At 43.1% G+C, this 120,079-nt stretch overlaps 1 protein-coding gene across 3 annotated transcripts; it reads left to right on the top strand.

Moving 5' to 3' along the window:
• Window positions 1-27,078: 27,078 nt before the first annotated feature.
• TRAPPC8 (trafficking protein particle complex 8) lies at window positions 27,079-95,484 on the top strand. Of its 3 annotated transcripts, none has more exons than XM_038766492.1 (30): window positions 27,079-27,241; window positions 34,790-34,984; window positions 41,055-41,138; window positions 45,978-46,067; window positions 46,596-46,770; window positions 50,760-50,913; window positions 52,904-52,997; window positions 54,468-54,727; window positions 56,963-57,078; window positions 57,827-57,977; window positions 62,527-62,627; window positions 64,309-64,414; window positions 66,204-66,335; window positions 67,445-67,669; window positions 69,236-69,344; window positions 73,022-73,216; window positions 73,605-73,735; window positions 75,127-75,201; window positions 75,824-75,950; window positions 78,939-79,096; window positions 79,537-79,979; window positions 81,334-81,481; window positions 83,679-83,775; window positions 86,448-86,516; window positions 86,601-86,653; window positions 89,361-89,546; window positions 91,202-91,303; window positions 92,203-92,348; window positions 93,297-93,386; window positions 94,354-95,484. In XM_038766492.1, the coding sequence occupies exons 1-30, from the start codon at window positions 27,085-27,087 to the stop codon at window positions 94,586-94,588; spliced, it is 4,404 nt and encodes a 1,467-aa protein (XP_038622420.1). In that variant the 5' UTR covers window positions 27,079-27,084; the 3' UTR covers window positions 94,589-95,484. The 3 variants fall into 3 exon arrangements, with proteins under 3 accessions (XP_038622420.1, XP_038622419.1, XP_038622421.1); XM_038766491.1 differs by having other exon boundaries at window positions 86,598-86,653; XM_038766493.1 differs by lacking the exon at window positions 41,055-41,138 and having other exon boundaries at window positions 86,598-86,653.
• Window positions 95,485-120,079: the final 24,595 nt, after the last annotated feature.

Below are 120,079 nucleotides of genomic sequence, written 5' to 3'. Positions count from 1 at the left end.
GTGACTTTGGACAAGTCACTTAACTTCTCTGGGCCTCAGTTACCTCATCTGTGAAATGGGGATGAAGACTGTGAGCCCCCCGTGGGACAACCTGATCACCTTGTAACCTCCCCAGCGCTTAGAACAGTGCTTTGCACATAGTAAGCGCTTAATAAATGCCATTATTATTATTCACATGCACAGGACATTGGCGTAATGTATCCTTCCCAGCCACTGAGTTGAACCATTCTGAACTTTGTGTGTTTTTGTTGTTTTTTTTTGCCACTTAGCAGTAAGTGTGAAGCATTCTACTGGGGTTGGGGGTAATGCTATTTATAGGCATTTGTATTGAAAAATATCAGTAATGGTTCTATCTTCAAGCCCTCTATCTCATGACCCATTAATTCCTTTTGACTCAGTGTTTACTATAATGTGATTTTCCCATAACGCAAGGTTTTTCAGGAACACGCATTATAGATGTACCCCCTGGATAAGAAAAAGCTGGAAAGTCACCAGACAAAGATCTTTCCTGGTAAGAGTGGACTTTGTTTGGAGACTACCTATCCTCGACTTAAACGTGAGAAGCAATGTGGCCTAATGTGAAGATCATGGACCTCGGAGTGAGGGGACCTGGGTTCTAATTCTGCTTACATTTGACTGCTGGGTGACCTTAGGGAAGTCACCCAACTTTTCTGTGCCTCAGTGTTTTCATCTGTAAAATGGGAATCAAATACCCACTCTCCCTTTCCCTCAGACTGTGAGCCCCGTGAGGGATGGGAACTATTTTTGACTTCACTACCTTGCATCTACTCTAGCGTGTAGCATAGTGCCTGGCACATAGTAAACACTTAAATACCATGAGTATTATGCAAACGTTAGTATCTTGGTATAATCTTTGGGTTGGGGTTTCCCTCATGCCTCTTTCATAGGAAAGAAATCCATTGTCTTCTCTTATTTTCCACTTGTCCTAGGAGGATGTTCCCTGATCAGAGTAGGGAAGAACAGATCAAAATCAAGGCACGTTCTAGGATGCCCAGAAGAAAAAGAATCAATAAGAGCAAAGACATTGGTGGGCTGGATCCCCCAAAGAGGAAGTTGGTTGATTTAGTAAGATTTTTAGACTGTGAGCCCACTGTTGGGTAGGGACTGTCTCTATATGTTGCCAATTTGTACTTCCCAAGCGCTTAGTACAGTGCTCTGCACATAGTAAGTGCTCAATAAATATGATTGATTGATTGATTGATTGATCAAAGATGTAGTCGCAGCAGATTAGTCATTCTTAGCCATCTTTTAAAACCTTCCCAGATTCCACCCTGCTTTCGGCTGCATTTATTTTAAAATCCTTCACTTCCAGACCGGAGTTTTCCTCAATCTGCAGCCGGAAGCTCCCACCATACGCACACAGCCCTGAACTGGGACTGGTAGGAAAACTCTTACCTGAGAGCTGGCCTCTATAATAATTATAATAATTGTGGTATTTGTTAAGTGTCTGCTATGTGCCACTGGGGTAGATACACGATAATTGGGTCCCCCATGACGCTCACAATCTAAGTAGGAGGGAGAACAGCTACTGAATCCCCATTTTGCAGATGAGGCACCTGAGATACGGAGAAGTTAAGTGACTTGCCCGAGGTCACACAGCAAGCATTTGGCAGAGCCGGGATTAGAATGCAGGTCATCATCATCATCATCATCAATCGTATTTATTGAGCGCTTACTATGTGCAGAGCACTGTACTAAGCGCTTGGGAAGTACAAATTGGCAACATATAGAGACAGTCCCTACCCAACAGTGGGCTCACAGTCTAAAAGGGGGAGACAGAGAACAAAACCAAACATACTAACAAAATAAAATGAATAGAATAGATATGTACAAATAAAATAAATAAATAAATAAATAGAGAAAAAAAAGGTATGTACAAACATATATACATATATACAGGTGCTGTGGGGATCGTCTGGTCAATAAATCAATCAATCAATCGTATTTATTGAGCGCTTACTGTGTGCAGAGCACTGTGCTAAGCGCTTGGGAAGTACAAGTTGGCAACATGTAGGAACAGTCCCTACCCAACAGTGGGCTCACAGTCTACAAGGGGGAAGACAGAGAACAAAACCAAACTTACTAACAAAATAAAATGAATAGAATGGATATGTACAAGTAAAATAGAGTAATAAATACGTACAAACATATATACATATATACAGCTGTCCCTATGCAGCAGACAAATGGCAGCAAACCCTCTGACTCCCAGGCCCGTGCCCTAACCCCATGCAGCAGACAAATGACAGCAAACCTTCTGACTCCTAGGCCCGTGCCTTGTCAATCAAATAATCAATCAATCAATCGTATTTATTGAGCGCTTACTGTGTGCAGAGCACTGTGCTAAGCGCATGGGAATTACAAGTTGGCAACATGTAGAGACAGTCCCTCCCCAACAGTGGGCTCACAGTCTACAAGGGGGAAGACAGAGAACAAAACCAAACATACTAACAAAATAAAATAAATAGAATAGATATATGCTAGTAAAATAAATAAATAAATAAATAGAGTAATAAATATGTACAAACATATATACATATATACAGCTGTCCCTATGCAGCAGACAAATGGCAGCAAACCTTCTGACTCCCTGGCCCGTGCCCTAACGCCATGCAGCAGACAAATGGCAGGAAACCTTCTGACTCCCAGGCCCGTGACTTGTCAATCAATCAATCAATCAATCATATTTATTGAGCGCTTACTGTGTGCAGAACACTGTGCTAAGCGCTTGGGAAGTACAAGTTGGCAACATATAGAGACAGTCCCTACCCAACAGTGGGCTCACAGTCTAAAAGGGGGAGACAGGGAACAAAACCAAACATACTAACAAAATAAAATAAATGTAATAGATACGTACAAGTAAAATAAATAAATAGAGTAATAAATATGTACAAACATATATACATATATACAGCTGTCCCTATGCAGCAAACAAATGGCAGCAAACCTTGTGACTCCCAGGCCCGTGCCCTAACCCTATGCAGCAGACAAATGGCAGCAAACCTTCTGACTCCCAGGCCTGTGAGCAGTCAATCAATCAATCAATCTTATTTATTGAGCGCTTACTGTGTGCAGAGCACTGTGCTAAGCGCTTGGGAAGTACAAGTTGGCAACATATAGAGACAGTCCCTACCCAACAGTGGGCTCACAGTCTGAAAGGAGGAGACAGAGAACAAAACCAAACATACTAACAAAATAAAATAAATAGAATAGATATGTACAAGTAAAATAAATAAATAAACAAATAGAGTAATAAATATGTACAAACATATATACATATATACAGCTGTCCCTATGCAGCAGAAAAATGGCAGCAAACCTTCTGACTCCCAGGCCCATGCCCTAACCCCATGCAGCGGACAAATGGCAGCAAACCTTCTGACTCCCAGGCCCATGCCCTATCAATCAATCAATCAATCACATTTATTGAGCTCTTACTGTGTGCAGATCACTGTACTAAGCGCTTGGGAAGTACAAGATGGCAACATATAGAGACAGTCCCTACTCAACAGTGGGCTCACAGTCTAAAAGGGGGAGACAGGGAACAAAACCAAACATACTAACAAAATAAAATAAATAGAATGGATATGTACAATTAAAATAAATATACAAATAGAGTAAGAAATATGTATAAACATATATACATGTATAGAGCTGTCCCTATGCAGCAGACAAATGGCAGCAAACCTTGTGACTCCCAGGCCCGTGCCCTAACCCCATGCAGCAGACAAATGGCAGCAAACCTTGTGACTCCCAGGCCCGTGCCCTGTCAATCAATCAATCAATCAATCGTATTTATTGAGCGCTTACTGTGTGCAGAGCACTGTACTAAGCGCTTGGGAAGTACAAGTTGGCAACATATAGAGACAGTCCCTACCCAACAGTGGGCTCACAGTCTAAAAGGGGGAGACAGAGAACAAAACCAAACATACTAACAAAATAAAATAAATAGAATAGATATGTACAAGTAAAATGAATAAATAGAGTAATAAATATGTACAAACATATATATATATATATATATATATATACAGCTGTCCCTATGCAGCAGACAAATGGAAGCAAACCTTGTGACTTCCAGGCCTGTGCCCTATCCCCATGCAGCAGACAAATGGCAGCAAACCTTCTGACTCCCAGGCCCGTGCCCTGTCAATCAATCAATCAATCAATCAATCGCATTTATTGAGCGCTTACTGAGTGCAGAGCACTGTACTAGGCGCTTGGGAAGTACAAGTTGGCAACATATAGAGACAGTCCCTACCCAAGAATGGGCTCACAGTCTAAAAGGGGGAGACAGAGAAAAAAACCAAACATACTAACAAAATAAAATAAATAGAATAGATATGTACAAGTAAAATAAATAAATAAATACAGTAATGAATATGTACAAACATATATACATATATACAGCTGTCCCTATGCAGCAGACAAATGGCAGCAAACCTTCTGACTCCTAGGGCCATGCCCTGTCAATCAATCAATCAATCGTATTTATTGAATGCTTACTGTGTGCAGAGCACTGTGCTAAGCGCTTGGGAAGTACAAGTTGGCAACATATAGAGACAGTCCCTATCCAACAGTGGGCTCACAGTCTAAAAGGGGGAGACAGAGAACAAAACCAAACATACTAACAAAAGAAAATAAATAGAATAGATATGTACAAGTAAAATAAATAAATAAATAAATACAGTAATAAATATGTACAAACATATGTACATATATACAGCAGTCCCTATGCAGCAGACAAACGGCAGCAAACCTTGTGACTCCCAGGCCCGTGCCCTGTCAATCAATCAATCAATCAATCAATCGTATTTATTGAGTGCTTACTGTGTGCAGAGCACTGTACTAAGCGCTTGGGAAGTACAAGTTGGCAACATATAGAGACAGTCCCTACCCAACAGTGGGCTCACAGTCTAAAAGGGGGAAGTCAGAGAACAAAACCAAACATACTAACAAAATAAAATAAATAGAATAGATATGTACAAGTAAAATAAATAAATAAATAACAGAGTAATAAATATGTACAAACATATATACATATATACAGCTGTCCCTATGCAGCAGACAAATGGCAGCAAACCTTGTGACTCCCTGGCCCGTGCCCTAACCCCATGCAGCAGACAAGTGGCAGTAAAACTTGTGACTCCCAGGCCCGTGCCCTGTCAATCAATCAATCAATCAATCAATCGTATTTATTGAGCGCTTACTGTGTAAAGAGCACTATGCTAAGCACTTGGGAAGTACAAGTTGGCAACATATAGAGACAGTCCCTACGCAACAGTGGGCTCACAGTCTAAAAGGGGGAGACAGAGAACAAAACCGAACATACTAACAAAAAAAAATGAATAGAATGGATATGTACAATCAAAATAAATAAATAAATAAATAGAGTGATAAATATTTATAAACATATATACACATATACAGCTGTCTCTATGCAGCAGACAAATGGCAGCAAACCTTGTGAATCCCAGGCCCGTGCCCTAACCCCATGTAGCAGACAAAGGGCAGCAAGCCTTCTGACTCCCAGGCCCGTGCCCTGTCATTCAATCAATCAATCAATTGTATTTACAGAGCGCTTACTGTGTGCAGAGCACTGTACTAAGCGCTTGGGAAGTACAAGTTGGCAACAAATAGAGACAGTCCCTACCCAACAGTGGGCTCACAGTCTAAAAGGGGGAGACAGAGAACAAAATCAAACATACTAACCAAATAAAATGAATAGAATGGTATGTACAAGTAAAATAAATAGAGTAATAAATATGAACAAACAAATATACATATATACAGCTGTCCCTATGCAGCAGACAAATGGCAGCAAACCCTGTGACTCCCAGGCCTGTGCCCTAACCCTATGCAGCAGACAAATGGCAGCAAACCTTCTGACTCCCAGGCCCGTGCCCTAAACCCATGCAGCAGACAAAGGGCAGCAAACCTTCTGACTCCCAGACCCGTGCCCTGTCAATCAATCAATCAATCAATTGTATTTATGGAGCACTTACTGTGTGCACAGCACTGTGCTAAGCGCTTGGGAAGTACAAGTTGGCAACATATAGAGACAGTCCCTACCCAACAGTGGGCTCACAGTCTAAAAGGGGGAGACAGAGAACAAAACCAAACATACTAACAAAATAAAATAAATAGAATAGATACGTACAAGTAAAATAAATAAATAGAGTAATATATATGTACAAACATATATACGTATATACAGCTGTCCCTATGCAGCAGACAAATGGCAGCAAACCTTGTGACTGCCAGGCCCGTGCCCTAACCCCATGCAGCAGACAAATGGCGGCAAATCTTCTGACTCCCAGGCCCGTTCCCTGGCAATCAATCAATCAATCAATCAATCAATCGTATTTATTGAGCGCTTACTGTGTGCAGGGAACTGTGCTATGAGCTTGGGAAGTACAAGTTGGCAACATATAGAGACAATCCCTACCCAAGAGTGGGCTCACAGTCTAAAAGGGGGAGACAGGGAACAAAACCAAACATACTAACAAAATAAAATAAATAGAATGGATATGTACAAGTAAAATAAATAAATAGAGTAATAAATATGTACAAACATATATACATATATACAGCTGTCCTTATGCAGCAGACAAATGGCAGCAAACCCTGTGATTCCCAGGCCCGTGCCCTAACCCTATGCAGCAGACAAACGACAGCAAGTCTTGTGACTCCCAGGCCCGTGCCCTGTCAATCAATCAATCAATCAATCGTATTTATTGAGCGCTTACTGGGTGCAGAGCTCTCTGCTAAGCACTTGGGAAGTACAAGCTGGCAACATATGGAGACAGTCCCTACCCAACAGTGGGCTCACAGTCTAAAAGGGGGAGACAGAGAACAAAACCAAACATACTAACAAAATAAAATAGAATAGATATGTATAAGTAAAATAAATGAATAAATAAGTACAGTAAAAAATATGTACAAACATATATACATATATACATATATACAGCTGTCCCTATGCAGCAGACAAATGGCAGCAAACCTGGTGACTCCCAGGCCCGTGCCCTAACCCCATGCAGCAGACAAATGGCAGCAAACCTTCAGACTCCCAGGCCCGAGCCCTGTCAATCAATCAATCAATCAATCGTATTTATTGAGCGCTTACTGTGTGCAGAGCACTGTGCTAAGCGTTTGGGAAGTACAAGTTGGCAACATATAGAGACAGTCCCTACCCAACAGTGGGCTCACAGTCTAAAAGGGGGAGACAGATAACAAAACCAAACATACTAACAAAATAAAATGAATAGGATGGATATGTACAAGTAAAATAAAAAAATAAATACAATAATAAATATGTACAAACATATATACAGCTGTCCCTATGCAGCAGACAAATGGCAGCAAACGTGACTCCCAGGACCGTGTCCTAACCCCATGCAGCAGACAATCGGCAGCAAACCTTGTGACTCACAGGCCTGTGTCCTATCACTCAATCAATCAATCATATTTATTGAGCGCTTATTGTGTGCAGAGCACTCTGCTAAGCACTTGGGAAGTACAAGTTGGCAACATATAGAGACAGTCCCTACCCAACAGTGGGTTCACAGTCTAAAAGGGGGAGACAGGGAACAAAACCAAACATACTAACAAAATAAAATAAATAGAATAGATATGTACAAGTAAAATAAATAAATAAATAGAGTAATAAATATGTACAAACATATATACATATATACAGCTGTTCCTATGCAGCAGACAAATGTCAACAAACCTTGTGACTCCCAGGCCTGTGCCCTAACCCTATGCAGCAGACAAATGGCAGCAAACCTTCCGACTCCCAGGCCCGTGCCCTGTCAATCAATCAATCAATCAATCGTATTTATTGAGCACTTACTGTGTGCAGAGCACTGTGCTAAGCGCTTGGGAAGTACAAGTTGGCAACATAAAGAGACAGTCCCTACCCAACAGTGGGCTCACAGTCTAAAACGGGGAGACAGGGAACAAAACCAAACATACTAACAAAATAAAATAAATAGAATAGATATGTACAAGTAAAATAAATAAACAGAGTAATAAATATGTACAAACATATATACATATATACAGCTGTCCCTATGCAGCAGACAAATGGCAGCAAACCTTCTGACTCCCAGGCCCGTGCCCTGTCAATCAATCAATCAATCAATCGTATTTATTGAGCGCTTACTGTGTGCACAGCAGTATGCTAAGCACTTGGGAAGTACAAGTTGGCAACATATAGAGAGAGTCCCTACCCAACAGTGGGCTCACAGTCTAAAAGGGGGAGACAGAGAACAAAACCAAACATACTAACAAAATAAAACAGATAGAATGGATATGTACAAGTAAAATAAATAAACAAACAAATAGAGTAATAAATATGTCCAAACATATATACATATATACATATATACAGCTGTCCCTATGCAGCAGACAAATGGCAGCAAGCCTTCTGACTCCTAGGCCCGTGCCCTACGCAGCAGACAAATGGCAGCAAACCTTGTGACTCCCAGGCCCGTGCCCTGTCAACCAATCAATCAATCAATCGTATTTATTGAGCGCTTACTGTGTGCAGAGCACTATGCTAAGCACTTGGGAAGTACAAGTTAGCAACATATAGAGAGAGTCCCTACCCAACAGTGGGCTCACAGTCTGAAAGGGGGAGACAGAGAACAAAACCAAACATACTAACAAAATAAAATGAATAGAATGGATATGTACAAGTAAAATAAATAAATACATAAATAGAGTACTAAATATATACTAACATATATACATATATACAGCTGTCCCTATGCAGCAGACAAATGGCAGCAAACCTTGTGACTCCCAGGCCCGTGCCCTGTCCCCATGCAGCAGACAAATGGCAGCAAACCTTCTGGCTCCCAGGCCCGTGCCCTAACCTCATGTAGCAGACAAAGGGCAGCAAGCCTTCTGACTCCCAGGCCCGTGCCCTGTCATTCAATCAATCAATCAATTGTATTTATAGAGCGCTTACTGTGTGCAGAGCACTGTACTAAGCGCTTGGGAAGTACAAGTTGGAAACAAATACAGACAGTCCCTACCCAACAGTGGGATCACAGTCTTAAAGGGGGAGACAGAGAACAAAATCAAACATACTAACAGAATAAAATAAATAGAATGGTATGTACAAGTAAAATAAATAAATAGAGTAATAAATTTCTACAAACATATATACATATATACAGCTGTCCCTATGCAGCAGACAAATGGCAGCAAACCCTGTGACTCCCAGGCCTGTGCCCTAACCCTATGCAGCAGACAAATGGCAGCAAACCTTCTAACTCCCAGGCCTGTGCCCTAACCCCATGCAGCAGACAAAGAGCAGACAACCTTGTGACTCCCAGGCCCGTGCCCTGTCAATCAATCAATCAATCAATCGTATTTATGGAGCGCTTACTGTGTGCACAGCACTGTGTTAAGCGCTTGGGAAGTACAAGTTGGCAACATATAGAGACAGTACCTACCCAACAGTGGGCTCACAGTCTAAAAGGGGGAGACAGAGAACAAAACCAAACATACTAACAAAATAAAATAAATAGAATGGATATGTACAAGTAAAATAAATAAACAAACAAATAGAGTAATAAATATGTATAAACATATATACATATATACAGCTGTCCCTATGCAGCAGACAAATGGCAGCAAACCTTGTGACTCCCTGGCCCGTGCCCTAACCCCATGCAGCAGACAAATGGCAACAAACCTTGTGACTCCCAGGCCTGTGCCCTGTCAATCAATCAAACAATCGTATTTATTGAGCGCTTACTGCGTGCAGAGCACTGTACTAAGGGCTTGGGAAGTACAAGTTGGCAACATATAGAGACAGTCCCTACCCAAAAGTGGGCTCACAGTCTAAAAGGGGAGACAGAGAAGAAAACCAAACATACTAACAAAATAAAATAAATAGAATAGATACGTACAAGTAAAGTGAATAGAGTAATAAATATGTACAAACATATATACATATATACAGCTGTCCCTATGCAGCAGACAAATGGCAGCAAACCTTGTGACTCCCAGGCCCGTGCCCTATCCCCATGCAGCAGACAAATGGCAGCAAACCTTCTGACTCCCAGGCCCGTGCCCTGTCAATCAATCAATCAATCAATTGTATTTATTGAGCGCTTACTGTGTGCAGAGCAGTGTACTAAGCGCTTGGGAAGTCCAAGTTGGCAACATATAGAGACAGTCCCTACCCAACAGTGGGCTCACAGTCTAAAAGGGGGAGACAGAGAACAAAACCAAACATACTAACAAAATAAAATAAATAGAATGGATATGTACAAGTAAAATAAATAAATACATAGAGTAATAAATATGTACAAACATATATACATATATACAGCTGTCCCTATGCAGCAGACAAATGGCAGCAAACCTTGTGACTCCCAGGCCCGTGCCCTATCCCCATGCAGCAGACAAATGGCAGCAAACCTTCTGACTCCCAGGCCCGTGCCCTGTCAATCAATCAATCAATCAATCGTATTTATTGAGCGCTTACTGTGTGCAGAGCAGTGTACTAAGCGCTTGGGAAGTCCAAGTTGGCAACATATAGAGACAGTCCCTACCCAACAGTGGGCTCACAGTCTAAAAGGGGGAGACAGAGAACAAAACCAAACATACTAACAAAATAAAATAAATAGAATGGATATGTACAAGTAAAATAAATAAATACATAGAGTAATAAATATGTACAAACATATATACATATATACAGCTGTCCCTATGCAGCAGACAAATGGCAGCAAACCTTCTGACTCCCAGGCCCGTGCCCTGTCCCCAGGCAGCAGACAAATGGCAGCAAGCCTTGAGACTCCCAGGCCCGTGCCCTGTCAATCAATCAATCAATCAATCAATCGTATTTATTGAGAGCTTTCTGTGTGCAGAGCACTGTGCTAAGCGCTTGGGAAGTACACGTTGGCAACATAGAGAGACAGTCCCTACCCAACAGTGGGCTCACAGTCTAAAAGGGGGAGACAGAGAACAAAACCAAACATACTAACAAAATAAAATAAATATTTTATACATTTATATATATAAATATATATTATATATAATATAAAAATAAAATAGGTCACAGATCCACACAAATATGTGCGTAAATGCTGGTGGGGCTGAGGGTTGGGTGAATACCAAATTTGAGAGCATATTCTAACAAGACGACAGGCCTGTTTTTTGCACAATGCCAGAGTTTAATAGATGTATCGTTAAATAAGGACCTTTTCTCTCCACTGTGAATAATTTAATCACTCTAATCCTCACTCACCACATCATTTCTTATGTTGGATTATATGTCTTATCGTCCTCCAGTTAGTTTCACTTTCTTACTTGTTTGTCCCTTGATCTGTTCCATGCTTCTGTGCTTCTTATCCCCTTTGGGTGCTTCCCCTCATTTTCCATCCTTTTCTCCTCACCACCACCCCCTCCGCCACACGATGTTTTTAATTTTTTGTGTGGTGTTTTTTTAAGCACGTACTCTGTGTCAGGCACCGTTCTAAGCACTGGGGTAGATACACGTTAATCAGATGGGACACAGTCCCTGCCCCACGATAGGGCTCACAGTCAAGTAGGAGGGAAAACAGGTATTGAATCTCCATTTTACTGTCGAGGAAACTAAGCACTTAGTGCCAGTGCTTAGAACAGTGCTTGGCACATAGGAAGCTCTTAACAAATACCGTTGTTATTAAGGCACAGAGATCATCATCATCATCAATCGTATTTATTGAGCGCTTACTATGTGCAGAGCACTGTACTAAGCGCTTGGGAAGTACAAATTGGCAACATATAGAGACAGTCCCTACCCAACAGTGGGCTCACAGTCTAAAAGGGGGAGACAGAGAACAAAACCAAACACACTAACAAAATAAAATAAATAGGATAGATATGTACAAATAAAATAAATAAATAAAGAAATAGAGTAATAAATATGTACAAACATATATACATCTATACAGGTGCTGTGGGGAAGGGAAGGAGGTAAGATGGGGGGATGGAGAGGGGGATGAGGGGGAGAGGAAGGAAGGGGCTCAGTCTGGGAAGATGTTAAATGGCTTGCCCAAGGTCACTAATCAGGCAAGTGGCAGAGTCTGGATTAGAACCCAGGTCCTCTGGCCCCTATTTCCTTGTTGTTGTAATGCTCTTTCTCTCCCCCCTGCATTCATTTCCTCTTCTGCTTCACAGCCCCTATCTCCTTCCTGTCCTGCTCTGCTTCTGCTTGTGTCCCTTCCCTCAGCCCTCTTGGCCTCTCTTCTTGTCCTGTTCCTTATCTCTTTTTCAGATGCCCTACTTTCTGCCATTCTCTTTCCACCCCCCCCCCAAAACCCATTCCCACTATGTCCTTCTAACATTCCTTCCTCCCCTCGCCCCTCCTTCTCCACTTTATTCTCCTCACGCAGGTCCGAGCGAGAGAGTCAGTGACACAGAGAGGGACAGAGAGATTTGTTTTTGGGCCATGCTTCATGCACTTAGAACAAACTTTAAACCCTAGCTGGGATCAGTGCCCAGACAATCATAAGCTGAGCACAACAAACCAAAAGAAAACAAAAGAGAAAGACAATTTGGGGACCCGAGGGAGGGAAATGGAAGGAAGATAGTCATAAGTGAATTTTCCTGTGTGTGTGTTTGTGTGTGTGCTTGTGGTTTACTTTATAAAAAATGTTGTTAGCTACCGCTGTGAGGTTCAGGAGACCTTCATCCAAGTTTGGGGATTGAGTTTGAAAAGAAGGATTTAATTTGCCCTGGCTTCTAATGGCCTTATACAATTCATTCTAAAAAAGATCTTACAAAGTATTTATTTGCCCTCTCAGGTGGCGGAACTGCTTACTCAGTCCTGAAAATCCAAAACTGAGTTATTATTAATAATAATAATAATAATAATAATGATGATGATGGTATTTGTTAAATGCTTACTATGTGCCAAGCACTGTTCTGAGCACTGGGGTAGATATGAGGTATCCAGTTTGCCCCACGTGGGGCTCACAGTCTTAATCCCCATTTTACAGGTGAGGTAACTGAGGCCCAGAGAAGTTAAGTGACTTGCCCAAAGTCACACAGCTGACAAGTGACAGAGCCGGGATTAGAACCCACGACCTCTGACTCTCAAGCCCGTGCTCTTTCCACTAAGCCACACTGAAAGAGGCCTTGTAAAGGTATACAGAATATGTCCCTGAAGCTTCTTAAGGTAAAATGATTTGCACATGGATTGTCATTCATTCAGTTGTATTTATTGAGCCCTTACTGTGCACAGAGCACTGTACTAAGCATTTGGGAGAGTATGATATAACAATAAACAGGCCCATTCCCTGCCCATAATGAGATTGTCAATGATATACTTTGGAGGAAAGCTACCAGGGGAGTGCGGAGGGGGAGATGACATGTTGGACTTGATCATTTTGGATTTTGTCATTTGGGAATGCAGATGTTTTCCATTCTCATTCTTTCAATCGTATTTACTGAGCGCTTACTGTGTGCAGAGCACTGTACTAAGTGCTTGGAAAGTACAGTTCAGCAGCAAATAGAGACAATCCCTACCCAACAATGGGCTCACAGTCTGTAAGCTCCTTGTGGGCATATGATATGTCTGCTATTTCTGTCGTATTATTCAAGAGCCTAGTACAGTGCTCTGCACATAGGAAGCATTCAGTAAATACCATTTTTTTATCGATTGATGCCCTGTCCAGTGAGTCTAAGATATTATGCTTTTTTATTCCCATGGGTTGACTGTGTTCCCAGTCCAACTTATTGGCACGTTTTGAGTCGGTGTAGTGTGGACGTGATTCTGGTGGAATTCTTCCTGAATTAAACAGTGCTGTGTACTACATCAGCAGTGATAATGCTGCTCTCCACAGAATTTAAATCCCTTGCACAATTCCCCAATTGGCATCTCCACCCACCTTCATCCGGGGCTTATTATCCCGTAACCCATCAGCCACCTCAGCAATCAATCAATAAATCACTCATGTGCATATCTGTTTATTAGTTATTCATTTATTGAAAGGCTTTTGTCTATGCATCTCTTAGATCATTCTCTTTTACCTATTAAATGCCTTTGAATTTTTTCTAACATTCTTTTTTATGGTATTTGTTAAGTGCTTATTATGTGCCAGGCACTACTGAGCACTGGGGTAGGTACAAGCAAATCAAGTGGGACATAGTCCTTGTCTCATATGGGGCTCACAGTCTTAATCCCCATTTTACAGATGAGGTAACAGGCTCAGAGAAGTTAAATGACCTGCCCAAGGTCACAGAGCAGACAAGTGGCAGAGCTGGAATTAGAACCCAGGTCCTTCTGACTCTCGGGCCCATGCTCTATCCACTAGGCCATGATGCTTTACACGAAAACAACATTTTTAGTATGCCTTGAAGAACACTTTCATTTATCCAAAAACATTTCACATTATTTATCCGACATGATCTTTACAACATCCCTATGAAAGAGGGAAAGGTGACATTATTAATTCCATTTTACAGACAAATAGACTGGGGCACAGTGAGGTCACACAGCAGTTCAGTGGGAAAACTGGGATTAAAACCAGGTCCTCTGATTTCCAGATCCATGTGCATTCCGTTAGACCACACTCCCTCTTCAAATTTGCTAAATTCTATCTTGAAGACTGTCTACACCACCAATTACCTGGAGGGTTTCATAACTGTCTGAAAGAGGGTCAGTGTCGATCCAATACGGAGAATTCACCTCAAAAAAGCTCACTTCTTTCTCAATAGCAGGTTTTGGGTTTCTTCAGGCATTTGGATGAGCATCAGAGTGCTCTGTTTCACTCAGTCCTGTCAACAAATGTAATCAATTTGCTAGAACATTCCGTTTCCCGAAGAACAAAATCCAAACTATAATTCGCAACCAAGCAAACTGTTAATCTCGGACGTTATGAATGCAAGCCCAGTGTATATCCAAGGTCCTTGGCCCTACCTTGTATCTTTCCACCCACTGAAGGATTTGCTAATCCATTGGCATTGATTCACGCCAAGGCCATCGGAGCACTGGGGTGATTCGAGTGCTTTTCAGAGGTACTGAAAACCTACTGAGGGCAGAATACTGTATTCAGCAGCTAATGAGCTGAGCAAATTGTACTAGACATTTGGAAAAATAAAGACAAAATTATGTGGGGATGGGTGCATGAATTTTGCAAACAACATGTGAGTGTTGATCCCTTTGTCTGGGTCTTCATGGCGCACAGGAAAATGTAGATTGTAAATTCCTCATTCATTCAATCATATTTATTGAGCGCTTACTGTGTGCAGACCAATTGTTGAGAGCAAAAATCTGTTAAAGCAATGCGTTTTTGAGCCCCATGTATTTGTAAAGAATCCAGATGATTTCTGGGTAATGCTGCTTAGTTCTGATATCCTTTATTTTAAACAGGGATATTGACATAGAGTGAATTTCAGTGTGCATTTTAAATAGACTTTATAGTATAAATAGTTCCAAACATCCAAGTATGTTAAAACATGCCCTGTTCTCCATTCATGCACCGGTCCCCGTCCCACCACATAACTTCGTCTCATCAGATTGTAAATTCCTTGAGGGCAGGAATTGTGTCTACTTACGGCATATCCAACAATGCACAGACAAAGAGATAAAAAAAAATCCTCATAGTTTTTGGCAGAATGTGGAAAGGGTGGAGATAATTGAACATCCAAAGCTAGATCAAGTTGAAGATTTTTTTTTAAGGCTATAGCGGTGTCCAGCTCTATACAAGCTTCCCCAAAAAATTCATAATGATGGTGGGTGGTTATGTGTGAAAGTGCCAGAAGCAGTGAGGCTCAGAAAAAGAGCACTGCCTGGGAGTCAATCAATCAATCAATCAATCAATCAATCGTATTTATTGAGCGCTTATTGTGTGCAGAGCACTGTACTAAGCACTTGGGAAGTAAAAGTTGGCAACATATAGGGACAGTCCCTACCCAACAGTGGGCTCACAGTCTAAAAAGGACCTGGGTTCCCAACCCATTTCTGCCGCTGGCTTGCTGTTTGACCTTGAACACCTGACATCTCTGTGCCTCACTTTCCTCAACCGCAAAATTCATTCATTTATTCATTCACTCGTATTTATTGAGCAAAGCACTGTGCTAAGCACTTGGGAGAGTTCTGTATAACAACAGACACATTCCACAGTGAGCTCACAGTCTAGAGGGGGAGACAGACATTAATGTAAATAAATAAATAGATAAATTGCAGGTATATACAGATATATATATATATATATATATATATATAATGATGATGGCATTTATTAAGCGCTTACTATGTGCAAAGCACCGCTCTGCTGTGGGGATGGGAGGGAGGATGAATGAAGGAGCAAGTAAGTGCTTGCTTAGTGAAGCGGTGTGGCTCAATGGAAAGAGCACGGGCTTTGGAGTCGGAGGTCATGGGTTCAAATCCCGGCTCTGCCACTTGTCTGCTGTGTGACCTTGGGCAAGTCGCTTAACTTCTCTGTGCCTCAGTTCCCTCATCTGTAAAGTGAGGATTAACACGGTGAGCCCCACGTGGGACAACTTTGTATCTACCCCAGTGCCTAGAAGAGTGCTTGGCACATAGTAAGTGCTTAACAAATACCATCATTACAGAGAAGCAGCGTGGTTCAGTGGAAAGAGCCCGGGCTTTGGAGTCAGAGGTCATGGGTTCGAATCCCGGCTCTGCCACATGTCTGCTGTGTGACCTTGGGCAAGTCACTTAACTTCTCGGAGCCTCAGTTACCTCATCTGTAAAATGGCGATGAAGGCTGTGAGCCCCGTACTTCCCAAGTGCTTAGTACAGTGCTCTGCACACAGTAAGCGCTCAATAAATACGATTGATTGATTGATTGATTGACAACCTGATCACCTTGTATATCCCCCAGTGCTTAGAACAGTGCTTTGCACATAGTAAGTGCTTAACAAATGCTATTATTATTACTATTATTAAGTAAGAGTGGCGCAGAGGGAGCGGGAGAAGAGGGGAGGAGGGCTTAGTCAGGGAAGGCTTCTTGGAGGAGATGTGCCTTCAATAAGGTTTTGAAGTGGGGGAGAGCAATTATCTGTCTGATATGAGGACTGGAGAGTCTGTACCTGTTCTCCCTCCTATTTAGACTGAGTCCCGGATGGGTTAAGGATTGTGTCTGACCCTATTAACGTGTATCTATCTTCATGCTTAGAACAATGTTTGATGCATAGTAACCACTTAAAAAATACCATAAATATTACAATTATTAAATTAAATTATTAAATCGGGGAATGTGTCCAATTCCCACCTATATACACTTTTCCAGGGCTTAGTACAGTGCTCGACACAGAGAAAGCGCTTAATAAATACTATTACCAACTACTGTCAATTAATCAACCAATGGTATTTATTGAGCATTTACTTTGTGCACTGTTCTAAGTGCTTGGGAGAGTACAATACAACAGAATTAGCAGACTCGTTCCCTGCGTATATTGAGCTTACAGTCTAGAGGGGGAGGCAAACATTAATATGAATAAGTAATTTATAATAAATAATTTATTGTTTCATTTATGGAGCCATTCGGGAAAGAAGCTGGACAAAGCTCTCAAGGGGATGACTTTCTAGATGCTGCCTTTTGTCTTTTTGGAGACCAGAGCATGTTTTAACATACTTAAAGTTTGGAATGATTTATATTTAAATCATTATAGAACGATATAATATATATTTATATTTAAAATGCCCACTGAAATTCAAGCAGCTTACGTCAACATCCCTGTTTAAAATAAAGGATATCACTGTTGGGTAGGGACTGTCTCTATATGTTGCCAACTTGTACTTCCCAAGCGCTCTGCACACAGTAAGCGCTCAATAAATACGATTGATTGATTGATTGATTGATTGATTACCCAGAAATCCTCTGGGTTCTTTACAAATACATGGGGTTCAAAAACGCATTGCTTCAACGGTGACTATTTGCGTAACATTTGAAATCCAAAACTATTATGCTTCTATCTTTTAAAAGTGAATAGGGAAAATAACAGGAGGGCTTTTGTTTGTGACATTAATTTAGAGGAAGATTTATGTGGAGTTTGAAAAATTTCATTGAGAATATTATAGGGCTTGAGAACCTCCAGGCTAATTATAGGAATTTCACTAAAAAAATTAATTTAATTGACTATGACTCATCCAGAGAGTGATAGGGGAATCAGACTCCATCTGTTCAAAGTAGGTATTTAATTTTTCTAACAGACTAGAAAGACATTACTAAGTAATAAAAAATAATCAAGAGTATATGTCAACATGGGTTTAAACATTTTGGAAGGGTGAGGCTAACCTTAAAAGAGATTTAAGGAGCAGAAAAGAGTTAAATTTAAGAACGCTTTCAAATTTTTCCCCCCAAATTATTATAAGATTTTTTTTCCCCAGTTTTCTAAACAGTGAAGATCCATGTATGCATAGGCATTAATACAGATTTGTTTGTATCCTTAAAGCCAATAGCACCATCTACTGTGGAAATGCAAGGGATATTCAAAAACGGTAGACAATGAAAATGAAAGGGATACAATATAAACTAAGAAATGACCCCGTTAGCAGCTTCATCTTTCAACATAAAGCAGACGAGTGTCCCGTTTTATGCCATCGAATTGTGTCCAACTCATAGCGACACCATAGACATATCTCTCCCAGAACGGCCCACCTCCATCTGCAATCGTTCAGGTAGTGTGTCCATAGAGTTTGTTAAGTGCTTACTATGTGCGAAACACTGTTCTAAGCGCTGGGGGGGATACAAGGTGATCAGGTCATCAATCAATCGATCAATCATATTTATTGAGCGCTTACTGTGTGCAGAGCACTATACTAAGCGCTTGGGAAGTTCAAGTTGGCAACATATAGAGACAGTCCCTACCCAACAGTGGGCTCAGAGTCTAAAAGGAGGGGACAGAGAACAAAACCAAACATACTAACAAAATAAAAGAAATAGAATAGAATAGATATGTACAAATACTAACAAAATAAAATAAATAGAATAGATATGTACAAATAGAATAGATATGTACAAAACAAAACAGTTCTTTCAGTACTCAGCGTAGAAACTCAGTGGCCAGACCTTCCTTACCTTCCATTAAAACTGTGCTGACTACCTATGGAGCCGTGGAAGACATTGGGTATCATAAATGTAATTCTAAGGCGATCAGTGCCTGGATCCAAAGTTTCAGTCTGCCTCTTCTAGGAATGAGGTTTCTAACTGAATTCTACTGTAAGTGTGGTTCCTCCATGAAGGCACATCTCTTCCAAGAGGCCTTCCCTGACTAAGCCCTCCTTCCCTTTAATCCCCTTTAAGCCCCTCTGCATCTTCCTGACTTGCTCCTTTTATTCATCCCCCCCCCACCTCCCAGCCCCACAGCACTTTTGTTCATATCTTTAATTAATTTATTTCTATTAATGTCTGTCTCCCCCTCTAGATTGTAAGCTAACTGTGGGCAGGGATGTGTTTGATTGTTACTATAGTGTATTCTCCCAAGTGCTTAGTGCCGTGCTTTGCACACGGTAAACACTCAATAAATATGATTGAATAAATGCCGTAAAATCTGTAATTCTGCTAATTTCTCGAGGGCAGAGATTCAGTCTACCTGCTCTATTATAGTGTACTCTCTACAATAGTAAGACCTTAGTGCCGTGCTCTGCATACAGTAAGTGCTCAATAAATACCACTGATTGATTGTTTCGCTGATAGGGAATAGTACCACCAAAAAAAGCAAGAATGAGAGTCAAAGGGAGATTTGGGATGCAGAAGCATGATGGAATCAGGGGGTTCGGGATGCAGAACTCCCTCATCTGTAAAATGGGGATGAAGACTGTGAGCCCCACGTGGGACAACCTGATCACCTTCATTCATTCAGTTGCATTTATTGAGCGCCTACTGTGTGCAGAGCACTGTAATAATAATAATGATGATGATGGCATTTATTAAGCATTTACTATGTGCAAAGCACTGTTCTGAGCGGTGGGGTAGAGACAAGGTAATCAAGTTGCCCCACGTGGGGCTCACAGACTTAATCCGCATTTTCCAGATGAGGCCACTGAGGCCCAGAGAAGTTAAGTGACTTGCCCAAAGTCACACAGCTGACAAGTGGCAGAGCTGGGATTTGAACCCATGACCTCTGACTCCAAAGCCCGAGCCACGCTGCCCGTGGTACAACCTGATCACCTTGTAACCTCCCCAGCGCTTAGAACAGTGCTCTGTACATAGTAAGCGCTTCTTCTAGACTGTGAGCCCACTGAGGTGGCCAGAGTTGAAGTCCAGAGTCTCCTTGTTTTGGAGCAGTTTCTTCAATATGTGACCAAAGAGCAAGACACCATCTAGGAAAGCCGGGAACTGCTCCTCATTCCTTAAGACCTCCTTGAATTCGAGGATCCCCGAGAAATAGGTGACTCCGGCTTCCAGGGCATTGAGGTACCTGGGAAGAGAGCGGGCAGAGGCTGAGCAGGACGGCCCATCCCGGGTCAGGGTTCAGGGACCACCCGGCCTCCCTGGGCCCGAGGAAAGGTCCGGGTCACCCCCAGCCACTCGGGTCGGAGGAGGCCGGGCCAGTTGCCGGCTTTGGGGAGAGGAGGGATTCATCTGGTTGGACAAGGAAGGCCGGTCTGCTCAGCCACGGCAAAAAAGAACCGGACTCTGAGAAGACCCCAAAGTCCCAGAAATAGTCATAGTCGTGCTGGTAGTACGAAGCAGCATGGTGTAGCGGCTAGAGCATGGGCCTAGGAGTCAGAAGGTCATGAGTTCTAATCCTGCCTCCGCCACTTGTCTGCTGTGTCACCTTGGGCAAGCCACTTCTGTTCCCCCCCCGCCTTACCTCCTTGCCCTCTCCACAGCACCTGTATATATGTATACATGTTTGTACATATGTATCACTCTATTTTACTTGTACATATTTATTCTATTTATTTTATTTGATTTACATGTTTTGTTTTGTTGTCTGTCTCCCCCTTCTAGACTGTGAGCCCACTGTTGGGTAGGGACCGTCTGTATATGTTGCCAACTTGTACTTCCCAAGCGCTTAGTACAGTGCTCTGCACACAGTAAGCGCTCAATAAATACGATTGAATGAATGAATATGTATCACTCTATTTTCCTTGTACATATTTATTCTATTTATTTTATTTGATTTACATGTTTTGTTTTGTTGTCTGTCTCCCCCTTCTAGACTGTGAGCCTGCTGTTGGGTAGGGACTATATGTTGCAAACTTGTACTTCCCAAGCACTTAGTACAGTGCTCTGCACACAGTAAGCGCTCAATAAATACGATTGAATGAATGAATGAATATGTATCACTCTATTTTCCTTGTACATATTTATTCTATTTATTTTATTTGATTTACATGTTTTGTTTTGTTGTCTGTCTCCCCCTTCTAGACTGTGAGCCCGCTGTTGGGTAGGGACTGTCTCTATATGTTGCAAACTTGTACTTCCCAAGCGCTTAGTACAGTGCTCTGCACACAGTAAGCGCTCAATAAATACGATTGAATGAATGAATGTTGGGTAGGGACCGTCTCTATAATGTTGCCAACTTGTACTTCCCAAGCGCTTAGTACAGTGCTCTGCACCCAGGAAGCGCTCAATAAATACGATTGAAAGAATGAATGAACACATGTTATTATTATTATTATTATTATCCGAGGAAACCCAAGTCACCCCAGGCCCCACTGGCCGCAGCAAAGACAGCTGAGGGGTGGACGCGCGCATGCGCGCCACAGCTCTCCCTTCCCACCCACGTGACCGGCCCCTTCCCGGTCGCTTGTGCGGAGTAATGACAGCTGAGGAGCGGGCGTGCGCATGCGCGCCTCCACTCTCCCTCCCCACACACGTGACCGGCCCCTTCCCGGTCGCTTGTGCGGAGTAATGACAGCTGAGGAGCGGGCGTGCGCATGCGCGCCTCCGCTCGCCCTCCCCACCCACGTGACCGACACCTCTGGTCGCTTGTGCGGAGTAATGACAGCTGAGGAGCGGACGTGCGCATGCGCGCCTCAGCGCTCCCTCCCCACCCACGTGACCGGCCCCCCCGGTCGCTTGTGCGGAGTAATGACAGCTTAGGAGCGGACGTGCGCATGCGCGCCTCAGCGCTCCCTCCCCACCCACGTGACCGGCCCCCCTGATCGCTTGTGCGGAGTAATGACAGCTGAGGAGCGGGCGCGCGCACCTCAGTTGCTCCCCCCCACGTGACCAGTCTCCTCGGAACGTCCGTGCGGAGTAATGACGGCTGAGGAGCGGGCGCGCGCCTCAGGTCCCCCACCCACCCACGTGACCAGTCTCCCCGGGCCGTCCTGGAGGAGTCATTCATTCACTCGTATTTTTTAATGGCATAAGCACTGTTTATTCATTCATTCAATCGTATTTATTGAGCGCTTACTGTAATAATAATAATAGGCATTTGTTAAGCGCTTACTATGTGCAAAGCACTGTTCTAAGCGCTGGGGAGGATACAGGGTGATCAGGTTGTCCCACGTGGGGCTCACAGTCTTAATCCCCATTTTACAGATGAGGTAACTGAGGCCCAGAGAAGTGAAGTGACTTCCCTTCCCTTCCCTTCCCTTCCTCCCTTCAAGGCCCTGCTGAGAGCTCACCTCCTCCAGGAGGCCTTCCCAGACTGAGCCCCTTCCTTCCTCTCCCCCACGTCCCCCTCTCCATCCCCCCATCTTACCTCCTTCCCTTCCCCACAGCACCTGTATATATGGATATATGTTTGTACATATTTATTACCCTATTTATTTATTTTACTTGTACATATCTATTCTATTTATTTTATTTTGTTAGTATGTTTGGTTTTGTTCTCTGTCTCCCCCTTTTAGACTGTGAGCCCACTGTTGGGTAAGGACTGCCTCTATATGTTGCCAATTTGTACTTCCCAAGCGCTTAGTACAGTGCTCTGCACATAGCGCTCAATAAATATGATTGATGATGATGATGATGATGATGAAGTCATCCAAGATCACACAGCAGACATGTGGCAGAGCTGGGATTTGAACCCATGACCTCTGACTCCAAAGCCCGGGCTCTTTCCACCGAGCCACGCTGCTTCTCTATGCAGACTGTGAGCCCGCTGTTGGGTAGGGACTGTCTCTCTATGTTGCCAACTTGTACTTCCCAAGCGCTTTGTACAGTGCTCCGCACACAGTAAGCGCTCAATAAATACGATTGAGTGAATGAATGAATGAATGTGAGCATTCCCCCCTCCCAACCGTCGGTGGGGAGTAATGACAGCTGAGGAGCGGGCCTCAGATGCCCCCCTCTCTCCCCACCACGTGACCAGTAATGACGGCTGAGGAGTAGGGACTGTCTTAGATGTTGCCAAGTTGGACTTCCCAAGCGCTTGGTCCAGTGCTCTGCACACTGTAAGCGCTCAATAAATGCGATTGAATGAATGACGACCCCTGACCTCTGACCCTTCAAAGCCCTACTGAGAGCTCACCTCCAGGAGGCCTTCCCAGACTGAGCCCCATCCTTCCTCTCCCCCTCCTCTCCATCCCCCCAGCCTTACCTCCTTCACCTCCCCACAGCACCTGTATATATATCAATCAATCAATCAATCAATCGTATTTATTGAGCGCTTACTATGTGCAGAGCACTGTACTAAGCGCTTGGGAAGTACAAATTGGCATCACATAGAGACAGTCCCTACCCGATAGTTGGCTCACAGTCTAAAAGGGGGAGACAGAGAACAGAACCAAACATACCAACAAAATAAAATAAGTAGGATAGAAATGTACAAGTAAAATAAACAAATAAATAAATAAACAGAGTAATAAATATGTACAACCATATATACATATATACAGGTGCTGTGGGGAGGGGAAGGCGGTAAGGCGGGGGGATGGAGAGGGGGACGAGGGGGAGAGGAAAGAAGGGGCTCAGTCTGGGAAGGCCTCCTGGAGGAGGTGAGCTCTCAGCAGGGCCTTGAAGGGAGGAAGAGAGCTAGCTTGGCGGATGGGCAGAGGGAGGGCATTCCAGGCCCGGGGGATGACGTGGGCCGGGGGTCGATGGCGGGACAGGCGAGAGCGAGGTACAGTGAGGAGATTAGTGGTGGAGGAGCGGAGGGTGCGGGCTGGGCAGTAGAAGGAGAGAAGGGAGGTGAGGTAGGAGGGGGCGAGGTGATGGAGAGCCTTGAAGCCCAGGGTGAGGAGTTTCTGCCATATGTATATATATATATGTTTGTACTTATTACTCTATTTTACTTGCACATATTGTATTTATTTTATTTTGTTTTTGTTAATATGTTTTGTTTTGTTGTCTGTCTCCCCCTTCTAGACTGTGAGCCCGCTGTTGGGTAGGGACTGTCTCTAGATGTTGCCAACTTGTACTTCCCAAGCGCTTAGTACAGTGCTCTGCACACAGTAAGCGCTCAATAAATACGATTGAATGAATGAATGAATGAGGAGCGGGCGCGCGCCTCAGATTTCCTTCCCCACCCACGTGACCAGTCTCCCCCGACCCGTCCGTGCGGAGTAAGAGAAGCAGCGTGGTTCAGTGGAAAGAGCCCGGGCTTTGGAGTCAGAGGTTATGGGTTCAAATCCCGGCTCCGCCAACTGTCAGCTGGGTGACTTTGGGCAAGTCACTTTACTACTCTGTGCCTCAGTTGCCTCATCTGTAAAATGGGGATTAAGACTGTGAGCCCCCCCAAAGGACAACCTGATCACCTTGTAACCTCTCCAGTGCTAAGAGCAGTGCTTTGCACATAGTAAGCGCTTAATAAATACCATTATTATCTTTTAGACTGTGAGCCCACTGTTGGGTAGGGACTGTATATGTCTCTATATAGGAGGCCTTCCCAGACTGAGCCCCTTCCTTCCTCTCCCCCTCGTCCCCCTCTCCATCCCCCCCATCTTACCTCCTTCCCTTCCCCACAGCACCTGTATATATGGATATATGTTTGTACATATTTATTACTCTATTTATTTATTTTACTTGTACATATCTATTCTATTTATTTTATTTTGTCAGTATGTTTGGTTTTGTTGTCCGTCTCCCCCTTTTAGACTGTGAGCCCACTGTTGGGTAGGCACTGTCTCTATGACTGTCTCTATGCTCTAGAGAAGGAGCGTCGCTCAGTGGAAAGAGCCCGGGCTTTGGAGTCAGAGGTCATGAGTTCAAATCCCGACTCCACTAACTGTCAGCTGGGTGACTTTGGGCAAGTCACTTAACTTCTCTGGGCCTCAGTTCCCTCATCTGTAAAATGGGGATTAAGACTGTGAGCCCCTTGTGGGGCAACCTGATCACCTTGTAACCTCCCTAGCGCTTAGAACAGTGCTTTGCACATAGTAAGCGCTTAATAAATGCCATCATCATCATCATCATCATGTGTTGCCAACTTGTACTTCCCAAGCGCTTAGTACAGCGCTCTGCACACAGTAAGCGCTCAATAAATACGATTGATTGATTGATGTTGCCAACTTGTACTTCCCAAGCGCTTAGTACAGTGCTCTGCATACAGCAAGCGCTTAATAAATATGATTGATTGATTGATGTTGCCAACTTGTACTTCCCAAGCGCTTAGTACAGTGCTCTGCACACAGTAAGCGCTCAATAAATATGATTGATGATTGATTGATGTTGCCAACTTGTACTTCCCAAGCGCTTAGTACAGTGCTCTGCACACAGTAAGCGCTTAATAAATACGATTGATTGATTGATGTTGCCAACTTGTACTTCCCAAGCGCTTAGTACAGTGCTCTGCACACAGTAAGCGCTCAATAAATACGATTGATGATTGATGTTGCCAACTTGTACTTCCCAAGCGCTCGGTCCAGTGCTCTGCACACAGCAAGCGCTCAATAAATACGATCGATTGATTGATGTTGCCAACTTGTACTTCCCAAGCGCTCGGCCCAGTGCTCTGCACACAGCAAGCGCTCAATAAATACGATTGATTGATTGATGTTGCCAACTTGTACTTCCCAAGCGCTCGGTCCAGTGCTCTGCACACAGCAAGCGCTCAATAAATACGATCGATTGATTGATGTTGCCAACTTGTACTTCCCAAGCGCTCGGCCCAGTGCTCTGCACACAGCAAGCGCTCAATAAAGACGATTGATTGATAGAGAAGCAGCGTGGCTCCGTGGAAAGGACACAGGCGTTGGAGCCAGAGGTCATGGGTTCAAATCCCGGCTCCGCCACTTGTCAGCTGTGTGGCTTTGGGCAAGTCACTTCACTTCTCTGGGCCTCCGTTACCTCATCTGGAAAATGGGGATTAAGACTGAGAGCCCCATGTGGGACAACCTGATCACCTTGTATCCCCCCAGCAGTTAGAACAGTGCTTTGCACATAGTAAGTGCTTAATAAATGCCATTATTATTATATTATTAATGACGGCCTCCAGGAGGCCTTCCCAGACTGAGCCCCTTCCTTCCTCTCCCCCTCGTCCTCCTCTCCATCCCCCCCTCTTACCTCCTTCCCTACAGCACCTGTCTATATGGATATATGTTTGTACATATTTATTACTCTACTTATTTATTTATTTTACTTGTACCTATCTATTCTATTTATTTTATTTTGTTAGTATGTTTGGTTCTGTTCTCTGTCTCCCCCTTTTAGACTGTGAGCCCCCTGTTGGGTAGGGACCGTCTCTATATGTTGCCAGCTTGGACTTCCCAAGCGCTTAGCACAGTGCTGTGCACACAGTAGGCGCTCAATAAATACGATTGATAATGATGACGAATGACGGCTGAGGGGCGGGCGCGCGCCTCAGATTCCCCCCACCACCACCACGTGACCCGTCCGGGCGGAGTCATGGCGGCTGAGGGGCGGGCGCGCGCCCGCCTCAGATTCCCCCCCGCCCACGTGACCAGTCTCCCCTCACCGCTCCCCCACCCACGTGATCGGTCCCCCTCAAGCGGCGTAATGACAGCCGAACGGCGGGCGGGCGCGCGCCGCTCCCCCCCCCTCCCCACGTGACGGCCCCGCGACCCGGTCACGTGAGGGGCGCGCGCGGGGGCTGCCGGGACGGGGAGCCGGCGGGGCCGGGTCGGGCCCCAACATGGCGGGTCGGGGCGGGCCGTGAGGAGATCGCTGAGGGGGACGCCGAGGAGGACGGTGAGGAGGACGGTCGGTCAGTCGGTCGGTCCCGATGGCCCAGTGCGTGCAGTCGGTGCAGGAGCTGATCCCGGACTCGTTCGTGCCGTGCGTGGCCGCGCTGTGCAGCGCCGAGGCGGAGCGGGTCACCCGACGGAATCACCTCAGCTTCGCCGAGCTGCTGAGGCCCTTCTCGCGCCTCACGTCCGAAGGTACGGGCCGCACCCGCCGCGACGACGACTACTACTACTACTACTACTACTAATAATGAGGATGATGATGGTATTCATTAAGCGCTTACTATGTGCAAAGCACCGTGCTGAGCGCTGGGGACGTTACAAGCTGACCAGGTTGTCCTGTATATGTGTTTGTAATAATAATAATAATAATAATAATGGCATTCATTAAGCGCTTACTATGTGCGAAGCACCGTGCTAAGCGCTGGGGACGTTACAAGCTGATCAGGTTGTCCTGTATTTATGTTTGTGATAATAATAATAATAATAATGGCATTCATTAAGCGCTTACTACGTGCAAAGCACCGTACTAAGCGCTGGGGACGTTACAGGCTGATCAGGTTGTCCTGTATATGTGTTTGTAATAATAATAATAATAATGATGGTATTCATTAAGCGCTTACTACGTGCAAAGCACCGTACTAAGCGCTGGGGACGTTACAAGCTGATCAGGTTGTCCTGTATATGTGTTTGTAATAATAATAATAATAATAGAATTTATTAAGCATTTACTACGTGCAAAGCACCGTACTAGGCACTGGGGACATTAACAAGCTGATTAGGTTGTCCTGTAGTTATGTCCGTACGTATTACTCTATTTCACCATACTAAGCGCTGGGGACGTTACAAGGTGATCAGGTTGTCCTGTATATATGTTTGTAATAATAATAATAAATGGCATTTATTAAGCGCTTACTATGTGCAAAGCACCGTGCTAAGCGCTGGGGACGTTACAAGGTGATCAGGTTGTCCTGTATATAATAATGATAATAATAATAATTGGCATTTGCTAAGTGCTTACTATGTGCAAAGCACTGTTCTAAGCGCTGGGAAGGATACAGGGTAATCATCATCAATTGTATTTATTGAGCGCTTACTGTGTGCAGAGCACTGTACTAAGCGCTTAATCAGGTTGTCCCACGTGGGGCTCACAGTCTTAATCCCCATTTTACAGATGAGGTAACTGAGGCCCAGTGAAGTGACTTGCCCAAGATCACACAGCAGATATGTGGCAGAGTCAGGATTCGAACCCATGATATGTTTGTAATAATAATAATGATGATGATGGCATTTATTAAGTGCTTACTATGTGCAAAGCACCGTGCTAAGCGCTGGGGACGTTACAAGGTGATCAGGTTGTCCTGTATATATGTTTGTACGTATTACTCTATTTCACCGTACTAAGCGCTGGGGACGTTACAAGGTGATCAGGTTGTCCTGTATATATGTTTGTAATAATAATAATGGCATTTATTAAGCACTTACTATGTGCAAAGCACTGTTCTAAGCGCTGGGGAGGTTACAAGGTGATCAGGTTGTCCCACGGGAGGCTCACAGTCTTCATCTCCATTGTACAGATGAGGTCACTGAGGCCCAGAGAAGTGCAGTGACTTGCCCAAAGTCACACAGCTGACAATTGGCAGAGCCGGGATTTGAACCGATGACCTCTGACTCCAAATCCTGTGCTCCTTCCACTGAGCCACACTGCTTTGGGCAAGTCACTTCACTTCTCTGGGCCTCTGTTCCTTCATCTGGAAAATGAGGATGAAGACTGGGAGCCCCACGTGGGACAACCTGATCACCTTGTATCCCCCCCCAGCGCTTAGAACAGTGCTTTGCACATAGTGAGCGCCTAACAAATGCTATTATTATTATTAACTCATTCATTCAATCGTATTTGAGAAGCAGCGGGGCTCAGTGGAAAGAGCCCGGGCTTGGCAGTCAGAGGTCGTGGGTTCAAATGCCGGCTCCACCGCTTGTCAGCTGTGTGACTTTGGGCAAGTTGCTTCACTTCTCTGGGCCTCCCTTACCTCATCTGGAAAATGGGGATTAAGACTGTGAGCCCCACGTGGGACAACCTGATCTCCTTGTATCCTCCCCGGTGCTTAGAACAGTGCTTAAGCACATAATAAGTGCTTAACAAATACCAAAATTATTATTATTTATTGAGCGCTTACTATGTGCAGAGCACTGGACTAAGCACTTGGGAAGTGCAAATTGGCAACAGAGACAGTCCCTACCCAACAGTGTGTTCACAGTCTAGAAGGGGGAGCTTATTTTCTTCTCTTCTCTTCTCTGACCCTCACTTTCCTCACCTGGAATAACAATAATAATAATGATGATGATGATGGCGTTTAAGAGCCTAGTGCGTTCCGAGCACTGTTCTAAGCGCTTGATGATGATATTCTGTTAAGCACTTACTCTGTGCCAAGCACTGTACGAAGCCCTGGGGGAGATATAAGGTCATCAGGTTGACCCACGTGGGGCTCACAGGCTTCATCCCTGTTTGACCGACGAGGTCACTGAGGCACAGAGAATAATAATAATAATAATAGTAATAATAATAATAATGGTGTTAAGCTCTTACGACGTGCCAAGCACTGTTCCAAGTGCTGCGGTAGATACAGGGTCATCAGCTTGTCCCACGTGGGGCCCCCAGGCTTCGTCCCCATTTTACAGATGAGGTAACTGAGGCACAGAGAAGTTAAGTGACTTGCTCAGAGTCTCACAGCTGACAAGTGGCAGAGGCGGGATTAGAACCCGCAACTTCTGACTCCCAAGCCCGGCTCTTTCCACTAAGCCACGCTGCAAAGTGGCCTGCCCGAGGTCCCACAACAGACAAGTGGCGGAGGCGGAATTAGAACCCATGTCCTCGGACCCCTGGGCCCAGGCTCTTTCTGCTAAGGCATGCTGCTTCTCAATAATAATAACAGCGATGGTATTTGTTAAGCACTTACTACGTGCCAGACACGGTACCAAGAGTTGGGGTAGACACGAGTGAATCGAATCACAGTCCCCGTCCCGCATAGGGCTTAAGGTCTTCATCCCCGTCTTACAGACGAGGCCCAGAGAAGTGAAGTGGCTTGCCCAAGGCCACACAGCAGATGAGTGGCGGAGTCAGGATTAGAACTCATGACCTTCCTACTCATTCAGTCATATTTATTGAGCGCTTACTGTGTGCAGAGCACCGTACTAAGTGCTTGGAAAGTGCAGTATAGCAATAAAGAGAGAGTCCCAGCCCACAACGGGTTTACAGGCCCGAGCTCTATCCACCTGTAAAATAGGGATGAAGAGGGTGAAACCCCAGTTGGTGCATGGGACTGTGTCCGACTGGATTCATTTATATCTGCCTCAGCGCTTAGTACAGTGCCCGACCATTAAATACCATTAAAACAAATTTACAATCGGTCTGCAGGGGCGGGCATTCTCAGCTTTTGTGGTTTGAAGGTCGCCCTGCTGATAAGTGGCCCAGCGTTGATCATCCCTTTGGGTCCATTTCCGGAGTCAGAGCCTCATGAAAAGGGGGAAGGTCTGCAGGTGTACACAAACTCCTATATAACACTGTCCAAAAGCCTTACAGATAAGGTGTTGCACAACAGGTGTATAGATACAGTTGCTCCCACCCACCTGGAAGGTAACAGGAAGACACTTGTCTAGGTAATGCAGGTGGAGGCTGTTAATAATAACAACAATAATAATAATTGTGGTATTTAAATAATTCATATATGCCAGGCACTAAGCTCTCGGGGAGATAGAAGGTAATTGAATTGGACACTGTCCCTGTCTCACAGTCTTAATCCCCATTTTCCAGATGAGGTGTTTCAGTCACAGAGAAGTAAAGTGACTTGCCCAAGGTCACACAGCAGGCATTTGGCGGAGCCGGGATTAGAACCAGGTCCTTCTGACTCTAGGGCCTGTTCCCTTTCCACTAAGCCACGCTGCTTCTCTGCTTCTAGTTAGTGGCCCTAACTCGCCATTCTCACTAGTGTTTGGATTTCGGGAAAGAAATATTGGAAAATGTCAACTCGGAGCCCAGTTTAAGGGACCGAGAGACCCCAGATCAGTTTTGCAAGTGGAGTCAGTATAACCGGGGCTATGCAATAAAACAGAAAAGTAACATCCTGTTGTGCATCAGTTTTTGCAAGTTTGATGAGGAGCTTATACTTCCTCTTTTTTGCTAGCCGGCCATGGTCGCAGATAATTTTTGCCCTTGACTTGTTGCTCTTTGGCCATCCAACAGTATGATTAAAGAGAGATCTTGCCCTGTATATCCCTAGTAGCCCACAGCTTCCTGACCCCTTGAGAATAATACCCAACACTTCAGATGTGTGGATTTTCCCTTTTTGAGGAGCGTTGTCTCTCCAATACATGAAGTTCCCCGTGTCTGGGTTTCTTTATGAAAACAGTCATCGTTTGGACTCACTATTTCTGTGTTTCTGAAATTTCAGTGTCTCAGCAGTGTTTGGTAAAGCTTTGAGCCGTATTTTTTGTTGTACTGTATTTTGTTGTGTTTTCTGCATCTTATGCCTTTCCTGGTTTTTGCAAGAAAGTGTAAAAAACTTCCCTCTTCCCCACTCATGCTGAGTGTTGTACTCAATCGTGGTTTACCATGTGGGTGAGGGCCCAGTTGGGCCTGCCGCCGTTGAGTACTGGGTTCTGCCCCCACTTTCCCTACAACCTGCCTCACAATGAGGGCTTCTACTAGGTAAGGGAGAGATTGGATGGATTAGGTCACCGCTGGATCTTGATGGGCAAAATGAACAAGTGAAATCAAATTAGTAGTATTTACTGAGAAGCAGCATGGCTTAGTGGAAAGAGCATGGGCCCAGGGGTCAGAGGACCTGGTTTCTAATCCCACCTCTGCCCCTTGCCTGCAGTGTGACCTCGGGTAAGTCACTTCACTTCTCTGTTCCTCAGTTTCCTTTGTGAAATAGGGAGTCAGTACTTGGATTGTGAGCCGCATATGGGACAAGGACTTTTGCCAACCTGATTAAATTGTATTGACCTCAGCGCCTAGAACAGTGCTTAACACATAGTAAGGGTTTAACAACTACCATTTAAAAAAAAAAGTCTGTGAGCAGAGGACTGGGCTGAGAGGTTGGGAGAGTACAGTAGAGTTCCCTGACCAAGACGCAAGGTGACAGGAAGGGTGGCCACAAAATTTCAGAAAGGAGAAAAAAGAGAATGGAAAGTTGGCTGTGTGGATGAGCAAGGGCTTAAACAGTGGAGTAAGTAAATTAATATGTTTACCGAAATGCTACCAGTAGTCATGAACATATAGGAGCGGGACTGGCACAGAAATGGTGAGGTAGTGTTATTCATTCTTTCAGTTGTATTTATTGAGAGCTTACTGTGTGCAGAGCCCTGTACTAAGCGCTTGGAAAGTACAGTTCGGCAACAGATAGAGACAATCCCTGCCAAACAACAGGCCCACAATCTAGAAGGGGGAAACAGATAACAAAACAAGTAGGGAACAAAACAAGTGGACAGGCAGGTGTTAGCCCTAACAAGTGTTAGGCTTCTCGAAGGCACATTCATGGATGCAGTTTCATCACTGGCAACATCCTCTTTGAACCAAAGGACAATGCTTTGTGGATGCTCAAGCCAAAGGGGCAGGGGTGGGGATGACCTTTATTGACTTTTTTGGGACTCTGATAAATTCATTGTTTTTTGTGGCAATTTGCAAGCATTTGTCCAAAAAAAAATCCAGCCCCTTTTGCTAATCTAACCAAGGAGTAAAATAAATCTGTTCACTCCGTGATTAGGAAGAGCTTAGGTCTTTTTATTTTATCCATTTGTACAGTTCAGAGAGCCAAAGGAAAAGACATCTTCAGGACTTCAGGGGTTGTGCAAGAAGAGCTGTTAACTAATGTACAGAAGAGTATCATTTTTATGCTACTTTTCGCTAACCAAAAGATTGATATAGAAAAAAATGAACCTTTAATGTTATATCATTCTAAAAAATGAAATTTTGATCATTTTCTTTTTTTACAGAGTAAACAAATGCAAGCTAGATACTGGAGTCTTGATATTAGTTTGGGAATTTATTTTTCATTTGGCCTCTTGATATTTTAGTTACCCTTTTGTGAGGTGGCATGTTGGTGTTCATGATTTGTGGATTTTGTTGGCTAGAGAAATGATAATAGCCAGGTTTCAGAGAATCAGGGGGCGGAATTTATTGAATACTCACAGTACTTCAAAGGCTGGTACCCAGCAGTCGAGGGAGTACAATAGAGGCACAGTCCCTGTCCTCAAAGAACTTATAATCTTACAGGGGAAGATTGACATGAAATCATTCCCAGATAGGAGAAAAAAAGAATGGAAGGACTGACAGGTGAATAAATGAATGCTTAAATAGAGTACGCAAATCGACATGTACAAAAGTGCTTGAAAGGGCTGGGAGTACCCAAGAGCTGCGCTGGTGGTTGGGAAGATACGTCCTGTCAAGAAATTTAATGGGCCGAAGCCTCCTAGGTGATGAGGGCTTTGGAAATGGGGCAGAACAGTGGCCTGGTGAATTTGGAAGGGGAGGGAGTTTTAAGGTAGTGAGGAAGGGTTAGAGGCCAGAAATATGAGAGTCAATGACAGGGAGAAGGTTTCCTTGGAGGGATTGTAGGTAGAGCATCAGTGGGAGTGAGACCAGAGTGTAGCTTTCACCTTCATTTGAAAAACAAGCTGGACAGAAAAAAAACTATCGGTGGCATTACCACACTGTTGATTATATACATTTAAACTCTATATTCTGAGCTCAGCTCCTTGTCGCCAATTCGAAATATACTTTGTAACAGCTTTGTCAGCCCAATTTTTAAATTATTGTTATTAAGTGCCGTCGAGTCGTTTCCGATTCATAGCAGCTCCACGGATATACTATCTCCAGAATATCCTGTCCTCTGCTATAATCCGCAACCTTTCTAACGGTTCTTCTGTTATCATTATGGTCTCTATCCATCTAGCTGCTGGTCTGCCTCTTCCTTGTTTTCCCTGGACTTTTCCTAGCAGAGAATTCTTCTCCAGAGAATTAGTCCTCCCGATCATGTGACTAAAATATGCTAATCTAAATCGAGTTATTTGTCCTTCCAAAGACGACTTTAGCATAATTTGCTCTAAAATTCATTTGTTGGTTTTTTGGGCAGTCCATGGCATTTACTAAAGCCTCTTCCAACAACACATTTCAAAAGAATGTACAGAGTACATTCATTTTGGCAATATTGGCAAGTACAGAGAAGCAGCGTGGCCCAGTGGAAAGAGCTCGGGCTTTGGAGTCAGAGGTCATTTCGCGGCTCCGCCAATTGTCAGCTGTGTGACTTTGGGCAAGGCACTTGACTTCTCTGTGCCTCAGTTACCTCATCTGTAAAATGGGGATTAAGAATGTGAGTCCCCTGTGGGACAACCTGATCACCTTGTAACCTCCCCCACGCTTAGAACAGTGCTTTGCACGTAGTAAGCGCTTAATAAATGCTATTATATTAAAAAAGAATGTTCTTTCTATCCTGTTTTTTCACTGTCCGGCTTTTGGATCCATCCATTGTCACTGGAAACACCCTAGAATTGACAATTTGTATTTTTGTGGCAATTGTCGCATCAGCCCGTTTCATGACTTTTTCCAGGCTCTTCATAGCAAGTCTTCCTAACGTTAATCTTCGGCATATTTCTTGACTACTAGTTCCTTTATTATTGATTAATAATTTGCCCAGTTTACCAGACTTTAATACATTGTACAATTTATCTTTCTTTTTTTTCCAGTTCATATGAGAGATCCTAATAATCAGCTTCACATAATAAAGAATTTGAAAATAGCAGTCAGCAACATTATCACCCAACCGCCTCAGCCAGGAGCTGTTCGGAAGCTTTTGAATGATGTAGTGTCCCTCAGTCAACCTGCAGAAGGATTAGTAGCTAATGTGTTTACTGCAGGAGATTATGACCTCAACATTAGTGGTACGTAACAAGATTTATGTGATTTTTTTTTTCAATGTCAGGTATTGTTAATGTTGTAGAAACACCTGATGTAGGTTTCTGAATTTTAATTTTTAATTTATCGATATCAAGTGAAGTATTGCTAAAATATTAGCCAGAGGAACATAATCTTAATGGTGTCTTAATGTTTTTTGAAATGGTCTTATTTAACATAGTGGATGTAAAAAAAGTTATTTAGTTTTTCACGTACACATCAAAGGCAGAGGATGTGCTTCAAAGGTGTGTCATTGAGTATCAGTGTGGTTTAGCAGAGGACTGTGGAGATACGGTAGGGTCAGGCAGATTGGCTTGATGCATGTCATGCTGTCATGTAGACTGCTCTCCTTGAGCAGGATTTCTGGAAAGTCGAGGCAAATCGGAAACATGGCAAAAGCCAAAATAGCACGATTGCAGGGTGCTATGGGAAGCAACATGGCCCTGTGAAAAAAGCATGGGTAAGAGAGTCCAAGGACCTGGACTGACTGTATCTGACCTGATTATCTTATATCTATCCCAGTCCTTGGTACGAAGTAAGCACCTAACAAAAGCATAATTATTATTACTGCTATTATTGTTATTATTATTATTGCCTTGCTTTATATGAAGTGGAAAGGAAGGTCAGTCTCCCTACTCCCTTCATGGATAGTCTCTTACCACCCAGTGTTCCTGGGTCTTGAAGTTGAATTGCTTGGAAATGGAGCCCAAAGTGGGTGATAAATTCCATATGAGGGTAAATATTGGCACTAGGCAGGTAATCGATATATAGAACAAGGAAAAGTCAAAAAATATTTTGAAGAGGAAGTATGACCATGTTTGAACACAGTAGACAGCCCCCTCCCACCACAATTATAAAATTATAAAATTTCATTTTAATAATGGTATTTATTAACCACTTTTCAGTTCCAGACACTGTGCTAAGTATTGGGTTAGAGACACATTAATAAGTTTGGATTCACTCTCTGTCCCATACAGGGATCACAGTTTGAGGAAGGGAAGCAGCGTGGCTCAGGAAAGAGCACGGGCTTTGGAGTCAGAGGTCATGGGTTCTAATCCCGGCTCTGCCAATTGTCAGCTGTGTGACTTTGGGCAAGTCACTTGACTTCTCTGTGCCTCAGTTGCCTCATCTGTAAAATGGGCATTAAGACTGTGAGCCCCCCGTGGGACAACCTCATCACCTTGTAACCTCCCCAGCACTTAGAACAGTGCTTTGCACATAGTAAGTGCTTAATAAATGCCATTATTATCATTATTATTATTATTAAGGGAACAGGTCTTTTATCTCCATTTTACAGGTGAGGACTTTGAGGTACAGAAAGGTTAGTGATTTGCCCAAGATCAAATAGCAGGTAAATGGCAGGACCCAGGAGTCCACTGTCCACTAGGCCTCACTGTTTCCTTATCTTTTAAGTGTTTAGTGTTGCTAACATTTGCAAATTTCATTTAAACATCTTATAAGAGTATCAGTGAATGATTTCTAATGTGACTTGGGAGTTTTCTGGTTTAAGAAGTTTGAAGTTAGACATTAATGTGTGTTCCAGTGAATAAATAATGCTCTGTGTGATATTTGGAAAAGCCTGAAATAAACTCAGCTTATTGAGGTAAGTGGGTAGATTAAATTGAGAAGGGGCAGATGAAAATGGGTCATGTGTGGTGAGAATCTTTTGTCATTTAACAGAATTATAATCTTCCTTTTTTCTACCAGTGCAATTTATATGATAATCTTTGAACACATCATGATTATGAGCTAGACTAATTATGTGCTTATACTGCGTGAAGTTCTAGATTAAAGCTGTGACTTTAAAAGATATGTCATTTGGAACAAATATTCATACAGTGTGTACCTGAGCAAGTAGAAGGAAGAAAATGCGTGTACATGCTGTTGTGGCCATAAAGAACAATTATGATCCTTGGAAATTCCCTTATTATGTGGTTAACTCTTGTTTCAAAAATAATTGTAAGCTTTTCTAAGATAAGTAGAGCCACACTTTTTGAAAGAAAAATCAGTTTAACAAATGAAAACTGAAGTTAAGTTTAAAAAAGGCGCCCTCCACGAGATTGGGCCTGTGGGGGCTGAGCTCGTTGTGGGCAGGGAATGTTGTATTGTACTCTCCAAAGCGCCTAGTAGAGTGCTCCGCACACAGACAGCACTCATTAAACGTGAATGTTTCACTCCCACCCGTTTCTGGGCAGGGCAGGTAGCCCCCAGCAGGTCCCCCCGAGCTGGGCCAGAATCCGAGGCAAAATGCGGGCTCCGTTTGCTCCCTGGCCCATCTCTAGACCTGAGTTATGCCTACTGACACCAAGCTCTCTGAGGGCAAGCCTGAGGCTTCTCTTGTGCCCGACCTGTCTCAGAACCCAGTGAGGTGACCTTTGTGGGCAGGGACTTGCTGGCACTTGGCTGCGGTCCACCAGGATAACCTAGGGGTGGTCTGAGGATGAAGTGCTTGCCAGACCACCCTTCCTCCTTGTGATTATCTTCTTTTCATCGATCATCATCATCATCAATCGTATTTATTGAGTGCTTACTGTGTGCAGAGCACTGTACTAAGCGCTTGGGAAGTACAGGTTGGCAACATATAGAGACAGTCCCTACCCAACAGTGGGCTCACAGTCTTTTCTTTTTCTCTTCCTCCAATTTTCCTCCAATGTTCTTTTCTATTCTTTCACCTATTGTGCTTTGTTCCCCACTCTTTCCTTTGCTACTCCCTCATCCATGGACTCTGACCGCCCTCCCCTGCCCCGGGCTTCTGGCTGTGTGGCAGGCTTTCTCTGCTCCTCCGGGCCCTGAGGCAAGCTGTAGCCCTGGGCTTGTAGCCTGCTTCCTGCAGGCTTGAGAGAAAGGTGTGTGGCCTCTACTCACGGAAGTCTCATTTCCCCTCTCAATAATAATGATAACGGCATTTATTAAGCACTTACTATGTGCCAAGCAGTGTTCTAAGCGAGTACCCCGCTTTATTAATGTGCTGTACGTATATTTTTTCCGGGTTGATGTAGATGTACTGAAGTCACAAATAATATGAAATTTCAAAATAATAAAGCTAGAGATGAGACGCCGATTTAAGGTGAAATTTAATAAGCCGTTCTCCCTTGTTTTGAAATCAATCAGTGGTATTTGTTGAGAGCTTACTGTGTGCTGAGCACTGTTCTAAGTGCTGGAGAGACAACAGAGTTGGTAGACCCATTCCCTGCCCATAACGAGCTTACAATCCACAGGACTGAAATGGGTGGGGGAACCTGTTGAGTATTAGATTCATTCAATTCATTCAGTCCTATTTATTGAGCGCTTACTGTGTGCAGAGATGGCACGTGTTCCGGATTTGTTCACCAAGCCTAAGTTGTTTTCTAAAGTTATGCACAGGGCTGTTTTAAAAAAACAAGAACAGGAGTTAACTATCTGAAATGTGTACAGAATTTTCCTGCCTCGGTTCTCTTTTCTTCCTTTACCTTTACCTACATGTATGCATTCCTTTTGATTTTCTGACTTTCCCTGTTATTTTCTCCTCTATTTGTTGATCCTCTAGCCTTTGGAGCCCCTCCCCTCTTCACCCGTCAGCCTTTCTGACCCCAAAGAGTTCCTTTCTCTGACCCTACTCGTTCTATCCTGACTTCTGGTTTCTTGCCATTTATGCTCTTTTAGCACCATGTCAATCCCCTCTCCCACTGGCATACGTACTGCATTCCCAGACATGATGACTACTGTGTCGAACATTTTTCAGTCAGTCAATCAGTGGTATTTATTGAATGCCTGCCTTGGGCAGAGCACTGTGCTAAACACCTGGGAGAGTGCAGTACAACAGAATTAGACATGGTCCCTGCCTGCAAGGAGCTCACAGTCTAGATGGGGAAGACAGACATTGCTATAAATAATGAAATTATGGATAAATGATGATGATAATTATGGTATTTGTTAAGTACTTACTATGCACCAGGCACTGTGTTAAGCACTGAGTGATGTGGGGCTGAGGGCAATGTGAATATCAAGTGCTTAAGGATACAATCTTCAGTTGCTGGTTCATGCTCAATTCAAATGTACTTTTGTTTCCAGTGAATACAGTCCTGCCTATGGAGTGATTGGCTAAAAGTATCCCCCCTGTTAAACCTATTTTTTGGATGATGCTTGATTTTTATAAACTCTTTTCCGTTAAATGTTAGCCAACTTGGTTATCTTTACAGACCTTATAGGGTGTCACGGATTTATAGTATGGAAGCCATCACATAATAAAGTTCATTAAATCTTTTTGCCGAATGTTTCAAAGTCTCTGAGCTTGTTTAGAAAGATTTTCAACTTTCAAAGCCTGAAACCTCATTTTTCATGTCTTTGATGAAAATAATGTGTGTAAGCTGGTGATGTTAATAGAAACTATTTTTTCAAGAACACCTTTACCCTTTGGGAACAAAATTTGCATTATTCTTTAGACATTACTCTTTTTAGAATCCAGAAGATAAATAGTAGACTGAATTCCTGGTTTTAAAAATATTTTGTCTGGATTTTTGCTATCGGTTATGTGAACCATAAGCAGTATTTTGCAAATAATGGTTTCTCTTTTAGGTAGTTTTAACAGAGTTGAATTAAAAGAGAATCTTTTAATCTTTTCAGCAGTTCAGCTGATAGCTGGGTTTAGGGAGCCATTACTAGCCCTGCAAGTTCTCAGCACTGTAGAATAATATGGCAGTAGGATGGGCCCCGGGCAAGGAGGAGGGAGTGTAATGTGGAAGTGGACATTTGAAGGAAAAATCTTGAACCCAAGGGTGGATAATAGGTCTCACTACTTCATCACAACTAGACCTCTGGACACTTGGAGAATTCAGAGCTTCAAAAATTTGCATTTTTAAATCAATCAGTGGTATATGTTGAGCACTTACTATGGACACAGCACTACTAAATGCTTGGGAGTTGGTAGACATTTTCCTTGCCCACAATGAGCTTTCTGGAGAAACCCAGTATAGAAGCATTTTTAGGGTCTAGTCAAAGTTGGGTTGGGCCAGGCTATAATTTTATTGTTTTCCTCATTTGAACATACTGCGGGGCAAGCTAGGATTGGATTTCCTGGGTGGCCCCACATTTTTTCCCTGATTTTGAATTTATCTACAGCTTTCAATCCATTTAATTTAAAAAGAGTGCTTCATTAGGAAGGACAGGGATGGTTTAAGTGATTAGCTAAGGGACCTTATTTAGCTTGTCAATATTTCCTCTGCTTTTTGTTGGCTGATTTGATAGGAAGAAGGAGTATGTTCATGTAGCTCCCAGGTGCTTAGTACAGTGCTAGCCCATAGTAAGTGCCCAGTAAATACCATAGATGAGGTAGCTTATGAACTTGTTTATAAATAAATTGGAAATCGAGTGCAGTCCCCAGAGGACTCATTCTGCCGCTCAGGGCAATCCAATCTCAGCCACTCCAGTCTTGGAGTGAACAAACCATGGAAGCTGGCATCCCCAGCTGCCTAGCGAGGCCCCGGTCGTGCCACCCTGGAGACCGAGTGTCACCTTAGTGGTTTATTTCCTCTGGAGAGGCTGCAGATAGGAGAGGGATAGTTACCATGTTTCCCACACCCAGTTCAGGGGGCTCGAGGACAGCCTGAGCCTGTCTTCATAGGCACTGTAATTCTGCCCGTGGTGGGTGGAATAGGACATTTCCAAAGTGTTGAAATTTTTCACTCTAGAAAACAGCAAAATAGAGTTAAGGCAATACTTTGGAAAATCAAATTTGCTTCAGCGAAGGGACAGTGATATAATGTAACTTTTGGTAGACAGTCACTTTATTTCCATTGACCTTTTTTTGTTCTTACCTAGTGAAATATCAAAGTTTAAACCACTCCATGAATGTAGTCAATCGATGGGAAATATTTAGAATATGGCTAGTTATGACGGAAAGGCTTTTAAAGACCTTTTATGAGCTAGTAAGCAATATGTAATGTGTGAAAAATCAGTAGACAAATCTATAGTCCCTACGCTGACAAAGTATTCAGTGTACTTATTTTGCCACGCTATCCAGAAAGCAGATAGTATGTATTTATCTGGCTCGGTTTAACAATGCCGTGTTTTTTCTATCAGATCGTTCAATTAAAGCTAGTGTTCCTTGGTACAATAATTGGAAAGACACTCTGATGGAACTGAAAGAATCCACGTTATATGCAGGTATTTTTTGTGGTGGATGTGATTTTGCCAGATTGTCCTTCACTCCTTGTCTGTGACCCAGTCCACCTCTCCTTGCTCCCGTGGTGCTGCTGCTTAGAAGTCTCCTTGACCAAATGGTGTTTTTCTTAATTTTCTAAAAATAAACAACTTTGGTGGTGGTTGTCTGTTCTTTCCTATATGTTATCTGGACTTTTTACTCTTGATTTTTCAATGTTCAAACGAGGAAATTTTACTTCTGGGTAATTGGAGGAAATAATGACAGTCTACCTGAATTAGTCTAATCTCACTTCTACAAGATGTCAAGATATTTAAGGGTGTAAAATGAGGTTTTTTAATGGAAAATTATATATTGGAGAAAATTCCTGCCAGCGTATTATATTGTTCTTTTTCTAAATTTAGATAATTTTCAAGAGCAAAAAGTATGAATAACATCCTGTTTTTTTAAATCTCTGAAATCAGGTAGAATAATACCACTGCTTTATTTCATCTGTACAGTGTTTCTCTATTAACCACATGTAATATATAAATATTTAGTAGAGTATATCTAGCTAGAACTAGAATGAACATTTTTCTCCTGTGAATTGGAAAACATTCTAGCCACGTTGTCACTGGTTACTTGGTCTGTGTGTCCACCAGTCAGCCATTGAGGATTTATTGCATACCTTCCAAACGGAGGTGGCTTAGAGAGAGAGAGGAGAGAGAACACACACTATAACCTGAGTTTTGAGGGGGGCCTGGTCCCTAACATTATGGTTTAGCCATGGTTTAATAGAAATGCATCCCAGCACTCCCCACCGTCCCCAACACACACACCTCAATTCTGTGCCTCCTCCAAAAGAGTCATGAGTCAGTTCATTTTTCTTTCCCAAGCGTTTAGTACAGTGCTTTGCACACAGTAAGCCCTCAATAAATGCGATTGAATGAATGAGTCAGAGTATTTGGAGAAGTCTGGATAGTGCACAAGCAAGGGAACATAGGAAGAATGCTCAAGTTGGTCCTGGAGGTCTCATGTGTGCTTGTGGTATCATCACTGGCGTCCACCTGGTGTTGCGGGGCCATATGGTCTTTTGGAGACCAGAATAATGGGAGGGTCAGCAGGTAAGGTGATTGCTTCTTTTGGGGGCCCCTTCTGCCCAAAGACAGGACGAAATGGTGAGTGTCTGGGCCGATGGCACAGGTCTCAGAAGCTCCCATGGCTCTGTGGACCAGAAGTAAATTGAAAACGGGCATGTAGGAACCTTGGAGGTCTGTACCGCACAGAATCCCCACCCCCTTTTCTGCCCTTCATGTCAGTGTTAAAGGTAGAGGGGCATGTTGGTAGGGGACTGCACAGGCTAGCGGTGTGGTGCCTCGGTGTTCCTGCAGGGCAGCTTCCAGTTTAATACTTGGGGGTCTGCAACACTGTGGCAGGTGTGGCTCCATGATGGTTTTTTTAGCAGGTGTCCTAGAACCATCAGTCAGTCAACCGGGTACATACACATGCGTGAATGTGTCACATGATGAAATCATAGTGGCAGTTATTGCCAATTCCAAAGGTTGTTTGGATGATTTAAAGAAATAAAAAGTTGAGGTTTGGGTTTTTTTTTTTTACATTAAATATAATCCACTCTTGAGATAAAGGTGAAAGAGTCCTGAAATCATTCCGAATTATTGTGTGCATTAGTTGTATTTAACTCCACCATGAAATATTGTAGTTTTTTCAGCCTTTTGTTAAATTTCCTGTTGAAACAACTGGTTTCTTCAGTTGTTTTGGTATTTGGATCGATTTGGTTTTGCATCGAAGTAGGGCATACACCAGGCGTCGGCCTCCCGTGGCTCGCGAATAGGTTCCGGAAGCAAATGGGGCTCTGGGAGCCCCCGCTCCGAGAGAGCCCGCCTGCCTGCTTGGGGCTGCCGCGGCCCTTAATTCCCCCAGCCTCCGCCACGGGACCACTTTGCCGTCGGTCTCGAGGACAAAGTTGCCCTTCGGCTGTCCGGCCCTGGCGCTGACCCTCCTCCTTCTCCCCTCCCATCCAGCCCGGCTGGGCCAAGAGAAGGAAAGCCTCCACTGTTGGAGCTACGGAGAGGGTCCACCTCCTTTCCTCACCGCTCCTCCTCTCCCTGCTTCTGCGCACAAGGCATGGTCTGTTGTGCTCCCTGGAGCAGCAGAAGGACTTAAGGGAGCTTTGGGGACACAGTACCCTGTCATATTTTGCTGCAGGTGGGCGTGGGGAAAGATGGTGCTTTAAAGTTGGCCCAGGTTGGCCCTGAAATCATGTTGTGCCCAACACCACCACCTGGTACCCTTTGTAGTACCCAGGCCAACCAGGGCAGGATTGATGGTGGCATGGGTGCCAGTGGCGGCCCATTGTACCCCCCCACCCCTTCCCTTCTGTTCCTGGCTGGCTCTTGGGGAGCGAGGCAGGGCCACAGGATGGAGCAACAGCTGTCTCTGAGAGGCCGCCACCCTTCAGGTGTAGTGTGACTTAATGACTGGTCGCATTGTGCCGTGAGCCCTATGACATAATTTGGTTGGGCCCTTTTGCTCGCGAAAGGTACCAACTCTGGCTGAGACCAAGTGGCCGAGCCTAAATCGAGGTTGTTATAGGTTTTCAGAACTCATGGAAATTTGAAATAGTCTGTCACGCTGGAGATCCTAGAGGGACATGCACTGCAATTTCTTGCACTTGCCCAGCGTCCCTCACAAGGTTTCATTCCTCCTTTTTTCAGTATGTATTTAAGGATTGAGGCAGCACAACCTACTTTAGGCTTATTTTACAACAGGGAATGAAGTGCAGTTTTACCTTGCCTAACTACTGATTACAGATTCTGGAGTTTTTCACTAATATTGTAAGGTTGGGGTTTGTATTATGATGGAATTCAGGCTGCAGTGATGCAGAAGAGCAGGAGTCAGGAGAGTGCTGCCCCTATCATTTGATATAGCCCTTGCCCCCCTTCAGGCCCGAGAGATTGAATTTGTCATTATTCACTATCTATTCCTGTCTTCTGCATTTTCCCTCACTTTTTTCCCATTCTGTTTCATCCTCTACAGTGACTGCTCTTTCATGTATTCCTCTTGTTCAAGTCGGAAGGCCACCGTAACTATTTCGCTTCAACTTTCTTTCAATGTATAATGGATTATTGGTTGTAGCTTTTTGTGTTTATGCCGTCGACAATCTATCTCCTCTCTACCCTACTCCCTTTTCCCTTTGTGCTCTGAATTGGAAAGCAGCCTGGTGTAGTGGAAAGAGCAGGGACCTGGGTTCTAATTCTGGATTTGCCTCTTACGTGCTGTGTGATCCTGGGCAAGTCACTTAACTTTTCTGTGCCTGTTACCTGTCTGTAAAATGGGGATTAAGACTGTGAGCTGCATGTGGGACATTAACTGTGTCCAATCTAATGAGTTTGTTATTACCCCAGCACTTAGTACAGTGTCTGGAACAGAGTGAGTACTTACAAATACCATTTTTAAACAAATGAAAAACATAGGCTGTCTGCCTCAGCACTCATGTCTGTGTAATGCTCATGTCTATCTCTCTAGACCTTTTCGTGTTTCTAGATTAAGTGGAACGTATTTTCTGTACTTTCCGTCAGTGTTCAAACTGAATTGTATTATATCAGAATGAAAGTAGCATTAAGTGCAACTGGTTGATTGCCAGCGTACCAGCAGAGTTATATACTTACCTTCAGTAGGGTTTCACTTGTCTTTCTGACATGTGTTGCTTTGTGTTAAATACACAGAATCATAAAGTCCTAGAAAGTTAGAGTGGTATATTCACCTTTACGAATACAAAACCCCAACCGTAGGGTAGGCCTGAAAAGAAGGAAATTATACTGTTTTCAGAATCAGGGTATTTCTTTGAAGCCATACGTGAATTAGTTAAAGCCTGTGAGAAGTTTCTTTTCTCACACCCATTTAGGATTTCTGGTGCTATCTCTTGTCTGTTATTTGATGGCAAGTGATATTCATTTGCTGTGGAGCTGCATGTTCTCTTGAGAACTAATTGAACCTCATTATTACCTCCCTATTACAGTGGCAGACTTTTCTGTTTTGTAAACGTAAAGACATCATCTATGCCCCAGTAGGTTTTAGGCTCTGGATTGTTCTCTCCCAGCATTGTAGCCCAACTTCCCAATATTACTGAAGTTGGAACGTGGCTCAGCACCCATTGTATTTTATTAGCAAGTTCCCAGACAATTTTGGGACTGCTTCCATGTTTTAAAAAAAATCCCACACTTTCCTTTGAATCCTTATGTGAATTGTGTGAATCCTTATGTGTATGCCAGGTCAAATAAAAGTAATGATAGTGGTATTTAAGTGCTTACTGTGTATTGAAACCAGAGACAATTTTCCAAAGACAGGAAACTTCACTGACAAAATTATTTAACTTAAGCAAGCGAAACCTCAGTTTTACAAGTGTAATTTATAGTCTGCACTTGGTACTCATAGCCAGAAGAAACAAGGCTATTGGAATGTGTGCTTGGGGGGTGATCTGTGTACCCAGTAAATCCTTGCAAAAAATGTTTGAATTTTGCACATTTGTAACTTGACACTCTTTGTTTTTGTTAAACTACAGTTCAGCTATGTGGCTTTACCCTAGGTGCGTTGATGAGACATTTGGTGTGAATGTGGTATTAATGTCTCTAATTTTAATGTTCTAAACCTGTTCTGTATCTTATAGGGCTTACTGTTCACAGAATAAAAAAAAATTAGCCCTTGCCACATTATTTTCTGTTGCACCTTTAGGAAATGGATTTATCTGTTCTGATTTTATCTTTCACTTTTTCTACTTGATTTCATTTAACACCATATAAGTACTTATAAATGTTTTAACCAGTTTTATTTCTTGTCTATTTCAGCTACTACACCCTGGTTTGAGTCATACAGAGAGAGTTTTCTTCAGTCCATGCCAGCGTCAGATCATGAATTCCTAAACCACTATTTAGCATGTATCCTTTGACTATAAATATAGGTTGTTGCCTTTTAAATACAGTGTTATGGGAAATACTAGTCTTGTAAATTTTCCATAGAGAAAAAACTTCTGGAGCGGACTTCACGGAATGGAGTGGAGCAGGGTGGTGATGTCATCAAACGCTTAGTACAGTGCTCTGCACACAGTAAGCGCTGAATAAATACGATTGATTGATTGATTGATTTTGCCAAAGTGTCAAGCTCTAGGTATCAATGGGCCAGTGGGTATTGTTAGTGATGGATTAATATGGAGGTTAAAAAAGAGATGTGGTCACTCTTTTCTACTGCCCAAGGTTTATCACTTGTGCAAACTAAGACTTAGGAATCATTTGAAATAGGGGAAATTTAGAATGGGAATGATGATTTTCCTGTTTGGCTTCTTGGTACTTTTGGAATTAATCAGCAAAGGACACCAGAGGACATGAAGGGTAAGACACAGTTTCTGCCCTTGAAGAGCTTTCATCGGTATGGCAGAGTAATTGTTACCTTAATAAGTGGTTTGCCAGGTATGTTGGTAGCTTCTTCTAGTGAACCGGAACCTGTGGAACAGTTTTTGAAGTTGTCACAAGAACAACATCGAATTCAGCACAGCAGCGATTATTCCTACCCCAAATGGTTTATACCCAATACTCTCAAATATTATGTGCTGTTACATGATGTAAGTGCAGGAGATGAACAAAGGTGGGTTTGTAACTCTTGCATGGTCTTGATTAGACATTACACTAATCAGAATGGTGTCTTAAATGTCTGCCTTACAACTTCTTAAATAGGCACCATTTACTGTGGAGAGTTAATTGGTTGGTATTAAACTAGATGGAACTTGCTAATACTTTGGACAGTTCATCATCTAAGGAAATCACTAATGCTGATGCTTTTGGCATTCTCACAGTATCCTTTGTGCTCCTTTGCCTCTTCCGTTTTCCCCCCACCTCACATTCCTCCATTCCTTCTAGACTGTGAGCCCGTTGTTGGGTAGGGACTGTCTCTATATGTTGCTGACTTGTACTTCCCAAGCGCTTAGTACAGTATTCTGCACACAGGAAGCGCTCAATAAATATGGTTGAATGAATGTATCTATCCCACTTCTCCAAAGCTAGCCTACTTTGAGTTGTGTTGTCATTGTTATTACAGTAATAATAATCATAAGGATAATTGTGATATTTAAGCGCTTACTGTTTGCCAAACACTAAGCACAGCGGTAGATACGAGATCAAACAGATCAGACTCTGTCCCTGTCCCACAGTGGGATCGCAGTCTAAGAGAGAAGGAGAAGAGGTATTTTATCCCCATTTTACAGATGAAGTAACCGAGGCACAGAGAGGTAAATTGACTTGCCCAAGGTCACAGCAGGCAAGTGGCAGAGATGGGATTAGAACCTAAATCCTCTTGAGTCCCAGACCTGTGATCATTTCCCTAGGCCACGCTGCTTTTCATATGACATTAGGTCTTAACTTGTTCACCTCTCTGCAATCCTCTGGTGTAATACAGCCTCCTTCTGTCTGGCAGTCGAATCTCCATCATTCCTCCATCTTCATCATCTCTTCCTACAATCAAATTTTATAAGGTCCAATCAGAAGCGATTAAAATTCCTTTTAAAGTGATGCCACTGAGCTTTTTTTCTGTTTCTTCTTTTCACTCTTCCTATTCACCCTTCTGGTTTGGGCGCAGGGGATTGGGGTGGGGGTATTGTCTTTGATTTTGCTCACGGCCTCCCCTTTTTGCTTCTGTTTATCCCCTTATATTTTCAATTTCTGTTTTGTTTTATTACCTGTGTCTTTGGTTCCAGAATTCTGTTCTCCTGCTCCGTTATCTCCCTATTCTGTTTTTGAATCTTAACTCTGGAAATTTGGCCTCGTTTTTTTTAGTGGGATGAAGGAGTAAGTGGGAAGCTATCTTCTGTCTCCATAGGACGTTGAGAAGTACTGTCCATTAACAAAACTTGGATAAAATGTTCCGAGTCTCTCAGAAAAATAGTGCTGTATGCACACCCACGTGCAAAAAGCCACAGTTGGAACTCAGTATGTTGGTTTGCTCTGTTGGAAATAAGCACCTCCCTTTCTAGATTATTTCTGTGCAGAACAACTTGAATTCAGATAGAAGCAGTGACCCTTCCATGTTGGGTTTTTCTATTTTACATCGTGAATAATTAATACAGTGAGTCGAAGTGTTCTGTTTACTGGCTCTGGACAAAGGACTAAGTCTCTGTGATCAAGGCTGTTGGAAAAATCAAACACGCTTTGGGTTAGTTCAGATTTTCACTTCTGCTTCTTTACTTTCATTCTAACTTTACTCTCTAGCCTTGCCATGTCCCAGCTGTCAGCGTCTGCACCTCACGGTGCTTTCCTTTTTTCTCATGATTTTTTTTTCCCACTTCCCAAAATGCTGACTAGGTTGGGATTCATTCATTCATTCATTGTCGTATTTATTGAGCGCTTACTGTGTGCAAAGCATTGTACTAAGTGCTTGGGAAAGTACAATTCAGCAATAAAGAGAAACAATCCCAGCCCACAATGAGCTCACAGTCTCGGGGCGGGAGAGAAAGACATCAATCTAAATAAACAGATATTGTATCTGGTTGAGGAGGGAGGGCATTCCAGGCCAGAGATAGGACTTGGGCCAGGGGTGGGCAGCTTGACACTGGAGATTTTTGAGGAGGGGGGGGTGACATGTCCTGAATGTTTCCGTCTTGAAGGGACTGTGAGCTCATTGTGGGCAGAGAATGAGTCAGTCAACTCTATTGTGTTGTACTCTCCAAGCGCCTAGTATAGTGCTCTGCACACAGATGTTCCATAGATACAATTGATGATGATGCCTTTAATCAATCACTGTTATTTAAGGGACCAGTGGGTCCTGGAGAGCCTTCACTCTATCAAATTGGCTTAGTGCTGTTTCTTTCGTGACCTGTTTCTCAAATCTAACCTTCCACTAAATAACAGGTTTAATTTTTTGTTTACGAGAGGAACAAATGTGTTTGTGTCAACAAATTTTGAAAGGGGAAAAGAGGGTTATTTTGATTGGGGGGAAAAAATTGGGCATTTTACGGATTAATTGAAAAACACCTTCAGAAAATGCCACACTGGCATGCTCTTATTTTGTATTAAAGCATCTGTAATACCAGCTAAGAAAGAGTATAAGTGATGATGGGGTGTAGTGGGCTACTGGAATTAGGAAAATGTATTCTTTGAAGCTTGGGAATTGGACCAGAAATTGATTTTTCATTTAGAAGTGACCAGAGATTCATTCCAAAGGGTATGGGAGCAGATTAAGGAAAGTCATGCTGGAACTGGAGTTTACCTGAATTGGGATTTGGTGTGGGACATTAGTCCACAGATGGTGGCATAATTGGCTTCTGGCGGCCAATTTAGGTGGAGCCAGGGCTAGACTGGTCACGGGATGCTGGGAATTCCTGGGGAGTCGGTTCCAAGTGATCCGGTTGGATATACTTTTGGGGTACGTCTGGCTGAGTGTTTGCTTTGCAAGCAAGGAAACCACTTAGCATCACAGGCACCGGGCTCCTGCCACAGGCTCCTTCCTCTTTCTGCATTCAAGCTGAGATTTTCTTGTAATGATTTTTGAGCCAGCCCAGTCCTGATGAAAAAGCAACTTTTTTCAAAGTGGGGCGGAAAGTTAAAATGGGTTGAATTTGTGGAAGGATATGATGGTCACAGGGTGTGATGAGAAGCAGCAGTGGATAGAGCGCAGGCTGGGGAGTTTGAAAGACCTGACTTCTAATCGGCTGTGTGACCTTGGGCAGGTCACTTAACTTCTCTGTACCTCAGTTACCTCATCCGTACAATGGGGATTAATACTGTGAGCCCTTTGGTGGGGCATGGACCGTGTCCAACCTGATTAAGCTTGTATCTGCCCCAGCAGTTAGTACAGTGCTTGGCATGTGGTAAGTGCCTAATAAATACCGGGAAAAAAAATCCGTATGTTGATATATAGCAAAATGTTTTGGGGAGGAGTACTGTTAAGTAACCCATTTCCAACTGTTACTAGATCGTTGATTCCTTTGCTTTGTAGGCCAAATTTAAGTGTGAGGCAGCTTTCTTTAAAAATTTCATCCTGTTCCGAACCACTTTTGTCTCCTTTTACACTAAATAAATAATCCTCAAATATGCTGTCCTCATTTTGGCGTGCTCATCAAACTTGATTTTCACTGAATGCACCAGGTTCTTTTCTTGCTCCTTGGCTGTTGGCTTTATTCAGCGTCAGGCTGCTTTAGCCCATTTTTTTTACTCCCTGTTTCATATTTCAAATGTACATTGGATTTTCCTTGTGCAAATTTCACCACTTAACGTTACCTTACATTTCTTTCTTCCATAAGTTGGTTTGTAAGTTTATATTACAACCCTTGCTGGAGCATTTCTTGATTTAGTTTGATCTCTTTGGGGTTTAATTAAATGGAAAAATCTCAGCCCAAACTAGCCTCCAGGTAGTTTAATTCATTTCGTTTCTTGGTTTCAGTTGTAAGGATGCTTTATTTTAAGGTCTCAGGCATCTTACAGTGACACAATCTTCTTAATTCTTTGTAGAAAAAAGTTTTAATGTTTTGAGTCGCAGTTTGAAATTTCACCTTCCTTATAATTCAGTTTTTATTGTCGACACTGTAGTAGAAGTTGCTTTCCGTGTGATTCTGTTGGTTACTACTCAGCTATTTTGTATTTCAGAGCAGATTCCATTTATGAAGAAATGAAGCAGAGATATGGAACTCAGGGTTGCTATTTACTTAAAATTAACTCTCGAACATCGAACCGGGGAACTGATGAACCGATACCAGATCCTTGGAGTCAGTACCTCCAGAAAAATAGTATTCAAAACCAGGTATATTTTAAAAAGTAATCTACTTGGACTTTGCTGTGAAACAATTTCTGTCCAGATTAGTGTAATTTTTGCTGAAAGATGACTTGTTCTCGTTTTGCTAACGTTCAACTTTTCTTACCTAATGGATAGGCCAACATATTTGGCTCAACAAGGTGATCACAACTGTCCTAATAATGGCATTTATTAAGCCATTTATTAAGTCCTTACTATGTGCCAAGCATTGTACTAAGTCCTGGGGTAGATACAAGGTAATCAGTTTGGACACGGTCCCTGTCCCACAATCTGCTCACAATGTAAGTAGGAGGGAGTACTATTAGAATAAGTAGTGCACGATTTTTTGTAGCCTCTAATTAGTCGATCTTTCCCTGATCATACTCTAATTTTTCTTCTTAAAATATGCTTTTGCGAGGTAGCAAGTCTCACTTATCACATAGGTTATGTTTCTTGGGAATCCTCCCATTGTGTGCTGCAGTGCTTTCCTTTCTCACATAAAACTGTGTGTTGGAGAAGCATGGATTCTGAGCTGTAAATTTGGAGGTTCGCTTTTTGTTCATAAACATAAGTGTACCTCAAAATAGATACTAATGCAGGGATTCAAAAACACAGAATATCAGTGAAGTTCTAGCAATAGACATCCTCGTTTGCTGAGGTAAAAGGAGCAGCTGATGGGAAACAAGTTAGAAAAGCGGACTCAGTCTATATTGCCCAATTTCTGAGCATCTGTCTGTATTTTCATGCTTTTGAGGCATGCGGTGAGATGGCAAGTGAAGGATATTGATGCGATAAGCAATTAGTCATAAACAATGAATCGTGATAAAGATAATAGATAAATAGATAAAGATAATAGATAAACATATCTATTCTATGTATTTATTTTATTTTGTTAGTATGTTTGGTTTTGTTCTCTGTCTCCCCCTTTAAGACTGTGAGCCCACTGTTGGGTAGGGACTGTCTCTATATGTTGCCAATTTGTACTTCCCAAGCGCTTAGTACAGTGCTCTGCACATAGTAAGCGCTCAATAAATACTATTGATGATGATGATGATGATGATAAAGTGTAGCTGCAGTAAGGGAATTTGTGATGAAGGAGGATTTTCGGTAATTGGTATTTTCCCCCATTAATGCAAAATCAAATGGCCACAAGAATTGCAGTTATCTTATTACGTAGAAGATATAATTTGGATCCTGAAAATCGAGTCTCCTTCTCGAAGAAGGGCAAGTACTTGGGTTCGCAGTACGATGCAGACTCAAGGTGAGTCCCGACAGGAAGGTCCACGTGGCCGAAGCCATCAGAAATAGAATAACCTTCCTTGGGCAGAGGCCTCAGGAAACCTATAGAGTATTTGCATCCTTCAGATAAAATAAGGTTACATCAGATTCCTGACTAGCTGAGGCCCAAGATCACCCCTCGTTCTGTAATGCAGCATTTCATTCTCGCGAAGTCCAGCAGGAAGGAAAAACCTGTGTTGTCGTAACCATGTCTGCTGCACATAAGCGCATGCAAACAAATCATTTCTTCCGACTTTGTGGTGCGCTCTATCCAAACAGGCTTGTGTTGTCAGACAGACTTTCCTGAATGGGACTCTAGCCAAAATCTGTGGGGTAAAGACATGTGCATCTTCTAATTCAAATAATCTTGACACTTGGTATTCATAGGACTGGTCTAAGAGGCAAACTTACCATGTGGGGCTGCAGCAACAAACCAAAGGACAGGCAACTTTTGGACAAAGCCATTGATCACACAGTAGTTGTTCTTTCCACACATACATACAATGTGTCGTCCTCACTCTCTATATCATTATCTTTGAATCCCCAAACCAAATATATACCTGTGACAATTTAAAAATGTTTCTGTTTTTTAACGTTCTGAAGAAGTTTTTCAACTTTTCTCTGGCTTTCACATCTGTGCATGGGGTTTCTAATAGTTTGTACGATGTGGAGAAATGTGTAGAGAACAGTGTCTTAATCTGTGTTTTCTTTATTTTAATAGGAAGCCTATGAAGACGGTCCATCTACTGTAACCTCCAACAAGAATGTTGAGAGCAGCTTGCTTTCGTTGGATGGATTGGACAGTGAAGGCAAAGGTCTCACTTTTTTTTCCTCGTCTGTGTTAACCTTTCTCCAAGTCACTAGCTATATTTTTGTCCCCTTCTAGACTGTAGGGGAGGTGTCTACCAACTCTTATACTCTCCGAAGCGCTTAGTACAATGCTGTGCACACAATAAGCGCTCAGTAATAATAATAATGATGGCATTTATTAAGCGCTTACTATGTGCAAAGCACCGTTCTAAGCGCTGGAAATGCCTTTTTTTTCTTTGAAACATGCCTGCTGGCAGGTTGGCAAGTACTTTTCTCAATAGCTAATGGTGTCTCTTCAAAAGAAATGTAGAAAAATGAATTTCTTTACTTTGAGGATAATCTGTATGTAAACCTTGCCCTGCTGGAGACCTGGGTTCTAGACTCAGTCCTGCTTGGAGCTGCTTTGCGAGAATGAAGATGGCATATGTACATACTTTCCGCAGCTGGGAGCCCCTTCTCTTCCACTCCCTCTGCCCCTCCACTCGATTACACGATCGTCACCCTCCATGTCCCAGAGGAACATGATTTCCAGGGTCAAGAGCGCAAATTCATCGCTTGTGCAGGCTCTCAAAATCTTAAAGTCTCAGGACTGTGACTCATCTGTTGTCCCTGAAGGAAAATACCCTCACTTCCTCCTCCCCAGTACCCACTTTTGACTTCTGGATTTTTAAAAACCACTGTAATGGACACATTTTTAAGAGCAAAAAATGTCATCGGTTGGTTAGACTCTTGTCTTTCCCTCACTCTCCCTTCTCTTTTGAGGGTAGAGAGGGCAAGCGTGATTTGTGTTGAACAATTCCATGCTTTTATTGGTTCATAATTTTCTATAGTAAGAGGCCAGTTAAAGGCAAGTAAAACTGGTCATCTTAGGTTAGTTTTGATGTATTCAGTAGGTTTAGGAACTTGTAACGTAACAAGAGCAAATTATAATTTTGATGAAAAGCCCTCGAGTTTGCTACAAAACAAGCATTAGACATTGAATACTCAGCTGCATTTTATTGTTTCCAATTATTCTTGGGCTCCCTATAAACAGATTTAGTTTCTCTTAAGTTTTTGGTTCTAGGATTATATTTACATCATTGCAACAACTATTATTTTATTATTCTATTTTCCTAGTTTCCATTTTGAAAGGGTGTGAGGCAAAGTTGATTACAGAGATTTAAAGTATATTTGATTATTCTGTATTTTAATTTCAAAAGATTCTGAAGTTTTAAATGGGATGCATTTTCTTTTGCTGTGAAGCTGCATGGCCTCAAGGAAAGTGCACAAGACCAGGAACCTGGGTTTAAATCTATCCCCCACTTGTCTGCTATCTGACCTTGTACAATACACTTTACTTCTCTGAGTCTCGGTTATCTCATCTGTAAAATGGGGATAGGGACTCTGATCTGATTATCTTGTATCTACCCCAGTGCTTGGCATAAAGTAAGGGCTTAACAAACACCACAGTTTTATTAATAAATCTTGTTTTTCAGTTGGTGGATTACCTAATAATTTTAAAGCTCACCCTCTACAATTGGACCATCACAATGATCCTGGCAGCAGCTTTGATGGCACTGATCACATGAAATCGTCTGGATCTTTGCATGAAACAAAGAAAGCAAGTACTGGAATACTTCACGGCGTATGTTTGACCCTGACCGACCACGATCGAATCAGACAGTTCATTCAAGAATTCACGTTCCGGGGGCTTTTACCACATATAGAAAAAACCATTAGGCAGCTAAACGATCAGGTGAGACTTAAAATGTGATTTTCTTATACTACTTAGGCAACGGGGGATTGAGGAGGGGAAGAATGATCCAGTTGTTTATTGGCAAACTGCTTTTCCTCTTTCTAGGCTGAGTCCTGTGGTTCTCCTGGTGATTATGTTGAAATCCACGTCCAGATTAATATAGTTAGTAGGAGCACAGCAGTAGTAAACACCTTGCCCTAAGTGAACTATCTCCTCTGATTCATTTTTATAGTTTATATCTTGTTTCTAAACTAGACTGTGAGCCCGTTGTTGGGTAAGGACCATCTCTATATGTTGCCGACTTGTACTTCCCAAGCGCCTAGTACAGTGCTCTGCACACAGTAAATGCTCAATAAATGCGATTGAATGAATAAATGTGCAGCCTCCCACTCCATCCCTACCAGTTTTTCCCCCTCCCGGGTAGGCAGTAACACAGGCTTTTGGAGAGAGAACTGGGAGGGGGACCCAGGAAGACGGATTTGTGTGCCCAATTTGTGCACCCAGGTGCTTCCAGACAGTTAATTGCCTCCTCCTTTCATTCGTTGATTTCCCGGGAGTATCTTGATGGTACTTATTGTAACAAGACCAAAATTGTGGGATCAGTTTGCTTGTGAATTTTTAGGAGGAGGGCTTTTTGTTGCAACCAATTGATCAATCGATTGATGGTTGGTGTGAGCAGAGCTCTCTAATAAGCACTTGGGAGAGTACGGTAAAGTAACTATTCAGGATCCCAATAATAATAATAATTATTATTATTATTATTAAGTGCATAGAGTTGTTTCCTACTCATAGTCACTCCACACATATACTTTGTCTAGAATGTCCTGTCCTCTGCCATAATCCGCCGCCTTTCTAATGGCTCTTCTGTTATCATTGTTATGGTCTTTATCCATCTATGTGTTGCCAATTTGTACTTCCCAAGCGCTTAGTACAGTGCTCTGCACACAGTAAGCGCTCAATAAATACGATTGGTGACGATTCATTCATTCAGCAAGATTTATCGCTCTTTGACAGAACATTTGCAAAATGCAGTTTCTAATAGTTTGCTATGAACTGAGTGACGGCCCTCCTATTGGAACATTTTGATTCATTTATGCCTTTGGCTACTAAAAAACGGCTGCGAGTCAATATTCGCAGTTTTGTTGCCGGTAAAGTGCATTTGAGGAAGACCCAGCCTGCCACTGGACTTAAATGGCTGGAAGGAGAGATATCTGGAGTCACTGAGGAGTTCTTCCTGCCTGTCTGGTTTTAGATGCTGAGAATAACTTGGCCAGGTGGTAGAATCTCTCTACCTGGGGGAGGTTTCAGCATAAAATGTGGAAGGGAAGGGGTGATGGGACAGGATGTGGCTAGTTCCTCCAAGAAAAGTCACACTGGGCAATTGGAGGAGACTGGGAACTTTTCCCACTTTAGTGGACTTCCCTCCTGCCTCTTGTTTTCACCGGAGTTATTGCCGTGGAACTGTTTTTGGCATATGTTTGGGCTTGTAATTCGTTTCCAACTCAAGTGTGCCTGTATCCACCCCAGCGCCTTAGTACAGTGCCTGGCATATACCAAGCACCTAACAAATACCACAATTATTATTATTCTCGATTTCTGCATTCAAGGAAGATAGGTTAGCATTAATTGGTATCAGAAAAGTGGCGGGAACTGGGGCATTTTGTTCACTTAAATACAGCGGAATTAAAAAATAGGTTGGGTCCTGTAAATGCATTCTGACAGTGTAATTTCTATTTGCATTTGATGATATTAAACTCTTTTGGTGCAACAGGTAGCCTTACATTTCAGGTATTTTTAGATTTAATTTTGTCAGATAAAATGCTCATTCAAAGACTAACGTAAATGCTTTTCATGGAAAAAAAAGAAGTCGGTCAAAGTTGTGGACCAGTCCTGGATTACTCTGAACAAAATAATCTTGGTTCCAACAGTGCTTTTAGATGAGGAAGGGGCAGGGGCTCCCTGTTAAAGCTATTAAAGATACTTTCTGTTGAAAAGGCACATCTTTAATTTATTAAAGCACACATTTTCTTTTCCAGTTGATATCGAGAAAAGGTTTGAGCCGGAAATCGGTCAAAGTTGTGGACCAGTACTGGATTACTCTGAACAAAATAATCTTGGTTCCAACAGTGCTTTTAGATGAGGAAGGGGCTGGGGCTCCCTGTTAAAGCTATTAAAGATACTTTCTCTTGAAAAGGCGCATCTTTAATTTATTAAAGCACACATTTTCTTTTCCAGTTGATATCGAGAAAAGGTTTGAGCCGGTCATTATTTTCTGCAACGAAGAAATGGTTTAGTGGAAGTAAAGTTCCAGAGAAGAGCATTAATGAGATGAAAAACACATCTGGCCTGTTGTGAGTGAAATTTTTTGGCTTTTAATTCTCTTTCCCTTTGTCAGGCCATAACTAACACTGCAAAAATTTTTTTGATGCATTTTTAATTTGAAATGTTGGTAAAGTTGGGTTTTTTTTTAACAGTCATTAAATAACTCCCATTCTAAAATATAAAATATAATTTAGGAAGCCTTAAAGGATACTTTAACCACCTAGAGGTATGAGGGTTTCTTTTTATATTCTTGCTGGTATAAAAGTGAATTTTGAAGGTGGCTTAAGCAATCTACAAACTATTGGGAAAGACAGTAGAGCTGCAGGTGTAATACTTGTGTTCTGTGGTAAATGACATTTAAATCCCAAGTTTCTTTGGGTTTTCTATGTCCTTTCTGAGGCCTAGAGGCCTTGGGAGGAAAGCATGAGACACTGAAACAGCGCTGTCCTTCAGACACTCCCAATTTAGCCAATTCTATGTCGAGTGACTTATTCATGCTAAGGGTGGAGTTGTATTGCACTCTCCCAAGTGCTTTGCACATAAGTAAGCACTCAATAAATACCACTGGCAATGATGATGATGTTGAAACCCTGTTTCCAAGGGTACTGGAGAAGCAACTCCTTCCCAAGTGGCAAGGGCCACTGATTTTCCTGTTGATTCCCCGGATGCAAGTGGGCAGTTTTTTGAAGTGTTGATTGATAAGGAATGAGTTGATTAGTCTTCATCATCCACTCTTTTATGTTTAAATATTCTTTTCCGGCATGTTTGTATTTTCAGATACCCACCGGAAGCTCCAGAACTTCAAATCAGGAAAATGGCTGACTTGTGCTTCTTAGTGCAGCATTATGACTTGGCGTACAGTTGCTATCATACTGCAAAAAAGGATTTCCAAAACGATCAAGCCATGCTTTATGCTGCTGGCGCCTTGGTTGGTATATTGAGTAAATTGTGTTCTCACTGCATCATCAAAGTTGAGGAAATTATGGATATGAAATATCATAAAGGGAAGGGTTGCTCCAGAAGAAAATCTCTGCTTTGCATTATGAATTTTGCTACATCTTGTATTGGATGGGATGTTCTATTGATTTCTGAAATTAAGTTTCATAGATCTAAGTCAGGGTGTTGTCAGTGGAGGGTTTTTCTATTCATGTCAAAGTATAGTATTTATCTGAGGGTTTGTGTAAAGCATTGCTTGGGAGAGAATAAATATAGTAGACACAATCCCAGCCTTCAAAGACCTTGCAGTCTTACAAAGACTTAATCAGTTCCTTCTCGTTAAGTCAAAATTGTTTTTCATTGAGGGCAAAGGTATAATTTTGGCTTAGTTTCCTAAATGGTGTGATGATTCTAATACCAAGGGTAGTTTTGTTCTGTGAGGTACCTGGTGAATAAGGTAGTACTGTTTCTAGTCATTTTTAAAGATTTCATAAATGGAGAATTAAGCTTGAGGGTGCCCTTGTAAAGCAGCTTTTGTACCTAAAGCTTCTATTAGTAAATGGCAATATCAATCAGTGAGCCAGTATTAAAAATGTACTCAAATATTTACAACTTCCCAATGCTCTAGACTGTAAGCTCCTTGTGAGCAGGGAATGTCTGTCAACTCTTTCATGTTGTACTCTCACAATCGCTTAGTACAGTCCTCTGCACACAATAAGCACTCAGATGCTATTTATTGACTGCAGTAAGTCTTGGGAAGTTGGTCTCTTGATCATAAGGTCACAAGTCTACTTGGGCCATTGTTCTTATTCTAGCAAATCTCCATCAAATTGCATCTTCCTGAATATTCTTGTCACTTTTTGTTACAGCGAAGCCTACGAAAGTATAAGGATCTCCTAGTTTGCTTTCTGTAATTTTGATTGGGAAGAAATCAGTCTGCCCATTATTATTATGATGTGATCCGAAATAAAGGCTGATGCTAAACTCAAAATAGATTGTGAATCAAGTAAAGTGGGATGTCTGGAAGCTGTTGAAGTGAAACCAATCAATCAGTTAGAGAAGCAGCATTGCCTAGTAGAGCGTAGGCCTGGGAATCAGGACTTGGGTTTGTAATCCCGGCTCCAGCACTCATCTGCTGTGTGACCTTGGGTAAGTCACTTCACTTCTCTGTGCCTCTGTAAAATGGGGATTAAGACTGTGAGTCCCATGTGGGATATGGACTGTGTCCAATCTGATTAGCTTGTATCTACTTCAACACTCAGTACAGTGTCTGGCGCCTAGAGAGCACTTAAATGTCATTAAAGAATTGCATTCATTGAGAGTCTCCTGGGTCCAGGTCACTGTATTAAGTGATCAAGCATTTAGTATAATGCTTTGCTTACAGTAAGCTCTCAATTAATGCCATTTGTTGATTAATTAAGTGCCTGGGAGAGTACATTTCAGTAAAGGAGACAAGCTCTGCTCTCAAGAAGCCTACAATCTAAGTAAAGTTAGCAGCTCATACCTTGATCATGTATTACAATGGAAACATATCCAGACAATGTCACCTAAACCAAGGCTAGCGCATATGACGGGAAAATGAAAATTTGTTGTAAGAAAAATGGAAAATACCCCTGTCCAAGGGGGCAAGCTCAATTTTGTTGGTATCTGAACTAGCTTTCCAGTCAGTAGTATTTTACCACTTCCTTCGTGCAGAGCACTTAACTAGAATTTTAGGAGAGTACAATAGAATTTTTAGATCTCTCTGTGCTTGAGGTCCTTAGAATCTAATTGGGGTGACTAACGTTAACATGAATTACAGATAAGAGGAAGAAGGACAAGGGGACATGTACATGAATTAATGTCTAAATAACAAGGTGGGCAACGTATGTACAAAAACAGTTCAGGAGGCAGTGAGTGTTGGGGTAGTAAAGACATGCTGAACCGTAGGTAGCTGAGGAGATAAGAAATTCATCAGGGAAGTCCTTCTGGCAGGGATGTGATTGCCAAAGGACCTTGAAAATGGGGAGAGCTGTGATCTGTTGAATTTGAAGGGGAAGGGAATTACAGGCAGGGGAGACGGGGTGAGCAAGGTGATGTTGGAGAGATGAGAACAAGGCCCAGTGAGTAGGTTACCTCGAGAGGAATGAAGAGTGTGAGCTGGGGTATAGTGACTGAGACCCCTAAAGCTGACAGGAGTTTCAGCTTGATACAGAAAGGAATGGGCAACCACTTCCAGGACATTTTACAAAATGTATAATGTTGATAATAATAGCTGTGGAATTTAAGCTCTTAATGTGCCACACACAGTACTAAACACTGGGAAAGAGGTAAGATAATCAGGTCGGACACAGTCAAATGAGGCTCTCAGCCTTCAGGCAGAAGCAGAGCGGGTACTAAACCCCATTTTACAGTTGAGGAAAGTGAGGCACGAGGAAGTTGTGACTTAAGTGCTTAGTTCAGTGCTCTGCACACAGTAAGGGCTCAATAAAAACGATTGATTGTGCTCCGGAGAGAGGAATACCGGAGGCAAGGTGATCTGAGAAGAGGCTGATGAGATAGTCAAGCTGGAGTATGCCAAGTTTCTGTGGTAGCCTTTCAGTCGATCAGTAGTATTTATTGAGTAGCTCCTGTGTGCAGACTTTAGGGTATAGAGCCGGGGATGGATCGTAGAAATGTCGTAAGGAAGAAACATAAGGATTTGCCAGCAGACTGAATATGGATGGAACATTAAGATTATTACATCACACATTCCATGTAAACTAATTTGAAAATTGAATATTAAATGAAGTGTGTGCCCATAAGACTCTGTAATATCAATTAGTTCCAAATTAATGTGCTACTGATCTCCCTTTCTTCAAATCCCATTTCGTTTTGGGGCAGGGAACGTGTCTGCTAACTCATTCGTATTGTACTCTCCCAAGTGCTTAGTACAGTGCTATGCACCTAGTAAGCGCTCAATAAATGCGATTGATTTAAAAACGCATGTGTGAGAGACATCTCCCCGATTAATTTCTTTTCTCCCCAGGTAGGCACCACATTAGTGTTTCTTCACTACCTAAACACTTGTAGCCTCCTAGCTTCCAAAACTACTTATTTACATATCCTCCTTTTGCTCTTTCCTTCTATCAGTGAATTATTTCAAGAACTGTTTTCCATACTAGAATATAAATAAGATCACTGAGGGCAAGGGGTATATCTGCTAATCTCTTGTACTCATAGCACGTGGAGTGCTCTGTAATCAGTCAGTAGTATTTATTGAGCACTTACTGTGTGCAGAGAATTATACTAAGTGCTTGGAGTTCAAGTCATCATACTTGGTAGACATGATCCCCACCTACAAGGAGCTTACAGTCTAGAGAGGAGCTTACAATGTAGCTCCTCTCTACACAGTAGGCACTCAATAAACACTACTGATGGATGTGAAAAAGCTATAAAAAAGATTTTCCCATAAGCAAAATACAGTACATTTTATCTGGTGCGTTCCCAAAACAGTTGCTAAATATGACTCAGGTTAACACTGAGCTGGAAAAGTTTGGGGCCAAAGTACATTGAGGTCACTATTTTAGCAGGAAAGGAATGAGTGGCATTTTAGTTAATGATCATAGTAGACCCCCAAGGTAGTAAATAATTAAAAAAAACCTTAAATTATCCTGTAACTCTTGAATTAGTAGTAGCATGGTGGCATTTTATTAAGAAGTTGCCAGGTACCCTGGTTTTATGCATCCTAATATAACAAGACCATTGTAGTCTTTCCATTAGGTGTTTCACCAAATACCGAATCTGAACTGTTCTTTCTGAAATTGTATTTAAATGGTTTCTGGCTTCAATTTTAGATTTTGAAATTTTCCAAGGTAGTAAAGATCCCATAGCAGGAAGGCTAGTCAAACAGGGGTTGCTGTTCTCCTGCAAGGGTTGATGATCAGTGTGTGATAAGTAGAGCCACGTTATCAGGACTCAGTGGCCACTGACCTCGCCTTTGCCCAAAGGTCTGGGGCAGTCCCTCATTTGGTGTTGCTTCCATAGGGCCCTTACCGCCCTCTCTTTAGCTGCCATTGCCCCTTGGGTAATAATAATAATTGTGGTATTTGATAAGTGCTTAGTGTGTGCCAGACATTGTACTAAACACCGAGGTGGATACAAGAAATCGTGTTGGACACAGTCGTAATCCCCATTTTGCAGATAAAGGAACTGGGGCACAGAGAAGTGAAGTGGCTCACCCAAGGTCACACAGCCGACAAGTGCCGGAGCTGGGATTAGAACCCAGGTCCTTCCGACTCTCAGGCCTGGGCTTTTTCCACTAGGCTATGCTGCGTCTTAACCCTTGGATGGCAGGGTTACAGTGGAGGGGCTCTGAGGGTCGAGCTGGCTGGCTGCCATCCTAACACGCTCTCACCCTCCTTTCTCTCCTCCGTTACTGCCCCTTTGAGGGGGAAAAAGAGTGGCATATACCTTGGCAAGAACACAAAGTTGGCAGCCTTCTTATTAGTAGCCCTAGGAGAGTAAGCTGCAAATATAATCCTCTTTTTGCAGTGAATGTAAAATTTTATCTTTTCCTTTAGGAAATGGCAGCAGTCTCAGCTTTTCTCCAGCCGGGAGCCCCTCGGCCCTACCCTGCTCATTACATGGAAACCGCAATTCAGACCTACAGAGATACCTGCAAGTAAGTGGTTCTGTAAATCCCGAAGAGAGCGTATTTGCTCATGGGGTGAGAGGGGAGCTTTAAACAAATGGTTTCCTTGATGTCTCCTGTCTTACATCTGTCAAGGATGAGAAGAGGTAGGGCTTTGGAGAAGTAATAGTAATTGTGGTATTTGTTAATTCCTTACCGCGTGCCAGACGTTTTACTAGGCGCTGGGGTAGATACAAGGTCTTCAAGTCCCACATGGGGTTCACAGTCAAAGTAGGAGAAAGCATAGGTATTGAATCCCCATTTTGCAGATGGGGGAACTGAAGCACAAAGAAGTTAAGTGACTTGCCCAAAGTCAAACAGCAGGTAAGAGGAAGAGCCGGGATTAGAACCCAGGTTCTCTGACTCTCAGGCCTGTGCTCTTGTCATTAGATCTTGCTGCGTACTGATGTGGGCAGATCAGTTGACTCCAAGACTAGTATTTGGGAAAATCTTTCCCTACCTGACAAGAAAATGCACTTCTATACAAAAACAGCCCCAATTGCTGCTGCTTGTCCCCAGGGTACTCTTGTTGAAAATGGTACTCCAGCAATGCACTTGGCTCGCCTCATTCCCTCCCACTTCCCTTCGCCTTTTCTCCTTGTGGAAATCTGTCGGGATTAGAAACTGAGGCAGATCCCAGGAATGAAATATCTAAGTCAACAAATACCCGCAGAGCAGCAAGAATCAGCTGTTTCCTCCCATCCTGGTCTCCCGCCCCTTTCCTCGTGTCCCCATTCATCACTTGCCATTTTGTCCTTCACTTCTACTTCCTTTCCTCTTCAATCATAACTTTAGCTACCTCCTCTTCACCTGTGTTTCTCTCTATTTTCCCTTTTGCCATTTCATTTTCAAATCTCAATCAGTGCAAGTGGAAGATGGGGCAAACAGAGCCATATTGTTTTCTGCTTCCCATTTCAAGCCCCTTTCTTGGAGGAAAAACTGGTACTGCATCCGTTCCGTGCTTTTCTTCCTCTCCTTTCTTCCCTTCCATTTTCAGCCTGTTGATCTGCATATTGAAACAGATTACTTCTGGGTTTTATCAGCAGGGCTGCCCCTGGGCACCCATTTTCCAGGCATCCTGCAGGAGGCCGAACGTGTATCCTGACACTGTGCTTGCTTGTTACTGTTGTTACTTGCTTGTTACTCACAGACTAAATGGGAGGGAATAGGATTTAATCCCCATTTTACAGATGAGGAAACTGAGGCACAGAGCGGGTGAAGTATCTTGCCCAAAGTCACACAGCAGGCCAAGTGGTGGAGTCCTCTGACTCCCAGGACTGTGATCTTTCCAATAGGCCATGCTGCTTCCGTCTGTCAGTCTTTCTCTTTCTGCTGTACTCTCTTTCCGATGTTTTTCTTCACTCGATAGCAGGGAATATAGCGTCCATGCAGGCAGACGTTTACATCCAGAGAAGCTTTGGCAGTAACTTGTCATTAGTATTGCAAAGTCTATGATTATAATAATAGGCAGGGAAAGGGAAATTTATGCTGATACTTCCACACTAGCGGATTATTTATGCTTATTATGGGCGTCAGTAGACATTCCAAATGAAAGGTGGCAACCTAATTTTTTTAATAATAGAAAATTGGAATTTGAAATCCGTGAATCATGTTAAACTGCATGTTTTCCAAGATAGTTTTGTAATAATCACAGTTTTGTGCTTTTTCATAGGAATATGGTGTTGGCTGAAAGATGCGTACTGCTTAGTGCTGAAATTTTAAAAAGCCAAAGCAAATACTCAGAAGCCGCGGCTCTCCTGATTCGGTTGACGAGTGAGGTAGAGACTTTTTTTTTTTGACTGATACTGCTATTTGTTAGTGTCTTGTTTTTCACCTGTAAACACTTCACTTTTTAAAAAGATGATTTAAAATGGAAATAGTTTTCTCACCAGCTACTTTTTGATGAACAAGCATAGTCGTGGTATCATACTGAGCTGCATAGGAGCCAACTCTCGCTCATCCTAAGTCTCTGACAAAACCTGCTGAGTTTCCAATCGGGATTTCAAAATGATGACATTTTAGGCTGTTATCCCCTTGATGTCTATTCCCTCCTCTGCCCATTTCCCCCCAAAAGATTCCTAACCTCCGTTCACTCCCAACACTCAAAATGAGAAGTTGACACCGATGTTTAGTCGCATGTGTAATCTTTTAGAAGCATATAGTGTAGATGCACAAATGAACGCAGAGGTAACGAAGAGCTAGAGGACTTTGAGCCCCATGCGGGACAGGGACTGTGTCCAACCTAATTAACTTCACCTACCCTAGTGCTGAGAACAGTGCTTGACACATAATAAATGCTTAACAAATTCCATAAAAAAAGGGCTCTGATTAACTGCTGTAGGGAAAAGGGATGCAAAATTACTTGTATCATTTCTAAGATATCTATAGTTCTCTTTTGCTGTGTCTAGACCTATTTTCCATGCACAGCTTACCCTCTAGGCTAGAAGTTCGCTGTAGACGGGGAATGTGTCTCTTTTATTGTGTTGTACTCTCCTAAGCAGTGCCCTGCGCACAGTAAGTGCTCAGTAATTATGATTGATTAATTGATTACCCTACAGCAGAGTTGGTAGGCATATTCCCTGACCACAAGGAGCTTACATTTTAGAGAGATACTTAATCAGCAAACAGCAGGATGTATAAAGTCCATGGGTCAGGTGCTGAGCATGAAGAAATAATGGTTTAGTTTTATGCAATATTTAGAAATGGGTGAGTTGAAAGCAAGGACCAATTTGAGATGGGAGGTTTCCTTGCTTGCTATTTGACTTTAGGAAAGACAGAGTACCCCTGTTGGGACAGTCTACTGAACTTTGAGTCATCATGTATTTTGATCCTTGATGATTCAATAATTTTGCCTTCTGAAGTGAGTGTTAGAATTCTCTATCTTATTATGAAAATTTTCATCTTTGGGATAAAATGTTTTGAATGCCATATTACTTATCCCGGTGACTTTTAATTTTGTTTGTGTGTTCAAGAGAAGTTATGCTGGTTTTACCTGTCCATTTCACCTACAAAGAAAAGGGGAGAAACAAGACCTGTTACTTATTTATTTTTCATGGTATTTGTTAAGCACTTCCTATGTACCTGTACTAAGTGCCGTACTAAGCACTGGGGTACAATCAAGCTAATCAGGTTAGTCAAAGTCCATGTCCCACATGGGACTCACAGAATTAATCCCCATTTTGCAGGTGAGGTAACTGAGGCACAGAGAAGTTAAATGACTTGCCCAACGTCACATAGTAGACAAGTGGTAGAGCCACTTGTTATAGCCTCTCTTCTATCACTACATTCGTGTCCAACCATGGAGTTATTTGCTGTATGCAGAAGGTGATAAAGCATTTTCTTAAAGCATGGATCACCTTGTGCTAATGGGAGCAAAGTAAGGAGTTATCCTTTAGAGAAGTTGCTTATAAAGTAGGTAGAAATGAGATTTGCTTTCTTTCAACTGAGCGTGATATGAGCTGAGATGAGATTTTAACAAGGACCGTGAAAGTTGTCCAAAATAGTTTCCTTGAATGTTTTAAATTGTAATGAGGCTATCACTTTTCTTTCTCTTTAAACACACAATAGGATTCTGATCTTCGAAGTGCACTTCTTTTGGAGCAAGCAGCCCATTGTTTTATAAATATGAAAAGCCCCATGGTTAGAAAGTTTGCCTTTCACATGATTCTGGCTGGCCACCGGTTTAGTAAGGCAGGGCAGGTAAGTGTGTTTGCTTTTCTGTAAAAATAATCTCAGTTAACATTTCTTAGGAGTTTGGAAGTGAGTCATATAATTTTTTTCCGTGCTGTGCTGTAAAAGTTTACAAAAATTCAAAGTCAGTTTGTTTCCGCAGTGTAAGATTTAATCTGCAAAAGCTTCCACAGGAAATCACATTCCAAAATTTTAGGATTGTCATTTGGAGTGGTTAATGTCAAAAATAAGAAGTTGAACAGTTAGTTTTCCTTTTGTTTGAGCAGAATCAACCTTTGCAAGAGTAACCCAGATCCTTGAGATTAGGATTTGGTGAATTTAAAAACGAATAAGTCCTATTAAAGCCACACACACCCAAATACACAGCTTTTCCTCCCAAAACAAATCCCAATGTGTGTTGGAACATATGAAAGCAAAGATTCTCAGATATCGCCAACTAGCTCATGTTATTTATGCTCAGCGAACTCCCAGTTCTCTTATCGTGCATGTATTTACTACGTGTTTTGGCTAGAACACTGTCTGAGAATCGTTCTTCCAACAGCATGTCAGGATTAACTACACTGTTGTGGTGGAAGAAACTAATAACCAGTGTAGCACTGGTTTCCCTTTATGTGGGTTTCTTGGGAAAGCAACCCCTCTTTTGTTGAACTGGGTGCCTCTAAGTATAAGGGCACTGTGAATGTTACAGAATATTTGTTTGTATAAATCGGTAGGTATTTAAATCTGTGGCAATAATCCTGTTCCTGTAATGCCTAATTGCAAATTTCCACCTCGTCCATGTTACCACAGTTCCATAAGTGCTGTTTTGCTGTGTAGCTCCTTTCAAGCTTTTATATTTCCCCATACCCTTAGGTCGTAAAATAATGTATCCAAATGCAATTTATGCTTAATTCTTCCCAATACATAGAATAACTGGTCTTTAGTGATTCACCTAACTGGGCAGGTGACTATCAGGGATCAAACGAGATGGTCAGGATACCCACGCACCTTCCATTCCAAAGGTATAAGTGCCACAAGTCGGAGGCGAAGGTCAGAGTACATAAGCATCATCCAGGGAGGTAGGGAGCTAGGGCCCTCCCATCCTGACGGCGGTGAACATTTGGGAATTGTCCTTGCAGAAAAAGCATGCCTTACGGTGTTATTGCCAAGCCATGCAAGTGTACAAAGGAAAAGGCTGGTCTCTGGCGGAGGATCACATCAATTTCACAATTGGTCGTCAGTCGTTTACACTCCGGCAACTGGACAATGCTGTGTCGGCCTTTAGGCACATTTTGATCCACGAGAGCAAACAACCTGCTACTCAGCAAGGGGCCTTCCTGAGAGAGTATCTCTATGTTTACAAGGTGAGTTCTCCTTCTGGCTGCTAAATTTCAAAAGGGCACTGGTTGCCCCTCATTTGAGGGGAAAGCCCATTTTACCAACCCCGTTATGAGCTCAGACGTCATCTTCCACTGAGTATGGAGTCAGGGGTTGGGGTTAAGCAGCAGCGAGGTGTAGTGGAAAGAGCACGGGCCTAGTCAGAGGACACGGGTTCTAATCCCAGCTCTGCCGTGTGTCTGCTGTGTGACCTTGTGCAAGTCGCTTCACCTCTCTGCGCCAGTTACCTCATCTGTAAAATGGGGATCAAGACAGTGAGCCTCATGTGGGACAGGGACTGTGCCCAACCTGATTACCTTGTATGTATCCCAGTGCTTAGAACAGTGCTTGGCATATAGTAAGCACTTAACAGATACCAAAATAATAATAATAACTACTCGTATTATTATTATTGTGGGGAAGGGTCTCTATCCATCGTTCTGCTCCACCTTCTATCCGATTCCTTAAGGTTTGATGGACTAGGCTGAACTGCAACAAAGCTGCTGATCCGCAGTTGTCTAGCTGGAATGGGTATAGCAGCATCATCGTCATCATCAATCGTATTTATTGAGCGCTTACTATGTGCAGAGCACTGTACTAAGCGCTTGGGAAGTACAAATTGGCAACATATAGAGACAGTCCCTACCCAACAGTGGGCTCACAGTCTAAAAGGGGGAGACAGAGAACAAAACCAAACATACTAACAAAATAAAATAAACAGAATAGAGCTGAGGGTTGATCCTGGCTGCCGTGTTAATGCCTGTCTTTCTGTCTAGGCTGTAAGCTCCTTCCGGGCAGGGAGCATGTCTACCAACTCTGACGTATTGCTTTTTATGGTGTTCGTTAAATGGTTAGTGTGCCAGACACTGTGCTAAGTGCTCGGGTAGACACAAGCTAATCAAGTTGGACGTAGTCCCTGTCCCACGTGGGGCGCTCAGTCTTCATCCCCATTTTACAGGTGAGGGAACTTTTGGGCACAGAGAAGTGAGTCGCTCATGGTCACATAGCAGTCGGGTGGCCGAGGTGGAATTAGAACTCAGGTCCTTCTGATTCCCAGGCCCACGTTCTAGCCATTAGGCCAGGCTGCTTCTCCCGAGTGCTTAGTACGAGCGCTCTGCACCCAGTAAGTGTTCCATAAAAACCCTTGATTGATGGGGCAGGTGTTTCTATAGGTGGGGATGGGCACTCCCTCTTCCCCACCCACGCCCCAGTCTACAGCCCACCGTACTGTCGTCTTACCCTGCTGCCGAGATCCCCCTGCTTCCCTTTGCCGCCTCCCTCTCTCCAATGTGGACATTCTCCAGCTTGGGTTGTGAAGGATTCTGTCACCACTGCATCTCTGTCCCTCCTCTCTTCCCTCTGGAAAGGCCTGGGGAGAGTCTGCAGAAGGAAGGGGGAGAGGGCACATTCAGTCCGTGAGAGAGAAATGTAGGGATAATACCCAAATCTCAATGGAGTACATTGATACTATTGGCTGTGAAAGCTATTGAAATGTTAGAGAATAATGTATTGTTTTTAATTTTCATATTTCTGCCCCTCTTTTCACGCCCCAGAATGTAAGTCAACTGACTCCGGATGGTCCTTTACCACAGCTCCCCTTGCCATATATTAACAGTTCAGCAACGCGGGTTTTCTTTGGTCACGACAGACGGCCAGCAGAAGGTGGGTTAAATTTTTTTTTTTTTTGTACCTCTCCTAAATTAAATCACCTCTGCTGGATTAAGCCTAGTTTCATTAGAATCCTAGGTTTTTCATTCATTCATTCAGTTGTATTTATTGAGCACTTACTGTGTGCAGAACACTACTAAGCACTTGGGAAAGTACAATACTACAGTATACCGTGACATTCCCTGCCCATAATGAGCTTTTTTATTTTATTTATTTTATTTACAGGTGTAGGAAGTTTGGATACATTCCCAGGTGAAAAGTTTTAAGTGGATTATTGGAAAGAAAATTAGGAAAGTTAAATAGTACATCTTTAAATTTGGGATTAAATGGCAAGGTGGGAGGCAGCTTGGACCATTGGTTTTATCCAGGGTAGTGGCTTTTTTTTTATGGTACTTGTTAAGTGCTTACTCTGTGCCAGGCACTGTACCTAGTGCTGGGGTAAATGCAAGATTGGATGCGGTCCCTGTCCCACGTGGTTCTCACAATCTTAATCCCCATTTTATAGATGAGATAACTGAGTCACAGAGAAGCTAAGTGACTTGCCGAAGGTCACATAGACAGTGGCAGAGCTGGGATTAACTTTACTGCTCTATTCCCTAGACAATACTGCTCCTTGTTCTTGTTCTTATATCATCTATTCATTCATTCATTCAATCGTATTTATTGAGCGCTTACTGTGTACAGAGCACTGTACTAATCTATTGCCCCCCTGCCTTTCATGAAGAATGTATCTAAGCCAATCCAAACAGCAAAGTATCTATTTCTAAAGCTCTCCAGGAAAGTAGGTTCTATCACCTAGCTCCGTAATGTGCTTCAGGGTTTAGCCATCCTACGACACATTTCTTCCTTTTATCTTTTACCTACAACAGCTCTAAAAATCCCACATAAAGTAGAGCAACTAAGCCTTGAAGTTTTTCTGTGGACTTGCAAGGGAAGTACTTAACTGATGTAATGAGCTACATCACTTTGTCATGGAGCATAAATCAGTGCATTTTTTCATCCCCAAGTAGCCCTCTGCCCCTTGACCCCCTGCAAACATCCCCCTCAGTTTGCCTTCTTGGCTAGCACATAAGGTGGGACAAAGCCCAAGATGTGCAGTCATCCTGCTCTTTATATAACATACATTTCTCCATTCCTCAATGCCCTCCACTGGCCCCCTGTGGCCCTCTTCATCCAGCAAAAACTCCTCATATTTGGCTTCAAGACTTTCCCCCAACGTGGCTCAGTGGAAAGAGCACGGGCTTTGGAGTCAGAGGTCATGGGTTCAAATCCCGGCTCTGCCAACTGTCAGCTGTGTGACTGGGCAAGTCACTTAACTTCTCTGTGCCTCAGTTACCTCATCTGTAAAATGGGGATTAAAACTGTGAGCCCCCCGTGAGACCACCTGATCACCTTGTAACCTTCCCAGTGCTTAGAACAGTGCTTTGCACATAGTAAGCGCTTAACAAATACTATTATTATTATTATTATTATCATCATCATCATCATCATCAATCGTATTTATTGAGCACTTACTATGTGCAGAGCACTGTACTAAGCGCTTGGGAAGTACAAATTGGCAACATATAGAGACAGTCCCTACCTAAGAGTGGACTCACAGTCTAAAAGGGGGAGACAGAGAACAAAACCAAACATACTAACAAAATAAAATAAATAGAATATTATCTGCTCTTAGTAGTGTGGAGTGAGGAGTTCAGTAGAGAGGGTGGTGTTGGGAGCGTCAGTTTGGTCATCAAGGGAAGGTAGTTTGAGAATGGAGGCTAAAAGAGGTATAATGAGTTGAGAAAATTGGATGGGGTGAAAAGATCGGAGGTCTCAGTGGGGGAACAGCACCGATTTGTCGGGTTGAGATGTCAGAGAAAAGGCAAGTGAGGAGGCTGTAGTCAGAGGGGTTTCAGAGTTGGTAAGGGTAGAGATTGTGCAGTGACTAGAAATGATGAGATTGAGCGTGTGTCCAAAGTGGTGAGAGGGCGAGTTGGGGTGGAGCAGGAGATCAGTGAAGTTGAGTTATAGAAAGCAGGCAGCGGAAGGGTCGTCAGGAACATCTTTGTGAATATTAAAGTCCCCAAGGATCCTTGTAGGCATGAAGAAACAGAGAAGGAATGTGAGAGAGGGATCAAAATGGCTCAGAAAGTTGGAGGTGGGGCCTGGGGGACGGTAGGTGTCTGATCCTGGAATCTGGAATGGTGGTAGAGGCAGGTGATATGGGTTTTGAAGGAAGGGAAAGAAAGGGATGGGGGAGGTGGCATGTTGCAAAAGCGGCACTAGAGGAAAGCCAACACCTCCTCGCTTCCCAGTGAATCGGGTGGAGTGGGGAAAGTTGAGGCCCGCTTTAGAGAGAACGGGAGGGGAGACTGTGTCTTCTGGGGAGAGCCAGTTTTCAGTGATGGTGAGGAGGAGCAGTGACTGGCTCAAGAACAGGTTAAGGATGAAGGGAAGCTTCCCCATGTTGGAGAGGGGGTTCCACAGGCCACACTTGACTGAAGGTGGGGGGCGGACAGAGGGAGGGGTGAGGGTGGGGGGATCGACTGGGAGTGAGCTGACGGGGGCCGATGCAGGGAGTGGGGGATGAGGGGGTACACTGAGACAGGATAATAATAACAATAATAATGACATTTATTAAGCGCTTACTATGTGCAAAGCACTGTTCTAAGCGCTGGGGAGGTTACAAGGTGATCAGGTGGTCCCATGGGGGCTCACAGTCTTAATCCCCATTTTACAGATGAGGTAATTAAGGCCCAGAGAAGTTAAGTGACTTGCCCAAAGTCACACAGCTGACAAGTGGCGGAGCCGGGATTTGAACCCATGACCTCTGACTCCAAAGCCCCGGCTCTTTCCACCGAGCCACGGGGGTGGGGGAGAGGGGTGGGAATGGGGGATGGCACAATCGCTGCCTGCCTTCACACCGACCCACCCCCTGTTTTTTTCCTAAACACTGGTCTCTTCACTCTCAAGGATCTGGTCACAATTCAACAATCTCCTCAGGGAATCAGTGGATCAAACAGTTATTGCTGTTGATTACCTCATCTACAACACTTAAACTTCCTTGACCTCACCATCCCAGTCCTCCCCACCCCTTGAGCTGTACTCACTCCTCTCCCCTACCCCATTCGAGAACACATTCCTAGGCCTTTTCTTTTTACAAAGAAGAATAGCTAATTGTGAGGAATCTCGTTTATGGCCTAATGGAAAGAGCCCACTCTGCCACATGTCTGCTGTGTGACCTTGGGTGAGTCACTTCACTTCTCTGGGCCTGTTACCTCATCTGTAAAATGGGGATCAGGGTTGTGAGCCCCATGAGGGACAAGGACTGTGTCCAACCTAATTACCTTGTATCTGCCCCAGCGCTTAGTACAGCGCTTGGCATATAGTAAGCGCTTAACAAACGCCACATTATTATTAAATAAACTCATAAAATGTATTCTAGAAATTAAATTGAAAATAACTCAGGTAACTTTTTTTGTGAGGGAGGTTTTAATACTAGTCCATTAAAATCATAAAATGCTATTCTTTTGAAGTGCTATAAGTTTCATAAAAGGAATTCCAATTGTACACATTTTAAACACCAAGTTGAAAACAGCCATAGCTAGGAAGGGGACACAAGAGGAAGTGGAGAGGAGTAAAATTGAAAGGCTAGGTTGATGTGCATTATTTTCGATACTGTCTTCCAGGTGAAAAGCAAGCAGCCACACACATAAGTCTTGATCAAGAATATGACTCTGAATCTTCTCAACAATGGAAGGAGCTTGAGGAACAGGTTGTGGCTGTAATTAACAAAGGAGTCATTCCATCAAACTTCTTTCCAACCCAGTATTGTTTAAGCAACTATTCTGATAACTCCAGATTTCCACTTGCAGTCGTAGAAGGTAAGGATTTTAAGGCGTCCTGTGTTCATCAGCTCAAAGCAGGTTACATTTAATTTGCAAACGATTTTCCTTTAAGTCTATAAACTGTAAAGAATTAGGCTGCAAGTTATTTGCGGGTGGGAAAGGCTTAGCTTATCAATCAACAGTGCTTTGCACATCATAAGTGCTTAACAAATACCATCATCTTCATCGTCATCATCGCTTGCTGTGTGCAGGGTACTATACCAAGCGCTTGGGAGGGCACACCTCAACAGTATAACAGACACATTCACTGTCCGCAGTGAGCTTATTTTTGAATAAAAACAGAGATAAATTGTGATTTTGCAGTACAGTATATGAATTTTCAGGTCATATATTAAATGTTCATACATATTGGCTTTTTTAATAGAACCTATAACAGTGGAAGTGGTTTTCAGAAACCCCTTGAAGGTTCCACTTTTGTTGACTGATTTATCTTTGATTTGGAAATTCCAACCTAAAGACTCCAGTGCAAAGGATAACGGAGAGTCCAAAGATCCAGTAAGTAACTATAATATTTAGATAAAGGTATTTGCTTCAGTTGACACGATTTGTATTGACACGATTCAATTGACTTCAGTTGACACCCCAGAAATCTGGGCTGTTTTGAGGAGACCTGGGGGCCTAGGATCATGAGAGTAATTATAATTGTGGTATTTGAGCGCTTATTATGTGCCAGGCACTGTACTAAGCACTGGGGATTGGAGTTGGGTACAGCCAGGCCACTGCTGGCTTAGAAGCAATGGTCCTTGCAGTCCACGATTCAGTCTCTGTCAGAGACAACAAGATGCTTGGAGGAAACATCCTCCTTGATGCCCATCTTAATGTCTAGAAATGGGCCATCTAGCCTATCACCTTCCTGTAGACCTCTCATCCATGAATTCATCTAAAACACATTGTTGGATTTTTACCGCCCAAGTATCTGTGAAATGTGGCAGACTCTAAAATAATTTTTATCACCCTGAAACCTGGAGAAATGAATAAAGTCTTGTGAAAACGGTAGCCGTGTAATAATTGCAGACGTTCTCAGATCCGCGTAAATGATAATACTGGAACGGAAGTTGTTCCCATCAGTCCGAGGTCTTCTCCGGCGATTTGAGTTTTGTCCTTTATTTGATCGTGATCCAGAAAAGCTCTTTCCCTGCATCACGAGTAGACGTTGTTATTTCTATGGTAGGCGTCCAAGATTTAGGACAACTTCAGTCAGTTTGAAATGCTGTTTTGCATTATACATTGCAGTCTCTCCTCCCTTCACTTTCAGTTGCATTAAAGGTGCTTTTAAGCCTCTCTCAGTCATTTGCTTAATTGCAAGAATATTTTGAAGGTGAAACATTTGCTGATCTTGGAAGTGCAAATTTAGCAAGTTGCCAAGTCAGTTTTTAGTACAAGTGGCCAGTCTGTTTTTCTCTTTTTAAAATACTACTCCCAAGAGGCATGCATGTATTTCTCTATGAAGAATGAATGTGTCCTATATGTAGAAAATTATTTTTGAAAAATACTTTTCTGAATGGCAGTAACACTTCCAATCTATAACAGTGAGCAGAGTTCAAGTGGGTCGGTAGTCTGATAAATCACTTGTCCCTTTTTCACCCCCCACCCCCATAGTTTCCTATAGGTATCTCAGACTGTTAACTCTGAATCAGAATTTGGACTAGAAGCCAGATGATTTAGCTTAGTTGGTATCCAGCCATTTGATTAACGAACACCTCTTTAGTATCTTAACTGTAAATTGTAGAATATTTTAACCTCACAGTTGCATGGTGATGCTTCCCCCAATCCCAGTGTCTAATTCTGACTAGAAAACAAATTTATTCCTGAAGATATCAGTATCTTAGAGCTGTGTTGTAATTTGTTTTACCAGAAGGCAATGTTGATCAAATATTGTTTTTTAGGTAACATTTGGAAATGAAATGATTGGCGCTGAAGTTATATCAGAGTTTTTAATTAATAATGAAGAGACCAAAGTGGTAAGCTACTTTTCTGACAAATTATCAGGATTTAGTGGAGAGGCTTAAATGTTTAAACGTAAAAATATGTGCCCAGGTGGAGTTGAAATATTACTCCAGTGGGTCTTTTTCTCATTTCTTCAGTTCCTCCCATTTTGGTACTTGAAATTTCAGGCAAAACACATTGTAACAGATATTCAAGGAAGGATTCTTACACTGCACCTTTCAAACTCTGTTTCTACTGAAACGGGATTACTCCCTTTCTACTATAATAGATTCAGTGGGAAAGTCTTGAGTGGTTTTTTGAATGGGTTATCCTAAATGGAGAGATCTCTTCATGAATGCGATGATGCGTTCGATAGTGCAGTGTCTTATTAGGGTGGTTTATTTGATAAACAGAATACTTTGCTTTGTGTTCATTGAAAGTATTGTTAACCATCCCTTGCCAAAGTAGAGCTTGAAGTTGTAGTTTGGGATTTCTGCCCCTTTAAAGGAATTCGGATTTTTTTTTTAATTAAATAATATATTCTGAAAAATACCAAATCAGAAAAGGCTACTCGACCTGTGTTGCTCACATGAATATTTCAAAATGGGAAATTGTAAGACTGCTTAGTAATGGAAATTCCGTAACATATCTCCGCAGGCAAGGCTAAAGCTCTTTCCCCATCGGACAGGAGAGCTGCACATTCTGGGTGTGGTTTATAACCTTGGCACCATTCAGGGTTCCATGGCGCTGGATGGCATTGGCTCTGTACCTGGATGTCAGTCAGGTAAGGGCACATTATCCAAACTTAAACTACAGCGGGGGTCGGAGCGTGGGTTATATCACAGAAATTAGGCAGAACAGAAAATTCAGCTATGCTTCGTCAGCGTTTGAGTCACCAACAAAGAGAAGCAGTATGGTCTAGTGGGTAGAACACGTGCCTGGAAGCCAGAAAGAACTGGGTTCTGATGCTAGCTCTGCCACTTGTCTGCTGCGTGGCCTTGGGCCAGTCACTTCACTTCTGTTGGCCTCAGTTACCTCATCTGCAAAATGGGGATTAAGAACGTGAGCCCCATGTGGGACACGGACTGTATTCATTCATTGTCGTATTGAGCGCTTACTGTGTGCAGAGCACTGTACTAAGCGCTTGGGAAGTACAAGTTGGCAACATATAGAGACGGTCCTACCCAACAGTCTAGAAGTATCTGTATCCAACCTGATTAGTTTGTATCTACTCCAGCACTTAGTACAATGCCTGGCACATAGTAAGCACGTAACAAGTACCATAAAAAAACAACAAATAAAAAAAAAATGGTTCTGGTGAAAGCAAATAGCCTAGACCAAAAGGGAAGTTGGATTGATTCCCCCCAGCCTTCCAGGTAGTCTGTGGTCTTTATTCCTTTCTGACATATTTAACTTCCCACTTTCTTTCCCCCCTGCTTCTCCCCATTTCCCTTCCCCTTGTCTTTTCCTTTCCTCCCTCAATTTCCTTTCGTCTCATGAATTTGACAGGAGGCCACTAAGAAATCAAGTAGAGGAAGGGGTCAGTGGCTGTGTTGAATCAGGCAGGAAAGGATAAACTACCTGCCACCAAGGTGGTGGCAAAACGCAGGAGGAGCAACGTGAACATCTGAAATGCCACTCGGTGGGTCATAGTTAGATCAGCCTACATCCAAATGAGCGCTACCAAGGCTTGATGAGTGGATCCATCATTACCAGTAATTTAAAAGATATACTAGTAAACTAGGTTAAAAATTCACTAGAGATCTAGAGTAATCAATCAATCGTATTTATTGAGCACTTACTGTGTGCAGAGCACTGTACTAAGCGCTTGGGAAGTACATGTTGGCAACATATTCCCTTCTAGACTGCGAGCCCACTGTTGGGTAGGGACTGTCTCTATGTGTTGCCGACTTGTACTTCCCAAGCGCTTAGTACAGTGCTCTGCACACAGTAAGCGCTCAAAAAATACGATTGATTGATTTATTGATTGATATAGAGACAGTCCCTACCCAACAGTGGGCTCACAGTCTAGAAATGTAATTGAAGGTTTCCCACTTTTTTTACCTTGTGATAAAGGCTGGCATTGTCACGTCGTTGGAAATCAGAGGGATTGTATTTTTATTTAGAAAAAATTCTAGAGCCAGTGTATCACTTCTTGCTAGTGCCTCCGTTTTCATTACATGTTTTACTTCAGTAGCAAAACAATTTCTTCAATGATGTTTGTTAGTACCTACTAGGGATAGCAGCGTGGCTCAGTGGAAAAGAGCACGGGCTCTGGAGTCAGAGGTCCTGGGTTCGAATTCCGACTCCACCACATGTCTGCTGTGTGACCTTGGGCAAGTCACTTAACTTCTCTGAGCCTCAGTTCCCTCACCTGTAAAATGGGGATTAAGACTGTGAGCCCCACGTGGGACAACTTGATCACCTTGTATCCCCCCAGCGCTTAGAACAGTGTCCTGCACATAGTAAGTGCTTAATAAATGCCATCGTTATTATTATTATTATTATTATTATTACTATGTGCCAAGCACTGTACTAAGCTCTGAGGTACATACAAGGTACTCAGGTTGGACCCGATCCCAGTCCCTTAGAGGTCTGAGTAGGTTTTAATCTCCATTTTACGGATGGGGAAACTGAGGCCCAGAGAAATTGTGACATGTTCAAGATCCTAGAGCAAATAAGAGGCAGAGCTGGGATTAGAATGCAGGTCTTCTAACTCCCAGGCCCGTGCTCTTTCCACCAAGTTACGCTGCTTCCCAAGTGTCTGCTTCAAAGGATTGAGCAGTAGAGAAGATGGGGAATAGCTAAAAATGGGCCCCTTCCCCTTAATTTGCCTGAGAAGCAGTGTGCTGTAGCAGAAAGAGCACTGTACCTCATTTACCTCATCTGCAAAATGGAGATTAAATCCTACTCCCACTTATTTAGACTGTGAGTCCCATGTGGAACAGGGACTGCGTCCAACCTGATTAACTTGTATCTGCCCCAGCGCTTTGTAAGTACCACCATTAAGTATTTCAGCATTTCTTAAGCAGAATGCCTGGGATTTGGCCCCGTAAGATTTTTAAGGCTTATTTCTTTCATTTTTGAAGACTGTGATTATGCCAGTCCTCATATTCTGAGTTTTATTTTTAAAAAAGTTAATATTTTACGGTGGAAGCCTGAGTTTTTCATGCTGTTTGCCTTTTTTTTGTCTCAGGTCAGGCCCGTCAGTCAAGCTGTATTTAGTTGCAGTTACATAATACACTTCCAGATGACTTGTTTCTTAGAATTAAACTTTTTAGGAGGATTCCTTTCATTTCTGCTCGTGAATCTTCTTCCTACTTCTTAACCCGCAATTGCAAAACGGGCTGTCGTTGCTATAATCCTAGAGCAGGGTGGTTGGCTGGGTTACTTAAAATTTAATGAACGTGTTTACAGTTTAATGTCATTAGTGGAAGGAAAGACTGAATGGCTGTCCTACCTGACTAAACCAGCTTTCGATTGATAGGGAGCTGGTATATTGAAATTTTCAGGGAAATATTTTCTGTAGTTCTGTAGAATTTATTGTCTGATATGGTTTTTCCTCTGTTTCATGCATCCTAAAATGCCTCCTCTAGAGCGTGTCAAGGAATGCCTTCCAAATCTCATTTCTATTCCATTGGTAAAACTATTGAAATCATTATCTACATTTCATAGTTTTCAGACATTTTAGCAGAAGGAAATCAGTACCAATTGCTACAATGTAAGATATAGAGCTTTGATTATTTTTTTTCCCCCGCTTTCGGTCCTTCAGGAAAACATGCTTCAAATGCAATGTCAGTACGAGGGCGACAGGATTTAGAAATTCAAGGACCCCGACTTAATAACACAAAAGAAGAGAAAACATCTATTAAATACGGCCCAGATCGTCGGCTCGATCCCATTATCACCGAGGAAATGCCGTTATTAGAGGTATTTCATTAGCGGTCCAATCTGCCACAATCATATAATTGAGGATGGTGCTCCTTTTTTAAAGATTAGATCTTTAGCTGTAGGGCTCCCTCTTTTTTCTAGATCTAGACAACTCTGCAATGGCAGTTATCCTCTTTCTTGTTTTCTCCATCTGCTTTAGAGGTGCCAAATGAAATTAGGCAATTAATTTGGCCTCCTCTTATCTAACCTTCTTGTGTAATAAATTGGCATGCTGCCAGATATTGCAAGCGAGGTGGAGATGTTACAAGGTGTGTATATATAAAACATTTTGATAGGTTTGCAAAGGAGGTGACTGCACAGTCCAGAGTCTCATTAGAAATATTTTTTTGTAAATCTCCGAGGCTCCTATACCCGTTCAGCCGAGGTACTTGGACAGCAATAATACTCCTAATAATGATCATGTTTTTCTCCCAATGCAGGTGTTCTTTATAAACTTTCCTACAGGGCTTCTCTGTGGAGAAATCCGGAAAGCATACGTAGAATTTGTCAATGTGAGCAAGTGTCCTCTTACTGGATTGAAGGTTGTTTCTAAACATCCAGAGTTCTTTACCTTTGGCAGCAACACTACTGCCCTAACACCACTGAGTCCCTCGGCCTCTGAGAACTGCAGTGCTTATAAGACCGTCGTGACGGATCCTACCTCGCTCTGCCCTGTGCTTGTGTCGTCAACGTCCTCTGTTGATTTTGGCCTGGGCCTAGGAAATCAACCAGAAGTGATCGATGTCCCACTTCGTGACTCGCTGCTTCTCCCTGGGGCGTCAGTCCAGCTGCCGATGTGGTTGCGTGGACCCGATGAAGAAGGGGTCCATGAAATAAACTTTTTGTTTTACTATGAAAGTATTAAAAAGCAGTCAAAGATATGGTGAGTGGTTTTAGATGTTGCCTCGGTAGGTAATAAATGAACAACCTTGCATTAAGGAAATCTCATAGCACTTATTAATGATAATGATCATAATAATTGTGGTGGTTAAGTATCAGTGGGAGAAGGAGGAAAAATATAGCTATAGCTGTTAACAATATGAAAAAATGGAAAAATTAATAAATAAATGACAAAATGCAATACATAAATTGATATATACTTAAGAGCTAAGGGTGGCTGTTCTATGACATGCCTGGGGAGGTGAAAATGATCAGGGCAGTACCTCTTGAAGAATGTGGATTTTTGAGACAGAGATTTTTTTTTCCCCATGTAAAATTATTTGAAACATTGCAGTGTCACTGGCTTTTTATTGATACTTTACAAGTCTCTCTTTAGGTGTTTATACTCAAATTCACTTGAATAAGCTCATTTAGTGTCAGTAGTTAAAGGCAAATTGATTTCTGAGTTTCTTTTTTTGAAGTTGATATATCTGAAATAAATCCCAGTTAAAATGTTTTAAGGGGCATGTGAAGTGCCCAGGTAGTCTTACTATTTCTAGAGTGCCATTCCTCCAAAAAGCTCGGAGTGCTCTCACGTATATTATTTAGTTTAATGATGCAACCAGATTGACATTTTTGGAGTAATGCTTTCGTGTAAGACTAGAAATATTTTTGGACAATAGTTATAGACCTAGCGACTGTACCTTTCATCTGGGGCTTAGAGGAAGGGGCTTTGGAAAATAAATGTCCGGCTAGTAGTTGCTCCATGGATAACTTATCACCGGTTGTCATTCTAGGCAATTTAGCAACTCTTGTACGTTCTAGTTGGGATACTGTCAGCCACAGAACACCCGTTCCTTTTCTCAGCTTTTCTTGACCTCAGTCTCCTATTTCAAGAGATTAAAACGTATTGGTTTTTAAAGAGTTTGAGGGTAAAAACCAACTTGCCAAAATTCTTGAGTCCACCAGCAGCCCACTTGGCAGAATGTACGTCTGAGTTCTTTGCGTACAGTGAAGCTGGGGCCGTTTTCTGTTAACGTTATCTGTTATTTTGATCAGCGCAGAAACAAGGACATTCTTGAGATGTTCAGAGACCACTTGACGAAAACGGTTTTATTAATTCACCCTGCAAATTGTGCCTTTGGCCTCCAGAATTGATATGTGCTGGGGCATTCTGGCCCTCACTGTTCGTAGCCGCCCACTGGTTGCACCAACTCCCATCGCAGCCGAGTCCCTCACTGGTTTTTAAAAATATTTAACCGAAGTCTTGACTAGATTATTTGGTGGGAGTGACTGTGGTTGTGAATTGAACCCACTAGTTACGATATAAATTGTGAATGTGTTTGTCCTCTCTCTAGTCATAGGGTATTGAGACACACTGCAGTAATTTGTACAAGTCGATCTCTGAATGTACGAGCTACGGCCTGCAGAAGTAATGCTCTTGAGGATGAAGAAGGCCAAGGAGGCAATATGCTAGTATTTGTGGATGTGGAAAACATCAATACTGTAAGTTTCTAGAAAATGAGTTTGTTTTAAATTGACCCTCGTGTGCATTTTCAGTTGTCATGCTTGAGCATCAATCTGAGTAAAACGGTTTTGGAACTTAAAAAGGAAAGCAAACCACTGAGGAGCATAAATAATGTGTGCCAAGCCCGGTTATTTAGACCAGCCATACCCAGTGGTTTAAATGTGTAGGTTTCCTGTAGAATTTAACAGTCGATGTCAGTTTGGCAACATTATTCCCTGGGCCTTAGATCCAACCCATTGTGGCCAAGTTGAAAGAGTTTGATGATTCCCAATGTAAATGATCTTGGACTTTTGGATACTTTGTCTTGAGTTCATTGTTTGGTTGCCCCCAGGGGCCCTTCGGATGGCCAACTGCCAGTTTGGGAGTTGGTTGATCAGTCCCCAGATTGCATAAGTCCTCAGATCCTCTGCGCCCATTTTTACGCTGTCTCAGGGCATTGACCCCACTCATCCTGGCCCAAGTCCCCTTCCTGGGGGTCTGTTTGAAGAGACGAGGGCGCTTATGAGGTTTGATTCTTACATCTGCCAGTCGCTTTATGATCGTCATTTTAATGCCCATTACTGCTGAGTTCTCCAATCTGAAAGAGCAGGCCATCCTGTCCCTCAGGGCTTTTGAGGAACTCGTGGGTTTTTGGAACACTTTGAGAGCCCAGATGAAATTCAGAATATATTTCAGCTCAGGAATGACCAATCTATACATCGTTGGAAGATATGACTTATTAGTGTGCCTTTAACAAAGAATAGCGTTTAATGAGCACCTGCTGTTTGCAAAGCACTGTAATGAGCACCTGGGAGAATACAATAGAGCACTGGTCCTTACCTTGAGGGAGGGGAGACAGACATTGAAGTAAATTGCAGATATGAGGAGTAATAGAATATAGAAAATATGTTCATAAGGGCCATGGGGGTTGTGAGTACATAGATGTGTGGGTGACTATCTTTGAAATGAGAGATGGGTCTATATGGAGTAGAATAGTGATTATAGGAACCTTGGTTTATGCTGACCATTTAAATTTAGGCCAATTCAGATGCTTGGGTAGAGGGTTGGGGAGAAGAGGAAACTTGAGAACCCAACCTCTTGAAAAGTGCGTGATTGAGTTTGATTTACCCAAAATTGATTTAATTAAACTCAACTCAGTCTCTCTTACTGTAGCTAACCAATTTTCTACTATGAGTTCCGATGATTTCAAACTCCCTAATCAATTCTAATGTAGCGGAGTGAAAGAATTGTTGAATAAGCAGTTTTAATTTAGGTGGAGTATTTAGTGATTGGCATCTACTCCCTTTAAATCAGCATTTCAGGTGGTGTGGGTGGTTGTCTTTCTTTGTCTTACCATCACTAGATGAGGCAGGGAAGGACAAGAAGAAAAAATAATATTGCTTTGTTCAAATTGCAACTTGATTGGTTTTTTTGCAATTTAATGCCTTAAGGCTCAACACATACGAGAGAAGGACAATCCGGTATGTAACTAGCAAGCAAGAGACAGGGAGGGATTGAGTTAAGATATCTCAAAGAGTAGTGTGGTCCAGTGGGAAAGAGCAGGGGTCTGGGCATCAGAAGGTCCTGAGTTCTAATCCTGGCTATGTCACTTGTCTGCCGTGTGACCTTGGGCAGGTCATTTCACTTCTCTGGGCCTCAGTTCCCTCGTCTGTATGAAGATTGTATGCCCCATGTGGGTCATGAAATGTGCACAGCCTGAGTCGCTTGAATCTACCCGAGGCTTAGAACAGTGCCTGGCACATAGTAAGTGCTTAACAAATAGCATAAAAAAAAATAAGGCTCTAAGCCAAAGATGGCACACACAGGCAGAAAACATCTGGTTTTTTGTATGAACTGAGCCAGGATTTGTTGACTTCTCAAATATTGCAAAGTGTCTTCAGGATCTGCCTACTGGAAGCAGCTGTATTTGAGTATTTAAAAATCATTTAAATTTTCATGTAAAACTGTCATTCAAAGTCTGTTCAAGAAATGCATTTGTAATTGCTGACTGACCTTGATAGCACAAAATTTAACAACTTACTAATTTCACATTATTTCCTTTGCTAGGCAAATAGCGTCATCAAGTTTTTTTTCTGTTTTTGTCTTGTGCTTAATTACTAAATCTTTTTTGGAACTGAGTATTCTAATTGAGTGGGTTCATATTTGAACTTTTAAATTTGTTCTTTTTTACTTTAGAGTGAAGCAGGTGTTAAAGAATTTCATATAGTGCAAGTATCAAGTAATAGCAAGCTCTGGAAGTTACAGAAATCTGTAAATCTCTCTGAAAACAAAGGTTTGCACTTTTTTCCCCTTCGATGGTAAATGAAGACACCTGTATTTCCTGATTTCTTTTTTTCTTTCAAAAGAACAGTGTGGGAATTCAGGTCATGAAAGTGATAAATGTATATCTCTTACTGCTCTATTCTTTTTAGCTCAGTGGTGTTGCAGGGTTTAATGGCGTGTCTCTGCCCTGGGGACACTAGGATTAGATAGCTTTTTACAATCAATATAGTTAAAATATTTATGCATATACATTTATAAGTTCCTGGCTGAGATTATTTCTCTTTGGTAAAGTTGGGAATTACAGTAAAAATCCAGTCAGTAGTAGTTTTTGAGCCTCTGCTGGGTCAGAGCACTGTACTAGGCATGTGGGAGAGTACAGTAGAGTTAGTGTGTACGATCCCAGCCTTTAAGGACTTGACAATCTACCCGGGGAGACAGCTATTAAGTATATTGCAGATATGTGAAAGAAAGTCTCTAAAATATGTTCATAAGTTGTTGTGATATTTGCCTAAGGGGTGTGGAAGTGCTGATATGGGAGTTGGGGGATATAAGGCAAGGTAATCAGTGATAAATCAGGAAATATCTCCTAGGGACATGCTTTCAGAAGAAGCAGGGTGGCCTAGTGGATAAAGCATGGGCCTGGGTTCTTATCCCGGCCTTGGGCAGATCACTTCTTTGTGCCTCAGTTATGTAAAGTAGAGATTCAGACTGTGAGCCCCATATGGGATGTGGACTCTGTCCGACTTGATTAGTTTGTATCTAGTATGATTTAAATATTAATGTCTGTCTCACTCTCTAGACTGTAAGCTTGTTATGGGCAGGAAACATCTCCGCCTATTCTGTTGTACTGTGGTCTCTCAAGCACTAAATAACAGTGCTGTGCACATAGCAAGGGTTCAATAAATGTCATGGGTTAATCGATCTACCTACCCCAGTACTTAGAACAGTGCTAGGCATGTAGTAAATGCTTAAAAAATACCATAATTATTATTATGGGGCAAGAGAGTTGAGTTTGGAGGAGAGGTAGATTTGAGGTTGTAGGTATCAGGAGTGGGGAGGTCGGGTAAAGGATCCAAATGGGGCTTGATGATCTGGGACGAATGGAAGCAGGGACCTAGAGATAGGAAGTCGGCGGGGGGGTGGCGGAGAGAGAGAGAGAGAGAGTGTGTGTGTGTGTGTATATATATATATAAGTACAGTTGGAGTACAGGTTATCTATCTCGGTGTCTCCCCTGACAGCCAGGAGTAAGCTAGGTCATAATGTCAGACCCTCGACGCCGTAAGCTTTTTGTGAGCTGGGAGCATGTCTACTAAGTGTATTGTATTCTCCCAAACACTTAGTACAATGCTCTGCGCATAGTGAGCACTCAATAAATGCCATTGATGATGATGATGAGAGAGAACATTTTTGCAAGGAAGGGGTTGTGGGAGAGAAGGCACAGGCAGAAGAGTGTGGAAGAGAAGGAAAAGTTGAAAGGAAATTCAAAGTCGGCGAGGTTTTATGTGCCCCAGTTGGTGAGTGAGAGAGAGGTTGGAAGAGGAGTTTGGTGGGATTGAGAAGTGAAAGGAACAGGGCAGCTGAAGGTTACCAGAAACATCCACATGGATGTGAAAGTCCCTATGGATCAGTATAGGGGAGGAGAGAGGTAAGATGAGAGGCATTGTAATGGTTCAGAAAACTGGAGGTGGTGAACAGTGATGGCCACCAGTAGCCGGTTGGTAGAGGCAGGTGACCTGGGCTTCAAAAGAAGAGATGGTGAGGAATGGAAAGGGTGAGATGGTACGAAAGTGGCATGGAGTTGCAAGACCAAGGCAGACTCCTCTCCCTTTCTTCTCAGATAGGAGAGGGTGGGAGAAGGGAAGGCCTAATCAATCAGTCTTTGGCATTTGAGTGCTTGCTAAGCGCTTGGGAGGATACTCTACAGGAAGAGTTGGTAGATGTAATGCCTGTCTGTCATTCATTCATTCAATCGTATTGATTGAGCACTTACTGGGTGCAGAGCATTGTACTAAGCGCTTGGAAGTACAATTTGGCAACAGATACAGTCCCTATTCAACAACAGGCTCATGGTCTAGAGGGGATAGACAGACAAAACAAATGTCTTCAAGAAGCTTGCAATCTGAGTGTCTCAATGTCTCTCCTACTGTCTCCTTGGGAGAGTGTATCAGGGAACACGGTGTCATCTGAAGTAGGCCAGGTCTTAATGATGAGGAGGAGGAGATTGAGGAATTTTCCCATGGTGGAACAGGAATTCCAGAGGCCACATTTAAATGGGTGTGAAAGGTGGGAGAAGACTCCAGAATTACAAAAAAAAATGCACCCTGAAGCTCTGAAAGGCACGCAAGTAGAAGGAAGTCTTTCAGAGAAAATTTAACAGGAAGTTAAATACATAATAATAATAATAATTGCACTATTTAAGCCCTTACTAAGGGGTAGGGGTCGGTGCAAGATAATCAGGTCCCTCATGGGACTCGCAGCTTAAGGGGGAGGAAGAACAGATATTGAATCTCCATTTGGCAGATGAGGGAACTGAGGCACAGAGAAGTTGTGACTCGCTCAAGGTCACCCAGCAGGTTTGTGGCAGAGCACATATGAGTGGGGTGGTGGGAAGCATTCTAGTAATGAAAGTATGGGTTTTGTTGTACGTTTTTGAAACCTTTTTTTCCTCTTTTTTTTTCTAGATTCCAGACTTGCAAGTCGAGAGAGAGGGAAGTTGTGTTTTAAGGCTGTAAAATGCAAACATTTAGAGGGTAGGTTTTTTTTTTTAACAAGGACAATTTCTCAGACTTGTGTAATAAACCTGAACTAACATTTTTCTCTCCTTTCTTCAGCAGTTGCACAATCAGAAAAGTACACATTTGCAGATATCATCTTTGGGAATGAACAGGTAAATAAGCCAGCAAATAGAATTCATTTACTTAAAAATTGTCCCTGTTGAGAAATACACTTTGTGTGCTAAAGGCCCAAAGAAAACTCTTCAGTGGAAAGGGAATGAATGAATGAAGTACCATTCAATATCTTTGGCTCTTAACTGTTTTAAACTTTTGGTTCACTTTTAGAGTCAGAAATTCGGTGCTTCCAATTTTTGGAAGTGGTTGAAAGCTTTTTCAGTGGAGTTTAGTGTGTAAAGACCCCTTTTAAAAAAATTGGCAGGTTCTAGGCAGACCAGTGAGAGGGAGAATTCGGGTAATTTGGTTGATTAGAAACATTATTCTTGATTGCTATAATTATGTACAATCTTCCTTATAATGGTGTTTTAGTTGAAACAGGGTTCAAGTTCAAGTTGAATAACAATTATAGTGAACTATAATTTATCCTCATAACAATGGAAACGTATACTTTAAAAGAGGGCAGGGTCACACAAAATGGCAAAATACTGATGAAAATTAAGTGGAAAAGATACATGGAGGTTTTGTCTTAGCTGTCATAGGGCATTAATCCGGGTTGGAAAAACCCCATGTTTTCTTCCTAACCTCTGTCCAAGCCAAACTACTCTGCTTCCCAGTTCACAGGGTCCGTCTCCCAGTTGGGATTCCTCCTGTCTCACCCCTTATACTCCACACCGGGGGTGTCCCACCCTGTGGCCCAGGTCAAGTACAAGAGAAGCAGCGTGGCTCAGTGGGAAAGAGGCCGGGCTTTGGAGTAAGAGGTCATGGGTTCAAATCCTGCCTCCACCACTTGTCAACTGTGTGACTTTGGGCAAGTCACTTAACTTCTCTGGGCCTCAGTTCCCTCATCTGTAAAATGGGGATGAAGACTGTGAGCCCCACGTGGGACAACCTCATCACCTTGTATCCTCCCAGCGCTTAGAACAGTGCTTTGCACATAGTAAGCGCTTAATAAATGCCATCAAAAAAAAAAAAAAAAGTACACCAACCTAGAGACAGATGTAAAGTACAGGGCCACCCAAAGCCATAGACTAATGCACATGCCTTCGTGTGGGTGGGGGCGTGTGCGGACACACACACACCCACCCACACACACAGACACACACACGCTCACTCTTTCTCTCCCTCCCTCCCTTCCCCCGCCCCTTACTCTCTTCCTCTCTAACTCACAGAGGTTCAGACGCGAGTAAGGGCTGCAGAGGAAGGGAAAAATTATATCCTGTATCTAAGCCTGTGGTGGGCTTTCAGGGGTCATCTGCCACCTCCGACCTGGATCAGTGCAATTTAGGGATCCCTTGTCCACCTCTCTTAAGAAGCGTAGTATAGTGATTCTAGACTGTGAGCCCACTGTTGGGTAGGGACCGTCTCTATATGTTGCCAACTTGTACTTCCCAAGCGCTTAGTACAGTGCTGTGCACACAGTAAGCGCTCAATAAATACGATTGATTAGAGCACAAGCCTGGGAGTCAGAAAGCCATGGGTTCTAATCTTTTCTCTGACCCTTGTCTGCTATGTGACCTTGGGCAACCCAGTTGACTTCTCTGTGCCTCAGTTACCTCATCTGTAAAATAGGGATTGAGACTGTCAGCCCCATGGGGGACAAAGACAGTGTGCAGTCTGATTTGCTTGTGCTTAATACAGTGGCTGGCACATAGTAAGCGCTTAGCAGTTACCACAGTTAGTTATTCCTGTTCCTGAGACTTCGCTATGTTTGTCAGTTTGCCAGTTATTAGATGGCTCTCGGATTTGGGCATGTAAGGAAGAAACTCTGTTGGTCCCAAAGCTTTAAATTTGTCAAAAAGGGTATTTTTACATCTGACCCAACTTCAAGCCATTTGGATGGTATGAGTTGTTTAACAGCAGGAGTGTTCTCACTAAAGGAGGCTCTGTGGCTACCGTCCCCGCTAAGCCATACTTATGATGATGATAATAGTTTTGTTAAACACTTGCTATGTGCCAAGGACTGTACTAAGCACTGGGTTACGTACAAGATAATCAGATCAGGTACAGTTTCTGTCCCACTTGGGGCTTAGAGTCTAAGTAGGAGGGAGGAAAGGCATTAATCCCCATTTTACAGATGAGGAAGTAATAGTAATTGTGGTATTTAAGCGCTTACCATGTCACACTAAGCACTGGGGTAGATACAAGGTAATCAGGTCCCAGTTGGGACTCACAGGGTAAGTAGGAGGGCAAACAGGAAACTGAGGCCCAGGAAAATGAAGTGACTTGCCCAGGGTCACAGAGCCAAGCAGGTGGTCGAGCTGGGATTGGAACCCAGGTCCTCTGACTCCCGGGCCTGTCCTCTCCCCTCTAGACCAAGCATCCAGCACAACTGCAGCCGGAAACAAAATTCCTAAATCTGAGTTCCCCAGGGCAGAAAACTTTGTACAGTTAGTTACCTAGTAGCTCATTGGGAATGGGGTCAGCCTTTGCCCGCTCCTGTGCTCATCCCCTCTTTGGGATCATCTCACCTTTTCCCCTCTGAATCCCAGTAGCCCCAGACAAACTGGCACGCTGACTCTGTCGTCAACTCCCGGCCCCTTACAGGGACCAACTGGGGCCTGCCTTGGTAGCCTGATAAAAGGTTGTCACGTAAAAGAACGGGCAGATCTAGAGTTGCCTCTATAGACCTCCCTCTACCCTAAGGATTCATTTTTGGCATATGCCTTTTAATTGAACGAAACACCCTTTCTTCCTCTCACACAGATAGTAAGTTCAGCCAGTCCGTGCGCAGACTTCTTTTTTCGAAGTTTACCATCGGAGTTGAAGAAATCACATGTCCAGCCTTATGTGCACACTTCTCTAGTAGCTGAAAAGCAGTCTTTTGGTGAAGCGGTGCGGCTAATTCAGAAATGCAGTGAGGTGGATTTAAATATCGTTGTCCTGTGGAAGGTATGTATCCGTTTTACAGTGTATTTTCTGTAAGGCAACCTGTGTGTTGACCTGGTACTGATGGGACTGAATATATGGGCCTGGCTGAAAAGGCCAGTGTATTTTGATCACTCAATCCTATTTATTGAGCCTTTACTTTGTGCAGAGCCCTGTACTAAGCGCTTGGGAGAGTTCAGTATAACAGAGTTGGTAGATGCATTCCTTTCCCACAACGAGCTTACAGGCAAGAGGAGATAATGTATCTTATTTTATTATCTTATTTATTGTCTTTTTATGTATCCTATTTATGAAGCTAATATATTATTTATAAAGGATTATACTGTGCTTAAAGGAATACGTTGAAGCCATTCCGTGAGTTCCATCTTCCGTCCTTTTCCTTCACTGCTATCATCACTAGTATTTAGTCAACTTTCGGCAGAGTTAAGTTGTCTCTGTCAAGCGAATGAACAACTGATAAAGCATAGCAGCAGCAGCACTGATGGATCTCAGAGCGGGCTCGAGCAAGACCGGTCATCTTATTTTTCCTTTTTCCTTTCTACTGAATCTGCAGAACAGGGCCAGCAGCTTTCCTCGTGTTGCGCCCTTCTATTTTGGGGGTCACTTCTACCCCCTTCATTGAGTTTTGGAGCCAAACTGCCAGTTAAGCTTTTGGCAGAAGCAAGCCACAGCTTCTTGTATTTACTTACTATATGCCAAGCACTGTACTGAGCTCTGGGGTACATACAGGGTAATCCATTTCTGTCCCACGTGGGGCTTACAGTCTAAGGGGGAGTGAGAACCAGCGTTAATCCCCATTTTACAGATGAGGAAATAGAGGCCTAGAAAGTAAAGTGACTTGTCCAAGGCCATGTAGCAGGCAAGTGGCAGACCTGGGATTAGAACCCAGGTTCTCTGACTCCTGGACCTGTGCTTTCCTAGGCCAAGTATCCTGCACAACTGCGGTCAGAAACCAACTTCCTAAATCTGAGTTCGCCAGGGTGGAAAACTTTGTACCTGGTAGTTCAATGGGAATGGAGTCAGTCTTCGCTCGTTCCCTGTGTTCATCCCTTCTTTGTGACCATCACTACACATCTTAATTTTGGGAGAGTACACTACAGCAGAGTTAGCAGACACATCCCCTTTATATTATATGTTGCCAATTTGTACTTCCCAAGTGCTTAGTACAGTGCTCTGCACATAGTAAGCGCTCAATAAATACGATTGATGATGATCCCCTGCCCATTAGGAGATGCAGCTCAGTGTCAGCCGTGGCTCTTTGCCGCTGGCCAGCCTGAAACCCGCAGCCAGGAGCCTTTGTGTGCAAGCCGTAAAAGATCTGCCTCGTTGTTTGCCGAGGTAGTGATATTCAGAATTTTAGGTTGTTGCTCAGCTTACACCCCCAGAAATTAGAGACTTAGTGGTGTCTCTGGAGCTAGTCAATTGCTGGTGTTTGCTTTGTGTGTGTTTTGAATCCCCTGTCCTCCTAATGAGTTCTACAATCAATCAGTTGTATTTATTGAGCACTTTATTGTGTGCAGAACTGTCTACTAAGCACTCGTTATAGATAGTGTAATATAACTGAGTTGGTATGCAACATCAGTCCATGAAGTTGGATTTATAAAACAAAAAGCGTTATCCATAGTGCTAGTAAATTGATTGGATTTTGATTTGTCTAGGCATATGTTGTGGAAGAAAACAAGCAGCTCATTTTGGAAGGCCAGCATCATGTTGTTCTTCATACTATAGGAAATGAGGCGTTTTCCTTTCCTCAAAAACAGGTATGGCCCAGACTTTCTGAATGGAGCTTCTAGTCTCTCTGTAGCCTCTCAGAAGGCTTTCTGTGGTTGATTTGGAAAGTAAGTTTAGAAATTAAACACATGATTTCTCAGAGAACATATTTGCAAAATCCAAATAGCTATGTAAGATATAAATCTGGGATTTTTTAAAAAATGAGCGTAGTCAAAGAAAAAGCACCCTAAGTGTACAAATATTTTAGACATGCCTTGTTTCAAAGAAAGAAGTCTACACTATGTACATCTCTTTATTTAAAATTGCACTGTTAGTGCCATTTAACTGTAGGTATTTTTACTTAATGTGGTTAAAAGAAATTCAGTTCCCCTTTAACTCAGGGTTATCTTCTTGATGAACTCAGTGTTAAAGAAAACTCAAGTTATAGTACACATGGCCTGACCAGGAAAACCTAAGTAAAAATTAATAAGCTAAGAGTATCAAGCTACTTTTCAGCTCGGCCAATTTTTCTAAATTTTGTGGAATATTTGTTTTAAAAAGGGTAAATGTTACGTTACCTATGGCATTTTCTCTTTTGAAATAGTGAAATTAGGTTATTAGCCCAGATCTTTCCTTCAGCCTCACCACACTTTTCTATTAAATGCATTATAGGTTTAAGTAGGCCACCTACTAAGTAGGTCTGAGCTAATGGCTGAGTGTATTATTCACTTCCGAAGCTTTAAACCTTTTTGGGATCAAGTGAAGGGTTACCTGTCCTCCAGACTTCAAGCAAACCCTACTAGCTACAAGCCAGAGAGCAACACAAGAAGGCATTTTGCTGGGCAGTCCTGCCACCCGTTCAGATGTTGCTCCCTTATCTTTTATTGAATTAAGATTCTGTTGAAACCATTTTCTGTGCATTTGGTTATTTTTCATTTGTTTTCCCCAGGAACTACCAGAAATGGGTCTCTTAAAATTTAGTCGGACAGAAAACACTACAGTTTCCGCAAGACCTACAGCAGAGCAGCTTTCCAACCTCATAAAAACCAGTCTTCGTTATCCAGAGTCTTTTAATCATCCATTTCATCAGAAAAGGTTTGATTTACGTGGTTTTTTTGGCTTATTCTCATTGTATTGGTGTTTTTGCATCCCTTAAAAAATGCAATGGAGTTGTTTGTAGCCTGGAATGATGAAAAAATAAAATTTGTCAGAGTGTAAACTGCTGGAATATAATGAATCCAGATTTGAGTACAGAACTTTTAATAGGCCAGAAAGGGGTTTACAATGGCGTAGAGAGAAAACAGGAAATCATTGCCCCAAGATCTCTTAGAGTAGTTGTTTGAATTTTTGGTTTGTCTTTTTCAGTTATAAAAGGTGGTATCCTGGAAAATGCATCCACTTAAAAATGTTAACGCTAACCAAAGTCTAGCAGTCACTACTGAAGTGAAATTAGCCAAGATGCCAAACATTGTGTTTGTATTTGCTCTAGTTTTCAAATGCTGTGAAGTACCAAGAAGATTCATTTAGCTGTGGACACACTTAGCCTTTATGTATTTTATTCCTGTTCTTAGCGCCTATCTATACATGAATATTTCTAGTACGTGTCTCATTGTATGTATTATAATAATAATAATGATGGTATTTGTTAAGCACTTACTGTTTTCCAGGCACTGTTCTAAGCACATTCTAGTGCATTCTAGTTATTCATTGTAATAACATTGAACAATTTCCCCAGTGCTTATGATTTGTAGATGTTTGCCTGTTTCCCCGTTTAGAGTTTGTGTTTGAGAGCCTATAGTGAGTACTTTGCTTCTGTTGTACACTCCCAAGTGCTCAGACCACTGTTTTGCTCTTATGCTCAATGAATACCATGAGTTGAAGTTTGTCATGGGGTTTGCAAAGCATGGCACTTTGAATACAAAATGCGAAACAGCTTTCTGGATGGCTAGATAGATGTAGATCCTTTAAATGGATGTGCATTGCTGAAAATAGAATGGATATTCATTTTTTTTAAACAAACTTCTTTTTCCCTCCCTTTCCTAGCCTATGTCTAGTCCCAGTCACCCTCTTACTTTCCAATTGTTCTCAGGCTGATGTGGACGTAATAATCGATTTGCGGCATAAAACAACAAGGTACCGTCCATTCATTCTTATCCATGTAGTATTTAATGTGTAAACTAAGCAGGGCATCTTGAGACTTCTGGAATGGGAACATGCTGGGCTCATGATATGGAGCCTGAGGGTGTTGAGAGAAGATAGAATCAGGCTTCGGAGCCGGCCATTGGTAGTAAAGTGGGAATAGATTGGTCTGACAGAGGATGGTGATTGGATTGTAAAAAAAAATTGATTTAAAAGAAGGGGCGACTGAACATGCAGTCCATTGGCAGGGATCAGCAGGTGACAGGTTGCCACAAGTCCCCTGGCTGTGCTCAGCTCCCATGGCCATCGTCTGGAGCAACCTGCTGATGCTCAATAGCAGAGGTTCCTGGGGACCAGGAGCAGTGGCCCCTCGCGAAAATATTGTGGGTGGCCCTAAGCACCAAGGGCCACCATCTCTTTAGCCGCCCCTTCAGAGCTGGCACTTACCTTCGCCCCCGGGCTCTTCTCACAAGCACACGCATCAGTTACCAGTACCTGCGTGCCTCATTCTGTCTGCAGTGGGCTATTTACCAGCTGAGTTTGGAAATCATCATCATCATCAATCGTATTTATTGAGCGCTTACTATGTGCAGAGCACTGTACCAAGCGCTTGGGAAGTACAAATTGGCAACATATAGAGACAGTCCCTACCCAACAGTGGGCTCACGGTCTAAAAGGGGGAGACAGAGAACAAAACCAAACATACTAACAAAATAAAATAAATAGAATAGATATGTACAAATAAAATAAATAAATAGAGTAAAAAAATATGTACAAACATATATACATATATACAAATCGAACTGTATCCTTGCAAGGTTTGCATTGCCCGTCGTTTTATGAATCTGAAAACCGGCAGACCAACAAGACAGGGGTCCTCCAGCCCAGAATGTGGGTAAGATTATTTTTGAAAACAGAACCGAAACCGAAGCTCTGATCCGGCTTTTTTCTTCCCTTTTAGTCCCGAGTCCCTGGAAATTCATGGCTCCTTCACTTGGCTTGGGCAAACGCAATACAAACTTCAACTTAAAAGCCAGGAGATCTACAGCCTACAGCTGAAAGCGTGTTTTGTCCATACAGGGGTCTATAACCTTGGAACTCCTAGAGTATTTGCCAAGTTAGCGGACCAAGTCACGTTGTTTGAAACGAGTCAACAGAACTCCATGCCAGCATTGATCATCATCAATAATATTTGATCACGTGCAGATTTGTACTGAAAAACCAACATAATCAAATCCACATTATTTTGCCGAATGGATTTTACAGCAGCTTGGGGAGCATCTAACATGTTACGAAAGATGGTGTAGGAACAAATAGCAAGATATTCCGACTACTTCATTTATTTTAACACAACGCACGTTGGACTGAGAATGCATCTTTTCTTTTTTTTTTTTTTGTATTCCTTTCATCTCGATTGGTTATTTTAAATGCTCACAGCCCAGAATTTGTCTATACCCTTGCACCTTAGGCCCTGTTTAAAAAAAAAAAGTAATATCTAAGATTGCTGTTACGGTTTACAGAATGATTCGTGAATGGTAGTGGCCATTCTAGGAGATGATTTCAGGAAAAAATTAAAAAAAAAAATTGGGGGTGGGGAGAAGTGGGGACCCTCTGTTGGCTCTTCTGTTCTTAAGCCGTTAGGCTGTAGTTTCTCAAAATTCCAATTTTACTGTGAAGTTCCTTCGAGTGTTAAAGTACAAATTCTGCCACTCCTGCTCTATCATCACTTCTCTCCAATCAGCTCAGGGGCCTGTGTTAATGGAAGTCCTTTTGGTCCATGTCCTACTGGTCCCTTTGGCTTCTACGTACCTTTGTACAAATTGAGTTCTCTCTGTTGCTCTGGGGCTTCATTTTGAAGCCTTATTGCCGACTCTCTCCCTCATTCATCTCAGTTCCGAATGCACTATTTCGCGACCATGGGATTTTTGTCATTTAAATTATCATTCACTTTATTATGTCACCTTAACAGCTGAGTCGTTCAGTTCAAAATTTAAATCTACTCGAGTTAATTAAAAGTAAGCTTTTCAAAAAAATGTATTATATTTATAACAAATGTAATGTAAATAGAATAAAACATACACCATATCCACCGGAGAGACTCTTATTCTATGCTTTTGTTGTCCACCAGTATCTCTTGCTGTCTTTAACACAGATGTTCCGGTGATCCTTCTTTGGGGTATGATTAAGGTTGATCACCTTGTCTGGAGTGCAAAATCTTACATAAATTACAGTTGCTCATCCCCTGGAACAGATTATATCTGTCGCTAGAGAGGACTAAAGAGTTCATTGTGATCTCAAGCAGGTGAGAATTGTTTTTGGTAGGCGGAAGCACATCTCGTTGGATTGTAATGAAACGTATGTTCAAATTATTTTTTTTTGAAGCTGTTGTTTCCCCAGCAGGCTGCAGGCTTCATAGCTCTCCAAAAACTGCTGCATGTGGCCCGCAGTGGTCATTGTGGATTGTGATACCTTTCTAATGTCAAAAACTTGAAAATCCATCACCTTCACTTGTATTTCACCCTCTGAATGTGCAAAATTTTAAATTATTCTCTCAGTATTCACCTCCATACTCCTGTTTCGGGCACTTCTTAAGCTATTGTCCTGCTGAGTTGATAGTAGGTTGAGTCTTAATGAAAGGAACTGCAGTTGAATCGTTGAAAGGAGATTACTGAACGTCAAACACAAATTGGAATCGATGTGTCATATTTATTGAGCGCTGTGTGCAGAGCACTGTGCTAAGCACTTGGGAGAGAATCAGAATATGCACATTTCTTGAAATCCTGCTCTATTGTGTGAAAACTGCTCCCCTACACCAAAGTGTCTTATTTTTGAATGCTCACTTGGCCACCTATGAAAGTGCCCTACAGCTCCCTAGGATTAATTGTATTCCGCATGTCTGGAGAGCTCGGTACTCTGTTAAAAATGCAACACACTCATTTGATTACATTGCAAGTATGTGCTCCTAGGTTGCCCTCTGAATTTTATTGCTGCAAACCTGCATTCTGTTTTGTTGAAGTTTGGGTTCCTTTAAAACACGAAGTGCATAAGCCGATTGAAGACTGTGGGGTTATCAGTGAAGGAGCCCTCCTGCGGAGGAAGATTGGGGAAAAAAGTTTGAAGGAAGAGGTGAAAGAGATGAGGTCTTACTGAGAACGAAACCCAAAATAGCTAGGGCTCAGGATGGCCATTGGTCTGATGTTCATCATCAATCGTATTTATTGAGCGCTTACTATGTGCAGAGCACTGTACGAAGCGCTTGGGAAGTACAAATTGGCAACATATAGAGACAGTCCCTACCCAACAGTGGGCTCACAGTCTAAAAGGGGGAGACAGAGAACAAAACCAAACATACTAACAGAATAAAATAAATAGAATACAAAATAAAATAAATTGATTTTCAGCTGGTCCATCCCCTGTCAGGTACAGTTAGAGCACTGGCCACCCTTATATCTTCTATTTTTAAATGCTCAGTTGGCTTTTCCTTTTCCCCACCTTGCCCTCCCTTCACCCTTCTCTCCTTCCCTCTTCCTCCTCTCTTCCCTTCCTTTCCCCTCCTCTCTGCCCCCTTTCCCCTCCTTTCTCCCCCCTTCCCCACCCATTCCCCACTCTTTCCCGTTCATAGATCCACAGATCCGGTTCAGGTAAGATTCTCCGTGAAATACGGGTACACCGAACACGACTAATGTTCAAATACCTCGAAGTACTGGCTGGTGGCCCACAAACTTCACTGTAGTCAGTAGGCACCACCTCTTCCATCAAACCTTTTAGTGGAGTTACATGCGAGAAGAGGAGCAGGTGTACCCACTCTTCAATCTCCTGTCCTGTGCACCACCTTCAGCAGGAACGAATCAACAGTGAATTCACAAAAATTGGAGAGAATCTTTTTGTGTGGATTTTTTCGATGATATTAAGCACTTACTCTGTGCCAGGCACTGTTCACCTACTCAGATTGGACCCAGGCCACCTCCCACATGGGGCTCGCAGTCTTAATCCTCATTATACAGATGAGGTAACTGAGGCAACGAGATGTGATTTGCCCAAGGTCACACAGCAGGACGGTGGCAGAACCAGGATTAGGAACCAGATTCCTTCTGCTCCCCAAGCCCATGTTCTGCCCAATAGGCCATGCTGCTTCCCTGGTTGTTTGGCAGACCCAGATGTGATCCGAGAGGCGTGATTAAAAAGGTTTAATTTGTGTTTTCCAGATATATGAACTTCGGTTCTCCCTGACAGTCTCCAACCTCCTGAGCTGCGAGTAATGGGAGTCAGAAGGACCTGGCTTCTAATTCTGGCTCTGCCACTTGTCTTCTGTGTGACCGTGGGCAAGTCATTTCACTACTCTGTGCCTCCATTATCCCATCTGTAAAATGGGGATTAAGACTGTAAGCCCCATGTGGGACAGGGACTGTGTCCAACCTGATTAGCTTGTCTACCCAACACTTAGTACAGTGCCTGGTACATAGTGAACCCTTAACAAATACCATAAAAAAAATCAGTGATATTTCACGAGTGCTTACTGTGCACAGACCACTGTACTAAGCACTTGGGAGAGTACTATACATCGTCAATCGTATTTATTGAGCGCTTACTGTGTGCAGAGCACTGTACTAAGCGCTTGGGAAGTACAAATTGGCAACATATAGAGACAGTCTCTGCCCAACAGTGGGCTCACGAACTGTGACTACTGCGATCAGGATCAAGAAAGCATAAACACTTCTAGAACTTTAGTATTTTTGGAAGTTCAGCTGGTGGGTTTTGTGTGTGGTTTTTGAGGCTTGTATAATCAGGGAAGTGTAAACATGGCTTTGGCTTCCTCTTCCGCTGCTTTTGTATTTTAATTGCTTCGCCTCAAATTTTTCCTGCACCTAAGATGTCTGTGCTGGTGGTAGGAGAGCTGAATTTTTCTTGGTTCCTCCCTCATTCTCCCAACACTCAGCTTTTACAAATCGGCATTACGGAACCGGAGTGCAATTCTGTTTTATAGAATCTTATCTAAGAACTTGCAAAGAATCCAGCACAGCAGTAAGAAACACAATGACGTAGTCCAAAGTGACCCATCTTTCCCATCGCCAAAGGACTTCAAGAGTGTTCTCGGCGTTTTCTGATGATTATCTGAGATGTAGCCAGCCAGCCGGAGGGTGGGCAGCAGGTAAGGTGGGCATCTCCACTGGGTTGTTCACGAAGTCGGGGGTTGGGGCTTTCCTTGGGAAGGGATGCTTCTGGGTCTTCTTTTCCCCCAGTCTAGGATGTGGAAAATAGGGAATTGTGATGATGTCCACACCAGAGAAGGGAATATGGGCCTGGACGGGAAGGAGAATAGGGAATTGTGGAAGGAGAACTTGCGGGACCGTTCTGGGGAAATGATTAAACTGCTAAACCACACTATAAAGGGAACTTCTCATGCGGCATAACAGTGACGACCAGGTCGAAGCAGATCTTTGAGCCCATTTTAAAAACATTTTTCTGTATCTGTCGGTATAAATGACGGTTGCATCCCTTTAATCGTAGAGCTGCTTTTTATTTTAGACCCTTTACTATGGCTACTCTCAGACAGTGTCTGTCTTCCATTAAGAAATGGAGAATTCTACAGCCCAAGACCATGCGGGTTTGTGTGCAGAGAGATTTCTGAGGAGTGTGTTTTCTATTGTATCTGCGTTTGGCGTCGTTAGTTTTGGTTATGCTTTTTTTGTTGAAAAATTGATTTTGAAAATGGGTGGAAGGGATCAGAAGATTTACCCTTCCAGGTCTGATAGAAACATGTTTAAATTCACCAAAAACGTTTATTCAAAACTTGCCGCTTTGAAAGAGAGCTTGGTTTCGTCGGTGCGTTTTGAGAAGTGGGGACTTGAAATGATCAACAGTGGATTTAAGGTTCTTTCAGTCCCCAGATGGTGGGAACCGTTATTTTAGAAACGGCAATCAATCAATCAATCGTATTTATTGAGCGCTTACTGTGTGCAGAGCACTGTACTAAGCACTTGGGAAGTACAAGTTGGCAGCATATAGGACAGTCCCTACCCAACAGTGGGGTCACAGTCTAAAAGCAGTCAACAGTGGTATTTATTGAGCACTTACTGTGTGCAGAGCACTTTGCTAAGCACTTGGGAGAGTAAAGTATAGCAGAGTTGGTTCCCTGCCCACCACCACCTTACAGTCTAGAGGGACTGCCAGTCTAGAGGCAGTGCCAAAGTTTCTAATTTGGCCTGTCAGCATATATTTGATTGTTCATGCACAAAGGGAAATTGTGTAGAGCTGGAAAATTCCATTTACTTCACGTGCGCACAGTATAGAATGGATTGCCATCAAGCAGCATTTTTAGCCAATCAATCAATCAATCGTATTGAGCGCTTACTGTGTGCAGAACACTGTACTAAGCACTTGGGAAGTACAAGGTGGCAACACATAGAGACAGTCCCTACCCAACAGTGGGCTCACAGTCTAAAAGGGGAGACAGAACAAAACCAAACATACTAACAAAATAAAATAAATAGAATAGATATGTACAAGCAAAATAAATAGAGTAATAAATATATACAAACATATATACATATATACAGGTGCTGTGGGGAAGGGAAGGAGGTGAGAGGGGGATGAGGGGGAGAGGAAGGAAGTACAAGGTGGCAACACATAGAGACAGTCCCTACCCAACAGTGGGCTCACAGTCTAAAAGGGGGAGACAGAGAACAAAACCAAACATACTGACAAAATAAAATAAATAGAATAGATATGTACAAGCAAAACAAATAGAGTAATAAATATATACAAACATATACATATATACAGGTGCTGTGGGGAAGGGAAGGAGGTAAGATGGGGGGATGGAGAGGGGGCGAGGGGGAGAGGAAGGAAGTACAAGGTGGCAACACATAGAGACAGTCCCTACGCAACAGTGGGCTCACAGTCTAAAAGGGGGAGACAATCAATCAATCAATAGTATTTATTGAGCACCTACTGTGTGCAGAGCACTGTACTAAGCGCTTGGGAAGTACAAGTTGGCAACATATAGAGACAGTCCCTACCCAACAGTGGGCTCACAGTCTAAAAGGGGGAGACAGAGAACAAAACCAAACATACTGACAAAATAAAATAAATAGAATAAATATGTACAAGCAAAATAAATAAATAGAGTAATAAATATATACAAACATATATATATATATATAATATATATTCAGGTGCTGTGGGGAAGGGAAGGAGGTAAGATGGGGGGGATGGAGGGGGGACGAGGGGGAGAGGAAGGAAGGGGCTCAGTCTGGGAAGGCCTCCTGGAGGAGGTGAGCTCTCAGTAGGGCCTTGTCTGTGACAAGTGTGACAAGTAGCCACACTTGTCTGTGCGTGGTACACAGACCCTATCCCAAGTGGGACTCCCCAGTCGTAATTCTCATTTTATAGTTGAGGGAATTGAGGCACCGAGAAGTGCAGGGAAGTGGTGGAGGTAGGATTAGTACTCAGGTCATCCATCTCCCAGGATCATGCTCTTTCCGCTAGGCCAGGATGTCCCACTCCCAGCAAAAACTTGCTTGTTTCGGTTTTTCACTAGGGGTGTTGGGTAGCACTGAGCCATCCACGTTCTCTCTCCTGGTCCCCCTCTGCCCACAGACCTGCATTATTGCAAAGTGCCATGCTTGCCCAGGACGTAGCCACAGTCTGCTCTGTTGTCATACTGTTGTCATGTTGTCATACCAATCAATCTGCGCATCAGGCAGAAACTCCTCACCCTTGGCTTCAAGGCTGTCCATCCCCTCGCCCCCTCCTACCTCACCTCCCTTCTCTCCTTCTCCAGCCCAGCCCGCACCCTCCGCACCTCCGCCGCCAATCTCCTCACCGTACCTCGTTCTCGCCTGTCCCGCCATCGACCCCCGGGCCTGGAATGCCCTCCCTCTGCCCATCCGCCAAGCTAGCTCTCTTCCTCCTTTCAAGGCCCTACTGAGAGCTCACCTCCTCCAGGAGGCCTTCCCACACTGAGCCCCTTCCTTCCTCTCCCCCTCGTCCCCCTCTCCATCCCCCCCATCTTACCTCCTTCCCTTCCCCACAACACCTGTATATATGTTTGTACATATTTATTACTCTATTTATTTTTTTATTTATTTATTTTACTTGTACATATCTATTCTATTTATTTTGTTAGTATGTTTGGTTTTGTTCTCTGTCTCCCCCTTTTAGACTGTGAGCCCACTGTTGGGTAGGGACTGTCTCTATGTGTTGCCAATTTGTACTTCCCAAGTGCTTAGTACAGTGCTCTGCACACAGTAAGCGCTCAATAAATACGATTGATGATGATGATACTGTACTCTCCCAAGTGCTTAGTACAGTACTTTGCACCCAGGAAGTGCTCAATAAATACAATTGACTGACTAATTGCAGACAACACATTCACAAACAGCAACGTGGCCTAGTGAAAGAAGATAAGGACTGGGACCCAGGCTCCGGTCCCACCTCTGCCCTGGCCCGTGCTCTGTGACCTTAGGCAAGTCACTCAACCTCTCTGGGCTTCAGGTTCCTCATCTGCAATCAATCAATCGTATTTATTGAGCGCTTACTGTGTGCAGAGCACTGTACTAGGCGCTTGGGATGTACAAGCTGGCAACGTATAGAGACAGTCCCTACCCAACAGTGGGCTCACAGTCTAGAAGGGGGAGACAGAGAACAAAACCAAGGGCGATGAGTTAGACTGGGCGCTCCATGTGGGTCCAACCTCATCATCTTGTAGTCTTCCCAGTTCTTAACACATAGTAAACACCTAATAATTGCCATTGTTATTATTTTAGCTGTTACTGGGAAACACGAAACTGCATTGTATTCTTCAGTATGACTGAAAAAATAAATGAATTCAGGGAAAGCTGCAGTGATAAACAGGCCCTCAGACCTTCTTCCATGAAACCATCTGTTAAAGGAGAAAGAGGAACCCTTGTCCGGCCTGGCTTTCAGAGAGTTCAAATGTTGATGATGAATGGCAGGCCTCCTGGAGGAGGTGAGCTCTCTGTAGGGCTTTGAAGGGAGGGAGGATGGATGGAGGGCGGGCCTGGGTTCTAATCCTACCACCTCCATTTGTCCGCTGTGTGGCCCTGGGCCTGTCATTTCACTTCTCTGGGCCTCAGTTCCCAGTTTTAATCCCCATTTTCCAGCTGAGGGAACTGAGGCCCAGAGAAGTGAAGTGACTTGCCCAAAGTCACACAGCTGACAATTGGCAGAGCTGGGATTTGAAGCCACGACCTCTGACTCCAAAGCCCAGGCTCTTTCCACTGAGCCACACTGCTTCTCACTGTATTACTCTATTTATCTTACATGTACATATCTATTTATTTTATTTTGTTAGTATGTTTGGTTTTGTTGTCCGTCTCCCCCTTCTAGACTGTGAGCCCACTGTTGGGTAGGGACCGTCTCTATGTGTTGCCGACTTGTACTTCCCAAGCGCTTAGTACAGTGCTCTGCACACAGTAAGCGCTCAATAAATATGATTGATTGATTGATTGGCAGTAGCCCGAGACTGCTGTTCAAGGCCGGCCTTGTTAATGAATCGGTGAAGGGCTGTTGGCCCGGAGCAGGACAGGGAGTCTAATTCTGTGTGCCTTTAGAGAAGTCACTTAACCTCTCTGAGCCTCAGTTTCTTCATCTGTAAAATGGAGATAAAAGACCTCCATCTTAAATTGGGAGCTCCACTTGGACCAGGAACTGGGTCTGATCTGACCATCTTGTATTTACCTCACGCTTAGCACAAACTATGTGCTTAATACCATAGAATTATAATGTATGGCATTTTTCTCCTGTCATCTAGCTACTTCTGGTGGTTTCTGTTAGTCAATTATGGGAACCATCGTTCTAGAAATGGCAATCAATCCATCAATAGTATTTGAGCATTTGCTGTGCGCAAAACACAGTATGTAGTAAGCACTTGGAGAGTACAATACAACAGAGTTGGTGGATGTGTTTCCCGTCCACAACAAGCACACAGTCTAGAGGGAGAGACAGACATTATTAATTTAAATAAATACATTACAGATATGTGGATAAGTGCTGTAGGGCTGAGGGAGGAGTGGATAAAAAAAAGGGTACAAAATCTAGGTGCAAGGGCGATACAGAAGGGAGCGGGAGGAGAGGAAATGAAGGGAAGGCCTACGACACATTAAGCCAGACGCAGTTGTTGAGTCCTGCTGGAAAATACTAGGTCGAATCATCATCATCAATTGTATTTATTGAGCGCTTACTGTGTGCAGAGCACTGTACTAAGCGCTTGGGAAGTACAAATTGGCAACATATAGAGACAGTCCCTGCCCAACAGTGGGCTCACAGTCTAAAAGGGGGAGACAAAACCAAACATACAAGTGAAAACACTTTTTTCCTAATAGTTCTAGGAAGGATCACTTTGTTGGTAATGGCTATTGACATCAAAGGTGAACTCGTTCCTAGATACCCAGGCAATATTTGTCAAATGATAAATAGGAGAAGTCAGAGAGGCGCGGTCAGGCCAATTTTATAGCGTTTTCTCATTATCAAACCACTTTATTCTTCTCATTTGGTTGCCTGGCGCTCTGTTGTTTTTTTCCTGATAGATTTATAAACCCCTTCAGCTTTCCTGTCTGCTGCAGAAATCACATTTATTAGACTACATTAGGGAGGAAAATGTTAGGGATAGTGTACTAATGCAGGAAATTTGAAACGTTAAAGGTGAAAGCAGGAGTCTCGAGCTGCTGGTCACAAATAGAGAAGCAGCGTGGCTCAGTGGAAGGAGCACGGGCTTTGGAGTCAGAGGTCATGGGTTCGAATCCCGGCTCAGCCACATGTCGCTGTGTGACCTTGGGCAAGTCACGTCTCTGAGCCTCAGTTACCTCATCTGTAAAATGGGGATTAAGACTGTGAGCCCCACGTGGGACAACCTGATCACTTTGTATCCCCCCAAGCGCTTAGAACAGTGCTTTGCACATAGTAAGCGCTTAACAAATGCCAACATCATCATCATCAAATAGTCTAAGATGTTCTTGGCGGGAGAACGTTATCTCCAAGAAGTCGGCAGTGACGATTTCTCTGGGGTAGCAAGCGGCGCTTAAATCGCTGGACACGAGTCTCTAATATCCTGTTTCATTTAGAGGCCAAAAGAGAATAAATCCTCATTCGCCTTCTGACAACCAGCAGAAAGAAGTGTTTATTCCCAGTGGGTTGTCATGTAAACCTCGCAGCAGTGGAGTTTGACAGGGAACAGGATCAGAGCACTGCATCCGTTGTAATAATTTTAAAAAACCATGGTGTTTGTTAAAGCTCTTATTATGGGCTGAACAGCGGGGATCAATTAATGCTCTGCACACAGTAAGCACTCAATAAATATGACTGAATGAATTAATCACATTTATTGATTTATTTATAGAAGCAGTGTGGCCTAGTGGATAAACTACCGGCCAAGGACTCAGAAGAACCTAGATTCTAATCCCGGCTCTGGGGTAAATACAAGGTAATCAGGTTGTCCCACGTGGGGCTCACAGTCTTAATCCACATTTTACAGAGGAGGTCACTGAGGCACAGAGAAGTGAAGTGACTTGCCCAAGGTCACACAACAGACAAGTGGCGGAGCTGGGATTAGAACCCAGGTCCCCTGACTCCCAAGCCTGTACTCTTTCCACTGAGCCACGCTGCTTCCTAAGTGCTTTGGGTCGGAAAGTGCGAGTTCCAGCAGATCTATACTGTGTGATGTAAAACAAGTTGCTTAACTTCTCTGTTCCTCTGCTTCCTGGTGTGTAAAATGAGGATCAGAGCTGCCTCTACCTCATACTGCTTCCTGGTGTGTAAAATGAGGATCAGAGCTGCCTCTACCTCATAGGAATATTGGGAGGATAAAAAGTGAAAACTCATGTGAAAGCGCACTACAAAAAAAGGTGCTCTACAAACTAAAGATATCATTAATACGAATTCTGGAGGTTGCCTGAAGCTGCCTTTCCTAGAGATTTAAATTTTTTATTATTATTCATAACACCATAAATAATTTATAGTATGATAAAAAAAAACTGAAAGTATCTCTGGGAATGGCAACTTCCCAGTCACCCCCCAGAATTCTTGCCAATGCTGAATTCTCCCTGGGGAACTGTAATTGACATTCAGGAGAGAAAATGTGGGTTATTTAGCAAAGTAATTAAATACTGAATATTTATGTATTGAAAAAGGTGCTGGATAATAAAGACAGGAAAACGTTCGAAGGAAAATGACACCGGACAGAAAGTCTCCCCTTATGTGAGGCCACTGAAATAGCCCTTCACCTGCTGCTTATTTAAAAAAGGAAACACCAAGTAAACTGCAAATCCCTATCCACCAGCAAGACTGAATAGTGTCAACCCCCGTGTCAGGTCTGGATTTCTCTTGATGAAGTCTATCAATCAATCAATCAATCAGTGGGATTTATTGAGTGCTTACTGTGCATAGAGCATTGGACTAATTGCCTGGGGGAGTACAATGCAATCGATTGAATAGACACATTGCTCACCTTCAAGGAGCTCACAGTATACGGGGGGACAGAAAAGTTGAAGCTTGCTAAGGAATTGTTTAGCATGTTGGTTTTTGAACCAACAGCACCTGTGATGATCTCTCCAGAAGCTCCTTGTGGGCAGGAAACATGCCTATCAACCCAGTTATACATATTTATTACTCTATTTATTTATTTATTTTACTTGTACATTTCTATCCTATTGATTTTATTTTGTTGGTATGTTTGGTTCTGTTCTCTGTCTCCCCCTTTTAGACTGTGAGCCCACTGTTGGGTAGGGACTGTCTCTATGTGTTGCCAATCTGTACTTCCCAAGCGCTTAGTACAGTGCTCTGCACATAGTAAGCGCTCAATAAATACGATTGATTGATTGATTATACAAGTGTGGTACAGTGATTAAAGCTGGGGCCTAGGAATCAGAAAGACCTGGGCTCTGCCGTTTGTCTGCTGTGTGTCCTTAGGCAAGTCATTTAACTTCTCTGTGCCTCAAAGTACCGTACTTAGTATAGTGCTCTGCATATAGTTAAATGCCACTGATTGATTAATTTGGCTCAGTCCTGCGTTGGCAGCCATCCTGATTGCTCTAAAACACAGATGCTTAGCTGACATAGGGTGTGTGTGACAGAGCTGGTTAGGCTTTGAAAGTTAATGAGCCCTTTGCTAGACAGTTTAGCCCTAGGACTCCTCTAGGTAAACGCATACCTAGGTTTTTAAAAAAAAAAAACCCTCAGGATTCCCGGAGATTTTAATTCACTTTTAAGCAAGTCGGTATAACCTTTCAGTCAGCTGGATTGCCTTTTCGAATATTTTGCATGGGTGGCTATTTCCTCTCTAAATGTTAATTGGGCTTTAGGGGCCGGAAAATGCAAGTGGTTCTTTTAAAGTGTCTTCCGGTAATAGTTCGATACACCCGTATTTATCCACTGAGATCAGGGGAAGAACCAAACAGCCTAAATGTCAGCATTTTAATGAGGATGGATTTTATGAAGTGCTTTCTGGGGCCTAATCACTGGGGTAGGTACAAGACGATGGGATCGGACACAGTCCCCTTCCCCACAGGAGGCTGGCTGGTGTACTTCCCAATTTGTACTTCCCAAGCGCTTAGTACAGTGCTGTGCACATAGTAAGCGCTCAATAAATACGATTGATGATGTTCCTGCCTGCTGCAGTGCGGAGAACTCCAAATGAAACTGCAACCTTTGGCTTAAGTCGGCTCAAAATTGGGAAGTTGTGGCTGGGTGAACCTGGATGGAGCTGACCCGGGTGTCCTGAGAGCAAATCAACCTCAGGTGCCCCTGTCCTCCGTATGCATTGCAGCTGAATTTCGAAATGTTCAGCTTGGGAGCAAGGTCTGATTGTTTTTCGTTTCTTTTTGTGAGAAAAACCCGCCAGCAAAATATTGATTTAACTGAAGGGCTTGTGTTTCAGCAACCCAGGCTCCTCAGCAGTGAAAACGAAGAAGAGCGGGTAGCAGAAATGCTGATCTGGAAGTCCGTGGGCCAGTTGCTCAGAGGGCACAGAGTGGTAGGAAGAGAAAGGCTTCACCTTTTAGACTGTGAGCCCACTGTTGGGTAGGGACTGTCTCTATGTGTTGCCAATTTGTACTTCCCAAGCGCTTAGTACAGTGCTCTGCACATAGTATGCGCTCAATAAATACGATAAATACGATTGATTCACCTTCGTGGGAGAGAATCAATCATTGATATTTACCGAGTGCTCACTGTGTGCAGAGCACTGAATTAAGTGGTTGGGAGAAAAAAGCTTGTTATGGATAAGGAATGTCTGCTAATTCTGCTGTATTGTATCATCATCATCATCAATCGTATTTATTGAGCGCTTACTATGTGCAGAGCACTGTTGGGAAGTACAAACTGGCAACATATAGAGACAGTCCCTACCCAACGGTGGGCTCACAGTCTAAAAGGGGAAGACAGAGACTCTCCTGAGAGCTCAATTCAGTGCTCTGCACGTAGTGAATCAATCAATCGTATTTATTGAGCGCTTACTTTGTGCAGAGCACTGTACTAAGTGCTTGGGAAGTACAAGTAAATAGAATAGACATGTACAAGTAAAATAAATAAATAGATGGAGTAATAAATATGTACAAACTTATATACATATATACAGGTGCTGTGGGGAAGGGAAGGAGGTAAGATGGGGGGATGGAGAGGGTGACGAGGGGGAGAGGAAGGAATCAATCAATCATATTGAGCTCTTACTGTGTGCTGAGCACTGTACTAAGTGCTTGGGAATCAATCATATTTATTGAGCGCTTACTGTGTGCAGAGCACTGTACTAAGCGCTTGGGAAGTACAAGTAAATAGAATAGACGTACAAGTAAAATAAATAGAGTAATAAATATGTACAAACTTATATACATATATACAGGTGCTGTGGGGAAGGGAAGGAGGTAAGATGGGGGATGGAGAGGGGGAGAGGAAGGAATCAATCGTATTTATTGAGCGCTTACTGTGTGCTGAGCACTGTACTAAGCGCTTGGGAATCAATCATATTTATTGAGCGCTTACTGTGTACAGAGCACTGTACTAAGCGCTTGGGAAGTACAAGTAAATAGAATAGACATGTACAAGTAAAATAAATAGAGTAATAAATATGTACAAACATATATATAGGTGCTGTGGGGAAGGGAAGGAGGTAAGATGGGGGATGGAGAGGGTGACGAGGGGGAGAGGAAGGAATCAATCAATCGTATTTATTGAGCGCTTACTGTGTGCTGAGCACTGTACTAAGCGCTTGGGAATCAATCATATTTATTGAGCGCTTACTGTGTGCAGAGCACTGTACTAAGCGCTTGGGAAGTACAAGTAAATAGAATAGACATGTACAAGTAAAAGAAATAGAGTAATAAATATGTACAAACTTATATACATATATACAGGTGCTGTGGGGAAGGGAAGGAGGTAAGATGGGGGATGGAGAGGGTGACGAGGGGGAGAGGAAGGAATCAATCAATCAATCGTATTTATTGAGCGCTTACTGTGTGCTGAGCACTGTACTAAGCCCTTGGGAATCAATCAATCATATTTATTGAGCGCTTACTGTGTGCAGAGCACTGTACTAAGCGCTTGGGAAGTACAAGTAAATAGAATAGACATGTACAAGAAATAAATAGAGTAATAAATATGTACAAACATATTTACAGGTGCTGTGAGGATGTGCTGTTGCCGATTTGTACTTCCCCAGCGCTTAGTACAGTGCTGTGCACACAGCAAGCGCTCAATAAGAGTGAATGCTCAAATACCGTTGATTACACTAGAACAGTTGATAGATGCGTTTGCTGCTCACAGCAAGGTAAGGTGCAACTCAGTCCTCTTTTTACCCTTTCTGCTCTCTCCTACCGGCTACCTCTGCCTGCCCAGAAATTACATTTAGAATCAGAGGATTTGGATTCTAAATCCCGGCTCCGTCACTTGTCCCTTGGGTGACCTTGAGCCAGTCGCTTCTCTGTGCCTCAGCCTCCTCATCTGAAAAATAGGGGAGTCAATACCTGTTCTCCCTCCAACTTAAACCGTGGCCTCCATGCGAGACCCAATTATTTTGTATCTACCCCAGCATTTCGTACAGTGCTTGACGTGTAGTAATCACTTACAAACACCACAATTATTATTAGTAATAATAATAGAAGCTGATAGATGTTTTCTTATCAGAGCCCTAGACCCCTCACCTGTTTGGAAAGGTTTGGTTTCATTCTTTCAGTGAAACTTGAGGACGCTCCTGGCGTCTGTTTCCATTCCGCGCTTACTATGTGCCAAGCACTGAACTAAGGTTGGGTACAGACTCTACCCCACACGGGGCTCACAGTCTAAGGGGGAGAGAGACTAGGGATTGAATCCCCCGTTTTACAGATGAGGAAACTGAGGCCCATCATCAATCATCATCAATCGTATTTATTGAGCGCTTACTATGTGCAGAGCACTGTACTAAGCGCTTGGGAAGTACAAATTGGCAACATATAGAGACAGTCCCTACCCAACAGTGGGCTCACAGTCTAAAAGGGGGAGGCAAAACCAAACATACTAACAAAATAAATAGAATAGATATGTACAAATAAAATAGAGTAATAAATATGTACAAACATATATACATATATACAGGTGCTGTGGGGAAGGGAAGGAGGTAAGATTGGGGGGATGGAGAGGGGGACGAGGCCCAGAGAAGTGAAGTGACTTCACCCACCAGGCAAGTGGCAGAGCCACGATTCGAACCTGGATCCCTTGTCTCCCAGGCCTGCTTTTTCCACCAGGCCATGCTGCTTTTGACTTGAGGAAAGCATGAGGCAGGTGGGCCCAGCGACCTGGCAGAGCTGTGGGCTCCAGGTGGGAATGGCTGGCTCGGTATCAGATCCGGCGATGGAGCTGTAAGGCTGAGCTATTTTTAAACTCCGGTCTGCAAGAATCCCAGGTGGGAAATCATTTTATCCTCTCCCACTGGCAGGCAAGGTAAGCATGCCCTTCGTCTATCCCGGGTCTAGAACGGACTTAAATCTAGACCCGCTCAGAGGAGCTGGTTGGTCAGCCACACTGCCGATGCACCGAAGGTCTCCCGGTAGCTTTCCTTGGTGTCTCCGGCCTCTTTTTCCCCCTCCCTCTGCCTACCAGTAGCAGCCAGAGTACGGGTACCGAGTCACCATCAATGATATTTCCAGTCTGCGTTTACTATGTGCAGAGCACAGCATTGCAAACCAACAGAGTTGGCAGACGTGGGGCAGGGAATGTGTCTATTGATTGTTATATTGTCCTCTCCCAAGTGCTTAGTACAGTATTTGCACACAGTAAGCGCTCAGTTGACTGCCACAAGAAGCTTACCTCTGAATGAGAATATTCCCCCCCAGGGTCTGTCTGTGCGGGAGTGAGTCTCCGGTTAACCCTGTCTGGTGACTGCCTTGGGTGGTCAGTCCTGAGGGCCTTTCAGCCTGTGGTTTGTCTTTGACTGAATTTAAGGAAGATTTTACCCTTGTCGATTCATCCCACTACAGCATACAGTGGAAAGTCCTTTACCCGAATCAATATTTGCTATCTAAGCTCTCTGGTTATCTGAACCTACTGAAGTCTGGATTTAAATTTAAAAAAAGCTTGGATAAATTAAAAAAATGAAACATTTATTCATTCAATCGTATTTATTGAGCTCTGTGTGCAGAGCACTGTACCAAGCGCTTGGGAAGTACAAGTTGACAACGTATAGAGACAACAGTGGGCTCACAGTCTAGAAGGAGGAGACAAAGAACAAAACATATTAACAAAATAAAGTAAATAGAATAAATATGTACAAATAAAATAAATACAATAAAATAAATAAAAAAGAAACAAAGCTTCTTTCCAGTCAGTCTATTGAGCATTTATTGTGTGTAGAGCCCTGTACTAAGTGCTTGGGAGAATACAATATAACAATAAACAGTCCCATTCCCTGCCCACAGTGAGTTTAGAGTCTAGGCAGGCCGAACCTCATCTTGCTGAGGAAACTAACTCCCAGTTATGGGCACCAGCCTCAGATTTCTCCTGACTGTATTTCTGATTCCTCCCTCACCCAACCAGTCACATTAATAAGAATAATAATGGTATTTGTTAAGCGCTTACTATGTGCATCATCATCAATCGTATTTATTGAGCGCTTACTATGTGCAGAGCACTGTACTAAGCACTTGGGAAGTATAAATTGGCAACATATAGAGACAGTCCCTACCCAACAGTGGGCTCACAGTCTAAAAGGGGGAGACGGAGAACAAAACCAAACATACTAACAAAATAAAATAAATAGAATAGATATGTACAAATAAAATAATAGAGTAATAAATATGTATAAACATATATACATATATACAGGTGCTGTGGGAGAGGGATTGTTATAAGCGCTGGATGATTCCCACCATGCTGTTGGTTGGGCAGTAGGACAGATGGAAAAGCCTATGCCCATTAGTGATTGTGTGGCTCAGAACTAGATCCCAGAGGAGCAGTATGGCCTAGTGGATAGAGCTCAGCCCTGTGACTCACAAGAACCTGGATTCTAATTCCAGCTCTGCCATTGGTCTGCTGTGAGATCTTGGGCAAATCACTTCACTTCTCTGTACCTCAGTTACCTCATCTGTAAAATGGGAATTAAGACCGTGCGCCCCATGTGGGACATGGACGGTGTCCAACCTGATTAGCTTGCGTCTACACCAGTGTTGTAGTACAGAGCCTGGCACACAGCACTCAAGTGCCTTAAAAAGTGGCAGGCAGTGGGGAGCAGACAGCTGATTTTTCTTGTTCCTCTCCACATACGCTAACGGGAGGCTGTCCTCTAGAGGAGATGGTAGAAAGCTGCCAGCCTGCCATGGATGCACGACAACGCAGGGAGCTTTTTTGTGGCTCTGGGAACGTTGACAGCGCCCACATCCTCGTGCTTGTTTTGCCTCTTATCGCTAGCTCAGTCTTTTGCCCACAGTGGATTGATTTTTCTTAGGAGGGCCCCCAGCAAAAACTCCTCACTCTCAGCTTCAAGGCTGTCCATCACCTCGCCCCCTCCTACCTCACCTCCCTTCTCTCCTTCTAACAGCCCAGCTCGCACACTCCACTCCCCTGCTGCTAACCTCCTCACTGTACCTCGTTCTCGCCTGTCCCACCATCGACCCCTGGCCCATGTCCTACCTCTGGCCCGGAATGCCCTCCCTCCACACATCCACCAAACTAGTTCTCTTCCTCCCTTCAAAGCCCTACTGAGAGCTCACCTCCAGGAGGCCTTCCCAGACTGAGCCCCCACTTTTTCCTCTCCTCCTCCTCCCCTCCCCATCGCCCCCGTCCCTTCCTCTGCCCTACCCCCTTCCCCTCCCCACAGCATTTGTGTAAATTTGTACATACTTATTACTCTATATTATTAATGATGTGTATATAGCTATAATTCTATTTATTTTGATAGTATTGACACCTGTCTACTTGTTTTGTTGTCTGTCTCCTCCTCCTAGACTGTGAGCCCATTGTTGGGTAGGGACTGTCTCTATATGTTGCCAATCTGTACTTCCCAAGCACTTAGTATAGTGCTCTGCACACAGTAAGCGCTCAATAAATACGATTGAAAGAATGAATGCAAGAATGAGAGATGGGATTGTAATGTCACACCTGTCTTTTTTGGCCAATGCTGAAGTGGCACATGGTAAGCACTCAATAAGTACCATTGATTGTTGGACAGCATCACTCCTCTATAAGAGGAGTTCCCCTAAGAGGTTGTTGTCGCCATCTCCCTCCTATGGAAGGTGTCTATCAACTCTGTACTCTCCCAGGAGCTCAGTACAGTGCTCTGCAACAGTAAGCACTCAGTAGATACCCTTGATTGATATGAAGGGTGACCACCTTCCCTCTATGAGGTCTCAGGGAGCATGTTCCAAACAGACAAGAAGTTGGACAATTATAACAGATCATGGAAAGGTGATTTGATATATGAACAAGATCATTGGAAAGGAATAGTAAGTAAGCGATTTAAATGTCATGTGGACTCCATGTTATGGTGGTGAACTGAGGGAAATGAAACAGTAAATTCCAAATTATAATTAAGAACTCTCATTTGTGGCAAGGCACTACTGTGTCGCTCTGCACTTCTTTGTTGTTTAGAATTTCCCATTATTTTGCCAATAATACTGTCTACATCTGTGTTTAAAACTCACAATGAATAGCAAGGCGATTACCTCATTTTGGGCATTATTCACAGAGAGGCCATTGTGTGAGTCCCATCCGCTGTCGAGAAACACAATTAGAAGCAACTCCGTTTCCTTTAGATCATTTGGGATCTCTCTGAATGGCTCGTGGATACGCCAAGATGAAGCATGTTGAATTCAGTCCTTCAGTAGGTGAATTGGGGTTGGTTTTGGAGTACCACCAAACCCGATAAACAGTGGATGCGTGGCCCGTCAGGAGGGGTGGGACAAGGAGCTTACACTCTAGAGGATGTTATGGGCTGGATGGGACTGGAGTGTTGTGAATTCATCGGGGATGACGTCTTGGAGGAGGTCTGGTGAATTGGGGGCGAGGAGGGGGTCAGAGGTGGTGGTGTATGTAGAGAGTAAGGTATAGCAAAGAGTGAGAACTGGGGAATCAGTGGCTAAAGTGCTTCCCTTTAAGGGCCTGCAGACCTTGAGAGCCCCAGGGTGTCCTGGATAAATAAATACCGTAGCTGCCCCTGGATGGATGTTGAGCCTAGCCTTTCACACAATGTGAATTTTCACATAGTAGGTGCCTGGGCCCAGCCCAGCCCCTGGCTGCCCCAGTTTAGGCTTCCAGAGGTTGTCTGGGCAGAGGGGAAATGCAGAAATTTCCTCTCCCCATCCCACATTCCTCAATCTCCAGGGGATATTGATGCCCACTGTTATTAGGTTACCCTGTATTGGGTGGATGTAAGTTTTAGGCCCTGAAGACGAGCAGGGCCCAGCCTCCATGGGCCCATGGGTCCCTCTAGATGGTAAGCTCATCATGGACAGGGAATGTGTCTGTTATAATGTTATGTTGTACTCTCCCAAGTGCTTAGTAGAGTTCTTTGCGCACAGTAAGTGCTCAGTAATTGCCCAGTTGCCACTCAGCACTTAAAGCAGACCTTATGAAGATGGCCACCAGAATGCACGGAATCCCTGCTGCCCTCCCTCTGACGTTGCACATGTGTGATAGCCGTCTTTATTTCATTTTGGAGTGATGCTCTCATCCCACTCATCCCTCCGAAACAAAATTGTCTTTGCCACAAGGTTTCACTTGTCATTTTTGAGGGGATAGGCGCAGGGTGGGTGACGAAGGGAATGGACGATGGGAGTGGATGGGTGGGGAACAGGGACCCAGGGTGGGAGTGGGTTCAGTCCTATTCCCAAGAGCCAGGGATGAGCCCTGGTCCGTGTCCACACCGCCTTACTCCTGGATCTGACTTCTGAATACTGAGGAGCCCGAGCTGGGAGCCCATAGGGGCTGAACCCTGTAGTTGGGTGCCAGGGGTGCCATGGATAGGACTTGATGATGAGACTCTATTTTTTTACTCTATTTATTTATTTATTTATTTTATTTGTACATATCTATTCTATTTATTTTATTTTGTTAGTATGTTTGGTTTTGTTCTCTGTCTCCCCCTTTTAGACTGTGAGCCCACTGTTGGGTAGGGACTGTATATGTTGCCAATTTGTACTTCCCAAGCGCTTGGTACAGTGCTCTGCACATAGTAAGCGCTCAATAAATACGATTGATGATAATGACATTTGTTAAGCGCTTACTATTGTGCAAAGCACTGTTGAGACTCCTAAGGGTGGGTTTTGGCTTAATCAATCGATCATAGGTGGCAGGGGGGCCTTGGATAGGACCCAACGACTGAGGAGACTGCTATGGGTGGGTGTTGGCTTAATCAATCATTGGTATTTATTGAGTGTTTGCTGCATGCAGAGCACCGTACTAGGGGCTTGGGAGAGTGCAGTAGAAGAGAGTTGGTAGGCACAACCCCTGCCAACAAGGAGCTTACACTCTAGAGGATGTTATGGGCTGGGGGGGACTGGAGTGTTGTGAATTCATCAGGGATGACTTCTTGGAGGAGGTCTGGTGAATTGGGGGTGAGGAGGGGGTCAGAGGTGGTGGTGTATGTAGAGATGAAGGTAGAGCAAAGAGTGAGAACTGGGGAATCAGTGGCTAAAGTGCTGCCGTATAAGTTGGAGAGCCTTAAATAGCGGAGCAGCGAGGTCTTGTGGAAAGAACACGAGCCTGTGAGTCGGAGGACCTGGGTTCTAATTCCAGCTCTGCCACTTGTCTGCTGTGTGACCTTGGGCAAGTCGCTTCGCTTCTGTGGGCCCCAGTTATCTCATCTGGAAAACGGGGGACTAAGACTGTGAACCCCATGTGGGACATGGACTGTGTCCAACCTGATTAGCTTTTATCTACCCCAGCGCTTAGAACAGTGCCTGGCACTCAGTAAGAGCTTAACAAATACCATAAGAAAAAGGAGATTACAAATTTTGGGATTACAGTATTTTTTGAAGACTTTTAAAATTTTGACTCAATAGTTGTTTGAAGACCTCCTGCCACAACCAGCTCAGTTTGCTCCCCCTAAATCCTCAACTTCCTTTGCACCCCTTGCACTTCAAATGAAGAGTTGGCACTTGATAGAAGGGAGGGTTTTTTTTTTTCCTTCTAGAGACAAACTTCCTGGAATTTTTAAGCTTGCTTGGAAGTATTTCCTTCGAATCAGGTTCCCGGGAGAAAAGATGTTTTCGGAATAATAGTCACAGCAGTATTTACTGAATGCTTACTTGGTATGGCGCACTGTACTCGACACTTGGGAAGAATGGAAAAATGGACAAACTCCCAATTGATCATATTTATTGAGCACTTACTGTGCGCAGAGCATTCTATTAAGTGCTTGGGAGAGTACAATTTAACAGAGTTGATAAACATGTTCCCTGCCCACAGTGAGCTTATAGTCTAGAGTGCTTGGGGGAGTACAGTATAGCAGAGATGGTAGAGACGCTACGTGCCCACAAAGAGCTTGTAGTCTGGAGGACGAGCTTGCAGTCCTTGCCCACAAGAAGCTTACATTCTAACAGGGGAGACAAACATTCATTCATTCAATCATTTATTGAGCGCTTACTGTGTGCAGAGCACTGTACTAAGCGCTTGGGAAGTACAACAGAGAAGCAGCATGGCTCAGTGGAAAGAGCCCGGGCTTTGGAGTCAGAAGTCATGGGTTCAAATCCCGGCTCCGCCAATTGTCAGCTGTGTGACTTTGGGCAAGTCACTTCACTTCTCTGGGCCTCAGTTACCTCATCTGTAAAATGGGGATTAAGACTGTGAGCCCCCCGTGGGACAACCTGATCACCTTGTAACCTCCCCAGCGCTTTGAACAGTGCTTTGCACATAGTAAGCGCTTAATAAACGCCATTATTATTACAACATAAATATATCCACACCTAGAGAGGTCAGAAATATATAAAGCAGGCATAAATGCACATGGGCTGAGGAGGAGGTAATGATAATGCTTTATAAATGACGACAGAAAAAGCATATTTCTTTGGAACCATTTTTTTTAACGGTATCTGTGAGCCACTTACTATGTGTTAAGCCCTGTTCTAACCACTAAGGTAGATTCCAGCTCATTAGGTTGGACACAGTCCCTGACTCACATGGGGCTCACAGTCATCATCATCATCATCAGTCGTATTTATTGAGCGCTTACTATGTGCAGAGCACTGTACTAAGCACTTGGGAAGTACAAATTGGCAATATATAGAGACAGTCCCTACCCAATAGTGGGCTCACGGTCTAAAAGGGGGAGACAGAGAACAAAACCAAACATACTAACAAAATAAAATAAATAGAATAGCTACGTACAAGTAAGGAAGATGATTTAATTCTCATTTTACAGGTGAGCTAAGGCCCAGAAAGTGAGTACACATATGTACGTACTCTTGTACATGTTTACTATTCTATTTATTTTATTTTGTTACTATGTTTTGTTGTCTGTCTCCCCCTTCTTGACTGTGAGCCCGTTGTTGGGTAGGCACCGTCTCTATATGTTGCCGATCTGTACTTCCCAAGCGCGTAGTACAGCGCTGTGCACACGGTAACCGCTCAATAAACGCGATTGAATGAATGAGAAAGGTTAAGTAACTTGCTCAAGGACACATGGCAGAACTGGGATTAGAACCCAGGTCCACAGTACTTTGCACATGGCGCTTAGCAAATGCCATCGTTATTACTGACTCTCCTAGGCCTGTGTCCTTTCCACTAGGCCATGCTGCTTCTCATTTTAAGAACCAGAGAAAGCAATTTGAGAAGGGGTTTCTATTCCTAACCTTTTTCAGAGCTTGCCATGAAGTGCCTTTCGGGGTTCGGCCTTTTCTCAGTGTGCAATGAGCTTTAACGTCCTGGACGGCTGAGTCACTCCAACCAGGTAAAGAAAAACACCCAACTTGTCTTGCCTCTCAGTGTTTTTCTCCTTCATTGACAGTCTTATCTGTTCCAGGGCCGTCGGGTGTATCGACAGGGTCAATCAATCAATCGTATTTATTGAGCGCTTACTATGTGCAGAGCACTGTACTAAGCGCTTGGGAAGTACAAACTGGCAACATATAGAGACAGTCCCTACCCAACAGTGGGCTCACAGTCTAAAAGGGGGAGACAGAGAACAGAACCAAACATACCAACAAAATAAAATAAATAGGATAGAAATGTACAAGTAAAATAAATAAATAAATAAATAAATAGAGTAATAAATATGTACAACCATATATACATATATGCAGGTGCTGTGGGGAAGGGAAGGAGGTAAGATGGGGGGATGGAGAGGGGGACGAGGGGGAGAGGAGGGAAGGGAGGGGGAGAGGAGGGAAGGGGTCCTTGATCCATGACAGGTAGCCGTTAGGAATTTGGCTCTTTGAGTGTCAACCCTAGCTGTTACTCAGGCATGATGTGATTTGTAGACTCGCCAGAGATGAAAAATGGGGAAATTTTCAATTTCTGTGAAAGAGCACCATTGTGATTTGGGCTCTTAGAGTTCCAATCTTAGCCCTCACTCAGACGTCTCACGGTTTTAGGGCTCACCGGAGAAAGATGGAAAAACAATGAAATTTTCTACATCCTCATCCTGAAAAGCCACAGACCTCAGACATAATCATTTTTCTATTTCGTTGTTCTCAAGTGCAGTCCTAGGCTGAGGAGTAGCGTGAATGTCACCTCAAGGTCGCTTTGTGGATTTCAAATTTCTAAGCGCGTTGGGGTTCAGAATTCAAAGGTGAGCCTAACGGTCCTCCCGGTTCCGTTCTCAAACTCAGAAAATTGTAATTACGGGTACGTAATTCTGGCTTTCTGTGTCATCTCTTCCTCTGTAGTAAATCGATATCCCGTACCGAGGAATTAAGCGTGGTGTTTCAGCGGGAGGGCTTGGTGACCTTGTTCTGAGTAGCCCCATTGTGTATTGTGCGTTTAGTGTGTGTTTCTGTGAAGCAGAATAACTAATCTTTCAGCAGAGCTATTTATACAGAGTGCGTCATTCTAATTCTCCCTCTTCCCTCTGTAATACAGGAACCACGGGAGCCTACTGAACTGCAGGAGGGCCACCGGAGGAAATCAACTCTTGCATGACCCGTTCCCCAAACCAGCCTGTACCACCTCACTGGGAGGGGACTCTCCAGTAATCAGGTGAACTGGTCTGGTAGCGGCGAGAGAAGCAGCGTGGCTCAGTGGAAAAGAGTGGAGTCAGAGGTCATGGGTTCAAACGCCGGCTCCGCCAACTGTCAGCTGTGTGACTTTGGGCAAGTCACTTAACTTCTCTGTGCCTCAGTTACCTCATCTGTAAAATGGGGATTAAGACTGTGAGCCTCCCCACGTGGGACAACCTGATCACCTGGTATATATATGTCTATATGGTTGTACATATTTATTACTCTATTTATTTTACTTGTACATATCTATCCTATTTATTTTATTTTGTTAGTATGTTTGGTTTTGTTCTCTGTCTCCCCCTTGTAGACTGTGAGCCCACTGTTGGGTAGGGACTGTCTCTATATGTTGCCAATTTGTACTTCCCAAGCGCTTAGTACAGTGCTCTGCACATAGTAAGCGCTCAATAAATACGATTGATTGATTGGTTGGTAACCTCCCCAGCGCTTAGAACAGTGCTTTGCACATAGTAAGCACTTAATAAATGCCATCATTATTATTATTATTAGCTGGTTGCGACTTCTTCGTAGTGGAGCCTCCAGAGGGCCAAAAGCTCTGAAGCCTTCCCAATTCTGCCAGCGAGAGGCAGGTCCGTGTCTATCAACACTCCCGAGCGCTTAGTACAGTGCCTGGCACACATGGGATTTGAACCCATGACCTCTGACTCCAAAGCCCGGGCTCTTTCCACTGAGCCACACTGCTCCTCTGCCCAGGCTCTTTCCAGTGAGCCACGCCGCTTCTCAAGTGCTTAGTCCAGTGCTCTGCACACAGTAGGCGCTCAATAAATACGATTGATTGATTGATTGATTGGACCCAGTCCCTGTCCCACACAGGACTCACAGCCTTAATCCCCATTTGACAGACGAGGTAACCGAGGCACAGAGTAGTGAAATGACTTGCTTAAGGTCACACAGCAGGCAAGTGGTGAAGCCAGGATTAGAACCCAGGTCCCTTGACTCTGAGGCCCGTGCTCTTGCCACTAGGTCATGTTGCTTCGGTGTTGGGTACCAACTCAGTAAATTCAAGTGTTTTATTCTAGAAAATAGAGGGCCGGC

This window comes from Tachyglossus aculeatus, chromosome 25 (genome assembly GCF_015852505.1).
Source record: "Tachyglossus aculeatus isolate mTacAcu1 chromosome 25, mTacAcu1.pri, whole genome shotgun sequence".
Taxonomy (NCBI): Eukaryota; Metazoa; Chordata; class Mammalia; order Monotremata; family Tachyglossidae; genus Tachyglossus; species Tachyglossus aculeatus.
The sequence above is the reverse complement of the archived record's forward strand: the minus strand, read 5'-3'. Positions and strand labels throughout refer to the sequence as shown.

Bases quoted from the DNA above. Each gene is read 5' to 3' on its own strand.
- TRAPPC8 (XM_038766491.1), top strand. From the start codon at position 27,085: ATGGCCCAGTGCGTGCAGTCGGTGCAGGAGCTGATCCCGGACTCGTTC. The intron at 52,998-54,467 runs GTCTCACTTTTT...CTTGTTTTTCAG, and splicing joins ATTGGACAGTGAAGGCAAAG to TTGGTGGATTACCTAATAAT. The intron at 69,345-73,021 runs GTGGGTTAAATT...ACTGTCTTCCAG, and splicing joins CGACAGACGGCCAGCAGAAG to GTGAAAAGCAAGCAGCCACA.